The sequence below is a fragment of the Melanostigma gelatinosum genome (genome assembly GCF_949748355.1).
Source record: "Melanostigma gelatinosum genome assembly, chromosome: 9".
Taxonomy (NCBI): Eukaryota; Metazoa; Chordata; class Actinopteri; order Perciformes; family Zoarcidae; genus Melanostigma; species Melanostigma gelatinosum.
In genome coordinates this window covers 20,285,616-20,407,318 of record NC_136642.1, presented here as the reverse complement: position 1 = coordinate 20,407,318, position 121,703 = coordinate 20,285,616, and the positions used below count along the sequence as shown (strand labels likewise).

At 45.0% G+C, this 121,703-nt stretch overlaps 3 protein-coding genes across 5 annotated transcripts; 2 read left to right on the top strand and 1 right to left on the bottom strand.

The window, feature by feature from the left end:
* Positions 1-14,032: 14,032 nt before the first annotated feature.
* On the top strand, positions 14,033-30,954 carry macf1b (microtubule actin crosslinking factor 1b; the record flags this gene model as incomplete). Its single annotated transcript, XM_079275296.1, has 38 exons — positions 14,033-14,650; positions 15,072-15,242; positions 15,840-16,006; positions 16,494-16,653; positions 16,763-16,847; positions 16,931-17,184; positions 18,004-18,123; positions 18,311-18,418; positions 18,535-18,753; positions 19,070-19,273; positions 19,368-19,599; positions 19,744-19,970; positions 20,055-20,177; positions 20,265-20,366; positions 20,688-20,789; positions 20,990-21,154; positions 21,310-21,465; positions 21,629-21,826; positions 22,157-22,285; positions 22,395-22,565; positions 22,651-22,806; positions 22,913-23,119; positions 23,262-23,381; positions 23,470-23,639; positions 23,737-23,896; positions 24,251-24,445; positions 24,734-24,859; positions 25,141-25,284; positions 25,490-25,678; positions 25,924-26,038; positions 26,204-26,370; positions 26,492-26,654; positions 26,809-26,963; positions 27,046-27,120; positions 27,231-27,348; positions 27,883-28,028; positions 28,912-29,032; positions 29,191-30,954. The coding sequence occupies 38 exons, from the start codon at positions 14,033-14,035 to the stop codon at positions 29,214-29,216; spliced, it is 6,264 nt and encodes a 2,087-aa protein (XP_079131422.1). The 3' UTR covers positions 29,217-30,954.
* Positions 30,955-36,335: 5,381 nt separating this feature from the next.
* On the top strand, positions 36,336-41,342 carry slc52a3-2b (solute carrier family 52 member 3-2b). The gene is made up of 4 exons (XM_079275399.1): positions 36,336-36,544; positions 37,874-38,933; positions 39,141-39,264; positions 40,676-41,342. Exons 2-4 carry the CDS (start codon positions 37,921-37,923, stop codon positions 40,889-40,891), a joined length of 1,353 nt encoding a protein of 450 aa, XP_079131525.1. The 5' UTR covers positions 36,336-36,544; positions 37,874-37,920; the 3' UTR covers positions 40,892-41,342.
* Positions 41,343-49,816: 8,474 nt separating this feature from the next.
* On the bottom strand, positions 49,817-109,117 carry LOC306782607 (nuclear factor of activated T-cells, cytoplasmic 1-like). Of its 3 annotated transcripts, none has more exons than XM_079276043.1 (10): positions 108,982-109,117; positions 104,829-105,903; positions 102,933-103,092; positions 92,403-92,605; positions 89,377-89,549; positions 88,251-88,391; positions 79,078-79,133; positions 76,976-77,108; positions 70,008-70,652; positions 49,817-51,933 (listed from the first exon to the last, which is right to left on the bottom strand). In XM_079276043.1, exons 1-10 carry the CDS (start codon positions 109,100-109,102, stop codon positions 51,878-51,880), a joined length of 2,763 nt encoding a protein of 920 aa, XP_079132169.1. In that variant the 5' UTR covers positions 109,103-109,117; the 3' UTR covers positions 49,817-51,877. The 3 variants fall into 3 exon arrangements, with proteins under 3 accessions (XP_079132169.1, XP_079132170.1, XP_079132171.1); XM_079276044.1 differs by lacking the exon at positions 108,982-109,117 and adding an exon at positions 107,044-107,121; XM_079276045.1 differs by lacking the exon at positions 70,008-70,652.
* Positions 109,118-121,703: the final 12,586 nt, after the last annotated feature.

Below are 121,703 nucleotides of genomic sequence, written 5' to 3'. Positions count from 1 at the left end.
CATGTAGGTTAATACCAGACCACCTCAAGGTGTCACTCAGAAAGAATCAGGACATTCTGATGTAGCATTTCAAAGTTAAAGCCCTTCAAAATCTCATTCATGAGCTAACTTCAAATCACATTCATGAGACAATTTGTCTAATTTCAGATTAGATTTTAGAAGAAATGGTTTATAGTTACAAAATCATTTCACTACAGGTTAATAGCAGACCACCTCAAGGTGTCACTCAGAGAGAACCAGGACATTCTGATGTAGCATTTCAAAATGAAAGCCTTTTGAAATCTCATTCATGAGCCAATTCTTTACCACACTGCATCTGTCTCTGTTTAGTGGTATGAATATTCAGTCTGCAGTAGTTGACCACATGAGGGCATTGTTGGACCAACCAAACACTCATCCCAGGGGAGGCCAGGGAAACAGGTCAGACCCTATGGTCAGACCATAGTCCAACACCTGCTAGTCTAGTGATCATATCATGAACCCACTGAGGTTTATCGTTACAATAATAATTATTTGTCAGATTAATGAGCATCTGACTAGGTTTTAGAGGCTGATGATAATACAATAATGGTTTTAGCTCCTCGCAAAATGACCCCCCCCCCCCCCCTGAAATGTAATCTGATCAGGGTTTGAAAGAAACACCATTTAGATAATGATTAGAAATTCTCTCTCCATTGGACAATACTGGTATACATGTCGATTTACAGCCAATTCCTTGAGACCAGATGTGTTTTGCTCTGTGTGCCAACATTAGCCACTGGGTTTGATGGAGGAGCCTGCCAACAGAAGAAATGGGGCATTCACCTCCCAGCATTCTTCGCTCAGCTCCCTTGACTACTCTGATCTGACCCTGTCCCTCCCAGCGTCGGAGGCTGGAGACGGGGAGGTAAGAACACAGAGACGAGTGTACAAACACTTGCGTCATCATATCTTGTATACAGTAAATGAACTGTTGAATGAACAGTGTCCACTCAAGCAGCTGGATATGCTATAAAAGTAAGAAAAACACAAGAACATTTGTATGGTTTTCTCCTATATGCAGGATAAAAGAAGTGCTTTGCTCGGACCGCTAACGCCTACATCACAGGATCAGAGATATGGGTAGGCTCATTTAGGACATTGTCATTCATTCTTCCCGCAATAATAGGTTACTTGCATCCATGATTAATTGACAAATTATAACATAAGTTAAATGGCCAACCTTAAAATAAATACTAAGATTATGTCCAATATAAGTACAAATGGCCCATCACACATGCAGATACTTAAGAAATAAACTTCTTTTCAAGCAAATATTGTAATCCAATCATCATTGAAAGTGGCCACCAGAGTCAGATTGAAAGAAAATGTACAGCCTGTGACGAAAGTTGGTCAGTTGTATCGTCTTTTCAGACCGGTGCGTCCGCGTTTGCCAGCAACACAAAGACAGAGCTAGTATGAATTGTGAAGGGACCACACAGTGTAAAGCATCTAATTACAGCACACTGAAACAAGAAAACGAAGGTTCCTGCCCAGTGGACAGAGAGAGAGAGCAGATGCCGGCCTAATGAGATCTTTTTCCAAGCCTGGTTATGTTATCCTCTAATAAGAGTAATAGTTCTTGAAGGCTTTCTTTTACCTCTTCCTGTTGTAGTACAGGTCTGGACTTTGCTGTTGGTACCTGTCATCACAATTTTACAAATTTCAAGTAGGAATTTGCATCCTAATGTTATTCTACAAATACACCGTATCACTATAAATGTGATCTTAATAGTAAATTATGTTGCTCATGATATGACACAACAAGCCAAAAGCTTGAGACAGTACAAAATGTATATATTACAGAAAGAAAACATATTACCAAGCTATCTCTATTCAAACCAAGTAATAATAAGGTGCTATTTATCATTTGTTTGGCTTGATTCGATTATCCTTGTAAGTGCATGTGTTCCATTTTACTAACTTTATTTAATACATTTGATTTTAAACAATGGATCAATATAACTTCTAACACTCGTCTCTGTTTTAGGAGGAACGTGGAGGACTTGAGTCAGTGGCAGTGTGAGTTCAGGGGTCAAATCATAGCACTGAGGGAGTGGCTGAAGAGCATGGAGATGAGGCTGCCTCCTCTGGACTCAGGGGTTAGTTGAGTTGACTGCCTTTCTGCCTTCTGTTGTCTCTCCACCGTTCACTATATGTTAAAGTTGTCAAAACAAAACCCCTGCATATGTTTTATCCAATCCTCTACCTGGGGTGGACGTTTTCTTTCTCTCCACATGGTCACATTCCAGGTTACTGAATATTATTAGGCCTATTAACACTTCAGAATCTGTATGAAAAAAAGAGTTTTATTATCGTCTATAGTAGTTTTTGTTATATTTTCTTATTATATTATCTTTACCATCCCGTCCTCTTTCAGAACTCATGACCTGTTTGTTGTAGACTCTTGTGAGAGGCACCATTGCCCTCTGCAGGCATCCTGTGTCGTTGTTCCTATGTCGCCTGGCATCCCGCCAGTACCCCCGACGTGTAGGAAGGTTTGAGGGCCTGTTCATAGCGGCTTGCAGCTTTAATCTTCATGTGTTTTCAAATATTCTTATGTATTTCTTTTCTGTAAAAACTTGAATTTCGACTGTGTTTGAAAGGTTCTGTGACGCTAAATATACCTAAAAATGTTGCTGAAAAATATGATCAGGTGTTTTTGATTAAATTATTTTCTTTGCATTACCAACATGTAACTCCAGACCAAAATAACTACATTATGACCATCATTTAAGCCAACCTAACTAGAGAACTTGTATTTTCAGGCTATAGAGTGCAAATTATAACTAAATGCTTCAAGGATTGAAGGATATGTTATCGTCATTCTGTAACACAGGGAAATGCAGTTTCCTAAGTCATACAATACTCCAATAATAGACTTGAAAAGATGATGAATTAAAACAAAAAAGTAATTCATCGGAGCTTCTGGCCAAGTGCTTGTCTCCTGATTTATACATCTAACAAAGCACATGTTACACATTACACATGACAATAGTGAACGTTACAACAATCAACCAACAAACATGACATAATTTTTTCGTATTTATTTTGTAATTTAAAAAAAATCAGTCTTTTGCCTTTTTTACCTCTTTTTGACGGGCCTCTTTGTCCGCTTTCATCTTCTCCAATTTAACTTGACGGTTGTTGGTTTTAGAGGTCTGCGGGTCAAGATGCCTCTTAGTTATCCACGGCCTCGTGCAGGTCTTCATCACCTGGGACTTCAGGTGGTCTGATTCCCTGGTGTGTTTGGCCTGAGCTGGATCCAGCTTGGCTTTCAGGTCACAAATCTCCATTGTTATAACTTCAGTACATTGTGTCAAATATGCTCCAGATTTCTTTGCCAGTACGCCTGACGCACAGAACAATGCGAGGGCCCGTTTCATCGCTGCTTGCAGCTTTCATTTATATTATTGTTTTTTATTGTTCAATGGTATTTTCTTACATATTTTCTCTTTCTATTAAATTTTCCACCATGAGGCATCTTGCCATTTTACCATCCTATTATATTCGAAAGTGCAACATCATACGTTCCCTGCGGAGATCAATGCAGATTGAGATTGCATTTCATTTTAACAGTAAAACTGGCACCTGTAAAGAATATTAGAGAAAATGTGGGTTAACGAGTACAGAGGGAAGTGAACCAATGAGTCATGCTGGTCAGGATACAAACACTTAAGTTAATTGAGCATTGCGAAAAAGAGGAAAGGGACTCTGGAGGTTTTTCAAAGTCCGACATACTCAAACGGATACTGAGGTGGTCTTCCTTCACTCATGCAGGGAGACTTCTTTAGGCCACAGAGGGGCTGGGGAATCAGGCTCCATTGTGCCTGGCCTGGACAGCCGGGCTGGAGACATGCTTCGCACTGGAGGCCCTCTGCACACATGAGCACACACGCTGAAAAGACATTAGACTCAGATGGATGGAAGGGCCAAGAGGGCAGGAAAAAAGAAAAGTAGGACCTTTGTGGTGAGACTGGAAGCATTTATGGATCGCTAACTTTAGATTTTGTCATGTACCATTTGTACCAATATTTGAACAAAGATTTGTCAGTCAAAGCTGCAGCAAGAAATGATGTTACCAGTTGGGTTAAAAAAATACTGGGGAATTTTAGGAAGGGATAAATACTTAACGACAGGCTTGAATGACAAAGAAATAACTTTGATCAAAATAGTGACGGATATTTATGTATTTGTGGCCACGGCAGGTCAGCAGGTTAGCTAACAAGTTGACATTAGCACTAGCGTTGCTAATGTCAGTCACCTTTTCTAATTGATTATTTAACCTGTTGTGCTTACCGTAGGTTACTCCCATCAGGTCAACCACTCAACCAATCAGATTACGTCTTTTCCCGAAGCATTTCTGCCTGTGAGAAAAGTTTGCATCACTAAACCCTGATTTTGCTGATTAGTTATTGCTAATCAATACAATGGAACAATGAAACGGTAACATATGTCTTATCTTATGGGGCATTGTTCATTGGCACAGAGTTACAGCTTCATTGAACTTAATCTATTGTCCACCAACAACTGAAAGCCATTCTAGCACAAAACATCAACACGTTACATCTCCGTAGTGCAGCGAGATGGTGCGGTAATAATGCATTTAAATATCCTTCGTGAAGGGGTGACTGCACCTTCTTCAATGAGCTGTGAATCAATTTCACAAAAGGAGTCAAGAGTTTGATGTTTTTATTGTGATAGTAAAAATTGGTTTTGGTTGATTTAGTTTTAGGGTCCATTGAAGTAGATGCGTTCCGTTGTCCTTACAGAATGTTTGAGCCCTTAATTGATTTTATGGTTTAAAAGGACGAAATACGATCTGTGTTTGAACCCGTATGACCTTTGAAGAAACTTACTGATTGCCATCCCACTAAGAGAAAACACTCTTCAACAGAAGACGTTCTTAAAAAAAACATTTTTGTGTTACATTTTGTCTCTGTTTGAATAAAGCCACTGTTTCCCTGGGGACTGATGTGTAAGATGCACAGGCATGTCTGATCCCGTCACGAAAGCTCAAATGCTTTGCAGAGCTTTCGTATGACCCCCGATGAGAGTGTGTGAAATAAGGGGGTTCTTCTTCATCTCTACCATGCCTTTATCATACTGCATCCGACCACAAACCTTTGTCATGGTAATGCTCTGAGTCTGCTGCACTGCTGGTTCCAGTCTGGGCCTTGAGGGACTCGTTAGTTAGTTGCATGAATGAGGACGTCCCTCAGCAGCAGCCCCCCATACACAGACCGGTCTACAACACACAGGAGGGAGACGCACACCTGCTCCTTAACACAAGGCATGCACCGGCACATCTTCAACCTTTTTTTCCCCCATCAACACTGGGATACATATATGAGCCTCAAATTGGATGTTGTCAAGCATGAATACAATAAGCATTTCAAATGGTAACACCATTCATACCTTATGGACCAGGCAAGCCTAAATATGAAAAAAGATTCATGATAGACCAAGGACTCAAAGAACAAATCATCACTTCACCAAATGTGCACGTTTGCATAATTTGCTTAACTGTGAAGCAAGCTTGTACTAATTACGTATAATACTTGATATTTAATTTGTAATAATATTAAGAGATTTAAATCTCAGTAGCGATTCCACAAGGTCCCTTCAGTAGCTGCTCTGGAGTTGTCAGCTGTCCTTTGATCGTGTGATACAATCAAAAGCTCCAAAACAGCTGCTGAAAGGACTTTGTAGTGAGAATCGTTTGTTCAACGGCTGTTTCCCATACAACATACATTCATAATTTCACCTTTATAGATAAAATATCTTTAGGTTAATACCTGGCGGCTGACAACATTTTATTTTGGTCAATGTGCTAATTGGATTATTAGAGAGAGATCACAAAACTGTCTGAAACCACAAGTGCATCCTTGATTTAGCTGATGACTTCCATACGTTTGTTTTGGATATGATGCCTGCTGTTTAATCTCTATTTTATGAATAAAATCTAAAATACGAACAATCGACTAAGGTGTGCCAAGTGCTCATACCTTGCACGAATCAATTCATGGCGAAGACAGTCATGAGAGGCAGTAGAACAATACATCCTCATGTACCCGAGTAATAGTAAATTAGGAATTACATCTCTTCACTTTGTCAGTTTAAGGTCAACAGTTCTTCCTGTTTCCCTGCCCCCCTGCTGGTGTGGCTCTTCTGGATAAAGCTCTCTGTGTCGTAAAGGTCTCTGGTGTGTCTGGGCCATGTGGCAGATGCTGCATCCCAAATACGTCTTGTACACACAAGTTGAAAACAGGCCCTGTAAGAGGGGTGAGAGATCACAGCCTATTATCCTCTCTCTGGTTCTGTTTCTGACAGCCCGCAAACAGCGTCCCCGCTCTCTGATGCTGTCATAGCCTTTTGGATAAAAGGGGGCTTGTTTTCACTGCTGTGAATCACCTACAAGAGGAACGAAGGATGCCAAGATGGCGGTAAAGTCAATGAGTTTATTCTGCAGACTCAACTTTAGATTCAATCTTACATCCAGCTTACTGTTTTTCTCAAGCTTGGCATGTCAAATTGATTTTAATCTTATAGCAGTTCAGCAAATCTCTCCCTTAAGAGATATTTTGATTCACACACTTGATCAGGGTTAATGGCAACGTGGGGCCTCTTCCTTTATTGCCCGCAGCTTCCTGTGCTCAACAAAAAGGATTTACGGCGGTGAATCCTCTCTTCCTGGGAGCAGTTGAATTAAACGCAATGTGCTGATGATGAGTCGAGCTCCTCTAACCCCCAAGTGGCTAGATCCTCTTGTCACACATGACTGTGATTTCCAGCATCCAGGCCCGGGAAACCCAGCGGGGAAGCCCGTCATCCTTTCATCCACTTTTCTTGGAAGCGACCTCTTTTGGTGATAAATGACTGTGTGCATTCTCAATGGTGCTTCTGGTTTGACCCTCAAAAGGGACCCCCCCTCTTTTTGTCATTTCTCATGAAGAGGGCTAATTACCATGTTCTGTAGAGGAGCCATTGAGGTCTTATTTAATTTGAAGACAGCAGAGAGGTTGCGACAGCAGAGGAGGAAAACAAGCCTGTAAAATGAATCTTCTTCTCTGGTCTTTTGGCACACTGGATTTGTGATCAAATTTAGGCTCCCATTGGACTCTAATTTGGAATCACATTCATTTTGGAGACTCCACTTTCTTCTACCTCCCAACCTGTGTCCACTCCATTAACGCATGCATTTTGGAAGGATAATGAGGGCTGCTGACAGAAGGATGAGCTTCCTTTCTTGCCACCAGTAGCAGCTTATTGCATCACCGCATAGCTCAGCGTGCCAGCTGCTCTTTAACCACATCAGCTCTCGTCTTTTTAAGAACTGTGTGCAGGCTCTACGTGTGAGCCTACCGTGAAATGGAGAGGAGAGCTTTTTGGCAAAATCGTTCAATTAGTACGGAGGGAACTGGAGGTTGCTGAAAGCCGGGATCAGGTGTCATGGTTTGAAGACAATGGAAAAGTGGTGCCTCGTCACTGCCAGCTCCTTTTCAGATAAAGACAGGAGGGGACGGGGAATGCAGGCCTTACTTGCTCATTAACCAGCTAAAGACATTCGCTCTCCAAGTGACCTGAAGACACTATGTCTGAGTTTGTGCTTTTATTTTCATTTCTTCTTTTACAGTTAAACCGTCTGAGCTGGGTCTCGTCAGCTAACAGGGCTCATAATGATATTGCTATAATAAGGATTCCCTGGTTGTTGTGCTATTGTACATCTTCAAGACTGTGAGATACAGGACATCTTTAGTGGTGTGATTAAAGAGAGACTGGGAACTCTTGCATCAGCACTGGAGTACTCAGGGGTTAAATAACTTAACCCCACAGGGGTCATTCTTTTCAATGCTCTCTCTCTCTCGCTCTCTCTCTCTCCCAACGGCCACAGTGACAGGCATTTTCAGTTTTCCTTCTTTTTTAAATAATTATTTGCATAATTTAAGGCTGGAGGAGGGTCGGGGGGGGGGGGGGGGTGACGGTGACAGAAAGGGGCTGAGGATCGCTCTGAATACCTGAAGCAGCTTCAAAGTAGAATCAACAGCCTATTTTCACCACCATCCCATCACTTTGGCCCAGACTGAAATATCGAAACTGTTGTCATGAAGGATGAATACCACTTTGGACCTAATTTCTTAAATTAGAATGTTCCCAATACCTTGCTCTATGACTACAGTACCTGTTAAAATTACATTCCCATTCGCTGTAATTTGTGTATGATGCTTAATACACGATTGTCAGCATGCCAACTCACGAAGGATGGTGAACATTGTAAACATCACTGCTAAAGATCTGCATGTTAACATTTAGCTCAAATCACCACTGGAACAGCCTCACTAGCATGCATGTGGACTCTTCATATTGTGACGCAACCTTCAGTATTCAATCTTTTCACTGATATGACAGCAAAAAGACAAAATGTGTATCTTTGGTTGAACAGTATGTGTTTAATTCTGAAAGGCACACACCCTGCATGAAGCTCCTGCAGAATGCACTGAACTTGAGACTTTGTTAATGGAGTTGCATCATTATCCTGTGGACCAAACCGAATAAATCAGGACTCTGCACACATCTCAGGCTGAATAAACCGGGTTTGCATTGACAGGTTCAAAGACATTTCCCCTCACATGTAACAGGCACTTCACACTGGAGCGAGTGGTATTGATTATATGATGTTTTATGAGGTGATATATGTACTTGCATGGTGGAATCCACATAGAAAGGCACATGAACATTCCTCATCATTGGTGTTCAGATGCGTTCTCCTTTAACGAATCCGAACACTCGATGAGTGACCTTGTGGATTAGGGATGTGGCTGAGTGGCGGGTGTCTGCATGTGTGTGTGTGTGTGTGTGTGTGTGTGTGTGTGTGTTTACTGTCGAGACTGTGTGAGAGAGAGTGTGTGGGTGTGTGTTAGGGGTGTAAAGGTTCACAAAATGCACGGTTGGGTTCGGTACGATACAGTGGAGCCACGGTTCGGTACGTTTCGGTACAGTAGAAAACTATAAATGCCAGAGAAATGTACTTGATTTTAAAATATATTTATTCATTACAACTAACATCATGAAGTTGTTCTTTGACTTTGAATAATGATGGAACTATACCTGAGTGACTCATCTTCTGGGGTGTCTTCTTAGCAACACATAAGCATAAAAAACAAAAACTGCTCCTTAATGTTATGTAGTAATGTTACTTACATCTTGCAAAAGTCATTTTTAATCTCAATGGGACTACCTGGTTAAATAAAGGTTTTTTTGTTTTTATTCAAACGTATTGTTCGGTTCGTCATGCGTACCGAACCGTGAGCCTCGTACCGAACGGTTCAATACAAATACGCGTACCGTTACACCCCTAGTGTACATGCATGCATGCATTTGGTGGATCAGTCGAATGGTTGATTATTTGGTTGGCTAGAGAAAGACAGAGGGGAAGGACTAAAGAGGGCCGGATTTGGGGCGTAAAAACGTCTTTGTGAGACAGTCACCTGTTTGCACGTTGCACCTGCACATTACCTCATGTCCACAGAGATATTTCTGGTGTATTCAAACTAGTCAATCCCACATCACATGTCTAAATAAACACTGGACGTCATTTCAAACGCCAGTTGCTGTCGTGGTATTTGGACACAGAATGTTTGGTGTTCTGCATTTCCAAGGCAAATATTGTGACTTACTGAAACAGGGCATGATAGAATTTCACCATAGGGGTCCTTCCTTTGCTTTCCCATTCCAAGACTGTATTATCTTCCCATTGCGCTCTATCTTTGTGTGTGTGTGTGTGTGTTTCCTTCCAGCCTCTTTGTTTATGGATGGGCTGGAGTTGCAGTGGCTGAAACAGAGTTGAAAAGTAATCTGAGATGTTTTACAGTAATTAGTCGTCTTTGTTGCTGCTGTGGGGACTGCTGCACTGACTCTGAATGGGGAAGGGGGGGGGGGGGGGGCGGCAAAGGGGGTTGGGGGTGAATCTGTGAGTGGGTGGGTAGCAGGGTGGGTGTGGGTCCCTTCTTTTGTAGCCTGCACTTCTCTCCCTCGCCATCGAGAGAGGGAATGGACTGAGGCAGCTGTCACTTAACATGTGAATGTTCCCGAGGGCGGCCCAGGGGTCTTCAGAAAACTCTCCCTTTTTTTTGCCCCCCACTCATCCCATTTTTCAAGCAGAAGCAGCGTGGAGTTTCTGAGCCCCAGTCAGACCCAGAGGAGGGGCTTTGTTGGAGGAGAAGGGGCGAGAGAGTGAGGGGGAAAAGCCTGGGGAAGGTAAAGGGGGCACTTTGCCGCCTCGCTGCCTGGTACAGGAGCAACCTGAGCAGCAGCAGCAACAGCAAGCGTTGGTTAGAATGCCACCATTACATGGGACCGGCTCAATCTGACCTCCATGTGAAAACCGCTCTTGGCTGGGAACTGTGGGAGTTCAACTGAGCCGTTGGAATACATTGTCTCCATCTGGGCGCACTATCCCATCGGCGGCGCTAACAAGGCAGGAATTCCTCTATCACAGCTCCCACAACAAAGAAGAAAGGGAGAGGAGCAGAGCTGGTGGGAGGAGAAGTGAGGGGAGGGGAGGGGAGGGGTGCGCTGTGAGGGGAGAGGAGGACATTGTTTGCCTGTGACCGTGGGCAACGGAAAAGCATGAGTTATCAGGGCATGTGTGAGTGTGTTTAGAAAGTGTGTTTGTTTGTGGGCATGTGTGAATGAGTGGACTTGATTGAGTTTGCGTTTGGAGGGTGCATGCATGCATGTGTGTGTGTGTGTGTGTGTGTGTGTGTGAGGAGCGTTCATGTTTGGGATGTTGGAGCTGGGAGGCCGTTCAAAGGATGCTCAAACAAAGCTGTGTTTTTTTTCTCTTCTTTTTTTTTGAATGGTGATTGAGGACTGGCTGGATTCCTTTACTCATGCTGTTTGGCTCAACTGTGCTTCAGGGTAAGTGTGGTTCACGTGCGATTCAAACCGCCAAAACTGCCAGTAACACAGGAATGCCTCAGAGAGAGAGAAAGAGAGAGAGAGAGAGAGAGAGAGAGAGAGAGAGTTTGATTATGGACTTTGTGCTGGAGGGAGCCATGTGCCGGTGAACGAGTTGTGACATTCTTCACTTATTTTCAGCAAATGCAAAATACAAGTGCGACAGGCAATGGGAAAGGCAGTATCAGTTTGAATGAATCATTCTGATGTAAGTATGTTTTATTCAGTTTGTTCTTTGTAAATAATCTTGGATTTCATGAAAGGATTCAGAATTCTGATCAATATTGTAAGAGGAGGCATGTCCATTTTCAGCAGCTGCTCGTTTTTGCCAAAGCCGTGCTGATTTGATTCCACACAGCAGCAGCTTTGTGTTGCATGTTCAGAGGGCTGCCTTTGAGATGAACGTGTGACCTTGTACGATATCCACCCTAACATATTATGAGTCTCACGGGTGAATGCACAGCTGCCATCCTTGATTAGGGACCACTACCCATGATTACTACTTCGGGACCTCCCTTAACAGAGGCGGACGCACACCAGTCACACAACATTATGGCGCTCTACTGTTGTGATTGATGATTATTGTTTTGCTGCTAATTGCAAACCCACCCATAAATGGGTCAATCGATGCAATAAATAAGACGAACATCAGATCTTTTGTGTAGTATTTTGATATGCGAGGTGTTGCTCAAAACATCTGAAATACATTCCCATGTCTCCCATACTGAGATTTAAATAAGAACGAGACATGAAATGTGAAACTGAGGTCTTTGCAAACAACAATGTTCGGATTGTTTCGTTGTGTGGAGAAGCCCCTCCACTACGGTTGTAATCCAATTCATCAGGAGTGGACTGTGGTCATGTATCATAAATCACTGTTGAGAGCAGAGAAAGGGGCCGGTCTGAATTAAGGGCCATTTTAAAGTAGGTTAAGTAATGGGACGGGTAGGTCATCTGCAATATGAGTTCAATGGTGGAGTGGCTCCCTGGTTCTCTCTCTAGTATCATTATGCTAGAGAGTGGGAGGTGCATATCAAATATACAGGCTGTGGGCATTTTGAGAGGGAAGCTCTGGTTTGCTTTGGTTGTCGAATAATGTCGGTCATTGTATTCTTACAGTCTTTAATATGAGGGCTGTGAAGATTATTAAAATGACTTGTAAAAAAAGCATGTCATATATCAGCGTCTGTGGCCTAGTCTAGTAGACATAATAAAACAAAATATCTGCATATAATAACATAATCCTTGTAGCGCTCCATGTGCACTCTAATGAGACGACTCAGCATATCCTCACATACTGTATATTGGTGTGAGAGTACGCTTAAGGAGCCTGTGTTATTGAGGAAACGACCACACATGCACGCTGCAGTAACCAGACACGACACACCCTCTCTCTTGAATTGTTAACCCGTACGAACACGGCCACAGACACACTCTCTGCCCTCCTCCGGAGACCGCTGGGCAGTGATCTGAGCTAACTGGGTAATCATTGATCTCCAGGCCGGGGCTTTGTCTGGGCACCACTCTCTGATCTGACTGTGTCCTCCCCTGTGGATCCACTGACTGCATCATCTTGCTCTGCAGAGACATGCCTGATGTTGGTAATTACTTGCCAAATGCACATGGAGCCATCGTATCAAACTAGGTCATTTTTGAGATTCTCATTTAGTTAAAAGCCATGATCTATCTTCATTATGATTAGTCTGGGGGACACGCAAATGAGATTTGATTCAAATTTAGCGTGGATATTGACGGGAGCACGAAGTTACCCTCCGATGCAGACTGCCTTTGTGTCTAACCTCTGGTAAAGATAAGAGAGCTGCATATTCAGCATAATCTTATCAGCCTGCAGCATGACTGTAACATAGTTACCGTACAGCATCGTAAATCCTCTTCTTCTGCTTTTTTCAAACCAGAAGAAAACTGAATCCCTCTTGATAGTTTGTGGAGCCAACATCCCAATTTCCCCTTTGTTGACCCATATTGCCCCCCCCCCCCCCACAGATCTTTAGTCACCAAGCATGACCTGAGGTGACCTGTGTAATTCTGAATGGACCAGTCCAACCCCGCCTGCAGAGGAAGGACCCAGCCTCAACAGGAACCTTGTGGTCTCCTGATGGGCTCACCTCAGCTCCTCTAGACCAACATAATTACATCCACCTTTAACCCTTCTGTCAAAACAATGAAGGCGCTGAGCTGAGGGGGAAGCAGACGCGCTGACACAGTTTGAAAATGTCGCTGCCAATGATAGGCTTTTTGGTAATATACTCATTTTGGTCAAACAATATGTTGGCGAGATCATTGCTGGATTCAAAATTGTCATTCAGTGATGTAGTAGTGAGAGAAAAGCCCTGTATTATCTTGGTTGATTGTTACTGTTTTCCTAACTACCCCCGCCACTGCCCCCATGCCACTCGGTGTCCCTAATCGCCCTCTTATTGTCGCCCCTGAGAAATGAGGCGATGTCTGCATTTTTATGGCTGTCATATTTTATTATTGAGCAGATCCTTAACGGGTTTCCCAGGAGTGGTCCAGGCTGAGCTAGAGGAAGAGCTGGCTGTCTGCCACCGGTTCTGCGTGCCAGGCTCAACAGTGGGATCCTCGACAAGCCTGTCACATTGATTTCTAAGCCCAGAATATTTTGGTTGGTGATGTGAGATGGATGGGGAGCAAGTGCGTATGTGGTCTAAAGGAAGACAAAGGGACAGCGAATATCTAGGCCAAGTATCTCTGTGGTCTTTCAGTGCCAAGAAAAGGGCAACGTTGGCACAAATATGTTGCATTTAAAGAATGTGAGAGACTTGTTCATGTTGTTTGATAGCAGTTTTCTGAAGATGTAAGCTGTGGCAAGCAGTACTTAGTGACTTTAAAGCAGGGAAGTTGTGCTTTTAAAGAAACAAGATATTTTTCTATGATTTACACAATGAGCACTTGTTTACTGTATGATGACCCAGAGCCCCCTTGTCTTATTTTAGGTAGCTGAAGGATCTTCCGCATGCATGGCCGAGGGGCCTTACCTCACCTATTACCTCGCTAGCCTCTGGGCTGAAGGATTATGGGTAACCTCGTCAGCCGGCCCAGCTGCCTGGGCCAGAAGTCCAAGCATGTGAGGTCCGACGAGGACTTCCTGAAGGAGTGCTACCAACGGCGAAGAGAGCGGCAGCCCCCGGAGCAACATGGGGAGGCCAAACCAGAAGTGCCGGTCAAAGACAAAGCAGGAGAGGAGGCACACAAGGAAGGAGAGGTGGAGAGGGACAAGGAGGCAGAGAAAATTGATCATAAGAGGGAGGAGGGGGCTCATACTCCCATTTCGGACAAACTCCTCCGCAGCTCTCCCACCTCCACAATCAGGAGCACCAGTACGCTGGACAACGCCTGGCACAGCAGCCCTTCTCCGATAAAAACATCCCGAAATGGGACACTAACAAGGAGGACTGTGCCTCCAGAGTACACCCGTTCCCCTTTGGCCCACCCGGACAGGACCTCTGCTGAGAGGAGGGCCAGCTTCCAGAGGAGAGACTCCAGAGAAGGAAGCCCCTGGTCCTGGAAGACTCTGGCGTCACGTGAGGTCACAGAGGTGACGGAGGTGACGGAGACGGTCGTGACGGAAATTCTAGAAGTGACAGAGTATCCGTCTGGAGATAAAGGAGGGGACCCCATTGTCACCAGAACTGTTAGAGTCCTGAATGGTGTCGCCGAGGAACTCGCTGAGGTTGATAAAAAATTTCAAACGACAAATCTCTCTTCCTTTTCATCCTTTCTTACTTCTCCTCATCTGAACTTAATAATATCACCTATTATCACCTAGACTGTTTCCTTAAAATCAATGTTTTGTCTCTTTACATCGGGGTGGGTCGTTTTTGAAACAGCAATTTTGTCAATTGAAACAACAGGTCCGCTGTCTTTATTTTGCAGCTCCAAAGTGATGGACACTCAAGCTCAGATCAGGATTCCAGCCTGGATAGATGGAGGGTATGTTCTTCTTTATGTGTATCTTTGCTCTTTTCTCCTTGTGTCGCAATCATGCTACTTGCTGACATTATTTTTCATTCATTCATACTTAAGTTAATTATTTTGTGATGGACTCTCTCAAGGGAACAAGATCTGCCTTGGCTCTGACGGATGTGTCAACAGATTCTGAGACATTTCTCCAAAACCTGGAAGCTTTGCTCACATGGGTCAGTGAGATAGAGGAGCTCACAGCCAATCAGAAACCCCCATCCTCGGAGGTCAAAGTGGTGAAAGCACAGCTCCAAGAACAAAAGGTCTGTTGTCACCGACATCACGTCACCTCATTTCTTCTTCCAGAAAAAAACATCTTTGAAGTATAATCGTAGTTTGAAGACACCTGAAAGGTTTACCTCTAGAGGTCATGGAAAAAAAACGCTCAACTGCTTCCTTTACAACCTAAATTCGGTTCTATTCAGCGGTGAATGGGAGGTGTTCACGGCCACAATAAGCTTCAGTGAGTCTTTGTTAACATTTCCTGCGGGTATGAAAAAAAGCAGGGAAGTCTCTCACCTTTCAGCTGTAATCTCACCCATTGTATGCTCTGTGGATGAGGTGAAACCTGGCTGACTCTTGACAATGTTAGCTTGACACACGAGACACGGCTTCCTTCACACTGACCCAAAGGCTGAAAAAACAAGAATGGGGCTTTCATGACTGTTAATTCTTACTAGAAGCAATGTCATTTCGTTAAAATTAAAGTATAATGCAAAACATCTTCTGTTGTACTTAGAACTGATCTGATTTCATACAGAAGGAGGGGCTTTGAAGTATTTGTCCTTATTCTTGAATCGTCTTGTCTTTCCACAAATATGGGTAAATATTGTTCCCCCATCCGTGATGTTCTCTGACAGCTCCTGCAGCGTCTCCTAACAGATCGAAGGCGTAGTATGAACTCCATGATGTCGCAGGGCCCTCGACTTGTGGAGGCCCACCCAGGAGAGGAGGGGGAGCAGGAAAAAGTCAAGCTTACCGCTCTCAAACAGAAGTGGGAGGCCTTACAGCTGGGGGCGGAGAAAAGGTCAGCTACCTTTACTGGCAATGCCACACTCACATCTTGGCAAGGCTTACAGCATGAGTCACCAGAACCAGCAACATCATCTGGAAGTCTGATCTCATGAGCTTTTGACTGCTTTGTGTGTCTTGCTGATGCTAGTTTGGTGTACAAAGTGATCAGTGATCTGGCTCCTCCATTAAACGAGTTCATGTCATGGCGCTTAGATAATGGGACCACCAGTAGAGGTGACTGTGCGATGCAGATTTCCTGAGTTTGGCCGGTCAGCCTTCTCGACCTGCTTCTTCTAGACGGGTTCAATACTATATTATAAAAGAGAGAGCTGCAGTCTTACTGATTTCAAATTCAAGATAAAATAATGGCTAAAATCAACGCATGAACGCAAGGGACTGCAGATAGTTAGCTTATAGCTAACAGCTGTGCACTGTCCCTATAATTATTAAATAAGCGATACCATTCTTACTCGCTGATGGTAACATTTTGTCGTTGGTAGGAGAGCGAGTCTGGAGCTCATTCTGCCCAGGGCCCAGCTCTTCCAGGAAGGAGTAGACGGCCTGCAGCAGTGGCTCATGTCAGTGGAACAGACTCTTGCTCAACTACGGAATGCAGAGCGAGTGATGCTGCATCTCTCGGAGGCCACAGACAGGGCCAAGGTTGGAAATCTACCATGTATGGTTCAACTGCATGTGCAGTATGGTAAATGTGCATCGCGCTGTTTGAGGAAAGAATCATAACTTTGACCTGTTTTCACTGTTTTTTTAGGCTGTTGTCGAAGAGATTCAAGTCAAAACTGCTGAGCTAGGGAAAATACAAAAGTCGGGACATGGTCTGATGGAAGCAATTTCAGGTAATTTTGACTACATATGGCAAAAGCTAATGGGCATAGTGTGGTCATTGAGGTTGGAAAGATATTCCTTTCAAATAACTCAGTTATTTCAGAGGAGGAAGCCCAGCAGGTGCAGGAGAAGATGGATGCTCTGCGTATCCGCTGCTCTGTGCTGAGTCTAAGCAGTCTGGATGTGCTGCAGAGGCTGGAGCAGGCCCTGGAGGCCTCCAGTCGCTGTACCTCCAGCCAGGAGGACCTCCACCTGTGGCTGGGCCGCATCGAGAGGGAGCTGCTGGGGGCGGCAGGAGCGCAGACACATGCTGGAGATGCAGTGTTATGTGCAGCTGAGAGACAGAGGGTAATGTTCCCACTCTAATGTACAGTGATCAGATCAGGTGATGCTGCAGTGTTGCTAACTGTTCCTAGATACCTAGCTTGCTATAAAAGGTCTGTTCAAGGGAACATTGTTGACTCATGAAGCTAACAAGTTGCAGCAATCTTCCAAACAGGCCTTATTTAGATAAACTGACCACATATTGGGAATCTAAATAGTTACTTTCTCCAATGAGAAAATATTAAAACTTAATAAAGTGACAAAATCTCTGACAATCTCTGGCAGTTGGTTGGTGCAGTAGGCTCATGCTGCATATTCATAAATTCTTGCTAATGTAGTATACATCTGTGCATTTCTCGAATCCACATACATCCACATACTATGCCGCTGGGAAGCTCTACATACTTAATTTGACTTCATACTTAGCATGAAAAGTACATTAGTATGCAATTCCAAATACAGCTTATCTTAATGTTAGTGGACTCTCATGATGCCCGTTTTTGTTGATCATTTGTAATTCAGCTGTAAGCCATCTGATGTTATCATGGCAGACATTTTGACACACCATTGCAGGTATAATGAATGTAAATCACACAGGGAGTGTGATTATTTAAACCTGTGCTTTGCCTGCTTTGATGAGTCACAATGTCTGCAAGAGGCCGGACTTATCAGGGGACTTGTTTTTAACCGAGAATGATACTGCTGCAAGTATGTGCTGCCAAGTGGTATTATATTCCAGAAATAATAGTATCATGTTTTAATTAGGATTATATATATGTATGATATTATGTTCTATTGTATATGTTTTGAATGCTATACGAACATACAGTATATTCTCATCAGCTGGAACAGGCAGTGGTGAAGGAGATGGCTTGGTTCAGAGACACAGCGCTGAGTCTTGAAAAGCTGAAAACCATTCATCTGAATCCAGAGCTCATAGCAGAACAACTCTATGAACAGAAGGTTGGGACATTATACAAACACAACTGGCTAACTAATAAACCGAATGAATAGTTTCTCACTTAGAATCAAAAAAACATTACATAATATGTGTTATCTTTCATTTCTACGGTGTTTTTTGAAGTTTAAGAAATTCATTTAAATGATGATTGGTAAGTGAATGTAATTTGACGTCTTATCTCCTGAATAGATTTTGGCAGTGGAGATTCTCCAACACAGGTTCAACATTGAGAAGATGGTGAAGATTGCTGAAATCCTGCTGACGTACAGTGATGAAGGAGAAACATATGATTTGCAGGTATCGGCCACAACTCATTTACTAAATAACACATTTACTAAAAGTGTAAACAAATGTAACAGTAAGGTGTTTATATTTCACATGTATTTATTGTTGCTGTCACCTCTCCCACGCAGACCCCACTAGATGCCTTACAGGAACAATGCAACACCACCTCAGCCACCAATTCCCACGTGGTCCTGCAGCTTGAGCACGCTCAGTCGCTTCTCCTCCAGTTCTCTGAGGGCATCGGTGAGGTATCGCCCTGGCTTGAAGAAACTCAAACCCTAATTGGCCAGCTTTCCATGAGCACAATCAGCTACGAGGCATTTCGGGAACAACAGGACCTCTTACAGGTAGAAGAAAGCTGCCTCTCCGCATTAGAAGGCCAGCCACTTTCTTTGGCCAGTTCAACAAAGAAGTCCTTTTATACTTCACCGTCTGACACCGTTTTCCTGTAGGTGAATGAGCTGATCTGTTCAAGGACTGTTCATTCATGCTATCTACTTCCCAAGAGGGTTACTTTTCTACCTGTGCACTATAATGGCATCTTTGTTTTTTTCTAACTTCCTCTATTTATTTTCGGGATTAAACTCAAATCAGGTTCTTTCCGAAATAAAAGTATGCTCCCTATAATGTAATTGCATTATTGTTGATCTCTTCTTTCCTAAGGGTCTGAGGGAGTGTATAGCAGAGCACAGACCCCTGATTGCACGATTATGCTCTCTGGCAAAACGCTTGTCAGAACTAAACCCCATTCAGGGGGATGAGTTCTGTCGAAAGGCGACGGAGGCCGAGGAGCAGCATACAACCATCAGAGACCGGGTCAGAGAGACTGCTAATCTACTCGAGGAGTCATTGCCTCGATTCACGCAGGTAGGACTGCTGGGTTAATGCAAAACAAAATAGCCCTACACTTTGAAAATATAGTGCAAGCAAGCACACAACAAGTGTTTTCTTCTGTCTATAGCTGAATGAGAGGATGACCCTTATCGGGGAGAGTCTTGACCGCCTGTGCAGTCGCATACAGACTCACACCTCTCTTCAAGGCATCAGCCCGAGGATCCAGGAGCAGCTGCAGGACAACAAACACACCCGGGCCGAGCTGTCCAAGCTTGAGCTGGACCTTGGCAGTGTGAAGACACAAGCAGATGAACTGCTGGCCAACACGCAGGCGGCTGGTGATGGATCTGTCGGCACAGGTAACGATCTTCTCGGAAATTGTGTCGTTTGTATACAGATGTGATATTGTCCTATAGTACACATGGGGCTGCAAGTAGCAACACTGCTTTGGGAAAAAGGGCCAATTCTAAGCAATACCCCAGTTATTTTCTTTGTGATCTTAGCAATCCAAGAGCGTGTGTCCAGCCTGTCCCAGCTGTGGGACGAGACGCATACTCAGGCCCAGGAGAGGGAAAGCTGGCTGCTCAAACTCTTGGATCTCGCCTTGAAGTTCTGGAGCGACATCAGCGATGTCACGGCTGCTCTCAGCGACGCTCAGCAGGCAGTTTTGGATCTCAATGCTAGTCGGAGAGACTCGGAAACAATCCGCCAGAGCCTTGAAACCATGCAGGTTTGTCAATCACGTATGAGAAACCCTCGTTTTTTTTAAATATAAAAGACACAATATAACCTTTTCTATATTTTCAACTCACAGACTCTCAGAGAGGATATTGACAGTTTACAGGGAGATCTGGACACCCTTGGTGTTTTGGGAATGGATCTGATGTCAGCATGTGGCGATACAGACAAACCAGATGTCACAAAGAGCCTGGATGAAGTATGAAACACATTTGAATACAAATAAGTTTTGACTCATGATGTTGTGCTGACTAACTGAATACCTTGTCTGTTTGGTGTCTTGAAGCTTTATTGCACGTGGAACAACTTGAGCAAACTGTGGAACGAAAGTCACAAAAAGCTGGAGGAGTCCTTGCAGATGGCACTACATTATCAAGACACTATGCAGGTGTGTGTCTATATACAGTATTGGTGTACATGCATACAATATACGAACAAATACTTCATGGTCCGTATCTGGCCATATTAAACGGGACGCTTTGGCCACCCGCCGCCTCGCCCAAGCAGTGTTATGGCATCCTGCCAACAACAAAGCTCGTCTTTCATCCTGTTACAATCGTAAAGTCCAGACTCTTACTCCCTGTAGCTTTACATTTGAACTGCTGACAGATCGTGTGGACCTCTGCCAAAGGCAAATGAGTTTAATGGTTGAGTGGTTGTACATTATATCAGTTGTTGTGCATTAATGCTGTTATTGTCCTGCTAATAGGGTCTGTTTGAGTGGTTGAAGTCAGCTGAGCTGAGGTCCACTGAAGAGTTTATGGTAGGAACTGACCTGGAATCCGTCAAAGAGCAGCTACGTGATCTCAAGGTGAGTTTATTTGCTGAAGTACACCCGTAACCAGCAATGATCAAAGTTCTTTCTCATATATGCAGTCTATTTGGTCTCATATTCTACAGAGACAGTGCTTTTGGCTATGTGTGTTGTATTTTATTAAAACAGAAAACATGTATGCGTCATGATAATAGCTAACTTCCAAACATATATTCCGTCTTTACTCTTTCTCTCAGGAGTTTAAGCGAGAACTTTACCAGAAGAAGATAGAGATAGAAAGCCTGAACCATCGCTTTGTGTGCCGGCTGTCTCCAGGCTCGGAGCGCCCGGGCTCCGTCTCACCGCTGTGTGACTTCAGACAGCGCTGGGACAGCTTGGAGTCAGAGACTGTCAGCAGACAAGTGAGAATATGCAATCAGATATCAATATGTAATGTTGCTATTCGCATGCCACTATACTCCATTATATGCACAATGTCCTCATGCTATCCATTAAGTTTGATGTCATTTCAACAACAGTTTAGAGTAAATATATATGTTTGTTTACCGTGCATCAGCATCAGCTGGAGTGTGCTCTGCTGGGTCTGGGTCAGTTCCAAAACACACTTGATGAGCTGCACACATGGCTCTCCCGAACAGCTGACCAACTCCAGGGCAGCCGGCCAATCAGCATTGACCTGCAGGCCTGTGAAATAGAGCTGGCCAAACACAAGGTTGGTGGTGGCCTAAATACAATGAATATTATGTACTTAGTGTAACAGTGCTCCTTCTGACCAGGCGACAACCTTCTGTCGTCCGATTGTATGCTGGGTGTTCAATTCACAAATGGTGGAATTTGATTTCCGCTCTTCCTCTGTTGCTTCTTCCTCCTACAAGGTGTTGCGTAATGATGTCATGTCCCACGTTCGCACCGTGAAGTCCCTGAACCAGGCAGGCAGGGAGCTGCTGGAGGTCGGGTCCGGGGACAGCCCGCATGGTCTGCCGTCTCTGCTGGAGCAACTCAATGACAGCTGGGAGTTTGTCCGCTGTGAGACTGAACGCAGGCAGCTGGAATTAGAGAACAAACTGAGCCAGGTGAAGTTACAGTTGCAACAAAAGTATAGGAAAATAAATAACTATATATATATAAATGACATTGTTACGCTTGTTTAGCAGGTCATCATGCGCCCTCTTGTGGTGATTGTAAAGGTTCCATGAAAATAGAGGCAAATCCGAATTTACATTGGGGGGTTTTATTTTGAAATTGAATCTACAAATAAAAATGCACTGTGATAACAAAATAATATTTGATCAGTTTGCACACTCTTGCTTGAATGACAAAGGTTGATGACGATTGATGTTACACGATGAGACTTTGTTCCATTGATTGAGACTGAGCGTTCATTCTGCTGTTTTTTTCTGCAGGTACAAGATGTTACAATGGAGATTCAGGATCTCCTGCAGTGGCTGGAGAACACAGATCTGAGACTGTCTTCCTCTAAAACCGTGTGGGGTATGCCGGACTCCGCCAGTGAAAGGCTCAGCGCACATTTGGTAAAACGGACCAGACTTTTAACTGTACAAATAAAGAGATACACAAGAAATCAAAAAAATAGTAACCCAGTGCAAAACAACACCTCTTTATTCTTCTCGCCCATAAAAGGAGTTGTGCAACGAGATGGAGTCAAAGCTCCACGCCTACACAGATGTGAAGAATGCCATCTACAGGATGCTGGAGAGCAGCGACGTTGTGCGGGGATCAAGCACCGAGCACAGCTTATCAATTCTTGAGCAGAAATGGGCGTCCGTTTACAGCAAAGTCCAGGAGCGAAAGGTTATTTAACTCTTCACATGTCATCCTGCGGATTCATCAATAATCGAGTGCATCCTTATATGCGATTGTCGTGCTGTTCCCGCAGGCAAGGCTTACAGAAGGACTGAGTCTGGCCAAGGAGTTCCACAGTAACGTCCAGGAACTTCTCACTAAAATGAGCAAGTGTGAAGAGTCTATTGGGCTTCTTCCTGCTCCCAGCTTTGTTCTGAACAAAGTTTGTTCTCAACTGCAGGAACACAGAGTAGGTCTTTTTACACCTGCTGTGGTTTCTCTGTGTGCTCCAGATCCAGAGTATACAGATTTAAAACCATTCAGTTTTGCTTCATGATGTACTTTTATTTGTACAGACACTGGTGAATGAGGTGAACGTTTACGGGGAGAAGAAGAGCACCATGGAGAGCACAGCCCGCCGACTAATAGAACTGAGCAGGAAGGAAGACTGCGATGTCATTCATAACCTCATCATGACCGTCCAGGATCGTCACAAAAAGCTTCAGCAGCGCGCTTCAGAAAGAGGCAGAACGCTGGAGGAGGTCAAAAAGAATGCCAAACAGGTATTCTATAACTATAGCAGCCCCTATGTAAATGCTGACCTTCTCTGTGTTTCTCACAAGCATCCATGCACTTAATAATGTTTGACTTGTGCCACTCAGAGGATCTTTTGTATCATATCTGTCTTTAATTCTCACGCTTCAGTTTAATGAATCGTGGCGCCTGCTGGTGGACTGGATGGCGGAGGTAGAACAGATATTAGACACGCATAAAGAGATTGCTGTGACCCACGAGGAGATTAAACAACAGCTGACCGAACAGAAGGTGCGGCAGGCAATAACAATGAATGCAACTTGGTTGTGTGCTATGTGTTCATGAATGCCTTCGCTGACCTTTTATTTTGTCATATCAGGAGTTCCAGAAACTGCTGAGGTCAAAGAGGCCCATGTACGACGCAGCATCGAAGAATGGCCGCTGCCTTCATGAAAGAGCTCAAACCGGCCACGATCGACAACATCTGGAGAATCTCCTGGCTGAACTCAAAGACACATGGGACACCATCAGTGGCAAGTCTATGGAGAGGTATGGATCTGTGTTTACAGCCGATTTGGGGCACATTTATATTCCTGACAAGTATTTTTTTTTAAATCTTGATATCCAAAAATGTGCTTTCTCTCAGACAACACAAGCTGGAGGAAGCACTGCTGTTCTCAGGCAGATTCACCGATGCCCTCCAGGCGCTGAACGACTGGCTGTACAGAGCCGAGCCCCAACTAGATGAGGACGTTGCTGTCGGCGGAGACAAAGACATGGTCAACAACTTGATCGACAAACACAAGGTACAGCGCCCAGCATGCATTTGAATGTGTGGCCTCACTATTTAACAGATGTTAAACAGATTGGCATACCGGTAAATACACTACAGTTTACAGCTACTGTCCATACGTCACATCTACAGTAAACATTCAGGATTCATGCTAACCCGTGTAGAACGTCTGTAAAAGTCATTTTAATGCCTTGGTTTAACTGCTATTATAAGCTTGAATGATGGTCTAATTTCTTTACAGTGATTATACTTTTAAGCTGGTACTGATTTATTGATACCAAGTTGTTATATGTCTGTCTTTGCGTGGCAGGTTTTGCACCAGTTTCTCCACAATGCAGTCTTAGCAAAATTCCCTTTTTTCCTTTAGGCCTTCCAAAAGGAGTTAGGGAAGCGAGCCGGATGCATCAGGACCCTGAAGCGCTCCGTGAGGGATCTGACCAGGAGCAGCACAGCCGACGCTCACTGGCTGCAGGAGCAGATGGATGAGCTGGAGGGGCGCTGGGAGGCTGTGTGCAAACTGTCCGTCAGCAAGCAAGACAGACTGGAGGCTGCACTTCAGCAGGTAGTTCTCACAAATGACAACGGTGACCGATAGATTATCTTTTATTTAAGTTCTGAAGGGAAATTATGACTGAAGCTGTAGTTGTGTTTCACTCAGAAAGTCTCATTTTATGAAATGAAATGCACTCGTCCATTGAATTCAGGCTGCAAGTAGATGTGGTCATGAGCAAAACTATATTATATGAGGAGTGGATAACAGTTGATTTGCTGATAACTGACCATTAATAAAAGTTGATAAGTAGGGCCGACCCCCTGCTCTCATCTCAATCTTTGTCTTTGTTCTCATTAGGCTGAAAGGTTCGATGGCCTCGTCCACTCTTTCATGGAGCGCCTCACTGAGGCAGAGAGGATACTGAAATATGGGGTGATACCAGAGGAGGAAGAAGGCCTGCTGGCTTTCCGCAAACAACACGAGGTCGGTATAACGTGATACTTTGTCACTCGAGAAATGCGTTCTGCTTCAGGGGAGGTCAAAGGTCAGGGTTTGCTCCAGAATAACAAGTTGAAGCCGGGTTGTTAAGCAGGGTGAATATTTGCAGACTCTAATGCTTGAACCCGTTCAGCCGGACAGACACTCTAGTTAGCAGCGTAACGCTTTCAACAAGTTTGAAATGAGTGAAATGTTATGCTGATGGCTCATCCTTCATGAGAATATGTGTTAAACGCTGAATAAATCCATGTTCTCCCCCACTACAGGAATCAATGGGAGCCTTGCAGAATCAGGCGGTGGAGTTGCAGAACATCCAGTGTCTGGGTGAGGAGATCCTGGCCTCCTGTCACCCAGACTCCATAATCACCCTGAAGTCTTGGATCAGTGTCACCAAGACCCGCTTTGAGGAGGTGAGTGCTTTTGTGCTCAAATGATAAGCAATAGCAAAGTTTCCCCAGGGATTAGATTTATGATAAATGACTAATTATTTAGGAAACCATTAGTTGCTATCAGTAAGGTCAAATGTTTTGACGATAGAGGGACACGGCTTTGGCAATTTCTAAACTTCGAATGGAGCTGGTGTAACTTCCTCCATCTCTTTGTTTTCCGAGTCAGGTTCAGAGCTGGGCTCAGCAGCAGGGCCAGAAGGTCCAGGCCAGCTTGGCAGCACTGGAGTCAGAGCGAGAGGAAGTCCAGAGGCTGCTGGACTGGATCTCCTCAGCGGATGAAGCCCTCAACCTCAGAGACCAAGAGCCTCTGTGTGAGACCACGGAGCACAACCAAGAACTGATTGAGCAGCACACAGTACGATTCTTCTCTCTTCTATGAGCTACACCATCTACTGATGATCATACTTTACAATTAAGTGCTAAAATATGTGCTTAACGTGAATCAAACAACATTGAAACGCTTTGACCTTAACGGCAAAATTCTTTCCCAGATATTACTGTTGCTCATGATGACTTTCCACCACAATCAATACTTTACCCTGGATACAGAACTACAGTACTTTGGTGTACCATGTTGTGACTGATCATTCCTCTCTGCAGGTATTCATGGAGGAGTTGAATAAGAAGTTCTCAGAGGTTGAACATGCCACAAAGTCCTGCAAACACAAGAGCATTACGAAACGGCAATGTTCCCCCTGCAAACGGCCGCTCACAAGTAAGCCAGCATGAAAACAGTATAGTTTAACTTCTGCTGAAAAAAGAGTCATTGTTGTAAATGTAAGTTTTGACAGCTTGACGATGACCTCACTGCTAATGGTCTGTGAAGCATGAATGAGTTGCCTCAGCTGATTCCATACTGTCCTGTTGTGTGTCCCCCCAGAGAGGAGGAGCACTCTGAAGCTGCAGCCTGCTGTTCCTATTCCCCTGGAGCACCTCGACCCCCAGACCCCAAAGCTCGGTCAGCTGGTCAGTCAGTGGCAGAAACTTTGGCTCCTGGCTGTAGCGAGACAAAGCCGCCTGGAGCAACACCAGCAAACTCTCAAAGAGGTTATTGTACTTTCCTAAAATGTATATTGTAAGAGGTTGTGGTGTAATTAGAGTTGGGTGGGGGGGAAGTCATTTGACTTCAATTTCTCCAACCTAGATTTTGTGATATTTCGCATTTCAGATGGAAGAATTTGCGAACTTCGACTTCAATCTTTGGCGAAAGCGTTACATGCTGTGGATTAGTCATTTGAAGTCACGGATCTTAGACGTGTTTCGCAGCATCGACCGGGACCAGGATGGACGCATCAGCCAGAAGGAGTTAGTTGATTACGTCCTCGCCTCCAGTAAGACTCCGTTGTCATAAATCCGCTCAGCGTTTCGATATATCGCTCATTTTTAAGCCTCCAATAAAATTATGGCAGAAAAGTGTTATGACAACATCGTTTCCCAGATTGACTTTTCTTAAACAAAGAATGGCTTCACACCTCTCTGCTGCAGAATTTCCCACCAACTCTCTCGAGATGAACGCAGTGGCAAACATCTTCGACGTGAACAGCGACGGCTTCATCGACTATTATGAGTTTGTGAGTGCCCTTCACCCGAGCAGAGATCCCTACAGGAGGCCGCTGGATCCAGATCACATCAACGAAGAGGTATGAACCGTGTGCGCACAATAGAAAACACAAAGATGTCGTGGTTCATTTACTGCACTTGTTACACTCTTTCCCTATTTAGGTGAGTCGACAGGTATCGCAGTGTAACTGTCCCAAGAGGTTCCAAGTGGAGCAAATAAGTGCTAATAGATACAGGGTGAGTCATTTTTAGAGACAATAATTGAAAAACTGTAAAGCAGCTTTCACATTTGGTCCTCTGATTTCCAGCAAAAAAAATGTAACTTGCAATATGTATTTTGTCCACAGTTTGGAGATTCCCAACAGTTGCGGATGGTTCGTATCCTGCGTAGCACGTTGATGGTGAGGGTAGGAGGAGGCTGGACTGCTCTAGATGAGTTCCTGGTCAAGAATGACACCTGCAGAGGTTAGTGCACCACTCCTAAACATTCCAATTATCTCTGCAAACGCCATCTTTTTAAGAAAAACACCTTTTAATAAATATAATTGACTGTAATATGACAAGTCTTCAGCACCTGGTATGACTAAAAGTGATATGTGCTGCTTTCATTCAGCAGATTTGAATGTAAGCACATTATTGGTGTCAGGTGAACAGGTAAACGTTCTACATAAACCTATTTCTACTTTGGTGCCGTGCGATACGGTAATTGTAGCTGTAATATGTCAGATATGTCAGATTGATTGTGTACATTTCGCATTTTTGAACAATAAAAACTGCTCAAACATGTCAGCGTGTCCCTCTATATTTCTGTTTCTGGCAAAGTTTTGATATTTTAGTAATATTTCTGTGAGCCTACCATTTGAATACTGATGTTTTTCTGAATGACTTTTACGTCTGACTTTTAGCGTCTGCTGGCTTTTATCAGAGGAGTGGCTGCTATAAATTCAAACAAACGTGTTTACAGTATTCTGCTAAATGCCCCTGCTGTGTCACCAACAGTGAAAGGCAGGACCAACCTGAAGATCAAGGAGAAGTACTTGTCTCCTGCAGGAAGCACTTCTAAGGGTTTGACTGTCAGCAGGTCTAACTCAAGCCTCAGCCTCTACAGCAGCGCCTCCGCCCCCACCAGCCCCATGACACGCAAGGCAAGGCCAACGCCGTGTTCTGTTAAACTGCCATCAACGTGTCATGACCGCACTTTTTACCATAAACACACACTTCATAACATTTGCTGTCTTTACTTATTTTCCCCCACTGTTTCCTTTTAGTTCGTTATTTCTTTTCATATTTACCTCTTTTAATTTCCAAGTAAGACACATAATCCGGTTCATGCATTTCACTCTTCTAACTGCAAAGTTGAACTTCTTGTTAGTTTAAAGGGAAAATGACCCCCAAAATCCAAACTACTAGTGCCATTTATCAGTCTAGATTGTTTTAGTGTGAGTTGCCGAGTGTTGGAGGTATCGGCCGTAGAGATGTCTGCCTTCTCTACAATATAATGGGACGATACGGGACTCGGCCAGGTAGGAACTATTTTCTTTCTACTGAAGTACACCGGCTAACCGTATCACCGCGCAGAAAGGAAGGAAGTATGCATCTACTCATGGCCGAGAGGCTTGTGCTCGTATACTACTGGCTCACCTGAGCTACAGCTGATGCTACAGCTCAGCTGAGGACGACGGCATTCATGCTGACATCTTGCGCTGCACCACACGCCGGTTGCCACATAGTCTCATAACATTTGAGAGAAGGCAGATATCTCTACGGCAACTCACACCAAAACAATGTAGATTGATAAACAGCACTACAGGTAAGAGGACAATATGTCTTTTTGGTTTCGTGGTAAACTGTCCCTTTTAACTTGTCAGAATGTAGAATGTTATCCGATATAAACGAATATGAAGACAGGAGTAACATCCTAAATTGAGTTTTCTTGAATGTGCTTTTGAGGAGCATGACATGTTCCACATGCACTATGAGATATTTGACCCCATCTTACTCTAACTAGTCTAACATGTCTTGCTTCAGGCATTACTTCGCAGAAGTTTCTCAGGTGACCGCTGCATCCGTCCCAGGAGCTCCATCGCTGCGTTGGGGTCTGACCTTCAGTTTGCCACAGCAGGGGAGGACAATTCTCCCTCACCATCAGGTCAGTCAATCGCCTCAGTTATTGTTAAGGACATTTGCTTTTGTCGCGCATCCATCCATGTAAGTACAAGTCTCTCTGGATACACAAACATGAAAAGATCTTGAGATGGTGAGTTAACCCCCGCTCTTTCTGTTTTCATTCTTGTGCACCGTCTCTAGACGAAGCTGAGAGGTTACCCACATGATTATCTCTGCCTCTGAGAACCATGTGTGTATGCTGCAGTGTTGAACCAAAACACAGCCTTGGGGCCCCCAAAAAGGAGACAAAAACAATGCATCAGTCACATCTGAAGAGCAGACACTGACAGAAGAAGGACACCAGATGTGATGGTAAAAAGGGTTTGAGGAATACCTGTGTGACAATGAGGAGGTGAGCAGATGCAAGGACCCTGTTGCATTGCATACAGTAGTATCTGATTAGGACGAGTAGAGAGTAGGAATTCGCACATTTCTGCATGGATCATTATTGCATGATAGCCAGAGCCTTGCTTTGAATCCCATATCGGTTTTTTTTCACCAGCTCTGTTATTCTTTTTACAAGCAAAGTAGCTGAATCTGAGAATAACGCTCTGTCTTGGGCGGTAATGTGGTGCAAGTGACTTAAAAGTGACTTTCCGCAAGAACACATTTGTACATGGTCTGTAAAGGTGTTTCCCCTACTAGCCTCCAAAAAACCCCACATATACCAAAACCATAAGTATGTGAACGGTACAGTATGCTGTCCTTCAACTTTGTGATGTTATTGTTTTTTATTTCATTCCATGGAGATGACATTGTTGGCAGGGCCACACAGTTTTTTTTTGTCTTTTACCCTTTTTTTGACACCGTGTTCTCCAATAATGATGTATTTGTATTGTTCTTTATTGTAAGGATGTTTTGAACACTGGAGATTGTTGTGATGATCAATGCACTGAAGTCAGGTCGTTGTTGATTTGTAGAGATTATTTTCTCAGGATTGGTTCCGCCTTTGGACGTATGTGTTTCTATGGAGCATTACTGTGAACGTGTAGATGTGTTGTTTTCTTTATAACAGTGTACTTCCTGGGAATGTTTTGTTTAGCACATTTTCATAAAAATGCACTTTTTTTCTGTGTCCTACTACTGTCGATAGGTTGTTTTACTAATTGGAAGATCTGTCGTGAGTAAGTGAATTCATTTTTCATAAGAATGCATTGGAGGCGATATTTCAGTGAAATCTACCTTTTTTTTCCTTGTTGTCCCTTTCCAGGCTGGTTTACCTAAAGCAGCATATTTTTACATTTCCGTCTCGATGTTTGTCTTATCTGACCTCCAGTCCATTCGTAAAAATGTACATACCTTCAAACATGTAAGACACTACATGTGTTTCCTCCGAAGTCTCCTCGTGATCCGGAGGATACCAGTATGCATTGTTTCAGCAAAAGATACTGAAAACCATTTTCTCTGAGAGAGAAGCAACTGCAGCTCCACCATCAGTCGACAGCAGAGGCTGTTCAGTGCTGCACGGTGCCTGGTGTTCACTCTGATTCTATTATAAAGCAGATATACAATATGTTATCAGCAGTGGGACGTTGCTCTATTTGTATGTGCACCTTTGTACTAGATATACCTGAGGTTCAAGACAGTAACTTATGTATTTAATTGCATTTGGTCTATGCAGCTGTCGAAATGATTTTTTTAAAGGTCAGAAAATGTTTTTACATGATGACATACCTTTTTCCTCTTGGCCTCAGTGTGTTAATGTTGGAGAAGGTTGAAATGTGACTGTACTGTAGAAACACAATAGCCAGATTTCACTTCTATTGCTATGCACCCTCATTTTTGTGTACTGTAAATGTTTCTATACCCAGCACTCATTCTAATGTCTAATTTAGGGAAACTGTCGATTTAATATCACTAATAATTTGATGTCCAAAAATCTTTTTGTTCGAAAAATAAAAAATATTTGCCATGATCATTCCCTCATTGACATTATACGGTGCTGTATATGTGTGCTATTTTGCCAGAAATCAATGAGAGATGACGATTGATCGCACTTACAGACTTTCTCAAGATGGAGAAACCAAATGACAAATTTATTTAAAATACAGTTTTTTTCAGTTGTTCAGTTTCACGAATACAAGTGTACTTGAATGTTCTTACGTCTGCAATAAGTTTTCATAATCATTTTTTCAAACCTTATTCAGCTGCATTTCAAATTGTATTCTCTACAACCAAAAGAACAATAAAAGCTCTTTGGTAAAAGAAAAACACCACCTAGCTGGCAATGCCAAAAACAAATCCAACCTCAGGGCTTCAGCATAGAGAAGATATTGTCTCAGTTGGTATAACATTTCTCTTATTCCCTTAAGTCATCCATCGAGGCTGCAAATCAAAAATTGTGGGACAAACTAAAGCATTTGTCTTAACAATCAAAACAATTGACAATAATACCCCTTTTGAGAGTTTACTGGAAAGTCAATTCCCCAGGTAGAGGGCCGGCCTTTGAAGCAAATTTTACATAGCCAAATAATGGAAAAGAGACGTCTGTTGTTTTTAGGTAAATCAACTTCCCACCACAAACACTGGAATATATATCTTACCTTATTAGGTCTTAAAAGTTGTAAAATGCAATAATAGCCAAATTCGCTGTTATTTTCTTTCCTCCGTTCATCTAATTGAGCCCCAGAACTGGGCTGGATCGAGACCTGGGGAGCGGGGTTACAGAAAATGCTAGTGTGCATGCTCTATGGGCCATCTAATGCAGAATATCTGGGTATTTTAATCTGAATTCTAAACTCGAACATCAAACTTTTTGAAAGTGGCAATCTTCATGAAGAAAATGACCACCTACATCACAATGCTCTTTGTCAGCTCAGCATTCAACACAGTCCCCCCCCCCCCCCCCCCCCCCCATGAAACGAATTGATCAATTTAGCACTCTAGGTTTGAGTACCTCACTCTGCAACTGGTCATTAGACTTCCTCACAAACAGACCCTAGGCAGTTCCAATGGGCAACACACTTCCTCCACTCCAGTGTTAAACCCCGCAGCCCCTTAGGGCTATGTGCTCAGCCCCCTCCTGTTCACGCTGTACAACCACAACTGCTTCCTCTGTGTGAAGGTTGCACATGACACTGCAGTCGTTTTTGTTGTGAAAATAGGACTGCAATCTTCATTTCATTGTGCAATCCTGCAGGGGTTGCCTGATATTAGCCAGAATTGTCAACTCGCTTCACTCTGTTTTTTTAGTCCACTGAAACTTTGTGAAGTGGGCAGATTTAAAGGTCTGGACCCAGGAAAGAGCAGCAGCCGAGAGGTGTGTGCGTACTGGTAGTTCCGTTAGCTGTTAGCCAAACACACCGGCAAAAATAACAGAGTGCTCGCTGTTTCTGCCCACTGTCACTCTGGGCACAGAGTAGCGGCTGAAGGTTGTATGCACTCAGCTGTGTTATCAGTAGCGGCCCCGAGCGGCCCCTACCGGCCGGGGCCAGTAAAGCTATGGTGAATGAGGAATAAGCAGGCAGTTCTCGGCAGGCTATGAGACTGTGGGAGCTGTGTTTTGAGAAAGTGTGAATCATCGCAACCACCAGTGATCCTTGAGCTTGCCGCCATAACTGGAAACCCAACATATTGTGTCAGCCAGCTAGCAAGGCAGCTCCCATGTGTTTGCGTGGCCGTTCAACCTCTGACTCCCCTCATAGTTTACAAGAAACTCCTGTTCGTTCTGTGGTTTTCTTACATCTCCTTCTGCATCCCATCCTGTCTTCATGAAGTGAATCATAATAGGGAGAAATTCCTGCTTAGTTACAGACACCATCAATTATTTCCAAAAAAATAAAAAGCTTTCATAAATGTGTTGCATGAAGAGGTGGTGGACTGACTGTGTTTGTTTAAAAAAAACATGTAAAATTCCATCTGTGGATCCCCCAGCTCCAGTTGCCCTCCTGTTGATGTCTAACAAGTGAATCTTTTCAGACTCACACTGACATGCGGTATCAAAAACACAGACATATTTGTTCAAACACACGGGCTGGCGGTTTGGAGAAAGAAAGCAAAGTATTGTACTTCTACGCAAACATTCACCATGACAATCCTGATGTTTTATCAAAACAACCCTGTCCTGTGACTGGCCCTCACAGTGTAGCAGAGCAAAGAGGTCATGCAATCAGGGTATATCATATGAACTTTCACTGGGTAATGCAAACATACTGCTGTTACAGTAGAGACTCTCCTGTAGACCCCTCCCACGGACACATTTCATCATTTGTTTCATTTGTTTAATTTGTTTCACCTCAAAACATTTCAAAGGCCAATTTGCCAAAAAAACAAAACAGATTGAGAGAAACAATTATGTCCTTGTGCGAATTAACAGCTGTTTAAATGTGTTAGTAACGCAACACTCGCCTTAATCTCACACCCACGAAAGCTCAAATCATTTTTATTTACTGTATCAAAAGCAATTCACTTTACTGTCACGGGTCTGAAAATAAATTGTGTTGTTCAGGAAGGGAACATGTAGTGCCAGTGAGTGCCAAGGTGGGTGCAAGGGCACTCGAGTGAAATGCCATGGCGTTAGTGCCCAACAGGGGTCATTCATTTGGAATTTGGGCTGAACAAAAGCTGGACCGACCCCGACCAAACACCCACTCAGGAAGCACAGAAAGCACAGAAAGCACAGAAAGATGTCCAAAGCCATCTTCTGGTTGGCTAAGCCGCATTCGCCCTCTGCGGAAAAATGGAAAGGACATTCACATACATGTAGACTCATCAGATTCAGTCTGGTCCTTTTTCTCTACTTTTCTTGCCAACATTTACTAAACTCCTTTCCTCCATCGATCCATCCTCTGTCGTTCTTTCCTCCCTCTGTTCTCACTCCCTTCACCCCCCCCGGCTGCTGCTTGGTTCAAACACTGGCCCCCTGACTCGGCCCTCTGCAGTCACCTGACACAGACTCAGAGATCCAGAGTAGGAAAATGCAAAGCACTCTTGTGCGTGCATACTCCACACAAATCAGAGGGCCACTGTGTTGTTACACCTCTGGACAGACTGACCCTGGGCTCACTCTCCGTTGCTGTTGTGTAACCTCTCACCAGAAGTGTCTTTGCACCTCCTTTCCCACGAGCAGGTAGGTGGCATCTTGTTTAATGTAGAATGATGAATAGAGGTGATTTAACATGTTGAATGGAGTCCAGGCAGTGGATTGTGTTTTGTTTTAAGCTGTGTAATCGTTAAAAGGAGGAATTTTGTCACAAGACATGGTGCTGTTAAAGGTTTTGGAAACTAACACAAAAAAAAACTTTTTAAACAATCAAAGTAAACTCTGGCAGGTTTTCCACTGCGCTTCTTTAGCTTGTCCTTAGCAACTGTCCTTATCTAATAAAACTATATGGGATTACAATGTATGCAGTATTTATTTATGATGCTACTTAAACATTCTGTGATGCTAAAAAGCAATATTTGACACTCTAAAGCAGTTGTATACTATCACTTAGGTCATTTGTTTTTCATTGGTTTGAAAGTGTGTAATTGCAATATAAAATAAAGGTAGCAATCTCAGTTCAATGCACAATAGTCACTATTTTCAACTCATAAAGTATAGGCTTGAATCTTTGAAATAAGGATATAAGCCTGTGCAGTGCGCCTGAGCAGTCTGCTACATAACATTCTCAGCCTTATCAGTCAGCTCCTAATCCTGATGTTTTGTTAGCTGGCAACCTTGACAAAAGATGTTTTGAGTCTCTGTAGACAATACGATCACAAATGAACAGGTGTGTGTGTCTTTTTTTTTTTTTTGGAATGTTTCTTGATTTCTGCTGTCTTATAATTCATTTTTTTTAATCAAAAGTTTGCATGATGATGGTACAAGATGAAACATTAAAAAAATCACCACAGTTAAGAGGGGAGACATCAAGATCAGAGGTCTTCAACAGGGGGTCCGCGGAGGTACTGCAGGGGGTCGGCGAAATTTTTGGTTGATTGGACAATTTAAATTATTATTATTATTTTCCAAAACATGAATCTGTCCATTATTGTAATAGTTCAGTATTGTATGCAAGATAACAGGTATCTTTATGCATGGCAGTGGCACTAATAGGCCATCACTCATTTTCGTTTCCACATTTATGTTTAAAATGAAAACATCAATTTGAATATCTTGTTTGCATGATTATCATGCAATTGACAGACAATGTTGATATTGGCATTGGTATCAGCTGACAAGGTATGTTTATAAATCTCAGTGGCACGGCCCCCCTACTCACTGTACCTTACACATGTTTAAAATAAAAACATGACTATATGAACCTGTGTATTATTTGAATAGCTTAGTATTGAATGCACAATAACAAGGTATGTTTATACATGGTACTAGCCCATTTAATATAAAACACAATTTGATACAATATATCGGGGGTCCCTGCTCCATCTCTCGATCAGTTTGGGGGTCCTTGGCCTGAAAAACGTTGAAGACCCCAGCTTTAGAGGAACGGTATCATCTGCTGGGCACCATGAATGTCCGTACCGAATTTCAACCATCAAATAGTTTTTGACTATCCTCCAGGCTGAGCTCCTCACTTACATACTTGCTATTAATGAAAGCATCCCGGCTTGCTGCGATGACAGGAGGCTCATCAGCAGCAGTCAGGGTAGCCGGCGGACAGCGGAGACAGCCTTTGTGGTCCCAGCAGTCATTCCACTGCTGCTGGTGGGATAACTCCAGTATATCGAAGTAGGTGGTCGGAGGAGGCAACCAGAAGCCCTGCAGAACCTTTGAAACCACCGCCTTTGTGTTGATGATTGTGAAACTAGAGATGCAACATAATGGCCTGAACAAAAGAACTGCTGGCACAGGGAGAAGCTAGTCGAGGCTTAGCAGGCCATAAGAAATAAACCTAGGCAGGGATCAGAGGATTAGAGGGACAGTCGCTGTGTTATGTGTAATATCTCGTACATCACTTCATTGAGTGGGACACCAAATGCCGGTTCACTCTTCTCACTCACACTGCAGCCTGTGTGTTTGAAGGAGGGCAGGCCACAAGGTCGTATGCTGGTTGGGGGAGGGATAAAGAAAAGGAGGAGCTAATCTCAGTGAGGCCTCTCACGTGACTCTCTTTCCTCCTATTGCTGATCTCCCACGCCCACACAGAGCACATGGCTGCATGCTTTTTGAAACCGCTCTCCAATAGAAGGACAGAAGTGTCATTTCAGGACATGTGCGCCTGTGCAGCCCCTCCCCTGTCAAGTGCAGCACAGACACGGAAGTAGAGTAAGCCTGTGCTTTAGGAGACAGGGGACAGGGTTGGTGTGGAGGAGAAAAGGGGGAAGGAATGCATACATACACACACACACACACACACACACACACATACGCACTCACACACACACACACATATACGCACTCACACACACACACACACACACACACACACACACACACACATATACGCACTCACACACACTTGCGGCTGAGAAACAAACTGGGATCACAATGGAGTGACCGTTGTTTGAAAGGAAAGAGGGAAGAGGAGAGCCTTCCGGTTATGTTCTGACCGAGGTAAGACGAGATATTGTGACACCAGCTGTGGAACGTGTCTGTGTGAAGGAAGTGAGGGTTATGAGATTTCCTGGTTATCCTAGAACAACCAGACTTAACTCTTAGGAACCAGGATGATTGTACAGTTTTAGATATTAGATTTTGAAGAGTAGCCAGCACAGTTAGCAATACTGACAATAAATGATACAATCATGACTGATGGTATTTGTTTGTTGACAACAACAAACAGCAACAGAACGATATGTAAATGTTCGGTATAGCATACATTAGTTTACTATTTGTTTATGGTTTTAATTCGAGCAAGTCCCAATGACAGTGTTGCTGTAGTTTTGTTCCACAGCTTCACAATAAAGTCCTTTTATTATGTCTGTTTATGTCACAAACACAAGGGGCTTTTATGTGGGAGCAGTGTGTCAGTGTGTGAAAGGTCAGGCCTTACCAAAGCACATGAGACAGGGATGGAGTAAGAGACAGAGTGGGGGGACTGGGAAGGTCAATCCCAGCCCCATGGGGACATGCTTTTGTTCTCGGTAACACCTATATGACATTCAGTTATGCCGATTCACTGAAACTGGAATTGTATTTTGATATTTTTGGTATACTGTAGTTAGCAAACACCATTCCTACCTTCCTTTTAGCTATGCTAGCTTTAGGGATGCAATGTTGGTTACGGTCCTATTTGAGGGATTGCTGTGAAAATTGCAATGACCCATCAGCCTCAGCTGTACTTTGCGTTTAGTGCTGGCTGGTACGCAAACGTTTGCATGCACACGTGCAAAATTATAAGTTGGTAAACATTACTGAGATAAACACCAGCATTTCAACTCTGTCATTGAGAGCGTGTTAGCAAGCTGGCGTTAGCTAAACGCTCCGCTCCCTCTAAGTAGCCAACAGACCCACAGAGGTGTCTACAGCTAGCATGGCTGTAGATTCTTGGTCTTGTTTATGACCCACACACATTACATCAATCCTAAACAACTCCAGAGTCCACGTTTGAAGCCAAGTAATCACAGTTTTGAGTGGATGCTAATTTAGCCAGTGTTCTTGCCATTTGATATTTTCTTCAAATGTGACAAAAGGCCGACACACTCAAGAGCACTTTGGAAATAGTATTCATCCAAAGTATTCCCCCTCTCCAAGGTACAACATCTCTAGTAAACAATAACTGTACATTTTGTTACTACAGAGTTGTAGATGAAAGTGAAAGTCTCACATTCCAATTTTTTATATTCTATCAGCTGCCAGTTAAAAACTTGCAATTATCTACATTTTCTTTCCCAGATTTTGGTGAAGTTGATAAAACAATCCTATCTTGCGTCTGTATTTCAGATTGTGCACGTCTACATTTCCCGATTGACCACAGTCCCGCCTCCATCATGTCGCTGCTGACTCACGTACTGGCTTGCCTGTTCGGTATGGGCTCCTGGGTGGCCATCAACGGGATGTGGGTGGAGCTGCCCCTGGTCGTACCGCAGATCCCAGAGTACTGGTATCTGCCATCATACCTCACAGTCATCATCCAGATGGCCAACATAGGTCCTCTCTTCATCACTCTGATGCACCGCTTCCACCCCGGGGTGCTGGATGAGCGGCTGGTCATCTACTCCATCGTGGGGCTGGGGATTGTTGCTACATTCCTGCTGGCTTTCTTCTGGAGGCACACGGTGACGATAGCGGCCTCTTTGCACAGTGTACCCCTGCTGGTGTTGAGCTTCCTGCTCTCTGTGGTGGACTGCACCTCCTCTGTTACATTTCTGCCTTTCATGATGCGGCTTCGCCCGGAGTACCTCACCACGTACTTCGCAGGCGAAGGCCTCAGCGGTCTGGTGCCTGCACTGGTGGCTCTAATTCAAGGTGTTGGCGTCGTCCACTGTCAGAATGCCACTTTAGCAGATAACGCTACTGTTGGCAGTGGAGAGCTACAAGCTGTCTACCAGCCAGCTAATTTCTCTGTCCAGGTCTTCTTCGTGTTCCTCAGTGCCATGATGGTTGTGTGCCTTGTAGCCTTCGTCCTACTCAACCATCACCCAGCTGTGGCTCGAGAGAGAAAAAATGACTTGTACTTCAGTGGTGATCTGGCCTCTGGGGAGAGAGAGGAAGGTCTTTCCCTGCACGCCCATACACCAGAGCAGAAGCCTATGATCTGCCCACTGGAAGCCGCTAGGAGGGAGCCCAGGAGCTCTTTTGTGATGGGCACGTACAGCAGTCTGGAGGTGGTGTTCATCTTTGTTGTACTGGCTTGGGTCAATGCTCTGACCAACGCAGTGCTGCCCTCAGTCCAGTCCTACTCCTGTCTGCCCTATGGGAACAAGGCCTACCATCTAGCTGCCACCATGGCAGCTGTTGCCAACCCAGTGGCCTGCTTCATCGCCATGTTTGTGCCGATTAGGTACGTATGATTGCTGGAACCGTCTAATTACATTATAAAGATTTGCGGTCTCCTCCAAACACATACAATTCAAATAATTGCAACTCCAACAGATGACACGGAATTGTAGATTATACTGAAACCAGTGACACTCTCACATCAGTGGGTTTCCTGAAGCGGTTCAGTGTAACGGAAAATGCTCAGAAAATGCATCAATTTTGTTTCCAGGTCTCTCGTCTTGATGGGTTTCTTGGCCATGGTTGGGACTGGATTTGGAGGCTACATCATGGCCATGGCTGCTCTCAGTCCCTGCCCCCTGCTGGTCCACAGTCACTCTGGAACTGCAGTTATAGTAAGACTCTTTCTTCCAATGAATTTGAAGATCTTTTATTTAGACTATGCAAAATGCCACTTAATAGCAGGTGGTTTTGAACCTCATGTTCTCTCTTGTAATTGGTGCACCCTATAAACGATTGAAAGTGCAATCCACCTGTCACAGTCACATGTATTTGCAGTGTTGTGTGAATGGTAGGTTTTGAAATCAAGTTGTGTCAACTCTATCTCTGATCTGATTAAGACAATACTGACAAACCCTGTTTGTGCCAACTTTATGAACATTCTGAGGAAAGCTTTCACCCTCACAGACGTGTTGATTCATGTGCACATTAGCTGGTGCTCTTGTATTATACGGTCGCAACCCTTGCGAGCGATGAGTTTTGTCAGCGTAATCAAACTTAAAGATTTTTTCCTTATGAATGTATCATATTTTCAGTAGTGCTGGGCAACGATTAAAATATTTAATCGCGATTAAAATATTTAATCGCGATTAATCGCATGGATTTTTTGCGATTAATCGCATTGTTATGGCAAAGTTCAATAATGAATTCAAAAGTAGTGTATTGCGCACTTTTATTTTAAAAGTACTGCTATATGAACAAAAGGGCAATAACATTTGGTTCACGAGATGCAGGTAGCATGTTTTATACTTAATGTGAATATAATTCATACTTTGTTGGCATCTTATTCTGAAAACCGGATGTTCGTCTGAAGAAACCGGATGTTGTCTCACCTTAATGTTTCCGCTAACTTTCAAAGTCCTTCGCTCGCTCCCGATCTGTGCCGTTTAAATGCGTTTACCTTGAATTTCAGCATATAGGTGCACTAACATGTAAGTGTCTGCTGAGGTGACCACGGAGATCTGAGTGTCTGTATTGTCTCTTGTCTTTCAATAAAAAATTTAAAAAATAAAAATTATAATACATTTTAAAAATGCGTTAACGCGCACTAAAATAATTGTCGGCGTTAATGAATGAATGCGTTAACGCAAAATTAAAGAGTTAACTTGCCCAGCACTAATTTTCAGTCATCATCATTGTTGATATACGTATACTATACTATACCCTATGATATATATTGCTCTCTAAAAAGAGTTTCAAAGTGCTAAACAGTAAATAAGCAAAACAATAAGCTAAATTTCTCAAATAATGAGATTATCAGAAAATGTATAAATGAGTAGAATGCAGGAAGTTCAGTAACTAAAAACTGGCAGCCTTGCCTTTAGAGAGGAGGAGCTAGCTGGTAAACAGAGTCAGTTTTTGAGAGGAGTGAAAACATCCTGTCCAACCTGTTCTTGATGGCAACCCATTGAAAGCCACTGAGTTGGCCACTCGGACACTTTGCGTGTTTGATTTGCATCTGAATAACAAGGACTGGGTGTCAGATCATTGTAAGGTACATAACATTGATCTTTTTTTGTGATGCAGGTGCTGGCCTGGGTCCTGTTTGTCCTCTCCCTGTCCTATGTGAAGGTCATCATTGGGGTGATTCTGAGGGACGAAGGCCACAGTGCCCTCGTGTGGTGTGGAGCAGTAGTGCAGTTGGGCTCCATGGTTGGTGCCGTGTCCATGTTCCCATTAGTTAGCGTCTATGGACTTTTCAGCTCAGGTGTTGCTTGCAACACCACGTGTCCAATGTTGTGAATAAATATGTTTCAGTTAAACACTAATGTAAGAAACTGACTTTTTTTGTTTTTGTTGATGCACTGAACGCAATGCAGTCGTGAGCTTTACATATTCCTATTGTTACAGACCTGAGCTGTATCACTCCCTGATGTTGTTTCAGTCAGATGGTTTATGTTATACAGATATCTGTCTGTATTGACTAACGGAGCTCAGCACAAGGATGAAATGTCCTCAACATTATTAATGCGTCAGATCACACAAGACCACTTTGTTGTCGAGCATATTACAATTCCTTCTCAATTCAGAGGTCAAAGCCAGTTTACTTGAACTGTTAATATGATGTGAAAGTATAATTGATTGACGGTGCTTTTATAAGAACATAATGGTACTTTGGGCTTTAAAATGTGCCTTCTTTTTGACTCTTTTGGTGTACATGTTGTACATTCTAGCTTGCTTTGTATATGTTACTTCTGTGGAGAAACTGTTCAACAATACCAAATAAAACATGTTTTATTGTTGCCTGAACACTTGTATTATACTGCAAATCCTCATAAACATTCTCCTTATCCTCTGTCAGCTATAGGGCAGAGTTTTATACCCGTGTAGAGAGGATACAGGGGAAAAAGAACAGCACCAGAGCAGGGTCAATGGTAGAGAGGGTCAGAGGGGGAGACACACATAGCATCAGTTTGTCTTAAATATCTTCTGTTGTGTGTTTTGGTTAAAGTTACATAACCATGCTAGGTCATACTACATAGAAAATAGTGCACATCGAGGGGCTCAAAAAACAGCTCAATGTGCCAATAGATTTTTTTAGGGTCAACATTGGACTTGGAATGATCTCTGACTGCAGCTCTGACTTTATAACTATGAATTATTGTATGGTCTGATTGCAACTGTTCAAAGTCTAATAAACATTTGACCATATTATTTTCCAATTAATAGTCCAACCCATATGAATACAGGCACATGTAGTTATGTATTCCCCTGGTTTGCCTTTGAGATAATTGGATGGCTTTATTTTCAACATATATCAAATTACCATATAATAATGGTCTACTGTTTTGCACTTCACAATCAAATAGGCAAGTATTGGCTCAATATACGCACACAATCTTCATATGATGCGGCATTGAAATACTCATGAGCAATCGGTTGCCTGCACGCCTTTAAAACCAACACTAGATGTCCCTGTATGATTAAAAGATACTCAGGAGGAACCGAGGCGCTCATCTTACCTGCAACTTTTAAGATTCAAGTACCGGTACTACAGTTTTGATGTGCAGGAATAAACAATACAAATGACTGCATTTGTCAGATCAAGTCACATTTGCTTCATAGGTCGTGGAGAGAAGGTTGTGGTTAAATTCATGGATCTTGGACGTCCTTCATTAATTTCATGGTTCCCTTTCACTTCATCTTAGGTTTTTCAAAAGTATAGAGTAATTGCTGCACCTCAGTTCAGGAGGAGGAGTGATTCATGTCTTTGTATAGTTTGCCTAGGTCACCAGAGCCATGTCTGCATCATATCCTCCTCACACTAAATCAGAGAGTCTCTTAGCCATGTAAGTGGATTAATGTGTGTGTGTGTCTATCCTTCCTCCACTCCTCGGGGACGATGAGGAATGAGGAGCTCAAGGCCAGTCAGAGTCTGATTCAGATCCCAGTGGTTCCTCAGAGAACATCTGGGGTCATCATCTCCTGTGTCTCACACTTCACCTATTCTCCTTATCTCTTGCAGTAGTTTTCTATGACTTATGGTGTGCTGCGTTTAAAAGCAGCCGACCTGTTTGGAAAGGATTTTCGCAAAAGCTCAAGTTTGGGAATACAGTATGTTTTCTCTGAAATTGTCAAATAAAAAAACTAAAAGAAATGAAAGGGTCCCTTTAAGAACAATGCCTTTCTGCCTGCCTCTCTCTTACTCTCCTTCAGTCCAACTATTTTGATATCTAATTTTCCCCCCAAGCTCCTTCTCTTCCTTGATTCACGCACATGGCAGACTTTGCGACCTTAATTTCAATTTAAAACACATGGGGGGAAATCCTAGCCCTCGCTGCTCTTTAATAGGCCGTCATGGGATTGGAGTATGCGGAGAATGATTGAATTTTGTGAGAAGGCCAGGAACGATCACGTCTGGCCTTCCGTTATGCAATCGACCATTCCCCTCTCACAACGCGACGTCTGGTAAAAACCTAGAGGAGGAGGAGGAGGAGGAGGAGGAGAGGGGGGGGGGCTAAGGACTCACATCTAGACAGAAAAAACAGTTTTTCTTCTAAATGACTCAAGGCCATATAAAAGAGAAACTCGGCTGTATAAAAAGGAGCCAAATGAGATGTGAGCCGCCACATCAAAGGCAGAGCTGTTGAATCGGGCAGCTTTTAATGGTTGTAAATGAGTCTTTTTACACTGTAATGCATGACATCCTACATTTCCTCACAGACGGAGACATATGGACCCTATACACAAAGCCCGTCACACTGTTTTATTTATACGATTGTGTCATGTCTGTTTTCTCCCTTGACTCGCTCCACCTGCTTGGCCCACTTTGACAATGTTGAGATGAAAAACTCCACGACGCACACAGTATCGCTTTGTGCAAACTTCTTCACACCCACTGTGTTGGATTACACCGCCGCGATATATCCTTTAAATGAAGCAAGAGAGACTACCGTTCCCGTTAAGTCCATTATATTCAAATGGGCCGGGCCTTTTTCTTTTTTTTCTTCTTCACAACAAGACATAAAGTAATCAAAAGTTAAAAGCAAACACTCAAGGAGGCACTTAGCAAAAAAGAAAAGCTTTTATGATAAAACATTCATATATAGTGCAGGAGACAGGTAATCTTTGAGGATGATAGGGTTGTCTTGTGGTCAGTTTCAGTATACCGGTAGTACGGCTTGGGGAGCTTTGTAGATGAATGCTCCTAATAACATCCCCGCCCACCCATCACCCAGCGGAGCATCCAGGCAGAAGAACTAATACCTGAGTGTATTGCTTCAGTGGTGTGAAGTAGGCCTTAAAGAGCTGTTGGAGGCTGCAGTAAAGTAGGGTTCATTACCTTGACAGACTGATGACAGCTAAGACTGGCTGAGATGCGCACATATAGGCCACATAAATACTCAAAGAAAGGCTAAATAATCTGCAATCAGTGCTCTTTGTATATGCACACAGAGCATGACCTTATATATGAAACACAACACCTTTGATACGGTTAGAAAAAGGAACTACATCAATGCTTTCTGGGGCTCTAAAATGTAGGATTACTCTCTCGAAGTGCTTTGGACGTCGTTTGCTGAAGGCATCCAAATCAATATCTGCTAAACATGCTGCGGGTGCAGATAACATATCTGTATTTGAAAAAAAGTTCAGTGGGAAAGGGTTTTTAAAAGAATAATTCAACATTTTGAGAAATGCTTGCGTGTTTGTTTTCTTGCTGCCAGCTAAAGGATTAATACAACTGTGTGCACAGTCAATGTGACGCTATAGCCAGCATCCAGCTTTGCTATGAACAGCTAGAGTGACTCTGTTCAAAGGTAGAATTCACTACCTAATTAAATGTTGTTTCTTCGAGCCATTCGAAAACAAAAGAGTAAAAACAAGTCATGGTTTTATGGCTGGTTGTGCACTTGAATATTTTGTAGTGGGACGCATTGACTTCCTGCGACTTTTACTGCGCAATATAATGTGACAGGCCAACTCCATCCTACATTTCCCGTCTGTATGCCAAGCTAAGCTAACCCTTCCTGTTGTATAGCTTCATACATCCAAAGGCAGTAAAATCTGTATTTGTTTGGCTGGGCGCAGTGACTTCCTAGGGTCTTGCCATCACTGTGAGGTTGACAGGGAACCAGTGGAGACTCAAGGAAGTTACATTACCAGCCAAGAAGTAGTTCGGCACCTCATAAAACCCATCTCGTTTTCAGACTCAAGTTTTTGTACGGATTAAACAAACAATTTATCACGTGCTAATTAGTGAGCTTGAGAGGTGCTTGTGGATTTTGTTACCTTTGGACAGAGCCAGACCAGCTGTTTCCCCCTGTTTACATTCTTTACACTAGGCTAAGCTAACAGGCTGCTATATGTCCTTTAATATGTTGATATTTACCATAGAAATGAGAGTGGTATTGATCTTCCTCCAGTTCTCGGCAAGAAGGCAATGGAAATGTAAACTATTGCTTTAACAATTTGAGTTAAAACACATTCCCAAAATCAAGGGCTTCAGTGACGTACTGTGCTAAATCGATATAGTCCACATGGAGTTTGTGGTTAGACATTATTTATTATAATCCCTACTCCTAGTTGGACAAATCATAACCAAACCACCAACAAGAGAGAAATAACTAAAGCAGCAAACTCTCACTCCATCATGTCGGGAAGTCAGTTCGCATGGGTTGCATGTGGGGTCAGCTTTAGGTCATACTACGCATCCATTAGTGGCCTTATTTAGAGTCTGATTCTTTTAAGAGGAGTGATTGGCCAGCAAAGACAAAGAATCATTACCTTTGCCCGCCCCCTCCCTGCCAGCAGTCAATAATGAGGGATCATTAAAATGAATAGATGGACATTCCCCTTTTCTCCGGATCCTTATTGCAAAATCAGTGTCAGGGGAAATGAAGATTGAGCTCGGAGAAGGCGTCTAAAAGCCTCACAGTGATTGTCATGAACTCATCTCCAGTGCCAGGCTCCTTTATCTACTGTAAGAGTCTGCACCTGCCTGAACTCTTGACTAGCAAGGGCTTTTACTGTAGCCCATTAAGAGCATCCCTAATGTGTGCTACAATATACTTCAACGTAAACATTCTGCATGTGTGCCGAAACATTTACAGCAAACAATGGAAGAATTATTGCTTTGGATGTCTTGGAGGGTTTCTTGCTTTGATGCAGAAATAGAGCTCTGAGTAAAAGGGATAATGAAAACATCGACTTTGATGTGGAGAGTGGAGAACTCACGTGTTGTGATCATACAAACAGACTCTTAAAGGTGCAATGTGCAATGTCTAGACACATGCTCCGAAGAAATAGAGGGCAGCACTTCACCACTACTACACGTAATATAACTTAATTTACAGTCACCAGTCACCAGTGGCTACAGGAGACTTATCCCACCCCAACACAAATCCAGCTACCGTGGCACAAACCCCAGCTCTGGGAGTCCCAGCAGGCTGGTGGAGTGCTGGGTTTTCCCTGTGGCTGAATTCAACCTAACGGCTAACTGGAGGCCTGTCCGTGTCCCGGAGCCGCCGCCCCCTCTCCTCCCGGCGAAGCAGCTTCCCGGCGGCGGGAAAGACTAAACAAAAGTGTTTTCTGGTTTGTGCCACTTGATTTCATCCAATGAACATAATATCAAAACGTACACAGACCATGGATGTAATATTGACAAAAGGGCGGGGGCTAGCAGGTTAGCATGCTCACTTCAGTAGATATCTCTGCAACACAATATGTCTTTGACTTAACGGCAACACTCCAACCTCTTTACATCTAGTTGATAGTGTTACTTCATTTTTTAAACAAAAATTCTGGCCATAGCTCTCACCTTGCATCTTTAAAGATATTTCTCACTTTTCACATCCGTCTGTTATTCAAACATCTGTCCCGCCGCTAAATTTGTATAAATCCTTGGACAACATTTCACGCATCACAAAAGAGAGCGAGAGAGCGAATCAAGCTGAACGATCGCAGATGGAGAATAAAAGACGGCACACGATTGTCCAGGCCTCCATCTGGTTGCCTTTCGGAAGGTATCTTAAAGTGTATTTTAAAAAGGTGATTTGTCTGTGGGTCCACAAAGATGTGACCATGTCAGCGGGTCATCTGCTGGTCCTGTCACACGTGAAATGGTCCCATGAAAGCGGTCGGTGTACACCTGCGGAGCCCCCACCGAAAACCCCACCCTGAAGAGATTTAAAAAACACATGTAAACACATGCTCGATTCCACACACACATGTGGTCCTCATCTTCTTTCTTTATTATCCATAAGGTAATCGATTAGATGGTCTGTTTATAGTCATCTGACATGTCAAAAAAAATCACCAAAAGTGGCTCAAGGGAATTATAAAATCTAACGTGGGACTGGCTTATGGGACAAAATCAGAGGTCCCTAAGTATGGTCAAGCAATCATCTCTTTAAGCATCTCTTAAAGCCACCCCAATGGTTCTCTCAACATGCCCTCCATAACAGAGGTATACTGAGGATTTACTGCTTTCAGATGGCCGATGAGAGACGAGGGCAGCAGCTACAGTGCTGTGCCTACATGCACTCACTTTATAAAAGCCCGAATCAAGGGCTCTGTGGGAATACATCGGGGGAGGAAGCAGGGCCGTAAAGACGCTATAAATCCATACAATGAAACTTCTGAGTCGTACCCTCTGCCAGGTGCTGTGAGCGATGCGGACCCTGGGGAGAAAATGGCACGCGCTGCAATCATCATGAGCAGGGAATGCTTCTTGCATGTCTGCGTTGCTGTCGCCACTGCGGGGGGTGGGAGGGTCTGCCAGTCATTCATTCAGCCAGTCAGTCAGATCACCGCTCAGTCATGCCATTGTCACTCTGAAAAACAAAGACAACATAGAGCTAAACTGCGGTTGTCAGTCTTCGAATGAAAACAACAAATTCAGCACCTTGAAGGGAATAGACATGCTTATTCACTCTCTAAAAATGTGATGAGAAGATTGACAGAACTTTCTGATGCTTCCATTCAACCTGAAGCTACAGACAGGAGGCAGTTAGCTAAGCTTAGCGTAATAGAAACAAGAGGAAACAGCCATACGCAGCCTTTTGCGTAGTATCTTGACACTGAAGGTTTGCGCGTAGTTAGGTCATACTAGCGCCGATTGATTGATTAAGTGGCTTACTGGGTAGAGGGGGTTGTCCGCCAACCGAAAGGTCACCCGTTCGATCCTCGGCTGCACCGTGTCCTGTGTCGAAGTGTCCCTGAGCAAGACGCTGTATCACTAACTGCTCCCCGGGCGCCTGTCATTGGCAGCCCACTGTGGGTGGGGGGGATGGGTCAAATGCAGAGAATAATTTCCCCACTGTGGGACTAATAAAGGAATTCTTCTTCTTCTAGTTAGCGTTGCGAAACGGTCTCGGTCAACGTTCTTAGTTGGGGTTACAAAAATCATTGTGGTTCAGCTTAAAATAAGTATGTTTGTAGAGTAAGCTACGAGTCATGTGACTCAGTGTTTGCATGAGGCATCCCTGAGAGGACCTCTCACTCTTTCTGCTACTTTCACTGAGTGTCTAATACTGATACGGATGGGTTTACATTGGAGTTAGTTGAAAACCCAGTGCGTCTCATATACGGCGCAAAAGGGTGCCTTGTGCATCGGTATCGAGACGCCAAGGACCTCTGCCCAAGCGTCAGTATTGACGGGTGAGACCGGCTGGTCCAAAGGTAACACAATCTGCCAATCAGCACCTCTAGCTCACTAATAAACACACTGTATCTCATTATATCTTGCAAAGAAAGTCAAATTTTGTCATCCCTTTTGTGTCGTTAGTGGCTTTTTTATTATTAAAGGAAGTCTCAGCTTGCTGGAGGAGAATGAGAGACAAACACATTTGAGTTGTAGTTAGTTGTTATAGTGCTATTGAGGAGTAAGGAGCACAGCAGCATCTAACCGGACCCAAGTGATATTTGGGGGTATGTTTGTGTGCTGTTTAATGTACTGCAGCTGAGGAGTTAATTAGCTATCTCGCCTACAAACTGAGGCTAGCGGTGCGTTCTTGCCTGGTGAATGTTTGGAGAAGGCAGGACAAATGATTTCAAGGGCAGATGCGTATGTTGAAGTAAAAAAAATGAAAGCAATTTAATTTCAGTTGGACTTTAATAGTGTAGCACATGCATAATTCAGTGTTTCACTCTCACAACTGAAATATTATGAACAAAATATTAATGCAATGATGTAAAATTATTTTAAAGTATTTCATCAATTGTATTGCTGCGTGCAGGTTATGTACTTTTGCTCATCAAAAAGTAGATGTCAACAGATGTCAATAGATTTTGAAGCTCCATTTGTTTTCATGTCATGGATATTCCACTGCATTTAGTCTCTCTGCTTGACTGCGGCCTCAGTGGAAACTATGGCCCGGGGTCATCTCGCCACTGTGTCAAAGGGGATACGGCGCCGTCGGAGGAAGATCAAGGTAAGAAGGACAGGGTGCCAGGAAAAAGGGGCGTGGCTGCATCTGTAAATAGTTGGGCTATTTTAGGTTTACCACGCTCATACAGGGGAGCACCGCCTAGGCCTGCCTTCTGTCACTATGGGGATGGGCGCTTCATAACTTTACTGGATGGAAAAAGTCTGCAGGACTGGCAGGTGGTACACTGGAGCTCCCATGGCGCTGTGTCGTTTCACTCATAACTATCTACCGCTAACAACACTCACCGGAAAACACACAGGCCTCTGCTTGTACTTGGCAGATCAGCAGCTTGTTGCATTTCATCCTGCTGAAAGTACAGTGGTAGGTTTGTTTGTATTTCACTTTGAAAGAAAAGTGAAATGCCAAATGCTATCTGTTGACGGATTGAAGTGCCCTCTTTGCTGGAAATCCCATAGGAAAAATTGTAAGATGTAAAACACAGAGTGCCTGCAACTGTTCTGTAGCAACAGTAACGGTAATAAAGTAAAATGGATAAATACATGTGAATATTCATTTTAACAACTGTGATACACTGTATTTTTGTGCATCCCCAAAAAAAGGTTTGGGATAAAAAAAAGAAAGAAAAATTGTCCCTCTTGTCAACGTCGAAATGTCTCTATTTCAGGCTTTATTAGGGATATAGGTACAGGTTGGAACAGTCAGAGGTTTACTAAGGTCAAGCCATATAACACAAGAAAATCACTCAGCCAAGGTAAAGTGAAGACCTTAAAACTAAAGCACAGCCATATGGGCCATACTTGTAATAGTCAAAGAATGCTTTTAGAGGAGAAATACTGAATCCATTACTGATTCACTGTTTTTGCTTTCAACAAAATGTATTATCTTGGACACATATAACTAACTGAGTTTTTGCAAATAATCTACTCCAAACATATTTAAAGAAAAACATTTACTTTTAGTAAAAAAAATAAAATAGGTATTTTGAAAAGGCTTTAATCATTGATGCACTTGCTCACACGTAAATACAACATCAAAGTGATCGAGAACTTAGGTTATGTATGGTCACCATTATGCCATTTATTAAGTCATTGTTGAGAACACATTGAATGCACTTAAAACACATTTCATTTTTCATAAATATTTCATATTAAAGAGAAATATGTTTCACCTTGTGCCTACAGAGAAAAGCATTATAGAGTCGCAACTATCTTGGAGCCAAGAACAAGAGTAAGGCACAAAATAGAAACCTTATTCATACAGTTTAGTCATGCTATTATACGATATGTCCGGAAATATATTAGGAAGCTATATTGTGAGCGACTGTCAGCTAAATGATCCCCAAATGTTAGTACTCTGTGCATGCTCCGAAAAGACAGATAACATGGAAAAGACTGCAGCTGTGTGAAAGAAGAGTTGACGAAGACACGTTTATGACACAACAGCGGAATATCAATCTACAATATTTGGTCTGGAAGCAAGGAAACCTGCTCTGTTTCTACGGTAAAGTGCATCATGTTTTTTTGTTTTTTTTGTACGGGGAACCGCTCGACGCTAAAGTCTCCGACAGAAAAAGGAAACGTGGGACAATAATTTCACCAAAGATAAAATCCTTTGGTTGAAGCACATCAATTATTGCCAGCTGTAAGTAACAGTCCTGCCAACTCCTCAGTGGAATCGGCCGAATGACGAGTAAAACTGAGCCTGCCGCACGCGCAGGTCATCCCTGTGCCTATTTACATGCAAACTTGCAGTGCAGAAGAAGTAACAGACAAATATCGATATTGTTCCCGGAGTATTCTCATCTAAATTCAGCAGGTAAGCATACCGTTGTTCAACTTTCTTATAGCTCGGGGAGAAGAAATCTCTGATACCTGCCTCAATAAGCCTGTGTGCCGTCATAGGATATGTGCTATATGTTTCTCTGATTGTCTGTGCATCATTATGTCATGGTGTGGGTGGGAGGGCTGGAAGACCGGGGCAGGTGGATTAAAAAAACAAAAAAAGGCACTAAGGTGAAAAGCATAATGCAGGGTAGTAGAAATGGTACAAGTCATATCAGAGAGAGAGAAGTTGAAAACTAAATAGCAAACTGCATGATATAAGCATAAGGCATACATGAGTACATTTTCAAATACATGTTTGTACAAAAGAATATCATACAATAACATTCAGTATAAATGAACAATGAGATAATAATGAGGAAGCGAGAAAAAAAAGAAAATACATTTCTAATCTATTCACAGATTCCCTACATATTTTCCAGCCTTTTATTCTGTTTCCCTGTAAACAAATCATTAAAATGATACAAAAAAAGTCATATAAAAACTTCCAACTTTGGGTTACAATGAACCATTTGCATTTGTGTGTCACTGCCGCCGTCGTCTGCTGTCAATATCACTGCTGTAAGGCACCAATTCGGTTGTTGTGGACTGACTGCACAAACAAATGAACCAAAGTGATGAAGCATGACACCTATCGTCCCGTTGGTCTGTCCATGCATTAACATATAGATCACACTGGAAATGAAGATTGTCATTTGTCAACGATCAAAGTATTTCAGTCTCATTGAGCTGTTTGGTCCGCTAAACAACCTCTGCTGTGAATTAAGGCAAGTGTCGTCGTATACGTTGCCCCTGATTTCACTTCCCTTTATGTAAATATAACATTCATCTGTTTGTTCATAGAGAGCCTGCCAGCGATTGTCATTGTGAAGCTGCAGCGAGCCTTCGAGCTGATGGGGATGATGGTCAGGTGGGAGATCCTGGTCAGAAATGTACTCTTCATCATCTGGATCTCTAGTTTTCTTTTTGTCCTCTGTCGATGCCGCTGCACGTGTGTGTGTGTGTGTGTGTGTGTGTGTGTGTGTGCGCGTGTGCTGCTGCAGAAGACTTCTGGACGTCTATGCATGAGTGTGCACGGAAATGCTGGAGAGGTCGTTCCTGATGATCTCGTTAACTGCGGAAAGAAAAAGAGAAGTCGCGAATTATTATCAACTTGTCACGTTGAATGGCAACTCTGATCATCATTACATTTAGTGAAGAGAGGCGGGCTAGACGTTACAGAGGTAAGGCTTATGACAAGAAGGTTGTCAGTTTCAGGCTGGTGTCCTAAAAATGACGTTCCCATACAACGAAACTGCATTGAGGGAAACGTCCTCTGCCGGATTATTATTATTCCAGATTATTATCTGTTTTTGACGGATGGGTCAAACAAACACAGGAGACAGCCGTTTGTGTCCCGTGTGAAACCTGAAGATGACATTGACTAATTTTGAATTACGTCTGTGACTTAAATAATCTCACAAACATACTTATTCTGAGCCAATTCATGATCTTTTTAATAAACATAACCAAATAATTTCTTGTTTTGTTTCAATTTACAACATTAACTACCTGTTTTTAAAACTGCGACTGTAATCCGGGAGAAAACAAGTTTCCCTCGAAATGTCACGGAGAACACGGTTTCATTTTATGGAATGTAATTTTGCAGGACACAGGGTTGTCAGTGTCAATCGCTGCCATTTTCAAACCAGGCAAAGTGTGCCACTGCCCTGCTCGAAGGGGCTCGAGAAGTACTTATCACAAGAGAAATGCGAGACATGTTCTATTTGTGTTTGATTTGAAATGTTGCCTCTAACCAACGAAATCACATCAAATGTGACATTTATCTTTTTCTGAACAGAGAACACTTGAAACTTTGACTGAAGACGATGTTACTCTAGTGCTTGCAGCCTGCAATAAATAATGTCACACGAGGCAACGCTGCGCTGAATACTCGGTGTAGATGGCGTCAAGTTGAAAAATACTGCAATCCAAACATATCACTGTGGATGCCAGCCTTTTTAAACTGCTATCTGCCCCGTACACACATCTCTGTTTTGAAGTCATGGTCTTGTCTTTCCTGCACTAGTTCCTGTGCCCGCGCCTTTCCCACAGTCGGGCAGACACAGATCTGTCCCCTGCCTTTATCGGCTCTGTGTTCTTTGGCAAAACAGAGGGAAGTGGCTGTGAAGATGGCGAGGACCCCGAGCCCTGCAGCTCAACGCAAACAAGAAAGCTCCTCAGTCAGAAAGCTTGCCGAGATAAAGTGGGCCGATGCAGACAGAGAGACAGAGACAGAGAGAGAGAGAGACAGAGAGAGAGACAGAGACAGAGACAGAGACAGAGACAGAGACAGAGAGAGACAGAGACAGAGAGAGAGACAGAGACAGAGACAGAGAGAGAGACAGAGAGAGAGAGAGAGAGAGAGAGAGAGACAGAGAGAGAGACAGAGACAGAGACAGAGACAGAGACAGAGAGAGAGAGAGAGACAGAGAGAGCGAGAGAGACAGAGACAGAGACAGACAGAGAGAGAGAGAGAGAGACAGAGACAGAGACAGACAGAGCGAGAGAGAGAGAGAGAAAGAGAGAGAGAGAGAGACAGAGAGAGAGAGAGAAAGTCTGGTGAAACCACCATCCGCAGTGAGGAGCCGAGACAGGAAGTCCACCCACTCGGAGGCCCACAGGCCTGCAGTTTGTTATCACTAGATACTGTTTGGCGATTGGCGAAGCATCTGCACGAGTCCTTTTAATACTCAACCGTTTAATGCTGTCGGTCCAATGCCATATTGAACGGCTATGCTAACTTGTCTTTTACAACAATGTTGCTGATGTCAGCTGAACTGACCGATGGGATATGAAGTGCAGAAACCCCACAGCAATATGTGTTACATAAGGATGGAGACAGAAATGCATACGCAAATAACAACGTAAATAATGTGTCACAGACTGCAACTTTTAAAGAAGTAGGCCCCACACACACACACACACACACACAAACAGATTGCTTGGGACTCACCTCCCTTAGCAGGAGGAACTCCCATTGGAAAAATCCCACCTGTGCCAACACTGCTGGGTGTTTTCAACTCTATTCCGCTCCAGGCCAAACATGCGTTTACACGCTGAGGTTATTTTTAGCTCTGCCATCGCAGGACATAAAGGAAGTGCAAGCGAGCACATGTAAAAATGAGATGATCAAACTTTTAATGACCACGCTCTTCTCTGTCAGCCGAGGTGAGAAAACAGCTCCAAGGTAATTTTGAAGAAGGGAAGGGAAAACCCAACAGCTCGCCGGCAAAAAGCCACAAATGTATACCCTTTATTTTTCTCAGAGGGAAAGCAGCGGCTTCCTTTCTTCTTTTCAGTCATTGTGTGAGAAAACAAAAATAGTGACGTCTCCTCCGCCCACATATAAACTGCGGTGTTATTTTGCCGCGTGTTATCAACTAATATTTTCCATCGGCATGCTCGGCGATGTTCCATTCTGAAGAAACGAGTGATGAAGAGAGAAGAAAGGTAAAACTCTGGCCTCTGTGTTTTCATCTATGTACTCTGTGAGCAAAGTGAGAATCTCAAAAGCAGGATGTGGCCGACTGTTATACCACAAGACAACACCAAGCTGCTATTTATAGCTGTTCAAAAGGGTAGCTTGCTTTCTACTTGCACCGACTTCTGGGAAACCGAGAAGTTGTAAAGAACAGTTGAGGCAACCTGAATGTGCACAGAAACACATAAACAGGTAATTCCTTTGAATAAACGCACATGCTACATTACAAACCGGTCAGATTGATTTTTGGCGACAGCTATCCAAATGCATTGGGTTTCATTTTGTAAAAAAAGAAGAAGAAAAGTGAATTGAGTAGATTTAATTTAGTTTACACTTTTGATCATTTTTTTTGTCAAAAAACGAAAATGTCTCAATGCTGACAAAAGATCAGGTGTCACAGTTCTGCCAATGAATATTTTTCAGTTTTTCCTTTTTAAGTCAAACTTTTGAGTCTCACCTTCCGTGAAGTGACTCGATAACCACAAATATGCAGCATAAGAGGAGACGGGAAGACGTGCTGGGGAACAACTTGTCCAGAGAGGAAATTGGCTCCAAAAATGAAAGATCTCCGTGAACTAGGCCGTGTAAAGCTAGTTGAGTGGTACAAACATGACAGATAATTATTTTCCTCTTGGTTTCTATGTGCTATTGTGTTAAAGAACGCAATGTTACCCAATAATATGTTTGCTGTCAGACACGTAGATAAATGAACTCTCTGTGGCCTGGCATCGTTCGCAACAGCATCGGAAACTTATTTCGTTTTTTTTCTTTTTCCAGTTGCCCCAGGTTAATAATGGAAAGGAGGGAGGACACCCTCTCATGACTAAACAAAAACAGTGGAAAATTAAACTCCAAATATTCCACTGCTGTAAAAAAAACAAAAAACGGCCCTGCTAGTGTTAGTTAAAAAGAGTGACATCCTTTATTAGCCGTAGCAATCAGTCTGGACCTGTCAGGACGTAGAGTTAGGGCTGGGCAGCCGCGAGATCTATTTCAGGCAGGTGTGAGAGTGACACGAAGAGTGACGGAGCTTCACACTGATGCCAGCCGTGCTGAACACTTCAATGGACAATTCAGCTCCTTTGTGAAGGCCTACCAGTGTTTCTTGGCAGTGGCTTGCAGCCAGTGTGACTGCTGGCTGGATGAACGTTGACGTCGCTAAAATAATCTGTCTGTATCAACTGTGACGGGGAATGATGTGCTTCGACCTGCCAGAAAGGGGTGGTGCAGTAACCTCCAGTGTGGTGCTTACATCAACAACACAGTGCGGGTCGACTGTTATAAACTGCACCTATGCAACGAGACAGGTCGTCTTAGACCAACCACAGCAGAGAGCCCAGACTCTCAGACTATAAATAGCACAGCTTGCGTAGGTGTAGACATGATGCTACAGCTAGCGTGGAGACACAATCCAAGCAAGGAAGTCCAGTAATGCATCTATGTTTTTGAAGATGCCAAAACACTGCACAACAGTTTATAATTGCAATGAACCAGGATTTTACAGCTGTGGAAAGTTACCATTTCTCCATTCTTTGATGATGGTAACGCCACATCAATATGAATCGCTGCAAATATTGGGAAAAAACGGCAGCGATTTCAAAACCGATCAAAACTAATAAAGACATGTTGAGATGTACAAAAAGTTACTTCGTGCTTTTATGAGAAAAACTTGGAAACCGTAAAAATGCTCGGAATCTTTGAGTTATGGTGCTGCAAATTTGGCCTCTTTCGTACTCAGTAATCCAAGCATGGGCGTTGTGACCTCACTCGTCTACTCTGAGAGTTCAGTGTAAACCTGACCCGCACTGGGGATTTATTTAGCATTGTTAGAGGAGAGTGCTGTGCATTGGGGTTCGATAACAGCCGGGCTTCCTCAGAGAACAGAGGATGCCCTATGTGGTCGGGTGAGAAGCAGAGCCTCCAGGCCTGAGAGCCGCTTCGAGGTTCCTGCCGTCGTAACACGATCTCCGTTCGGCCAAATCAGGCCTGACTGGCAATGACCCGGCAGAGAGTGACTTCACCTTCCCCTGGGCTTCCCTCAGCTGACCATCAAAAACACAACCTCTGAACTCTCGTTTGTAACGGAGGACTTCCTGCCGGGGACTTCTGTTCTCACTTGGAGTCTCTTGATGCCGAAGGAGCAGGAGGGCACCTTCCTGACTTTCTCTCACTTTCACTGCAGGAATAAACGGCAGCTGTGCGAGGGTCAAGGACCTTCACACTGTAGCGAAGGCGAGCATTTCCTATGCTTACCCGTACCCCCTGTAGTAGCACACCAGGTTTGTGAGAAAGAGGAGGTAGCTTCCGTCTATTGTGGCACTCACGGCATCGTTTGAGGAAACAAGTCTGAGTCACGAAGGCTCTTTCGCATAAACACGGATACACACTGGCTTCAAATCTGCTAAACCGAGAGCTAAAGGAGACGACCGACTCAGATTTAAACGTCATCTGAACCGCTCTCATGTGATTTGGTGGGGAAGTCTAACTAAAGCTCAAAACTTGCTGGGAGAGAGGCAATTGAATTTCCTGGTACATGTTACTTGTGTTTCCCCCACTTTATCAAATCTTCTCTCGGGCCTCAGCAGAAACACTTTATGGATAATTTGCTGCCTCCCACGCACGGCTCAAGCGGCTGGACGCAGAGAGAGAGAGAGAGAGAGAGAGAGAGAGAGAGGCGCAGACAACGTCACTTATCTTGTGCTGATAACCAGCAGCGTCAAAATGGGGAGGGTTCAAAGGTCAGAACACACACATAAATGACACAGAGGGAGAGGGAAATAAAGATGGAGCGACTGAGAGAGAACGATCATTATTCCCACAGATAAACACAAATGGAAAGAGACAAGAGTGTTCCACTAATGCTTCATCATGATAAAGTGCTTCATAAATTCATCTGAGCCTCGCAGGTAGACAGCTTCTAATCCATCGCAGGGATCCCTTTGGGCCTAATGATGTGATGATATGTACAGACAGCATATTTCATCCCCACAGCTAGGCGGATGTGTGAAGCCCTGGGCTTTCCCATGTGGAACCACTCAGTCTCCTCAACCAACACAGGAGATGGGGAGAAGAAGAAGAAGAAGAAGAAGGAGAAGAAGAAGAAGAAAAAAGAGAGAGGGCTGCAGAGCCACAGTTTGTTTTAAAACAAAGCTGAGTTTACTCTGAGAGCTGAGGTTTTACAACTGCCCTGCAGCAGCTGTGTGGTACTGCGGAAACACAGCTGTGCCATGGGCTGCAGCCAATCATCTCCTCACATTGTGAACGACGACGCCATGAAATCTATGATTTAGACGTAGAGTCAAGGGTGTTATTTCCACTGGGTAAATCCTTCTCTTGTCCTCCACACTTTTATAGTTTCAGGTTGATTTTTCTCTCTGAACATGTCCACATGGGGTACAGCTTACTGTCCGGCAGCCACAGTCCACATGACAGAAGATCTGAGTCGATAAAAGTGTTGAAACACTTTGACATCCAGTATTACGTCAAAGCATCAAATTTAAGGAGAAGTGGAGCTGCGAGTGCTTTGCATATGTCCTGGGGTCTGGCCGGTCAGGCAGCATACAGGCTAAGCTACATTATTGCTGCAGGTTGTTTGGGCTAGTATGCAGACTGGAATGGATACCTGCAGACGCCCTTGGGCAGTCACGGAAACAGTGTTGGTTTTGTTAATCGCCATCAGTGGGCGACTCTTATGGTTGCAAAAGGTCTGACGTCTATGATCTAGATGGTCTAGAAGTCTAGAAAGGTCTAGAAGTCTATGATAAAATGACCCTACTCCTCACTTGATTTATTATCTCAGTAAACATTGTAAACATGAGTTTACGGTCTCATCCGCTAGTTTCAGGTCTTCTTCAACACAACATTATGTTCGCCGTAAATTATGGTCCGTTTAGAGTTAGACCATAAAGCGGGGTATGCTTTAGGGGCGGGGCTACCTTCTTGATTGACAGGTCGCTGCAGAACTGCAGGCTTAAAAAACGGCAGTCCACAAACCCGAGGGTGATTTGACGAAGACGAGAAGACGATGAGATGGCACCGACGTCACTAAACACTAACGGTGATGCCATCAAACACGCGATATCATTGACAAATAAAGACAAGGTCTTCCCCTCTCTTTCTCAAACGCACACAGAGCAGGGATGCCAAAAGAAAAAGAAAGAAAGAGTGATACGAACCCTCTTTTGGAGAGGTGAAGAGAAAAGAAGAAATAAAGCACAGAGTGTAAACAACAAGTGCTCTGTCACTGAGGAGATCTCCAATCAATATGTCTGCTGCTGTTTTTAGTCAAGGGCTCCTGGTTCAGTTGGATAAGAGAGCTGGAGCAGCACTGAGAAATAACAATGACACACTCCGTGCATCATGTGGAGAGTCAGAAGGGAGCTGGGCTCTAATGTGCCTCTCTTTTCAGAGGACATGCTTTATAGTTGACAGTGGAATCGGACATGTTGCCAAAAGCCAACGGCCTGACCCTGGAGAAATGAGGTGTCGGCCTAGTCCAGATCAGAATCACTCAAAAACACTCGAAAGCAGTTACTAGAAATGCTGTGATCCGGGCTGGCTTGAGAACCATAAAACAGCAGTATCCCAAATTAGAAATCTAAAGACAACAGCTTTTAGCGAAAGCCCCACCACTGATGTGCTTATTTTGGGCACAGCGGTGCACAACCTTTGTCTTTGATCTTGCATGGTGTGCTGCGCCTCTCCCTATCTCAACTCACTCTGGCTCTCTTTGTGAGTCTGCCACTTCCCTCTCCTCCTCCTCCTCCTCCTCCTCCTACTCCTACTCTCATTTCCTCCCGGGCCCAGGAGGCCACGGGTGTGCTCACTCGAGGCCGGTCTCCTGAGAGGATGAGGGGGAGGTGTTTACATGGTTGGAGCTGCTCTCCAGTGCCCTCATCACTGACTGCTCTGTAATCATTGTGCAGTCGGTTTGCATCGCATAACAAAATAAAAACATATATATTAACAGTCCAGGAACAATGAACCGAATTTAGTTGAAAGAAACTGATATGTTTTTCTTTTCTTATCCATTTTATAATCTTGTGACCCTTGTTTATATGTTGGGTTCTGACCTCTAGGTTGGGAGCTATTGATCTAGCACACTAACTGCCATAAGTGCACTGGCACATAAATATACCGTGTGCACTTTTTCAACAGAAAAAGAAAAAGGATGCCACAGTACCGCCCGCTCAGTGATTTTGATTGCACAGTTCAGTTTAGTTGTGCCGAGTTGTATTTATTTAGCTGCAGCGGAGGAGCAGCACATGCCGAACTCAACAATCAAACGCTAGCATAAAAGTAAGAAGCTAAAGAGCTTCTGACATTCAGTGTGCATGGATGACTTGAGACTGTGCGAAACCAAAAGCTCAGTTTCACACAACTAGCGAAGCGTGACCGCGTGAAGCAAACACTGAGGCCCGAAAATACACCGAAAGCTGAGTGAAGCGCAGACATTTTTGCGATGGAGATATGAAAGGAGACGGATTAAAACTCCTGGCACGGCTCATTGCCGATGGGGTCTATGGTGAAATAACTCAGCCATCTGATGAACCCGCGGTGATCGATTCAGAATTAGAAACGTATGCTCCCGCGGAGGCCGAGGCGGACGGCTCGAGATTTCACTGCTTTTGAAAATGGCACAGTATGAAATAAATTTGAGCATGTTGAAGCAATCATACTTCGGTGCGTTGCAGCCGTCTGAGTGAGAGTTTGCCAGCGCGCTTTGCATGCAGTGCGATTTATAACCGCGTTTGTGTCGTGCGTCTTTAAATCACCTGTTGCCTGTCAGTCGCTACGTGGGATTTCACAATTGTTTTTCTTTTATTTATATGCAGAGAAACTGTGCTCTCCGTGTCCAAAACGGTGTACCTCAGTGCAAACTTTATTGTTCGCTATCCATCACAGATAGATGGCTCAGAGAGGCTCCTTCCTGTTTTTTTTTGGAATGTGCATGTCTGCCTGTGAGTGTGTATCTGCACACCATGGCCTTTGGTTAACTGTTTGGCCATCCGAGCATGAGCTCTGCTTGCCGTCGTCTGTTAGCAGGAGCTTTGCTCAGGACCCCAGAACTGCTGTCAGCTGTTTGCTCGGTTACCTCAAAAGGAATTGGTTGTAAGGAGCATCCAGGCCTTAGAAGGGACCCAAGCACAGTTTTTAGACTCTTCCTCTCTTCTTCGTTTTCCTCTAAGAACGACAGCACAGGTCAGTCATCTTCAGCTCAAACTAGCAACAAGCATATTCTGCTGAGTCACATCTCCGCTGATCCAGCTTCTTGACGAGCTGGAGAAAGGTTTGTTGTTCTTTGCAGGCTGGATTACATAGTATACTAAAGGTAAGTACATCTTAAAAAGCTCCTGCTGCACACAAGGACATGGTATCGCTCCCTTCAACATCCCCGCTGAGCTCTAGTGCTCTGTACTCAAGTGTGATCTGATTAACACCCTGTCTGCTGACCCCGAGAGCTACCCTTCAACTTTAAAATCCTCGACGCCCGCGGGGATTGGAAGACATGCAGTGGAGGAGCCGGCCTCAGGGCCACATCGTGGATCTATTCAAGTAGACCAGTCTGGAGGCAGGACGATAGGCTCTCTTGGAAAATGCTTCCCTTATCTCCTTTCCATCGACCTCGCTTTTGACTTTCGCAGACAGAAGAACTTTCATCCATCTGGAAACCGTTCAGCTTCCAAGAAACTCAGGCGTTGCCAGAGCCAGAGATGAAGACGGGGGCTACTCCTCAAGGGATTGTAGGTGAGACAGACACGTTTGCTGTCATCTGTGAATCATAGAACCGCATTTTCACCTGCTTCTGTTTGTGCCGTTTCAAATCACACAGGTTTTACAGTTGCTGGGGCTCAGGGACTGAACCCGCCACTTAAATACCTTCACAGAAACAAGAGCCTGTCATTTTACTCTATGACGCAGTAAATCGAAGGGATTTAATTAAAATGTACATGGCATTTCGGTTCACATGGTGTTTATGGGGCGAGCTTTCCAACTCAAGCACCCTGTTGATTTGAAACAACGGATTTACAACATGAACAAAGAGAATTGTCTTATCTTCCAGTATTGGACGGTTGAGGAGTCCAACAGAAGAGTAAGTCGTGAATTTGAGCATATAAAAACGATGAAGCTAAATGATACCACTTCCTAATAAGGCACACTCTTTAAAGTGTTTATAATTATAAGTCCATATTAATGGTCAGTAAATAACTTGTGTTATGTTTTGTTTACTCATAAATACCCTAAAAGTCGATGTAATTAATGGCTTATAACTTTAAAACAATGATTTTTAAAGAATTATTAACAGTGCATAAACACTTAACTTTAACCCCTGTATTTAGCATAAATAATAAGTATATTAAACATGTAATAAATAGTTTATAGCAGGACATATATATTGGATGTTTCACGTGTTAATTTATGTACTTTACAACAATTTAAACGATAAAGCATGTGGTGAACGAGTGACTGGTACCACAGTACAGCACAGCTCTTTTCACATTTAGGGATATGTGACTTTGTTTGAACACGGCATTACAATGTGTGTAATCAAATTCATTCATTGACTTTCCAAAACACATGCATGAATCATTCAAAGAAAGGATTCAAAACGGTTCATGAATGTGTTCAGAAGATTCAGTTTGACGACAACTTTTCAACTCAAGGTCCACTTGCTCGATTTCTACCAGGGCTTTCAGCGGCAAGCCATGACCTTCATCAGAGGGATGAAATGTTTTCAGTTGTCACGAGATAGAAGAAAAAGTATGCATTAATAAACACTCAATGAATAAAGATAACACATAACTATAAAAGTATGCCGATATGTAATACTTACTAATAATTTGAATACATAAACCCTTAAAATGTCCTTATATCCGCTTGTATACGATATCAAAGTTATGTTATAAACCGTTTATTACTTTTTTTTATACTGCTTAGAAATGCTAAGTAAGGGATGCGGGAGTAGGGTCAGGGGGTCGGTTAAAATAAAGTGCCATATTTCAGTGCTAAACACAGCACAGCAGTTAGTTGAAAGCCCCTTGGCCTTTCTTGAGCTAAAGACATTAACGGGGAGGTTAGGGCAGCGCCACTGTAGCCTTTCATCAGTTAATCTCTCAATGCTTAACACTATAAAAAAGGCTTACTGAGCGTGAAAGGATTTCCCTGTTTGTTAGCACGTTGTTTTGAGAGGAACTGAGCTCAGCCGAGTACAATCAGGAGAGTCGGGGGACCCGTTGAGGTTTATAACTGCCATGGGTCATATGTCAACAGCAGGACACTTACAGTTCAGTGGTTATGATCATTCCCTCCCCTGAAGTAAACCCTGGCACCCACTGCTTGGTAAGTCTCCGCACTGCAAGCGGCCACTGGTGGGAGAGGAAGACAATGTGATCTTTAACTTTGCCGGTGTTTATCTTTCTTTGACTTTTATTGTTTGGGTTTTAACGCGGTTTGAGCTGTGAAAGGAGCACACACTGTCTCTGTGTGTATGTGTGTGTGTGTGTGTGTAGAACAGGGACAGTTGGAGAAGCTGCTAGGGAAAAATCACCAAGATCGCATGCTACTTTCTTCCACATCACATTTTCCCCTCTTTCTCTTAGTCCGTCTGTGTGTCTGTGTCTCCTTTATTCCTATGGCTGACCTGATTCTCCTCATGCTCGCTGAGTATTCCTGGATGTGATGAGTATCTTCTGACCCCAAAATCTGAAAACACTTAAAATACATCTCACGACTGTCCATCTATTTGAGGCCCGTAAGTCAGATATCACGCTAAAAAAAAGAAATCACAGATCCTCTCCTCAAGTGTTTGTCTCGGGAAAGAGTTGTAATCGCTTTTTTGACAAATTCATTATTTTGACAGTTGCATTTCACGTTGACCTGCCTGTGTTTGGAGTGATTTGTCAATGGACTGTAACACAGAAACTGGGCACATGTGCATTCGGTTTATTGCCCTGTGACAGATTCTACTGGGACTCTCACTCTTTCAAAGTTTATATCTACATCTGTATTTCCCTTCTCCATGCACCCCCTCCTCCTCCTCCTCTCTCTCTCCCTCTCTCTTTATGACTGACTGGCTCCCCCCCCCCTCTTTTTCCTGAGGTATCTACACATGGAGGAGACGGCAAACTCTGCCAAGAGTTGCAAAACCCGACGGCTTTCCCCAACCCCATCGGCTGGATCAGACTTCTCTGCTGACATCCGTCGCTGCAGGATACTATTTCACTGCGCTAACAGATTTCAGATGAGGGGCTGTTATTAAGCGGTCTGGGACGGAGATCTGCTCCTGTTTACTGATGCCACAGGTATTTATTTCCCCTAAATACAAAACCCTGGAACTGTGGTTTTTATGTTCAAGTGTCCAAGAGCAAGACATCCCGTGAGCTCCAGGGATGTTGTCCAGAAGCTGATCCTGACCCCTAACCTCCCCGTGGAGAGCCAACAAATAAAGATTTGTTTTTCTGCGAATAAATTCTGCTTGTTGGGTGTTTAGTATGTTCCCTGGACTGTATGACTTTTCCATGTGCTCATGTTTTTTAATGCTAGCAGGAAATATCCAAGATTTGAGGCAAATTTATGGTTTCTGTGACTGCGTAGCGTTTGTGGTGTTCGCAGTAATATCAGGTATTTCCACAGAGGAACAGTGTTTTATGGTAAATGCAAGTAGCGGTGTAATGTTTGCGGGGATTACAGAATGTTCTTCGAATCACAAACACACCGACATTGCATCAAAATCATAACCTCAGAGCTCTGAACATGCCACAGAGACCCTTTGCCCTATGAACACCTGACGCAGAAAAGAGCTTAAATTGATTGGATCTAGCCGTACAGTAAGTGGATGCGGGCTTGGACCATGCTGAAAAACAACCATAACCAAGGCGTAGGTAGCAAACTCGCAGCCTTGTGGAAGAAGGAGACTCTCCTCTCAGTTGTCATCGCGTCAACCGCACTGACATTTGTTATGTTGTGATTCAGTAATGAGAGCGTCTGGCGTGAGGTTGTAGCTCCATGATCACAGATGTACACAGGAAGATCCCATCCAAGCCACAGGCCCTGTCTGAGTCCTGACCCGATGTGATCCGTGCGGCTCGCGTGGCTTTTCAACGCGTGTTTCCTAAACCTCAGAATGTGAGCCACAGAGGCTGAGCCTCCTAAACTGCTGCGTCGGGAGAAACTATCAGAAATACATGACGTATGATGAACTGAAGTAATATAACTTTAATGAATAGACTCAGACTTGTTGGAGAAGAAAGCCCTGTGGCTTTTACACGGCTATATGCGATTGTGTACCTCACTCAAGTCCATTTTGCCTTTGATGCCGTGTAACTGGCTTCCATACAAAGTCAATATTGTGTGCCTTGTCTTTACACAGTTTGTAAAAATGGAAAAAGATAAGACATAAACCCCTACAGTAGCAAATCTTGCAAATCTGCGTCACATACTTCTGACAATTGGGGCGAAATAAACACTAAACCCATTCAACATCAAAAGTCCCCCATCTACACATGTGCGTGTGTCAGATCCCAGACACAAAAGAAACCCAATTTGTTTAGATAATTTAGCTGCAGACACATTCTTTCTCAGTGACTGTGGATATTATGACAGAGCGACTGAAACCAGACCAGATCCTCTGGCTAGCACGAACACACATAAAAGCCAGTGTAATGAATGTACCGAACTCTTACAGATTCATCTAGCTGTGCTTATCAAAACGAATATTCCCAAAGGCTTTTAACAAAGAGCTCAAAATCAAAGCGCTTATACTGTGAACCCATTGCCACTGTCACATGTAACCACTTAGATACAATTATTTGCTGAACTGAAAGCAATCTTGGACAATAATGTCTATAATCGAGTGGGTTTCATAATATGCGTTGCAAAAAAAAACAAAAGAAAAACTGATCACAACCAGGAATCTAAAGGCTCTTATGTTCAGCCAACGGGACAGAGATAAAAGAGATGTAAGAGGAAACAGAGCATGCGAAGGTAATCCAGAGCACTTCCACTCAACTGCGAAGGTATTCTTCTTCTATTGTAAAGACGCAATGGTATTCTCTGGGTTTTATTACTGTAATGTACTGTATCACAAACTAAGGCAGTGTTTAAGCAGACCTGCTTTAAAAATCACTTCAAGTTTCCTGTGAGCAGCTACAGTTTGTTTTACCACCCATTTGGCTCCTCTATTCCCATGTTATACGACCACAGTTTAGAGGTTTGTCAGATCAAGTGATACTTTTGTGTCTTTTAGTGACGTTTCATCAGCGAATTGATCAATTATTATCATCCACAACCTCTTATACAACCAGGTCAACAAATATCTTCACGTTCACCCCTTCAAGTATTTGGTGAGCTCTGTAATACCAGCACAGCAGCTCTATTTGCACAGTATAAGTCATGGTTTTGGATCTTAATGAGAATAAATTGAATCAAATCTATTGCTGATCCCAAAAGTCTAGTTGTTGATCCATTGCTTCGGTGGTCAATGACTCTTAAAACACAATCCCAGAGTGCAGCCGAGCTATTCCGTTTTTCCTACGACGATAAAATCGGCAAAGCTCGAACTTCGGCTTGAACCTCACCGTGTTAAGAGCTACCAGGAAAGCAGGATCTCTAATGAGAACGCACGCAATGACAACAAGAGTAAAAAAACAACAGCAACACATCCTCTTTGCGGTCATAAATAATAAAAAAGCCATCACCCTTCTTCTTGCACCCGTCAATATCAATATGTCTAGAAGGAGCCTGTGTTCTTGGCATTGCACTTAACTACAAGACAGCCTTTCTCTCTGTGCACTATTAGCTTGAGATTGACCTGCTCCTAAAAGGCCAGGGAGGGGTCAGAGGTGGAGTGTTGTGAAAGCACCGGCGGTCAGCACTTCCACATCTACCTGACTCTATCAACGAAAAGAGACACACACACAAATACGTACTGTCTCAACATACAAGAGCAGCTCTGCGTTAGTGACTCCCATTAGACACTTCAACCTCCACTTTAATGAACACCGCGCCCCCTGCCCCCCAAAATCCTCTCTCTCCTCTTCCCCCCCCCCTCCAATCCCAGAGCCAGCCTTGCGGCACACTCCAATGTTAGCGACTCAGCATGTTTTCAGCGCGGTGCGGACGCGCTCTCAATCATCATTAGGGGTTTTTGCGGAGTCCTGGGGTCTGGGAAACTTGCCAGAATGTGTAAAAGTTTCCACGAGGAAAGCCTTGAGTTGCCTTCCGAGGCATCAGTGGTGGACGGAGATCCTCAGGAAGGTTAGAATGCCTTTTTTTTATTTTATTTTTAAGTTGCCAGAGGGAGGGAAGGCAAGGAGGAAAGGAGGGCCGACAACAATTCTGTTTTCATTTAGAGAAAAACAAGCCGAGTAGAGTTTCAAATGCATCAACCTTGAATTGGGGAGGAAACAATCGTGGACCCTGAAACACGAGGCAATCAGAGCGCACATGTCAAATGTCAGAAAATCGACAGAGGCTGCGTTGCACCCTGTGTTTTTCTTATTTTGGGGAATAAGGGCCCTCTGTTTCCCGGAGAGGCAGCTGGTAGAAATCTGGCCCTCTGATTAGCACGAGCTCATTTGCTGTCTGCTGCGTTCAGCTGCACTTCATGATATCACCCATCGCAGCGGCAGCGAATGAGACAGGACACACGGCAGCAGCCTCACAGGACCAAACAGCCAGCGCACTACGTCTGCTCTACACACACACACACACACACACACACACATCTGCAGCAAAACACCGAAACACCAGGAATAGAGTGCCAAGTGAAGGGTTTCACAACAAGTGATAGGGAACTTTCCAAAATAGCTTGTGTAAAAAAAAAGCCACGTTTAAGATCAAAGGTGTCCATGCGTGTTCACGTGGGTATATGTGGTTGTTTGAGACAAGCGGGGGGTATGATGTCACCAGGAGTGTGACAAAGCCTGTCGTCACTTTAGCAATTTTGTTTTGGGCCTCATTAGTACGGCTAACACGGCAAACTCAAATGCGGCAGACCGTGTTTTTCATAAATTCTATTTTTGTGCGCACTGATGTCATTCGACTGGCGTTTTGCTCACAGTCATGTGCCTTGTAAAGTACAGATAGTGGGCTGTGAGCATGCACGAAACGTCTGAAAACTTGGGTTTCCTTTGAGTCCCACCACGCGTTGTTTACGACGGTGAGTCAACAACGCAACCGGGCAGAGTCTTCCAGGAGCGCTGGGTGTTTCATCCTCTACTTGCTTCTATTCTCTGAACCCCGCTGACCTGCTGCTTCATGAGAAGTGAGACTGAAACAGGTGAGAGCCAACACGCCACCGAGTGAAAACAACTTCTCCCACGTCGATCTGACTGCCAACTGGATTCTTCCCATAAAATCTTACTGCAGACGCCCGAATCGTTGCCTTGTGTCTTGCACTATAGCTGGTAAGCTTCTATCGCAGCAGAGGGAAGAGTTTAGCAGATTACAATGGAGACTGTGTACGGCAGTCAGGGGGGTTTACATCCCAGACTCCCTCCACATGCTAACCAAGCTCCTCGCGGTACAGTAGCTCACCGTTGATAAGTTGAGTGATTTCTCAGGGGCTGCGTAAAACCTGGGCCTGGCCAGAGAGACACATTTCCTCTGGCTGATGAGAGCCGGAGGCCTCGGCGTTCGAGCGTGGGAGGCGCTCGGCTCTTGGGGAAGATCAAATGTGCTCCCGCAGACTCCAAATCACCGGCCCCCAATTGCTGGAGAGGAACGTTGCTCTACATTGCTGGCGTTAAATCACCGCCGCTGTGGTGAGGTCACCCCCCCCCCCCCCCTATAATGGAGTGCTCGGCTCGCTAACGTACGGTGGTAATGCGTGCGGACGTGGAGCGGGACGCCCTGCGAGCTGCCTTCCGATCTTATTTATTTTAGCTTAGGGCTCATTTGGGGGGTTTAGGATAGGCCCGGGCCCGGGAGCGGCAGATGCTTTTGGAGTATGCTGTTACCACCGCACACTTACAGGGACTCGGCGAGCTCACCACAGACGCTTGCGCAGACGTTAGGTGATGCAAAACGGCAGCGCACTGAGGTTTTTCAAAGGGGCTGCTTCACTGTCCTTGGGTCAATCAATACACATTCCTGCACGTCCCTAATGCAACTGTAATCACTGGCTGAATACATTTGTCCACCGGGTCGGAGAGCGAGGGAGCCTGCTAAAGTGACAGTGGATGGAGTAGTCGGGAAGAGAAACAAGATTATATGATTTCACCTTAGCACTGCTATGTACATTCGGTGTATCTTCGTACTGTTGGTGTAAAAGGAGCCCTTTCCAACCTTATTACAAAATGCTAAATAAAGCTACAGTTTCACTTTATCCAATTAAAGCTGAAATGAAAGCTCCTGCCTGCCACAACTATTGAAAACAGCCAGAATTTCAAATGAGCAGTTTTGATTCAAATTAGATTTCCAGAGCATTGCCATGAACTCAAGAAAATGAGGCAAGAGAAAAGGAAGAGAGAGAAACAAAAGTTGGAAATCAGTTCATAGAGCTGATAACAGACATACATCCCCCCCCCCCCCTCCCCTGTCTCTGTGTTGTCTGTTTATGAGGTGAGGACTAATGGGACTCATCAGGACTGACAGATATGCTGACAACTGCATTTCAACTCAATTACAGTTCCACAGCAAAACTCCCCTGGTCCCCAGTGTGAAGTGTGCACACACACACTCACACACACACACACACACACACACACACACACACACACACACACACACTTTACGTCAGTTTTCTGAACAAAAGGTCTGCAGGAAGGGTGATATTCCTGAGTTCAATGCGGAGCTGTCTCCCCGCCACCTCTATGAGGACAAACTGGCACAATGCCCTTGATGTGCTCTTATGAATCTATGTCAAAACAACAAGTGGAGTCTCTGCTAACACAGATAACAGGTTGGCGAACTGAGAGGCATCATGTGAGATGGACTCAGGAGGCAATAAACTCGACCATATGGTCTCCTGGGTGTGACTGGTTTCATTGCCAGAGGGAGAGCAGTGACCCCACAGCCTCCCCTGATGACGACAGCCGTATGGTGTCGACTCCTCGGGGAAAAAGACGGGAAAACAAAGCCTCTGCCTTCCGCCTCCCAGCATCCCACCCAGAGAGATGATGGGGACGGGGGAGGGGGGAATGGCTCGGTTCAGGAAACCCCTACCCATTGTTTTGCTTCCTTCATTAGTCGTTGTGTCAACAGTTTGCTTCGCTACGCGTGTGCCACTGTTTTAGTTCTGCTGCAACCCGACTGACCTCACTGCTCTCATGTTTTGACAGATTGTTTCAAAATCCCATCATGGCAATTTAGCGTTTTACAGCGAAGCAGCCACTTGGACAACATAAGCCCGACCGCACGTTTCACCAAAAGCAAATCAATCTGCCGTGGTCTAAAATTAAACAAATGTGACGTAAATCTGCTGCCAGAATTCCATCAGGAAATACTGAGGGGTGCAGCAGGGCGCGGCCATGTGTGGGGGCTTGCAGATAAGCAAGAGGTGTTAAATAAATGCAATGTCCTACGTAAACAGCCATCTTTTTATGGCATGGACAGAGAGCTAAAAAAGAGAAGCTTTCGTGTTGAAAAACAAAATGCCTCCCATTAGTCAAATTGTTATCAAATGGAAACTTGCAGACAACGTCACCTTGTTTGTCTTAACTCACCATCATCTAGGTACATCTGGTCCAGTTCCTGGGGCTCCCGTTTGACGGTGATGGCCATCGAAGGGGGGCTGGCATCTTCGGGTAACAGGCTGGGTGAGCTCCCTCCGGCCTGGGCCTGCCCGGGGCTGTAGGCCTGAACGAACGGGCTTTCCGCAGTCCCCCCAGGAGTGGAGGGGTGGGATGCCGGGGAGGATGAGGGACTGCGGTTGGCATAGATAGCATGGTAACCATGGGGCCCTGGGCTGTTGAGGTGGATGGGGCTGCCTTGGGAATGAAGCATCCCTAGGGGAGAGTTGTGGTCTGGCGACGCTGGGTGGGCGAGGTTAGGGTGGACAGGGGTCTCCTGGATGGGGGGCACCCCGGGGCCCGGCGGTGCCGCATGGGTGGGGCTGTTGGGGAGGCACTTGCTGTATGCCACGGGGGACAGGTCATGCAGGGTGGGGCTGGAGCTGGGGGACGACGATGGCATGGCAGCATGGCGAGGCGGGCAGGGAGGGTAGCCACCAACCAGGCAGGCATCATGGTCGGCTACAGGCATGACGGGAGTGAGCCTGGGCCGGCTGTAATAGGGCTTTGAATGCATGGGCAGTCTCGCAATCCCCAGAGAATCATATTCATCATTGGGTTCTGTCTTTATTATCGGCACTGGGGGGAAAAAAAGTAGAAAGAAAGGTGGAGATATTAAAAAAAACGTGCAGGGAATCGACGTGGCGCAATGAGTGCACGAGCTAGGCTGAGTAAAGCAGTGAGCAAGCACAGTTGTGGCCGCGACACCCTCCGCCATCCAAACAAACAACCACCAGTGGATATGGGCTCCGTGTCAACTTGGCTGAGCTCTCTAACAGAGGAACCCTCACGCCTCCCAAACCGCCACCCCTCTTTACCGCATCATGAAGAAAAAAAAAAAAAGCAAAAGAACAGGGGGGAAAGAAAAATGGATGAGTCATCGGTGTGGAAAGCCACAGCTGGCTCTAATAATGAATAAGACCTATTTTCTTTGGACTCTCCTCCAGCTCTGACATCCAATAAAAGACTACTTTAAAGCACTGGGCTGCTGCTGCTGCTGCTGCTGCTGCTGCTGCTGCTCAAGGAGCCCAGGACCCCAAGGTTTCCTCCACACTCTCGAAGTAATTGTTTCTCTCAGGACCAAAAGATAGAGGGAGAGGGTGAAAAAAAAGGAGATGATTTGATTTTGATTAGGCCGCCTGAGCTCCTTAAGAGGCTGTGGAGCTGCGCCTGTGGTTTCAGGAGCTTCAGGCCCCGGCTAATGGAGGAGAGTGCAGTGGCCCCACTTGATCATCCTGCCTCCTCTCTTCTAATTTCTAATCCAGCGCAGATCGTCTGCACAGTTTCCTGATTGCTTCTGACGGACAGGTATCACATGCTTCCTGTTCGCTGTCAAGAGCAGTTATCGAAAACAACTTTCTATCAATTGAGAAATTTCAGAACGAAACCATACGGCCTGGGTTGGGAGATGGAGAGGGATCCGCATTAACAAGCGCGCTGCTGAGTTATTATATAAGTACATGTGCACACACTGTGCCAGCGCTAAGCTAATGGCGCTGTGTTAAGACACCCAGATGCATAGCAAAGGCCTCTGAGTCACAATGGACACACTGTTTCTATTTCTACACATTGTTAAAACGTGTTAATGGCTGTGGAGAGCGTTTGATGCCAACCATTGAGAGTTTTTGGTTCCAAGTGACATTTACTCAAAGGCGTGCAGATGTCACTGTATAGATGACTGTCTAAACTGTGTGTTTGCATTCGTACGTGATAGAACCTTTGAGCAACCGCCAACAACAAAGTCTGCATATGAAATGACCAGCGTTAAGTGTTTCCTATGAAAAGCTGTTTTTTTTGTGGGAGTTGGATTTGAAATAACATTAATCACACTCGCAGCCCCTGAGATTGCCGAGATGCGTTGCGGTGATAACGCAGCAGGGAGCACATTTACGTCAGCCCTGTCTGCTTTCAGAGACCGGGGACCGGGGACCGGGCCCGGCGGAGCGTCGTAAGGCGAGTCCCATGATGCGCGGGCCTCCTCTCCAACAGCCTGGGGGAGTAACAGGCACGTCACATGGCTCAAACTACATCCACAGCCTCAGTGATTCTCTGCCTCTTCCATGCCTTCAGTGTGAATGGATGGCACAGTGCCATGGAGTCAGGATGTGTGACGCCAGAGTTGCATCAGCTAAATGACTTGCAGCAGCTACATGAGTGAAAACAGTGTCACATTTTCGAAGAACGTCATGGTTACCAGTCCTCGTGGTTAATGATGATTTACACCAATAGAAAAAAAGGGATGAAAGAGGCAGATCGCCTAGCGTTGGTATCTGGAGCTCACTCTGGATGCCCTTCTTAAGATTAAATAAATCTGATACCGCGTCACAAGATGTCCTGCCTTTGACCAAAACCAGCAAGAGAATTGAATTGAGGGGAATCAGCAGTATCTCAGAAGGGATGGGATGCTGTTGACCTTTGCAGCCCCACTTTGTAATCCGGTTCGAGTGTATTTTTTAAAGAGCAGTTTGGTTTATTGCAGCTTAAAGTTTTCATTTCCAGCGAGGTAATTTGTCAACATTATTTTCCTGTATGCCCTGTGACTATGAGCAAGACTGGCGAAACAGGAAATCAAATCACGTTGGACTAATGGCACTTCTTTTGAACTTTTTAAACTACCCCCCCTCCCCCGAGATTCTCCCTCCTCTGCCACAGATATAAACAGAGGTCTCCTCCCAGCTCCATCCATCTGTGTGTCTCCTTTCCACTTTGTACGAGAGCTGAGAAAACAGATTCACCAGGCTAGTCCCAACTTCAGCTGGCTTCTATTTCCTCCCAACCTGTGGGTTGTGGCCCACAGACAGTTGTTCTGCACATGGTTTTCTCTCCATCTCTGGCAGTTTCCCTCCCCTGTCTGCTCATATTAAACTGATCAAGCCTGATCTGGGTATTTTACTGAGCACTCGTTTCCTCTCAGAGGGAATGGGAATTGGGACATAGACGTGTGCATCAGTGGATTCGATTAGGAAGGACCAGCAAACAGAGCTTGCGTGGACACCCTCTCTACTTGCCATCGAGCAAGAGGCGATTATGGGATGCATAAGGTGGTGATTCTCATTTCCGACCGCTTGTTGGTGTGGATATGACAATGTCAGAGAACTGCGCCAAAAAATGATATAAATCAAGGATTGTCGTGTTGCAGAAATGCTGAACTCATCTTGTTCTAACGGCGTGAATCTGCAGTGACATTTAAGATGGAGCAGGTGGTGGTTCACTAACTCAAGAGGTACCTGGTGCACCATGCCCCACTGTGTAGGCAATCTGGTCACCCTGTCTACTGTTGGCCTGAGTCTGCTGTAGGTGTGTCTGACAAAGCACAAAGCCGTGGACACGACAGAAACAGTTCAGCCTTTGTCCAGTTTTCGGGAGGAAAAACATGACTGTGCAAATATTTACAAAAAAAGAACAATGTGTGGTTCATTAACTTTTCCTGTATGTGTCATAGAGCATGTTTCTGACGTCCCCCCCCCCCCCTTCCAGCTTCCAACCACAAACCAATGCAGCGGAGGGAGTCTGCACCCGTTTGCGTTAAGAATAGAACTCGATCTCACAGAGGAATCTCTGAACGGCCTGTAAAAATAAAGGGGTTCCGAGAAGTTCTTCGCTCAAGCTTTCGGTCACTGCCAGGACTTTTTTGTTTCTTGTTTCATGTGGTTGGTGAAAACATGTTTTTCTTATTCGAAGAGCGACACGTCGCGTCTCTACTCACGCAGTAACGATTGGAAGGGAGCTTGGAAAAGAGGGGCTCATTCCGGGAGCCAGACCAGGTGTTCCGTATGTTCATCTCCGCACCACAGAAAGGCAAACGGTCTTAATCAGCAACAAATGTCTTCTCGATCCATCTGCTGAAGGCAGCTTTGCCTCATGTTCAGTAACTTGTGAGCAGCAAAACATTTCTCTTGATTGGCTTTTTTATGTTTTTATGTATTTTACTGATTTAAATTCATCAGGATTAAACAATTTTTATTAAGCTTTCTAACGGCCAGGGTCTTTAATTCCCTGAAGCCCAACTGAAGGACATAAAGACACTTGACCCATGTGCTCTCTGACATACTGTACAGTGCTAAAGACACATTTCAAAGAAGCTGTTTCTGACTGGCCCAAATCATACCCCAATGGCAATGCATCAACAGGTCAACAGCACCCCTCTACTCATATCACTGAGGCGTATCTTTGTCTATCAGCGAGAGTAAAGAGCGGCCATGGCTCCACTACAGACTGCATCTGACAATATGTTATCATTTCACCTTTTGGAGGCAGGGCGAGGTCGGCAGAATATGAGGATCTGCTTACGTGTGTGAAACAAAACAGTCTCTGTCGAAGTAATATTCTAGATTGAGATGAGGGGAACGCACGGGCATAGTGAAACTCGGCATCGGTGTTCAGCCGCAATAGGTGCCAACCGCATTTGCATGAAAGAACAACAAGATGCTCACATGACCTGAATGGAAAATAAAGGTGGTCTTCACTAGCATCTGTGTCCCGGAGTGTTTGCTTCATCCTTCCGCGGTTTCAAACAAGTCAGGCTATTTAAAGGTTTGGCTTTGCCTTTTTATAGATGAGCAGACACCCGAGTGTGAAAGAAATGTTCTCTCTAAACAACGTCAGTGACCACAACTGTGCTTGAAGTGGGACAGCGGGCCGGAAGAGTCTTTTCATACGAGCGAGCAAAAAAGAAAAAAAAAGTGTTGACAACGGTGTGTGTGTGTGTGTGTGTGGGGGAGTCCTCCTCCCCAGCCCACCCCGAGTACCTGGCCACAGTGTTGGTTGTTTCTCTCAGTGATGACACACACACACACACACACACACACACACACACACACACACACACACACACACACACACACACACACACACACACACACACACACACAGAGAAACCTTCAAAAGCAAACAGCTTCACTAGGATTTCCTCATTCTTTGTTGCTGTACAGCATTCTTTGTGAATGCTTTTCAATTGGAGAGCACTGATTAGTCACTATGCCGGTATCATGACGAGGAAAATACATTTTTGCCATCGTATCAATATTTCTATCTACATTCATAATTACAACTATTGTTCTCAAACCCCCTTAAAATCTCATTGACACTGTATAGCCAGTGTCAATGCTAATGCAAGTTGCAACTCGCGACTCCGCCGGCTGTGATGTTACTCCACCAGAGAAATTCTGGGGTTTTTTTGTGTCGCCTGCAGAGGTTTTCTCAATGAAATGAGATTACTTCTGCACCCAGAGCAGCTCTGCCTCAGCACAGTTCCAATATTACACTCTAGATTCCCTCTTTGACTGAAATACTGAACATTTGTTTTTAGAAATGTTGTATATTTTATTGTGTGCCTTCAAACGAGTGGTAAATCTCAAACTAGAACTCAATAGCTTGTGATCCGTGGCCTCTTTGGCTGTAACAGTTGTGAGTTAATTATGCTCCTTTGCGAAGACACTGGCCCTGCTTGTGTGGTCCGCACTGTACTTGCGGTTAACTTGGCAACAAAAGAGAGAACACAACAAGTCATCTTTTAATTAGAGCTGTGTTTATGCTCAGGGAAATGACTTAGAGATGCGTAGTGGAGGCTGATAAGCCTCTACATCTCCGCCCTTCTCTCTCGCTCTCCTCCCCCGTGGAAATACAGTTTGTGAAATGGATCTGCTATATAAGGACACTGTTCGTCAGCCCTACGCTGGTCCAGTTACCCACCATGAACTCGTTCGTCATATATTCAGGCATTTCCAAATAGGGCCTTGCTTGACTTTCGCTCAGAGCCTCGTCCAAAATCCCAAACGCTTATCTCCTGTGGCCCTAAATACATCTGCTGATAATCTAAATGTCTCATCGTATTAACTTAAAAAAGCAATGCATGCTCTCCCAGCAGCATTAGACCCATTAGACGACTGATCAATGAATACAAGGTAACATTGTTTTTGATCGAATGGATTTTCGCTGGTGATCACGAGTAGGATGCAGGTCTCATGAAGGTAAGGTTGCTGGTTGGAATTCCTAAACTAGCTGGGACTGTGTGGGGAAACCAGCCTTCAGCAACTATTGATCAGGTGGCAGAATAGTTGTTTAGTTCTCTACGAAAGGCCCAAAAGCCCGACTGCTTCAGTGAAGCTGCTCAAAGGACTCTGCCACTATGAACGGGAGGCGCTGTTTCGCTGAAAGAAGAGCAAGCATGCTTCGTCAACTTTCTCTGAACACATAAAGATAAAATAACAGTATTCCAGTCGGAATGGTTGAAAGTGATACCAAAGCTGATAGTTTACCTGCGCCCATTGTGAAAAGTCAATAGCTCGCGATGCAATTTTGAGGCTGAACTCTTCTCTAAACTCTCAGCGATACATTCTTCAGATTCCAATGTGAAAGCCATCAATAAACACTGAGGCCAGGGACACATGATAAACACAGAGAGAGGTATTCCTAGGGTTTTCAGGTTGCTACATGAATGACAGGGCAAAGCACTGCCTGGTAGATGCACTTGTGTGTGTGTGTGTGTGTGTGTGTGTGGGTGTGAAAGTCAGGTCGCCGGGGGGGATTGACTTCTCTTCATCAACAGCGCTCGAAGGCTCTGTCACTCAGCAGGTACACCTCATCGCTGGGGAACGCCGTCTCCCTCCAGAGTAAACACACCTCACATCTTCTGCTCTCACTCGCAGGCTACGGGCCGAGCGGTGCCAGGTGTAAATGTCGAAAACCAACGGCGACCAACAAAAAAACGGCCGCAAATTTCGCACGGCATGTTGACGGCTGCGAGAAAACTACAGTGGACGGATGTGAAGACCTGGACAAATACTACTCTATGTGATGAACGCGGAGCGTGCAGCTCGTGAAAAGCGTACATGTCTGTCGGTGTCGCTGGTGATTCAAATAAAAAAGGAAAGGAAAAGAAAATAAATATCTACGATGGTTACCGTTAGGAGGCAGGTAGGTGAAGCGCTGGTACTGGCTCCTCTTCCTTTTGCCGTTGCAGACGTAGAAGTTAACCTGCACCGGGCTGGATATTCTCTGGTTCCTGTACGGCGGGATCTCCACAACAAGAGTACTCTAAAATACAAAGAGATCCGTCAGATATTTCTACTTCATGAGATGAGACAGCTGCCGATAGCATCAACAAATAACAGTGCCGTCATTAGTTGTATTTACACATCAGATTTCACTCTCCAACTCTCAGTTTGTAGTCCAGCTTCCTGCAGCCTATTAATCAACGGCTATGTTTGTTTTACTTCATTTAGGCTGCAGCTTCCAAGAGGCCGGACTGGGAACTGATCTAAATGAGCTTGTCTGGACTGTGTAGAGGCAGCAGTAGACCCCCATGAGGTTGGTCCAGTGCCCGTGTTTGTCTCCGAGGAAAACCCCAGGGCTTGGCTTTGTACAGCATGAGAGGTAGCCGGCTTGTTTGTTTGCACAGCCATGCCTCCCTGCGGAGAGGCTCGCCTGTCCCCCTCCCCCTAGGCCAGAACTCGACAAGTCTGGACGGATGTGAACTTTCGACTGCTGTCTTTATGACAGGGGAAGATGGAGGGAATTTGCCAGAGTTTTTGTGTCTAATTCATGGGACGGCTGTCACTGTCCTTGAGGTCCAAACAGGCTAGAATGACAGGAAGCAGGTTTTTGTAGGTCATCGCTGTGGATGGCGGGAGCTGTGGGGTGGGGGGGGGGGTGAGGGACTTGCGGCCTCCGCCCCCGTCTGCCCTCCAGATGACGACAAAGTAAACATGCAGGTGGCTGATCGAGTGTCTCCAGTGCGTGCGTGTGTGTGCGTGCGCACATGGCTTTTCCCTCTCCATCCTAACCAATGAAAGTTAGCACGCTCTGGATGGCAATAAAAACAGTGTCGGGCAGGCAGTCTGGAGCACTTTAGGGTAGTCTGGTGGCAACTGACATAAGAGGAAGGCCAGAGCCCTCTTGCCTTCCCTCCCCACTTGTTTGTTAGCTGTACAAATAAACACACATTAGTATTTGTCTTTCATCGAACCTCGCCTGCCCACACCGCCGCCCCCGGCCGAGCCTTGCACGCCCCGCTAATTTTTCCAGCATCTGGGACCCCAGCCATGGCACATCAGCCCTACAGGCCAATTAGATACCGGTCCATATTTACCCTCCTGACGCAACCAAGTAATTTACCTGAGTGAAATAGCAACAACAACAAGAAGAAAAAACACCCTCAAGTTGCAGCATTTAAAAGCGTGTGGGTTATTTTAGACCCTGTGCGAGCGTAAATTGCCTCGGTTAGTTTACACAAATAAAGGGGGAGGTGTGTGTGTGTGTGTGTGTGTGTGTGTGTGTGTGTGTGTTTTGGCAGCATGAGACGTCGCTGATGAAAGGCATCGGCAATGCAAGACATACTGTCATCACGCACAGGCAAACGCGTTTTTCGCAGATTCCGTACTCGACTCTCCGCACTGCAGTGAAGTCTTGATTAAATCCAGAGCACAACCGGGCTTTCTGTGGCACGTACAACAACATTCGCTTCGTTCCCTTTCACCCCGGTTTGTATTAATACAATCTGAATGTGTGGCTGAGCATCAGCAAAGCAACTGTACTGGTTTATTTTCTCATTACGGCTCTTATGAAAAGCAGCAGGTAAAAGCAGGGGTGTAATCCACTCTTGGCTGCATGATCTCAGCACAGACAGTTCAAGTCCAATCCACCACACCGCGGCACTTTGCTGTGAACTCAACGTCTGGCTATGCTGGGAGGACTGTGTGTGTGTGTGTGTGTGTGTATGAGTATGTAATCCATGCGTGCGTGTGTTTTTGTGTGTTGGAGGCAAAAACAATATGACAGCCTGTGTTTACTCCGTTAGGGTGTAGAGATTTTGTGAAAATTGCATTCAGGATTGCATGGGCTAATCATCGTATTCTATGTTGCAACTTGTAATGCCTTAACAAAGGTTACATCATTACAGGAGACAGATGAGGAGGGGACAGAGAGGAAAATATATAAATTGTCAAGGGGGGGTGGGACTGAAGACAGCGGGAGCATTTCCAATGAGTCTTTGAGGTGCACTTACATTTTTGACGGAGTCCTTGTCAACTTTGGCTTCTGTCTCCCACAGATGATGCCCATCTATTGGCAAAAGAATACAATACAACATTTAGAATGATGCTAAAAACAAGATAGACCTTAGATGGAGGGCGGCTATAATCTGCAGATACTGATTACCAATGAAGAGATGTGTGGTCTGGCGGTGGGTAAGGGGATTAGGATGGGTAGTGTAGAGGTGAAACAATTAGCTGATTATACAAGTCTTTGAAAATTGAAAAACTTTTTTTCACATTGATCCTATCTCACTATTTATAATTCATATTATTTTTAAAATTGAATTCTTTATCAATTAAGTTTTGTCTACATTATCTCACTTTTTGTTATTGCCAGGGTATATCCTAAAAATCAATCCAATTTGATCACAATAAAAATAAAAGAACATTGAAAACCTTTAGGTCTCAGAATAAAGAAAATGCAAAACAAAACAAAGGGAAGATATCATTTTAGGTTTTGGAAAATTGTGATGGGAATTTGTCACTATTTCATCCAAAATATCATGAAGTTAAGCACTTCAGCCCAAGGTCAGATCTTCCACTGGGACCGCCCACTTTCTTATTCAGTTTTCATCTCTTTTAAATGTATCACTATTTCGGTCCCTTCATTAAATCCTTGTTTAGATTCTTTCTATTCTCCCCCCTTATTTCTATTCTTAACTCTGCTCTGTGAAAAAAGGGTAAAGAACAGCAGCTTTTCTTTGTTCTCTTTCTTCTCATCTCTCTCGTCTTGTTGTGGTAAGGAGGTTCCCTTTGCTGCCATGCAATAAAAGGCCTGAGAGCTACTGCAGCTGTTGGAAGCCTGCAGAAGCTCAGCTCACATTCTTTGGGTTTTCTCCGTGATTTCATGCCACACCTTAGCGAACAGACTCTCGGGGCTCTGCTTAGGCAATCAGCACCGACCACAGTGTATTTTTTTCTTCTTACTTTCTTAAGAACCGATGACTCACTAGGGCTGTCAGAAATAGAGGTGACACAGAACAGTCTTTGTGTCAGTGGCACACCATGTGAGGCAATAGCATGGGCAACTGTGGCACCGCTACTGTAAGCTTGGGGCAGGAAGCCATCAGATAAGATCATCAGTCAGTTTCCAAAGAACTGATAGCAGAAGTCCAGCAGCTCTGGAAGATGTAAAATCCTTTGTTTTTTTATTTGCCCCCCCCCCCCCCCCCCCCAAAGAATTATGTTTTTCACATCAAGCAGAGAGTAAAAGAATAAAGGATCCCAGCCACGGGTAGTTTATTATTGGTGAGCTGTGGTAGTGGAGGCCGGTGCTCCGCTTTACGATTCAGAGGGTGAACATCAGTAGATATCTCTTTCCAAAATGGCCATATTAAAAGCCAGGGAAAGAGAAAAACAGACGGTGAACAGATCAGATAAGGATTTGAACTCGGGGAAATCAGCGTTACATATGGAGAAATGGAGTAGAAGCAGGGTCCTATAGGACTGCCGTGTGGGGCACCGAAATTACACTGTGTATTTGGCAGGTGATTGAGATGCTGAAAAGAATGAGGGGCGCCGCACGTAACGCTGTGAAGCGGCTCAGAGTATGGAAGGGCAATCAGAGTGAGCACAGACAGGGAGAAGGTCAGAGAGACAGAGACAAACAGAGATGAGCGTTCCTCATGTTACGTCTAGGGGAACCAAGAGGGAATCTCACCCGCCTCCGCTCTGGGAGACACTCCAAGAGGGAAACCTTAGACCACGACGTCAGTCCCAACCTCCACTGGTAAACATGTTTTTCAAACTTTTTTCTCTTTCACTACCTTCTTCCCGATCTTGTCTCTCACCTCTTACAGCTCCACGCCACTTCGTTCCTCCAAACTGTTCAACAATTTTGCTCAGTCAGACTTCAGCAAATCTGAAACCGAGACGCGAATTGGGATGGGGCCACATGTTGCATACCTTTGCGAGTCAGAGAGCGTGCTGCAAGACTGATAACCGCAGAACTTTCCATTCACTGCTTCTTCCCTGCAACATCTGCAAAATGCTTCTGTTCCCGACAACACCTCCGCCTTCGCGCAGCCTCCACCCACGCTCGTGCATCGCACACACGCAGCCACAGCATCCTCTACCTTTGTTCAGGCATTCGGCGTGAATGGTAAGAGTGGGAAGCACGTACAATAGAGGGTATAGGAGATTTGTCCGGAGAAGTCTTGCTATAATCCAGTGAAATTTAAAAATAGAAAGCAATGGAAGCACACAGGCAAATAGAGACAGTTGCTCTCGAAGGTAACTAACAAGGTCTTGGAGTCTTCTTCAATTCTTGACAACGCATAATGTTGTGTTCATGGTGTTAACACAGCAACAGTGTTGCTGCTATGGTAAATCTCACACAGACAAATCCTCTCATTTTGAGTATTTTCATGGACTTAACTTTGGTTAATGATAAAGATGTGTGTCCTCCATCTGGTGTCATCAAAAGGCAAACAACCGCTGCAGACACTATATTTTTAGGAAAATCCTATTCCTTGGGTGTAACAAAGCCCAAAATGGTAGAGTAATAGCATCTCTGTCCTCACAATGACTTTGCATATTTTGGCTTTCCACAGGTGATTTCTTCTCTCCTAAAAAGTGTTGTGTGATGCACAAGAAGTTCCACAGTCCAAAGAGAATATTTTGGAGGATGGAAAATATGATTCAGATTCTTAATTGCTGAGAATTTCTCGTGAAACAACCCAGATGTATTTTGCAGCTACGGTAGCATATGTCTCTTTTTCCAGAGCGATTTTCAGGAGTATTTTTCTGTCCTGTTTACATACATCAAGTTTATATTCCGCTTTAGTGCCGTTTTGCTGTTCCTACCCAAAAGTAAAATACTGAAGTAGTTTTACACATAGTTTCACATCAATTACGTGGTTGACCAATGAGGAGCAAACCTAAAAGGCCAAAAAGCCAAAAAGGGGTTCCCCCGTGACTGATCCCAGAGGTGCAGCTGCTTTCCCCTCTGAAGCACCTGACCTCTGCCAATCTGAGGAGTGGTGAAACCAGAGAAAGGTGAGGCTGCTTCAAATTGAGAGGCTTCTGACAGTAGATCCGTGATGGGTTTATAGTCAGAAAGTGAGTTATTCTTGGTGTAAAACAGGGAAAGCGTGAGCTGACTTGACCCGTGGGTGCAGGTTGAGGAGGACGGCGGCCAGTAGAGACAGATTATTTTCCTTTTATCAAGGCTCCAGCTGTGTGGCATTGAGTCTGAAAAGGATCTAAAGACGGAGAGGGACGGCTGGAACACCATCCAGACATTTACATTCGTATAATATTTGTGTTCACATGGAAGCCATCATGGTTGGTTGCTCTCCATGGTGTGTTGCACAGTATATCAGAACCTAAGGGTCACTGCAAGACCCTTACTGACAGAGCCTTAAACTGACTGTATGGTGAACGATGACTGCAGGTAGATGCTCTATACGACATTCAGGTCATCAACATAGCAGTTAACAAATACGTAAAAATACAATAGAGTAATGTCTACCTGAGCGGGTAAGTCACTCTCCCTCTGTGTGGGCTGTTATTCTGAGCTTCTCTATGCTGTGTTTACATAGCCAGGCCGGCAGCACATGTCTTTTAGTGCATGTGGCTACCTCATGGACGCCGCCGATGGCGTCTTTGTGGAAAGCGTAGCGCACGCCCTCCGGTTCTCAGGTGAACAGTATTAGCCGTCAGCACTGTTGCTGTTGTTTGCAATGTTAGCCCTGTTAGCACGATTAGCTGCTCTGAACTATTTGCAGACGAAGTAAACCGGAAATCCCATGCATTGAGCAATATTTTATCGAGATATACTTATTCCATGGAAAGGGCATTTCTTAAGACCTGGCACAGAAAGGGAAGTGGAAACAATTGCCTCTGTCTGATCTGAACCACTTCCCTAGCTTGGACATGTTCAGAGAAGTTTGAAGAAAGGGTGGAGGCCACGGGACATCTTTCTGTTACGATACCGGCATGATCCCTTTGAAGTGTAGACGTGCTCAATGAATAGGCATTCCAAAATAGGGTCTCGACCCAAAGTCTCGTCATATAAGTAGTGTGCCGCCCTCCGGTCCACCCTCAGGTAAACACTGTTAGTTCTGTCGTTTGCTGTACTTTGTACCGTTAGCGCTTTTAGCACCGTTAACTATGAGCCGCTGGCTGGGGCGCCGTCGTGTTGAGAGGCAATCAAAATGCTCTCGAATGCTCTTCCCCTCCGAATGCTCTTCCCCTCCAATACTGTACGTCATGGTTCGCTCTTTTGGGGTAGCGACCCATCCGTTCCTCTCAGGCACAGCTTTAGACCAGCAGCAGTTAATCGATGCTTTATGGCGGATGGCAAAAGAGCGTGAGAGGTTAAGTCCCTCCAGCTCTGTTAGAGGGCTCCTCTTGGAACTACAATTATTGCACATACTCATTGATTTTGGTGCAGTATATCATCCTAATTAGACAGGATATTGTAACTCACACTGCTCTAATCTCTAGCCTGAAGCAGGGGTGGAGGCTGACCTTACACTGCCGTAGTGGCAAAATATGAGCCAAGATTATGCAGGTGGTTCTAGCCTGAAGCCAAAGGGCAGTCTAGACATACCGCTAGAAGTACAATACATCGACCGATTAGTCTGGTGTTTAGACTTGTCTACTGTAGAAGTGTTCAATGAAGTATAAACAGTCTATGAATGAACTCGAACAGTACAGATCACAGAGAGTGAGGTCTGCGTTCCTCGAATTAAAAAGGCATGAGGATCCAAATAGTTCAGCCCTTTTGCTGAGGAGTCTCCACATGACAAGGGAAATAGCCAAAGGGTATTGCTGTGGACTCTTCTGTCCTAATGTTACAGATTAAACTCTAGCTCAGACTTCTCTTGGTCCTGAAGCAGAGGTGAAGACCAGACTTCTCCCTGCTGCAGTCCAGGCATGTGTGTGGTGCTGCCGAGCTCTCGGCAACGCTCCAATCCGACCAGATGTAAAAACTATCGAGCTCACCAGGGAATTCCCTCACCTCCCCTCTGAGTCAGAGTGTAGGCTTTCCCCAGCCCTCCCTCCGTCCGTCTGTCTGTCTGTCTCTATTTTCCCTGCCTCTAGCACTCATTCCATCCATGGAAAGCAGGGCAAGCCAGAACGCACACTGCAATAGGTGCGCCAGGTATGTCCTCCAACTCCTGTGCCAAAAGAGCGGTTCGGCCAAACCGAAACGCTGACACAACCTCAAGACATACATATCATAAAAAACCAAGCACGACGATGCAACAAAAAAAAAGATGGAAAGTTTCATAAATGCCCACATTGCGGCTACGTGGAGGGCACGACTCTCCACGGCAGAGAAAAAAAAATGATACGGCCTATTAAAAATACATGTCAACGATAATTACCATTGAAAAGAATGTTTACATTACAGCAGAACTTGAGGTCCTTGAGTCTATCATTATCCAGCTACAGTCCGATTCATTTGCTCTCTCTATGTGTGGTCTGTGATGAACAAAACAACTAGGAAGAGCAGTTAAATTGATTCATCCATTGAAGGAATAAATAAAGTTGATTCACTGTATAAAAGTCACATGACCCTACTCCTGGCATTCGTTCACGAAACAAGTCAACATGAGGACAGCATGTGATCACTTCTCCCCTCCGATGTCTCAGTACACAAGGTGACAAACAGGACTTCTAAGGACGCCCTGTCCCTTTTTTTTGCCTCTCCTCTTCCTCTCCTCTTTCTCATCTCTCTGAGGGTCTTGCCTTTTCCGTTTCACCCCTCCACAGGGAACCCCTTGCGGATGACTCACTGAAAACACTTTCTACCGAACAACGCAAACAGGCCCGCAGGCGAACAGCAATAGCGCGCGCCCACGTACACACACACACACACACACATGCAGTGGAGGCACACAGTTTGCATCAGTTATCCTGTGGGTGATGAAGTGGAGCAGAGGGGATGGACGTGGCATTTGAAAAGTAGAAGTAATTATTTTTCAAGGCGCATTAAGGCCTCCCGCAGTGGCGACAGCAATGAGCTCTGCTCATTTGATACTGAGGGCGTCTCGGGGGGGGGCAGACAATCAAAACAACACAGAGTGAAGGAGAGAAGCAGTTTAGTGGCAGTGAGAGACATGATTTAACTGTACAGCAGGTTAAAAGAAAACACATATGCAGGTTTTATCCTGCTTTTCGATTTAGAGATAACAACAAATCTGCCCATCTATGATCATTCGCACTGGTGCAATATGTACTAGTCAAGCACACACTACTGTCTGCTCACATAATATTAGGCATATGCATAAAGTAGATCTTACTTTAAACATTTAACTTAACCTACTGTCAGATGGAGTTTACTATTTGCCTTTTCATTGATTGATTTCTAGCTTTAAAAGAAAATCTGTATCACTTAAATCCACCCTGGCAGCTGGCAGCTAATACTTTTCTCACTGTTAAGATGATTCCAGAGGCCCCTAAAACCAGTGTAAACTAGGATGGTTTTGATGATTTGAGTCAATGATTTGCCAAAGACAAGTGGATGATTTTGGGGTCCCTGTTCTCATCGCTTAACCAGAAACTGTTAATGTGACAATCTCTCAAATGTTGATGTCATCCATTATTTAGGAGTCCAACAATGAATTGACATCTGCTCTTGTTTTCAAAGCGGGCGATTCCAAAACAGTCATCTGGGTATGTTTGAGCTAAAAGCAGCTACATCCTTGAGTGTGTGAAAGCAAATGGAAACAGTTAAAGAAATACATGTATTTATGATTCATGGCTGTCTCATTTGGGCTAATAGGCTTTTGCGCTGTTTGTGATCTCCCTCTGACTCGACTTGGGCCATTTAATCGTTCGCAAGAGTTGGATTGGGACACTCGAAAAAACGTCTGTTGCTCCTTAGGATTTGTGGAATTTTCTGGAAAGGTGTTTATTGGAGTCAATTTTGGAAAATGAGCAGCCGTCCTGATCTCTGATGGCAGCAACAGTAATGGCTGTCACCACTGTGGCAAAATAAGTGATTGGTGTCATGCCGTAGAAAGAGATCGGCTGTGCGTGTGCGCGTCCCACTGTGTGTATAAGCACACTTCTGCGACGAGTAATTATAGCGGCGCAATGCTCTGTATTTCATGGGTGCATTTAGTCATGAACTTTTCCAAAGGAAAATAAAACCAAAGTTATCGGAGAAATCTGTAATATAATTATAATTTTATTGGGTTCTTTTTTTTTTTCCTCATTCCAGTTTGGTCCTTCTAAATCAACAGCAGAAATTTTAAGTCTGAAAACCATTATGAAACAGCGGGATTCTCCGATTAAAATGCCAAAAGACAATATTTTGCAGTATATTCGGGACATAAGCACTTTTCCACACTCATACTTGCTCCTAGATAGTTGCCATTAGCGAGTGATGTGTGCGTTCCAGTGTGTGTGCATGTGTGTAGTGTGTTGCTCTGTCTGTAATGGGCTTTTTGACTTTGGAGACCCTGGAAGTGGTGGGTCATTAAAGTTTACATAAAAGCAGACAAAGTAGTAGACAGACAACCTCTCTTTCGATCGCTCTCTCTCTCTCCTTCTCCACACCGCAGAGACGGAAAACAAACCACTGAAATGTCGATGGCAGGCGCGAGTGTGGGGATCCCGCTAGCGCAGAGCTCCACGCCGGCTAATGTCTTTAACGGGTATCGAGGATAGAGGTAAGAAGAATTGGAGGACGAGGGAGTGAAAGGAGAGAATAAGAGGAAACGGAGAGCCCAGGGTAGTCAGTGAGGGGGTGAAAAAAGGGTAACACAACCTTGAAGGGGTCATGAGTCTCAAATAGCAGTGAGAGGAGAGGCGGAGGTGTTGTGTATGTATGGGCTTTCCTCTCAAGGGGATCCCCCTCCATGACTAAGTAAAGCCAGGAGGAGGGAGACCCCGTATTACCAAGTTCATCCACCTCCCTTCACCCCATCTCTACCTATCCCTGAACCCCTAAGGCGCTTCAGAGTGTGCAAGTGTTCTAGCTTGTCTTATTTTGAAGTCACCGAAGCACATTTGTATCATTTTTGGGGAAATTCAGCATTATTGAAGCCTTTCTTTTCCCTTCTAATGTTGAGACTCGATTTTGCAAGAGCCATGTTGAAGCAGTCATGAAGGTTTCAAGTATTCTCTATTGATTTAGGTAATTAATTCAGTGGTTTTCTAATTAACCTTCTTACCTAGTTAATAGCAAGTAAACAGCTGAGATGAGGTTTGGGAGAAGCGAGTCTCATTTGCCGTGTACTGTACACTGGGGAGATTCAAAAATGTCTATTTTGCATCAAAATGTTAACTCTAATATCTCTATTTTGGGGCTTATTGTTGTAGTACTGTTTGGAAATATAGCAGTCTGGACCTGGCTTTTATGGACTGTGTCTCGTACGCCCATGTGAGTTGGACATGGTTGCATGCATGACACAATAATAAAAACGTCATTTATTCATTAACTTAGGCCTGCAGAGAAGGTCATCTTCTGATGCTCGGGGCTTGTTTTGTTTTGTCTTTTTATTTCACTGCCTGACCAAAAACCTCTTGGTGACCTTAATCTAGGATAAAAAAGGAAAAGTCGATGTGAAAGTGTAAGTATTTCTGAGTGTAACAAGGGGATCATCACCAGAAATCCATGATGAATCAATTGGTGGATCAGAGATGCCTCCCACATCCTTCCTTACTTGTTGCTCATCAACATTGTGTTTCAACAAACTTCACTGTGCTTGACCTTTGCTTTGATTAAGTGGGTGGAAATCAAGGAAACGATCGTTCACTTGCAACTTTGCACTTCACTGCCGCGCTGAGTATCCGGTAGAATGGGTGAAAGAGGGAGCTACAGCAGTGAGAGTAAGCGAGATGGTTAAATGTCAAAAGCAAGGGAGTCAGGGAGGGAGGGAGGGGAGAGAGGGAAAGTGAGAGAAAGAGACGTTGCACATGCCCTGGTTGTGATTCATTCCTTAACTTGTGGCGAGCACCAGCGAACAGGCAATGGAAACTTCAGCAAATGTAAATACGCTTTGGTTAAAAATATAGTGGCTTAATGCACACCACATGTGGCCCTCTGGCGGGGCCTGCTCTATTTTGACGGGAGGAGAGACGGAGGAAATGCGACGAGGGAAAAAGGGAGAGAGAGACATTTGAAAAGAGATATGAAGAGGGGAGATTGAGAGGCAGTAAACATGGCCGGGTAACGGCTGCTTACCCTGGGCCTTCTCCACGAACACCACCTTGGAGTCAGGGAGGAAGTTGAGGCCACTCAGGAGCATCATTTTGCCTCCGGTGGCAGGGTAACTATCCACAGTCTGCTTCTCCACCAGTGGAAGCTCCTGAGCTGAGCGCTGGGCTGCGGGAGAGGGACACACACATTTCAATACAGTGTGTGTGTGTGTGTGTGAGGAGCCCCACATAAACTCACTGGCTTATCTCCATCCACTCCACGAAGCACAAGCCCGGCACACGGCCAGTCAAACAGCAGTAAAACAGACTGATCAACTTTATGATGATGATTTCGTGGCCTCGAGCTAAGAGGGTTTTGGCCAACAGCTGCACTTTAAATGACATCGAAAAAAAAGGCGGACGACTGATCAAAACAACATTTTCATGATCTGATCCTTAAGTCGGTATTTTCCATCGAGAGGCCTATCGCCAACCACCTGTCTCTGCTTTCTGTAACTGTGGCTTGCTAGTCGGCTTTAGCGTCTAGGATTTGGCGATCAGATTCACAGCCAGAGTAACTGTTCTATTCAATATATTATCCCACTGCACCATTTTAGAAATGGGAACTTAAGCTTATACGCGCTAAAGAAATCTTAAATTCACCACATAAACCTTTCTCTGTAATGATGAACCAACACAGATTAACATCCACTTCAGACTATGAACTATAATGCCAGCTCTGTCTCACCTCTTACCTTTAATTGGCTTTCCTGGGTGCAAATAACAGCACACCTTCATACACAAATGAATGACAGAGACACACAGGTTCCTTTCAATGCGCTCAGTCAACCGTGCCAAAACCGAAGGCTGGCAAATGACCTTTGTGGGACCTGTGCTAATGGGGTAGTCTTACCACAATAACTTGTGCATTCAGTCATACAATGTGAGTTGAAACAGATAACACGTGTATCTGGCATCACGTACAATGCATCTATCGCTTTGGCCAAATTGCTTTGATCACATAAAGCTAATTGGCTGCAGGGGCACTGAATTTGCTCCAGCAGGTAATAAAACAGCAGCTGGGTTTATTGGATTACAACAATAGATGTCACCTTTTCCTTAAGTGGCGAGCAAAGAGAGCAGGCGTGCCAGTTTATTTCTGTGCAACTCACAGCATTCGATGGGGTTGGAAGAAGCCTGCAGGGACAGCGTCCTGCCGTTGGGCTGGTTGATGTGCACACGGAACACCAGTCTCACGCGCGTGTTCTTACGTCCGATGTCCGTCTCTCCTTTGCGAAGCTCGATGTCCGAATTGCGCAGCTTCAGGATCCCTGCACAATCAATTCTAGGACAGAGGCGGGGAAGGGTCAAATTTAACACCACATTTCAAAGATGACATTTTATATTCAAGACAATGGAAGAATTACGTTCTTTTGTTTTGTTTCAAGGCAGACCTGTGTGCTTCTACAGAACAACTGGCTTTCCCTGTTACTGCGCCTCGTGTAATCACGCAGGATACTCCCCAGCACAAGATCTTCAACAGAGAGTATGGACAAAGAAGTGAAACGGGAGCAAATGTGATGACTCTGGCTGTTTCAACAAAAAAGACAGTGTGCCGAGAAGCCCGCTGTTGTTACAGATCAAGCTCTGGAGGTCCACTGGAGCATGACCGCGTCGTTATTAATACTGCGTGTCATCAAAGACAGAGTTGGACATTAATGACTTCACGTCACAGTTTTAAAGGGTCACGGTGGTCCAAGAATTAGCAGCTGTCTCTGGAGGAATCCTCGGGACCATCAAACACGGTCCCATCAGCTGCAGCCGGTATACACAAAGTCACTTTTATTGCTAAACTGAGCGCACCAAGCCTCTCCGGTCCCTTCACACCATTGGAGCCTTACGCTTCATATGTTCAGGGTTGAAAACCCTCTGCTAATCATTGCCACGTGTAGCAATAGACTCTTTTCTAAGCTGTCTGTCTTTATTTCTTTTCACAATTTGGAAGGCAAAAAGGGGTGAATTTTCTTTCCCTTTTCTTAGTGGAAAAAAGGCATTCATTTTCAGACGCGGCCTTTCATGAATTTTAATAAAACTAGTGTGGCTGGTTAAAATGAAAAAAGTGAGCGAATACGAATGGGATATGGTTTGGCACTTCTATTATTTTACATGGTAGCTTTTGTGGCACTATTCCTGGAACAGGGTTAATATCAGGTTTTATACCGATCCATTTCTCCCCTTCTACTTTGGTTTGGACAATTTGAATAAATAAGAAAAAAAAAACGACATGCAACGCTGGCTACCCACTCTTTATCAGCCTCGCATGATGCAAGTGTTGTGTGATGCATGCAGTTTCAAAACAAACAGGATGAATCTCCAGCAAGGAAATGGTTAGACTAGACATGCTCAATATGTGAGCTATTAAACAACTCTTTCATAGTTACTGTAGATGTAACAGTCAAAAACCTATTCGAAGCATCCCCTTAGTGATTAAGTTACATGTATTTATGATCATACCGTATATTCATTTGCAGAAGCATGCACATTACTTTAAATTGAGCTGCTGTAGGTGTACGTGCATGAGATGGATTTTCCAAGAGTAGGAAAGAAAGACAAGATTGAAACTGTCTGAAAGTTTGACTGCAGTTCTCGACTGTCCGCATCCCACACAGCGAGCAACGATCGCTGGCACGAGAGCAGGGAGATGGATGCTGCGTTATCAAGACGACTGTTAAACAGCTCAGTGGAAAGAGACAGTTGACGGCTTTTCTTTGACTTTTCAGATAGTCAGGGGAGAAAGAGAGAACTTTCACTCCTCTTCCTTTAGTGTGTGCCGACGACAAAGGGGAACAGAAACTTCCTCTCGAATATTTTTTCAATATCGTGTTCATCCTAAAGGACGCATTAAGTCAAATGGGTGAGGGGCGCCCCTACATGTGATACAATATAAGGGATATCGTGGTATTGTTGGAAAATATATTGTAAAGCGGTACGGATGTTAAAATCACCCATGCCAGCCAGGAAACTCTTATGTCCTATGAATATATTCAGAATCTCCTGCATTTCAACAATCGTGAAAAAATGTCCCAAGAAAATAAAGATTCATTAAATCATAACTAATCCGTATTTTACACTTTTCAAACCAGTAGCATGTACCTGAGGCGCAGTAAGAGGTAACGGTCTTATGTAACCTATGTTCGGATACAGCGGTTTTATCCATAACACAGAGCTCTGGGCCCCAGTCCAACAAAATCCACTGCAGCTTAGTCTGAATGGAGCCCCAGGACAGGAGCTACTGCCTGGACACACTGCAGCGCACAGGCCCCTACTGCAGGTCTGGAGGAAGGATGAGAGAGGCCAAGGCTGATTTACCTCAGGCTACAAACCGATGATAACTTCTTTTTAAAGGTAGACTAAGGTCGTATTTAGGAGAGGACTTCGGGCAGTTCCACTCTTTCACAAAGTAAAATGTGTCTGTTCATTTCTGTTTGAGCTCACAGACCACAGGAAGTCAAAAGGAGCAGACAGCCTTCCTGACTGGCAAAGAAACCTAGCTTGCTTGCTAGCTCATCTTATGCTGAACACAAATGTTTGCTCACATTCATATTAGCAAATTTCACCAGGTAACGGCAAATTGTGCATTAGCACAACCTTCAAGTGCTTCGGAGTTGGCTAACAATGCTGCTGTTTGTTCGTTGATATGAATCAAGCACAACAGCTTTCAAATGGATTCAGAAGTTATTGGCCAGGCCTTATGTAATGGGACTACATCCTACTGGACAACCATGTGTCTCTCAGCGATTCATGGCTCTAGTCCGGTTGTTACTTTTTAAGTTGTTATTTGGGCAAAAAATTCCCCACAAAACTTTTGTGAGGGCGGCTGGTAAAACATTGACTTTACAACTACAAGCCTCTCAACTTTAGAGTCCTAAATCACCCAAGTGCCTATTTCATTTCCTTAGAAATCATGCATCTCTTGGAGTCAAAGCACGGCTCTCACTGTTGAAGGCCTATTCAGAAGTGTGTGCTGTAAACCTATCATCGGGAATTCTGTTTGTAGAACCTAAGCAAAGAGGAAAGTGCTGAGAGAAAGAAGCCAGTGTGTGTTATTGTGGGTGTATTTTACAGAAAAGAGTTACTGGTGAAGAGTGTCGAAAGTAAAAGACTGATAGGCGACTTGTGAAGGTCTAAGGGCACTCACATGGCTCTCATGTTGTTTTCAGGCAGCAGAGGGATGTCCAGAACTTTGGTGTTGGATTGCATGACTTCATGGCTGGCGGTGGAGACGGTTTTGCCAGTGATGCGGTGAACCTGGTAGAAGGCATGTGGTCGCAGGAGGCGGTCGTCTGCGGTCCCGATGAACAGCTGCAGGGTGAGCGGCTCGCTTTCCATGTAGCCATAAAGCTGGCGGGAGAACAAAGGGACCCAGGTGAGAGGCAACATCAGGTTTTTAAAACCTCCATCTCAGGCGACCCCTCATTTAGGAAATAGAGATTGAATGCCCATCGGCTCCTGATGGTTAAAGGGGCTTTTAATGATATCTGACATGGTAGAGCTGCTGCACAAACAAGCCCCTTGTCTTTGTTTGCTTTTTCATTGGGTTGGAAACCTGTTTTTAGTGGTCTTTGTTGTCCTTTTTTAGCTCGTTCTAAATTCCTTTTTTGGGATGTCTCCGAGTCTGGAGACATGGAGGCTGATGGAGATGCCGGCTTCCCAGAACTTCCCTGATCTATTAAAAACGGCATTTCTGCTGTTACTAAAAGTGCCTTCAAAGAGACTCAGTGGAAAGTGACCTTACAGAGAGAAAATAACCAGGGCGTTCATCTCAGGTCTGCCTCAAGGTGAGATGCTCACAGTCTATAAAGTTTAAACTCAATGAAACTAAAGATATTGACAACCAGTACTTCAAAATAATTGGTGTGAATAAAATGTAAAATAAAATGTAAATCAAAATGCACGCGTGTTCAATAATTCTGTTTTCTCTGACAATTACCAACATACTGTGGCAGCCGGAGGGGCAACCTCAGAGGAGAAGTGGTAGAGGGACGATATTGCCTGACATGGAGGCGGAGCCCCCATGTCAGGGAGTGGAAAAGAGCGCCAAACCACCATCAGCCCAACAAGCAACACCTGAGGAGGAGAGACGAGGGAGCGACCACACCCTATCAGAGGAGGAGGAGGGGACTATAAAAGGGCCCCGGACACAGGAAACTAGGAGAGAGTAGGAGTGGAAGGAGACGGAGAAAAAGCAAACCCATTGGAGACAACTGCCTTACCCCTTGATCACCCTGGAACGTCTGACTACCCGCCCGGCTCCCGACCCCTGCCTGTACGACTACCCTGCTCCTGCCCGCGCCCTGGACCGTATGAGGAATACCCGTTGTGCACCGAACCGTGGAAGTGAACACCGACCATCCCTCTGGAAAGCGGACAGTGTATTGTTGAGTGTCTATCCTACCTCTATCCACTCTCTATATTCAGTAAAAACCTCACTTGCACCATTTATCTACCGACTGGTTGTGTTTATTGGTCCGTGTTGTCGTGAAACCCCCTTGCCACCCCGGGGGCTGTCACAATTTGGTGGAGAATGTGGGCACAGTCCGGTTCTGGCAACACTGACCGATAGACCGACCGACCCAGTAAGCATGGCCACCCCGGTGCCATTTCAAGAGGCTGCCGTTCGGTCTCCACGGAGCCCCCCCCACGTACCAGAGACTGATGGACCAGGTACTACGTCCCCATCGAGAATACGCGGCAGCCTATCTGGACGACATCGTCGTGCACGGGGAGGAATGGGGGGCTCACCTCCAAAGACTGGAAGCCGTCCTGAAAGCTCTGCGAGGGGCGGGGCTGACAGCCAACCCCAAGAAATGTCGCCTCGGCCTCCGGGAAGCTGACTACCTGGGGTACACCATCGGCCGCGGCTGCGTCAAGCCCCAGGTAGGGAAAGTCGAGGCGATCCGGGAATGGCCCCGCCCCCGCACAAAGAAACAGGTACGAGCATTCATTGGGCTAGCTAGCTACTATCGACGGTTTGTTCCCCAGTTCTCTGCTCTTGCAGCACCCCTGACGGACCTAACAAAAAACCGGCTGCCAGATCGGATCGTATGGACGGCAGAGACCGAGGACGCCTTCGAGAAGCTGAAGGAAGTACTCTGTTCTGAACCAGTGCTGGTGACCCCGGACTTTACGCAACCGTTGGTGGTACAGACGGATGCCTCCGAGACCGGGGTGGGTGCCGTCCTGTCCCAGCTGAGGGATGGAGAGGAGCACCCGATCACATACGTAAGCAGAAAATTATTACCGAGAGAAACGAGATACGCCACGGTCGAGAAGGAATGTTTGGCCATCAAATGGGCTCTGGGGGAGTTGAGATATTATCTGCTGGGACGACACTTTACCCTGGTCACGGACCACGCCCCCCTGGTATGGATGTCCCGTTCAAAAGACAATAACGCCCGGGTCACCCGCTGGTTTTTATCCCTTCAACCGTATGCTTTCTCTGTTGTCCACAGATCCGGGGCCGCTCATGGAAACGCGGACGCCCTGTCAAGACGGGACGCCCTAGGTTCCTGGAGCAGTCCTCCCCCCAGGTCGGATTTAAGGGGGGGGGTATGTGGCAGCCGGAGGGGCAACCTCAGAGGAGAAGTGGTAGAGGGACGATATTGCCTGACATGGAGGCGGAGCCCCCATGTCAGGGAGTGGAAAAGAGCGCCAAACCACCATCAGCCCAACAAGCAACACCTGAGGAGGAGAGACGAGGGAGCGACCACACCCTATCAGAGGAGGAGGAGGGGACTATAAAAGGGCCCCGGACACAGGAAACTAGGAGAGAGTAGGAGTGGAAGGAGACGGAGAAAAAGCAAACCCATTGGAGACAACTGCCTTACCCCTTGATCACCCTGGAACGTCTGACTACCCGCCCGGCTCCCGACCCCTGCCTGTACGACTACCCTGCTCCTGCCCGCGCCCTGGACCGTATGAGGAATACCCGTTGTGCACCGAACCGTGGAAGTGAACACCGACCATCCCTCTGGAAAGCGGACAGTGTATTGTTGAGTGTCTATCCTACCTCTATCCACTCTCTATATTCAGTAAAAACCTCACTTGCACCATTTATCTACCGACTGGTTGTGTTTATTGGTCCGTGTTGTCGTGAAACCCCCTTGCCACCCCGGGGGCTGTCACAATTCATTTAGAGTCGAATAAATGTGTCTTTATGGGTACGGTAGTCGCGAATTCAGCGAACTTCACACCTCAGTTTAACAACACTAAAGCACTACGTGGGGCTTGGCATGCAGACGGGATCCAGCCCTTTACCTTTGGGCAGTTATGAACATGCATTATGATTTCCATTAAAGCTCAGAGACAGTGTGTCCCACTGTGATGAAAGAGACTCCTGTATCAGAACCACCACTTCAAACAACTACCACTTCCTCTTGTAGGCCTCCATTAGCTGCTACCGCTCAAGTAATAAAAACATCAAATCTTTTTAAAAAAAGAAGAAAAAGCTCCGTAGTCATGCGTAGTTTGAAAAGCACTGTTGACTTTTTGGGGTCAACACCACTTCAAATATTGAGTGCAACTGCCAATTTACATTCAGCATCCCTGGATCACTTTCTGACAGTGTCTAAAGTAACATTATTTGATGATTTAACCAAGTGTATAATGGCTCAAAAATATGAGGCAGGGTTGCGAATTCCAACGTGTGGTGAAGGACAACCGATACCTTGTGAATAATTTGCCAACCAAATGTGGATTTCTGGTGGACCTGAGTCTTACGCTGCAGACCTCCCAGGATCCCGCTCGCTCCGTGCAGTGCAAAGTGGTCATATGGTCAAATGCGCGGATGTGTTGTGTGGACATGAAAATCTCTCCAGATCTACAAAGACAACTGCAAAATCAATCTGGTTCAAACCGAGAAAAACCCGAGAGGACCGACTTCTCGACGGGTGGACCTCTTTGGATCCGCCCAGGTGGCTGCTAGACCGCATATGACATTTACTGTGAGAGATCACTTACAGTAGACCAGGGCTCACCAAGCCATGGCCATCGAAAAAAAAAAATCCCACAAATTGGTCAATTACCCCAGCGCATCGCTTCTGACCAATTTTCTTTCAGCTCAATCCGAGTGAACGCAGTGGTAGCGTCGGAGGGAATAAAAGCCCCCCCGTTGTTTGTCTAAGACACTGAGTCATATAACTATACACATATAACTGTGAGGAAGAGGTAGGTCGGTGGAGGGCTGGAGAGCTATGGCATTAGTAGCCTGTGGAAATTAGTGCTGCAGTGTCATGGACACCTAGTGTCTTCGGTTTGAGAACTAATCTGTCTGGGTACTGTATTAAACGTTGCCTGGCCTGACAATAAACATGCCGATTAAACGCCTTTGGTCTGTACTTGATGACAGAGCTTTTGAATTTGGGACAAGGCAGATTATGTGTTCTTTTTCTCCCAAGTAGAGCAATTTTCAGTCTAAATTATGTTGAGTACAAATAGAATGTGACTGGGCAGCGGAGGCGAGCATATATCTATATATACATATATATATATATATATATATATATATATATATATATATATATATATATATATATATATATATATGTCTCAATATTCTCAGCAGCCAGTGCTTATCGTGCTCTGCTTTGATTCAGATTTCAAGGAAGTGCAAAGGGAGTGTTGAAGCTAAAGCAGTCGTTCATCTGCAGTTCCAACCATCCCATTTTTCGCTCCAGCTCCGCGTAGTGTCTCTAGCAGCTGTCTTGACCCGCGAGCGAGTCACACATGCTAGTCATCAGTGAGTTAGGCCGAGGTCAGGGGCTTCTTGAAGTCTTGGCATCCCAAGGGACCACTTCATCTATGTGGTGATCTCACCGGCAGACCCCGCTCTGCTTGTTATATTTTACTTATGGTGTCACCAGTGGTAATTATCCATAGCCACACATGCTACCAGTTACTTGTGTATTGACTCGTGAGAGCGCTACGGTGGAGCATGAGGTACAAATCTGAGACGCCGGAGCGTTAAATTGCATGACGTTTCCTTATGATTTAATAAAACGCAGGCAGCCGCGCTACAAAGCCGTGTCGTCTGTCACTTTAGCCTCAGTAGACTTCTTCGGATGTCTCGGTGACCTCCAACCATTACATCAGCCGACACGTGGCAGTAAGGAGGCCCACAAGAGAGGCAGGAGGGAGGGGGGGAGGGAGGGAGGGGGTCTTTATCCCTTCGCTCGTCTTGCGGTAGCGCACGATGACGGGGGCGTCCATGCTCAAACCCGTGGTGACCTCACGCAGGAGAGGAAGTGATTAATGAGGTCAGGTAGTCCTCTTGGTGAAGGTGGTCTTCCCAGCAGCAAAGGGAAGGTGGTCTAGTCCCCCCCCCCCCCTGGGCAACCTCCCCCGACTCCTTTACCATATGTGCTCCTCTGACCCCGTCACTGAGACCCCCCTTTGCTTCTGTGATGCTTTCCTCAAATGCACACCACAAGCAGAGAGCGCAAAACTTACTTCTTCATTTTATTCTCAAAGGGGGAATAAGATGAGAAAAATGTTGAGACAGTGTCGTAAACTTTAAGTATGGGCTGACAACAGAGGCTTCACACACACACACACACACAGGCACACGCGCACACACACACACACACACACACACACACACAGGCACACACACACACACACACACACACCTGTGACCTCAGCTTTGTATTCGTGTCTCATGCAGCCTGTGAGGTTGGACCGGAGCGCAGCTAATTTTGTCCAGATGAGCTTTCCGAGCTGTGACTGCAGCCCATCTGGCACGCGCACTGTATATTTATTTTGAGATAATCTAAACCGAGTTCGAATCCAGGCTTGATTTGCAGCTGTTTCAGGGTGCCAACTTCTGCCACTGTGTCAGCTAGAACCATTTACACCTCCCACCGCAGGCCGCCTCTGCGCGAGCCATTTCTGATAGCCGAGGCTCAAGTGAAACATTGTGGATACGGCAGATGATGCATTAATTGCGTAATTGCACGCAGCTGTATTGTCTGGGTCAGTTGTGATGATGTGGACGGGGTGTCGAGCTGAAAAAAGCGAGCGGTGGGTTCATCCCATGCACTTTCCACCATTCATCTCCCGGTGCCTTTGGGCCATTAAAGATCCATCATCTCTATCAAAAGTTACAGCCCCCCAATGTTTTTTCTTTTTCTTTGCTTCAATCATTGAAAATCTTGTTTAATAATGACTTGCCGGTAAATTAGATGCGTCTGGCCTGGCAAGAGATTGAGTGTGAATAAACTCTACAGGCCTGCAGTGGGCTGCCTGCTATCCCTCTGCAGTGATTTCATCACTGCCTGGAGAAATGTCATGACTCGTAGAGGTCCACGTGGCGCAGAGAATTGGGGAGAGGAGAGGAGAGGCAGAAGACGACTGGAAGCAGCAAAGGAGGGTGTGGGGTGTGTGTGTGTGTCGGGGGGGGCCTGAAGCAAGGGAGGAGAAATACAACAGCAGATTCAGGCCTTTTCCCATTATCACGCTCCCCCCTCCTCTTTCTGTCAAGTGCTGACAGTCCCACGGCCAGCCTGTGCTGTATCCAATTCAATGTACACTCGTCCAAGTTGTCTCTCCTTCCAGACTTTACTCCATCACCCTCCTGCCCCGCTAATGTCTCCAGTCCCTCATATTGAATGCATCAGGCAACATATGCAATCCTTTAATGTGCTGCATATCCACAACTCCAAAAGCTGCTTCTTATTTGTATAAGCAACCAGGCAGCTAAAGTTTTTGTTGAAGCGAGCACTTCGGTGTTATGTCATTGAGGGCACAGTTTCAAGCTCTAGCCCATGTCTAGACCAGCGAGGGTTCAAATTCCACATAAAAAAGAATGGCTACATTGCCAGCACATCCCGCCATAAGACGTATCACCCAAACCTAGAGAGAATTTGAGTAAGATGATGCACGGATGACCGCTGTGTCCCCTCCAACGGCACGACTAACCCACCAGTGTCTTACCTCATAAATCTGCGGGCTGTCTGGTTATCACCTCAAACCAGTGAAAACGACGCACATTTCGCTGCACTTTTTTCCACGTGCTATTAACCGGTAATTAGCGGTAGCCCAACACCAGTGTAAGGGAAGCTCCGCAGATGGAGAACCACAATTTAAGAGTGGCATAAATACCCCTTTGGGCAACGAATAACAGCCCTGACTAAGCTCTAACAGCACTACAGGGTACGCCGAGGCTTTTGAATATCAAACAAGAGGCGGCAGTAGATTTAACGAGCAATTAGCAGCTACAGTATAGGATGCTGCGGATCGGGGATTTTTTTTCAGTTTTTTTTCCGTCGAGACATTATGCAGCCAGCGAGCGCCGGATCCCAAGGTGAAACTGCACATGTGAAGGACCGAGCACATGTTTGCTAAGGTCTTTCATGTCGTCGTGGCGGAAACACACTGCGAATTTGATGTGCATTACATACAGTTGCAGAGGAAGGGAGATGGGTATTAAGTCACGCACACGTTAATAGGGACGATGGCCACATCCTGTTGAAATTACACCGTGTCTGTTGCTGCTTTAGACTTAATGAGAGACTGAGTGAGTGTGTGAGGGGTAAAGCCCTATAGGCCAGTCATTATCCTATACGAATAAGCCATATGCAGGACTTTGCAGCACGCCGTGCGATGGGTTTAATACTCCACAGGTGTTGCTGTCTGATGTTACTAAAGGTCTGGCAGATGTCTGTGTGTTTCCTGACTGAGGTTGAACCAGAAAAGCCTTTGCAACGTCTCCCGCTGAACCCGCAGTTCAGATCAGAGCCGGGTCACGTCCTCGGTCAATATATTCTCAGTGAAAAAAATGATTCAGCACATTTTCACCTTTTACCCCAATCAATCAATGTTGCGGTTACATTCTGAGTGAAGGTAGACTTTTTTTTACCCTGACCATGGCTTTGAAAGTCATCCTGTGGACGTTCGGCATTGCTATGGTGAGAGAAAGGAGAGTCTAGAGCCGATAGAGTAGCCAAGATCCCCTTAATGGTGATGTGGTCTGGATGTGGTGCGGTTGATCTGCTGCAGCTCAGGGTGATGTCAGACCTTACAGATGATGAACTTTCCAAGAAAAAACATCTCTGCTTGTTATCAAGTAGCAAGACAACAACTGTAATTGAGCAGTTGGGCGTCTTTGTTTGATAATCTGTCAGTCGCTATCTCTCCTGGGGGGGAAAGTGTAGAAACAATGTGTCCCTTCATGTTTTTCATCTTGTTGTTTTTTTTCCTCCGCTGTTCATTTCCAACACACATGTCACCATCACTCACAGCGCACATGTCTGATCATCCATGAGCTTAAAAAAACAAAACAACAGAGCTGTGGATGACTGGGCTTCAACCGAGGGAGGCCTGCTGGTGTGGGTTTGGGAGATGGTTGAAGGATGAGCGGATCACAAGGAGTGACATCCTCAGGCCCTCCAGGGAGGGAGGGAGGGAGGGAGGGAGGGAGGCACCGGTGCATGGAAAGGGGAGGTGGCGTCCGACGGGTGCTGGGATTCTGACTTCTGACTATCCACCCCCACCACGGCTATGCTCAGCCAACCTCGGTGCCACGAGGCCCTAATCAGCAGGATGCAGAGCATCTCCAGGGGCAGCCCAGCCAGGCCCCAGCTGCCTGGTGACTCCCTCTGCGCCCCTCTCTCTCCCTCTCTCTCTCTCTCTAATCACTCCAGTCTTAAGCACAAACACACACACACACTTCCTTCGCCGCTTCCTACACCCGTGTCCCTGCGTCATTATTGCACCTCACCCATCCAGCGCCTGCCACCCATTACCACAGGGTACCGGGGGCTACAGCATGCTCTATCCTCCACGACGACGCAATTTCACCCAACACTACAACAAAGACTAAGAGAGCGACGGAGAGCGAGAGGCAGTCAGATTTATGATTTGCACTCCAAACTGTGCAAGGGACTTCCCTGAAGACACCGCACATGCTCTTCTTCTTTTTTCTACAGTATACCCTCTAGCATGTACACATGATTGCGTAATCATTGTAGATTTGTCTTCCTACCAGCTGCCATGCTGCCAGTGGTTTGAACTGTGATGAAACCCTCGGGATATTCCGATTGACTGCACATGCAGTATCAGACGCATAAATCACTCCTCGCCCAAAAGTAAGACTAAAGTGTGAGCTATGTGAGTATGGGGAAGGCGTGACTGTAAAGCAGATGTTATCATATTTTCTCCATGACTACTACATGCCAATAATTGGACAACACACACGGTAAGACTTGAAAACATCCTTGCAAAGTTGCCAATGAATTGGTATCTGTGTCGTATGAAATAAACAACCCGGGAACGTTGATGTAAATGTGGACAACAGGGTGTAAAAGACACACAGGATGCTTACATGAGTCTTATTTTTACGCCGGCCCCCGGAGTGAGTCAGAAAGTGGAGTGAACTAAATCTAAACCGGCCTCACCTGCCACAGCTGTGCACGGCAAGCAGAGTCTGTTCAGCCTCATCGGGGAGGTGCGAGGGAGAGATGTTGATTCGCCCACATGTGGACATTCAAAGGTTTGCAATGAAAGGAAATAATTACCTGTATGCACAGAGACAGGCCTGCTTATAACACCACGTCGGCCAACAGCTGTCAAGTGTGTTTGACATGGAGCAGACCGGGATGTGCTGACAACATCTATTTGCACAATAGCTGTGGTAATGCCTACGTGTGTGACAAGGACGGGCCGCCAACCTGAAACTGAAATCTGCGACCTGAAATCTGTAAAGATCCAGTCTGCAACAAAATCCTCATCAATAAATGCCCCTGTATGTTATTAGCATGAATGCAGTTTCATTTTGAATTGACGGCATTAAAGGGTAAATTGACGCACAACCTTCAGGACGCACACACACGCCGCTCGATCCCCACCTTAAGTAAACCAAGATGTCAGTGCAGTGTGATGACCGTGGAGCAGAGAAAGGAGCTCTGTGCTGTGCTGCTGCGGTGAGGCTGACGTGCGCTCTTTGCATGTTCGCCAAGCACAATAGCGAGAGGCGATGGTCCTGCTCTATACTAATTGAGTCAGCATGCACTGCTGCTGCTTTTTGCAGCAGTAGATTGACTCCCGGCTTCAGGGAACATTAATAAGACGGCATACAGCAACATGCAGAAACATATGGACAGTGGTGAGGGCTTTTCAGATCTCCTTGCTTTGCCAGACAAGTCAGCAGCGCTAATTTAATGACATGTTGAATATTCTGTACGTTTTTTAAAATCTCTTACTTCTAATCTTCATGATGCAAACTTTAATCGATGAAGGCAGTAGTACGTCCATTTACAAATATTTTTGTCACATTTTAAGTCTGCAGAATGAGCTGTAAGACTTTTGCAGAAAATATAGATTTGAAAGTACATCACATAATTCAGAAATAAACTAAAACTGACCACTCAAATATGATTTACAGATTTCTTTGGTAAAAAAAGAAATCGAAAAAGCAAGAGAATGTCAGTGTCTGGACTAATGGCTGCTCTGACTTTGCTCTGAGACCACATGTTGTCATAAAGTGAGGAATAGCCAAAGTTCCATGTCACTAAGCTCCATTAATCAGTCATGTATGCACTTCTCTGCTTGTTCCCACGTATGCTGTAATGACAGCAAATTATCAAGCACAAAGCTAACATTGTCTCTGATAAACACAAGTGTGTACAGTGAATCTACAAACCACCCGCTGGCTAACACAGTGCCGGTGACATACCTGTACGACAGGGTGGCTGCCACACAGCGCCTTCACCGCCCCTCGGCTGCCTTCGGTCTCATAGTGGGCCCTGTGGTGGGACTTCGGCTGCACCTCCAACTGTAGGTTGTACGGGCCGGAGCAGGACGGAAGCTGCCAGTCAAGAGCTGGTAGAGATGGACTGCAATAACATGACACATTTTCATTAGGGTCACAATTACAACACACTCTTGTTTCTTACTCTACCGCTGATTGATACAACAGTGGATCAACTTTTACGGGAAAGATAAACACTTTTTCTGCTAAACACTTGGTGTCTGGTTCATTTAGCTGAAAAACAGGAATTGCTGTGACATACATTTCCAAGTAGCTTATAATAAAAACAAAATTAAAAAAAGAAGCTTTTGTTCCCTCAATTTAACTCGATTATATTCTTAAAACTGTGGTCACATTGGATTTGCCAGAGAACGAATTGTGAGGTTGCATTTTTTCCACTGTTTCCATCACTGGAATCACAAAGTTCAAAACTTGCTTTAAATTAGCCTCAAATTAGGACACTTTTCCTTCTCCGTTTAATCATGGACTGTAATCGAATCAATCGAAGTAATTCGCTTACGTGCGGAATTCCTCTGCCCTTATATTTGAAGAATAAACCAGAATGTGCCCTGGTTAGAGAGCGGTGTGTTTTGTATTATGGTGTGACAGATGGGAGTTAAGAAAGTGACAGTGGGAGGAAAGACATTTCTAGGGCACAAAAACAAATCTCACACAAAATGGCAATCCGCCTGTCCTTTGATACAATTATCAATTCCTAATTGATAGCTGTATAATCCTAAAGAACAGCCACGGTCGTTTTAAGACAATAGATGGAGTTATACCATGGAATAGGGTCAGCAGTACACCCTGCATGATATCTCTTTCTCAGAGCTGCAGCTGGCCTCCCTTAACATCATTGTTCTCGAGATGGAGAGTCAGAGCTTCCCATGTGAACACCGTGGAGATATCTAAACCAAAACAAACATGTGCAAGACAATATTTCGCTATGCCGGATGCCTGGTAAACGCAAAGCCCTGACCCGGAGGGTGGCTCAGCTGAAAACAATCTCTGGCATCTTTGTGGAACTTGCGGGCTGTTTGTTGACCCAAAACGAACTGATTTCCCCCCGTGGGGCTTTATCTGCCACAGAGAGATGGGCTGATGGCGCTGCAGACCACGGCAGCCAGCCGGCTGATTAACCCACAGACTGCTTCCCCTTCAGTCAGGCCTGTCACCATTACTTCCTGTTGCTCACTATCTTAATCAAACACTTGATTTCCGCCATGAGACTGTGTTATTGGCTTGGGAAAAATGCCATGACGGAGCCAATTGAAAATGAAAAAGCCTGTTTTGCTCAAAAGTCGAAATCAATGATATAGTTGAGTGCATACTCGTGTGCATTTGTGTGTTTGTGTCTATATGAGTTCTTATGTTTGTGTGAGGGCTGCTATGGCAACAGTGCCACGCAGATGCTGGGCAACTGCACCCTGTGAAATATGATTGATGAAATAGTTTTTGATCTTCAAAGAGAACTCCTTTGGAAGTGAAGGGCATACAACTTTTGGATTTCTTCCTTTTGATATTGCCTTTGAAGATTAAAAACTAAAACGGAAATCTTGTGCAATAAATTAGCAAATGGAAGCTAAAACGCAAAAACAGGGCAAAGTAATGGCATTATTGGATGAATTGTTTTTCCTTTGCACTGTCTGAAAAATGTCAAGGCATTCCTTCGGCAGAATGTGTCTGTTTAAATAAGTAAACACCTGTGTGTGCTTTATAGTCTTCTCAAGACAACTGGGTGGCTTTTCACACTGACTGGTTGGATTTGTATGCTTTAACTTTGTTACAGTAATACTGAGTTGCAGGACCGGCTCCACCTACCTGAGGTAAGGCTTGGGTTTAGACCAGGAGTACGGATGCTGGGGCACATCCAGGAACCCTCCACAGTAGCTCTCCTTCTTGAGGGCCAGACGGGAGGGGTAATCCTCATGGCAGAGCTCCCCGTCGGGGTCCAACTTCAGGCTCATGGAGTGGTCCAGCATGGTCTTCCGCGTCTTGATTGGGATCCCTTCCCCCATGTCTACTACTCCATCTGTGGTCAGAGCGTTGATGGCGGCCACGATGGCAGAGTTGGTGTACTGGTTGGTGTTGTCCTGCCAGTTCTCATCTGTGACACAGACCCTGGGGGAGCCGTGTGGGGATGGAGTGGTGGGCGACTGGTTGGGCGAGCAGGATGTCTGACGGTAGGTGGTGCCGTTGAAGCTGTACTTCCTCTTCCCCATGCCGCCGTTGTTGACTCCGCCGCCTCCACTGCACGAGGGGGAGTTAGGCCTGGAGCCACGGGGTTGTGCCGGCCAGCCCTCCTCGGCCACGGCTCCTATCTGAGGGGAGGTGGAGGGTGAATGGTGTGGGGAAGCTACAGGACCGCTGGCATGTGGGCAAGACATGAGCGAAGATGAGCCTTTGGGAGAAACGCAGGGGGACTGCCAGGGAGAGTTCTGTGGGGAGTTGTCGTAGTTGTAAAAGCCTGACTCGTAAGAGGACGCCTCTGAGTTACAGCTACGAGAGGAAAGGCTACTTGCTGGGCTGAGACAGCTGGGGTCGCGGTAGCCGTCGCCATTGGGCAGCGTCAGCGTCACGATGGAGTTGACGCCTCGCTTGATGATGTGGTCCTCACTATTGCTCTCTTCTACCTCATCCTCGGGATACTGGCTGTAAGCAGTGATCTCAATACGGGGGCTTTCCAAAGCCGGGGCCCCATTGGGTCTCAGGCCGTGGGGCAGGTAATAACCTGATGCTGCGTGGTTATCATTTTGGAGGCTGTAGCCTGTCTGGTGGCAGGAGGAAACTGAGATGACTGGGCTGGACTGTAAAGTGTGGTACTGGGTGGCCAGACAAGGGTTGCCCATTCCCAGTGGAAGGGACAAGCTAACATTTGGTGTGTAGCTGTATGCATCTGAAAAGAAAGAAGCATATTGTAAGTATATGGAGGGTATAGTATATGACAACAAACCACTGCAAAAGCACAGAACCATTACATTATGGTGGCAATTAAATATGATTGCATTTTAGAACAATACCCCTACACAAATCTTACCAATGTGTCCCGCGGCGAATGACTGCTTCCCTTATTCATAAACATCTGGAGAAGCTTAGCAATCATCTCCAAGCATTTACTGTATGTGGTTGCTGTGCAGTCGCAAGTTGCACTGCCAGTCTGTTTGTTTGATCAGTTCATCTAAGGCTCTATTTGGCACTCCCTGCTGTCATATGTACTCTACACGAAATTCCTCCAGCAGCGCTGATGGATGCCTTATTTGATTGATTGCATCACTCACTGAGTGAATTAGGCCCTCCCCTGTGGAAAACTGACAGCACTCTCGCATCGCTCTGAGCGTGTGATTAAGTCAAAGAGAGTTTGCTGCAGCGTGGTACACACATACACAAACAAAGGGCACGCACAAGCGAGCGCACAAGCGAGATCACTGGCAGACAAGTGCAGTGACATACAAACTTGGTCAGTGTAAGCAGATGTAGCCTAGCAGGTACGCCACTCCGGTTGGCCTTGTGGCGGCCGGCAGCTGCATCACAAGTTGTAAACTTAATGTCAGCCTTTTAATTGAGAATGTCAATGAGGGTAAAAGTGGTTAAAGAATGACAACCGTTCAGTCACAAACCCAGGGAAGGGCATTCCCCTCGATGCAGCGCGCTATATTTGTTAACCGCAACGCTGTGCATCACATGCAATGATGAATCTGTCACACACCACATAATGTGTGGGTGGGAAGTCTGAAATTAGTTTATGATTGTCTATTTTCAGAGGTGATAATGCGCCGTGCATCAGACAAGCTCAATATACCACAAGTTGAGTGAAGCCAAGGACACTTTTGACAAACATTAACACAACACAAAGAATGTTAAAATGAAATTCGAATAAAACTAGTCAGCTTTTGTTTGGCTAAATGCGGACCTTTTTACTGCCTTTTTTTTTAAGCATAGCACATAACATTTGTGATCCCAGTACAGAGGAGTGCCCTCGCACTGTTCAATATACAGGACATATAAAAAAAGAAAAGACACCCTCCACTGTACCCACCTTTCTCAGGTTCATTCTGGACACCTTGGCTGTACTCAAACACATAGCTGAAATCAAACTCTTGCCCCTCATGCTGGAAACTCATCTCTGCACAAGATGCAGAGAAAATTACACACTAATTCTCAACACAAAAAAGTAACGCATGCCTTCAGCTCACGTCTCCTCCGATGCTCTTCTCCTCTGGTTTGCCCTCTTCTAGTGCTGAACAGACGATAACGCCCTGCCCACTCCACCCGGTGGGACACACCTCCTTACTTCAGGCCTGGCTGACTTTGCTTGAGAGCTACAGTTGTAATTCTTTTTCCCTTTGAACGTGTGCACGATCGCAGCGCTACGCCACCACATACTTGACTTCTTCTACCACCCACTCAAACAGGCGCTGGGGCTTTCACTCCTGTGTGCTGCATGATCTTGAAACTTGGCTGTTTACCGGGCCGCACACGTCACACGTCTGCTGAACGAACAAAATTAAAGCAGATCATCATTTGTGGGGTGAAACAAAACGAAAAAGAAAAAAAAATGAGTCACTCTTGCATTCAAGACAGAGCCTGCTTGCTGCAAGTGTATGCAGTGCATTCGACAGGCAGTGCAAAAGAAGTTCATTTGAAAACGCATCAAACTGATTATAGTGTGCTCGTTCCATACTCCACAATTTCTTCTCAATTGTGCTATCACGATCAAAACACTCTCCCCACAAACCGAACCAGCGTGACGAAAGAACGGAGGGTTTTCATCCACAGGGGTTGTGGTCTATGGCTGGGCTCAGACTGACGGGACCTCAGGGAGAGATAGGTGGTCGCCCACAGAAGTCATCTGCAGCCTCTGGAACTAAGAACCCTGGGGCACTTATCACACATGGCTGACTATGGGCTATGGCAAAACACAAGTACAGTGTGTGTGTGTGTGTGCTTGTGCTTGCGCTTGCATCTGCATGTCTATGCGTCAGAGTTTATGTGTATGTGTGATAATAAAGCAGCCCGTGGCAATATTGCTGAAGCTGCACGTGGTTAAGCATGTCTCTTTGTCAAGCAAGCTACCTGGAATCCCTGAACGCACAGATCTCAGCTCTCTCTCTCTCTCTCAATCACACACACTCACACACAGACACGTCTGTTACCAATTATCAGGCTTAGGACTGAGGGACTGAAATGAATATTAATACAGCCCGCACCAGTCTGTCTGAAACCTCAAAGACAAAATTAAATTACCGAAATCCACAAAAAAGCCAGTTACATCAGCGCCAGGAGACACTGGGAATTATGACAAGGCAGACTATCAATGACTTCTGATGGACCAAATCTAATTTTTCTACCATAAATGCAGAACCAAGAGCCTTCAAAAAACAAGCATTTCATTCAAATGGTGAACCAAGGTCGAATCATCCTCCAAGCTAAAGTATCTCCAAACAAGGCACAGAAGCTTAAGCCACCCCCTGATGTTGCTGTGCTGTGGTTGACCTCTGACCTCGCCGTGCATGGGGAGAATAGAAAATCTCCCGAATTTTTAACATTATGTATAAAGAACAGTGTTTGGACCTTAAATCAAAAGTTCAGGTGACAGCAACAGCGTAGACACCATCAACATTCTGTTTTTGCACACAATAAGAAGCACCTGCAAAGACAGTGCTGATTTGATCTTCATGCAGAGTCAAAATCAATCCAAATTTATTTGGTGACATTTTCAGAAAAAAACAATTGTCACACCGGAGGATCATTCAAATACGTTTCCTCAGAAATAGTTGTTTTAACCTGTAATAATTGGTAATAATTCATCAAACTGACCGCAATATCACTCAAGTTTGTACCATCATATCTGCATATGGATTTAAAATTGACAGCTATTTTTCACGAATCACCAAATAAGCGCAGCGCCAGGTTTAATATCTTTAATAACACATATTCATCTTTGAGCGCTGGTTGAAACGTGAACTGACGTTACCTTCTTCTGCAGACTTCATATCGGCGGCGAGAGAGGTGAGAAGCTGGAGTCCCCGCACCTTACCGGCTGTTGCTCCAAAACTGAACTTGGAATCGACGCACAGGCAGAAGGTATCCTGCATTCAACAAGCGATGTGCAACTTTCTCCGGCTGCGAGACCGCCGACCAGCAAACGAGAGACGAACACTGTTCGCGAGGAGCTGAATCACTTCACACGCCGTCAAGTGAATGCATCGTTCGCCGCGAAGTCGGAGCGGAGCGAGGCGTACAACTTGGAGCCACGGCACGGTGGAGAAATCTGGCACCGTCGGGTGTGGAGAGCGGAGCAGGTAGGGGCCGAGGTGGGCAGAGGTGAGTTCGACTCTCTTACAGCTCCGATGAAGCTCTTGCAAGAGTCTCCCCGGGTCGATGACGCAGCGCGGTTTGTCAGAGGGGCCGGCTCCGGTGCTTTTAAAGCTGGAAAACACCCTCCGTCCTCCCGTCAGTGCGCCGCCCATCCGGGGATGACGCGCTCCCGCAACCTCCTGGACCGCCCGATGATGTCTTCTGCCCCGGGATCCCATCGGTGGAGGTGGGAGGTGTGTTTTGAGATGTATGTGTGTGTGCGTGTGTGTGTGTGTGTGTGTGTAGGTGTGTGTGTGTGTGTGTGTGTGTGTGTGTGTGTGTGTGTGTGTGAGAGAGAGAGAGAGAGAGGGCGACAGAGCAATTCTGTATTATTTTCACGTCAGCCATACATTGGCTTAAAGATAATACCTGCACTAAAACTGCCCAAAGTTCTAATGTCTTCAATTATAACTACATTTACATTCTAAAACGATTCATCACAACAGATTAGAAATGCTGCCAAGTGGCTGATTAAACATTTGACTTGTCATACCATGAGTTCATTTAAACACTAGTTTCTTTATTGTTGGACATTTTTCTAAAATTGAAAACAACAACACATTTAGTTGCCATTCTGGAGCTTTTGATCATGCAGACTCCTCCCTCTTCCTCAGCAGATTGAGTTTGCTCATGTTGTCGTTGAGTTTTAGATGTTCAATTGTTAATTTATGGCTCAGATGTCGACACAGAATTTTTATTTTATGATTGACATCCTATGGTTAAACGTCACAAGATGGTCCATCTGGATTACCAATAAAGCTGACGTAATTCCAGCATTATTGTTAGTCTGCCTGCTGTATAAACTTACCATAGCTCAGTGGCAGCTACTGTATATAATTAGGATACTTTCCCCCTGTGTTTTTCAGTGGCTGACCCTGACCTGTGACTTCCCTACAGAGGAAGGGGAGAAAGAGGGGGGGTCTCCTACATCAACAACACAGTATCGTATTGCAGTATACTTCTACTGATATGACTATAATGTCCTTCGTCGTAAATGGTGCGGATGGTGTTATTATATCATCACTGACACTATTCAAACACTCAGCGAATCCCCACGATGAAAATCAAAACAAGTACGTGATCGAATTTCACTTCCAAACGCGTTTTCCTCGTGTTTGAGGCGAATACGGTTTCACAGATTCGCCCCAAAATAACTATCCTGAACCGCGGAGAGCACAAAAAGCGCACCGTGTTCCTCATCTCTGCTTTCCACTACTTTGTATCAAGTCGGTCCCTCGTGAATCTGCGGGCCAAAGGCCTAGTGCTTTGCTAAGGGAAAATATGGGGTTCACTTTTCAGCTTATTCCCTTTAATTGCACTCCTATTACCATTCATCAAAGTAATAGTTCCCATTCTATGGCTTTGTTGTTATTTTCCGGGGTCATAAACTGATAAAACTCAGAGGAAAAGTAAGGTCACAACACATGGAGGTGTTGTTAGATATGGCTGACACATGTTGTAGTCATTTAAATAACGTGCACGCATTGTATTGCTCAGCATTAAAATGCCGCTCATGTTGCCGACTGCGGGGCCTTCCCGATAGGAACACTGAAGCTGTTGGCAGAATAGCGGACAGTGTGAACCTACGTTGATAAATGAAGTTTTAATTTGTAATGGTAATGTGACATTATGATGCTTGATGGGGCTTTTAAAATTAACAGAGTCAGATGAGTGGTACCGTTGAATGCATTTCTTTTGGCAAGAAATTGTCTCCATTATGTTGTAGTATGGAAATTATAATGACAAGTAAAACAACAACAAAAAAAACACAACAGGAGTATCACTGAGTGCTGGTAGCTGCCATGAGTGCAATTAACAATGGCTTAGACAAGCTACAATGTAATTCCTTTTGAAAGGGGGCCAAGATTTAAAGAGAAAAATGACTCCCGCGAGTCTGAAATGTAGCTGGCGAGCTCGAGGATGATCACACGTAATCAGAAGCAGACTGGCTTACGGGGGGCGGGCGGGCGAGCAGTGCTGTGGGGCAAGCGTGAGCAGACTGCCTGGGGGGAAAGTAATAGTATGCGGCGTTTTCTTTGCCTACAGTAGCTCGCCGGCGTCAGCTGCGGCTTGGCCCGACGCGCCCGCGTGAGCTCAAAGATGAAGCCGAGGCATCACATACTTCAGGAGAGGAATTATGATGCAAACCAGCAGTATAGGGGGAAGAAGAAACTGAAAAGTGATTGGCACTGTCAGTGGGATGGGCTCACACAAAGTTGTTGAACAACTTTAAAAACCCTGTGGTTCAATGGCAGTCTGAAGGCTTATCTTGATGGATTCTGTGCTACTGAGCAAAGCCCCATTAGCCGCAGTGTCCGTCAACGAAAGTTAGAGCACTTCAGACCATCCTCTGCAACGACAGACGTCAGGTCATTCAGCAGCTCATTACAGAGATGTGTGTAATCTAAAAACCCGATGGTGCAATGCTTCTCATGATGTAAGTAGCTGTACCTCTTCCTCAGGATCAGTTCATAAATCTCTTTCTTACCCGTGTGATTCAGGCTCATGTTTAAAACCCTGCAACGGTTTACACATGAGGTAAGATTTTATTTTTATGTAGAGAACATCTATACTGAGACTGCGTTGATTTGCCAAAATACACCCTACAGAGTTGGACACTCCTGTACTTGCGGGAAAGGTCCAAATCGTAACTTAACGGAGGTTCAAATCCAAAAGAGTGTCGCTAAACAGTAGTGAGTAAGAAAGCTGTGAGGTGTTTTTTCTTTCCTCTTTCCTTGTTGCAAAGTCAGCACAGATGTGCAAAGTAGCATAAGCATGCTGTGATATGTGAGTTTTACACTTTTACAAACAGTTATCTCAGTCTGAATGGCATTCGGAGCCACCACGTTACCAAAAAGCAGCGTTTAATGTATAAGTATACTACTGTTGTCATTTCCTTTGGAAGCAGTAATGTTGAGGTTTGTCTTCAGGTCTATCTGACTTGGTTCGAGTCGTTGATTCGCTCCACATTATCAGTACACCTTAAGTGTTGAAAGTCTAATGCTGCAAAATGTCTTTTGTCAGAATAGCATCTTTCTAGCCTTGTGCTGCAACCTCTCCACCTATTCCACATATTTTGAATATAAGCATTCTTCAAATATGTGCATTCATGAGTACCAGAAACCTTGTGCTTATAGTGACTGATTGTCTGTCTTTGTCTACATACAAAGTGAGACTCAAAAGAACTTTGACGTCAAAAAGATTTTGTATTGACAATTTTGTTTTAATTAGCCTAATTATTAAAAAAATAAAATATATTTCATATCTATATCTGTACTGGAAATGAACAATTTAATTTATTGTGGTTTCAACATAGTGTTGTTTATTAATTAGCAGCTAATCACACTTTACATGCGATTAGGCATGTAAAAGATATGCATGTTAATTGCTGATATTGTATTTTGCATTGTTACTTTTTATTTACATATATTTTCTCTCGTTTGGGTGAGGTTTTTGGATAATAGTGGACATAGTGGGTTTCTACCTCACCTGCACGTATGTTTTATTACCAGCTATGACAGCGACGCCGGAATTGTGTTCTTCTTGTGAGTCTCTGTGTGAGAGTCCTCGTGGCACATTGTGGTCCTGGAAGACTCCTGCCGTGGCGGGAACAATAACAAAAGTGGTTTAGAGTACTGTTCTTTAGGAAGACGAATATCGAAGATGGGTGTGGCCCGAGTGAGGACGCCGGAAGCAGGGAGGGGAGGACTGGAGTGAACGGGTTTGAGAAGAGACACATGGAAAACAGGGTGGATCCTCATGGATTGCGGGAGCTTGAGCTTGACCGTGACCGGGTTGATAACGGAGACTATGGGGAACGGGCCAATGAATCTGGGAGAGAGCTTCTTTGATTCAGTGCGTAGGGGTATGTCCTTGGTGGAAAGCCAGACCTGTTGACCGGGAAGATAGGTGGGGGCGGGTGTGCGGCGGCGATCAGCCAGACGCTTGTTTTGTTCGGAAGAACGAAGTAGGGCGGCACGAGTCTCTCTCCAGACTCTTCTGCAGCGGCGATGGTTGATTTGGACTGGCGGGACGGAAATCTTGACCTCTTGGCTGGGTAGAAGGGGAGGTTGGTAGCCAATGGAGGCCTCGAAGGGGGAGAGACCTGTTGCCGTGGAGGTATGGCTGTTGTGTGCGTACTCTATCCAGGCCAAGTGACGACTCCAGGAAGATGGATTTGCCACCGCTACACACCGGAGCATGGCTTCTAGCTCCTGGTTCATCCTCTCGGTCTGCCCATTGGCCTGAGGGTGAAAGCCGGAGGAGAGGCTAGCAGTGGCACCGAGGCTGCGGCAGAACGCCTTCCAAACTTGGGAGGAGAACTGAGGACCCCGATCAGAAACAATATCCATAGGGATGCCGTGGAGTCTAAAGACATGTTGAACCAACAAGTCTGCGGTCTCGTGGGCCGATGGGAGCTTGGGAAGGGGAATAAAGTGAGCTGCCTTGGCAAACCGGTCCACGATGGTAAGGATGACCGTGTTGTTCTCGGAGGGAGGAAATCCGGTGACGAAGTCCAATGCCATATGCGACCAAGGCCTGTGGGGAACAGGCAGAGGTCGTAATAGTCCAACAAGGGGTCTGTGTGAGGCCTTGTTGCACGCACAGGTGGTACAGGCTAGGACGTACGCTCGGGTGTCATTGTCAAAGGATGGCCACCAGAAGGAGCGCCGGAGCCAGTTGATTGTAAGTCTTATCCCAGGGTGGCCGGAGAGTCGAGCCCATTGTAGGACCCGGGAACGGACGGAAAGGGGAACGAACAGGCGCCCAGGAGGACCACCTCCTGGGTCTGGCTGGGTCTGCTGAGCCTCCCGCACTGCAGACTCTATCGCCCAGGTGAGAACCCCTAGGACACAGGCGGGTGGAACAATCGTGTCCAGAGCTGGGTCAACCTCGTCTGGGGAAAACTGCCGAGAGAGGGCGTCGGGCTTGATGTTCTTACTTCCTGGGCGGTAGGTGATGGTGAAGTTGAAACGGGCAAAGAACAGAGCCCAACGGGCTTGGCGGGAGTTCAGTCCGTTCTGTTATGATGTGGTGTGTTCATGGACCCAAATGCAGACTCAGACAGCAGAGTTCTATTTCAAAACTACAATAATGTATTTCTCTCAGTCAAGGGAAAAGACAGGAAATGGACAAAGTCAAGAGGAGGCGTCTCCACGCCTCCGCACGGTTCCAAGCCGGAAAGTGGCTGATCCTGCTGAGCGGCAGACGAAGCCGACAGGAAAACTGTCAAACGTCAGTACGGAGGTGCATCCTCGCGCTCCGCTCGGATCTTAGCCGGGAAGTGGCCGGTCCGCGTCCGCGGCTGGCAGGCAGGCTGGATCGTCTCTGTGTGACACCCGAGGCTCAACACAGGAACGCCAAGACTACACAGTTGATCTCCGAGGAACTAACTGGAAGGCTTCTTCGTACAGGTGAAAACCCGAGGCGCGACACTGTACGGCAGGCAAGTTGCAAAAACCATAATGCATCGATAGTAGCGGCTCTTCAGAGAGTGAACAAACGGACTACTCACGGGTCGGAATACCAGGTAGGTAAACGGACAGACTGACAACTGGAATGAGAGTGACAGGAGTATTTATGTCAGCTGGAGGCGATCACAGGAGATGAGGCACAGCTGTGCCTACAGAGAGAGGCGCGGCAGTGGGCGGGACTCATAGGAGGACACTACTGAGGGAAATACAGCAGAGTTAGACACAAATCCTCACAGCTACTACATCTGGCCCTGTGACAGCGCACGTATACTCAGCAGCCACAACATGTCTGCGGAGAGCATTAGAGGCGTACTACGTCTCGCGCTCAGATTTACGAGCGGCTCGCTCCTCGCTCGCGTGTTCCACACAAAATGATCATTGCTCGTGTCCTGTAAACAGACGCATGCTGCTTTTACATTTGCGCGGATTGAGATGTCGCTGTTGTGTTTTGGTTCGCTCTTTTTTTCCCCCTTCGGTTCCATTCCATAAAGGAAAGCTTTTTTCGTGACACACAGACACATCATGATGCGTACAAATGTAGATCAAGGGTATCCAATACAGGGCTTACCTCGCTCCTGTGTCCTTAAAGTTCTCCTCCCGCTTTCTGCTGTGCGATGCTTCAGTGTGACGCTTTGCTGTCAAGAGACGGGAACTCTTCGCCAACAGCGCTGATGATATGATAAATGAGTTCTGAACTTAATTAATTCCAGTGTCTATAATGTTTGTACTACCAGTGGTTTGGCCCAGGAGTCAGGCTACATCTTGGCACGGTGGGAAACAGTTTCTTAGAACTCTATGTGAAAAAACAATTACACCAAAAATGACGAACCTAAAAGTAGACAGGTTTAAATAATCACATCCAAGACTCTTCAAGCTGTGGGCTTAGTCTTGTCAAATGTGTTTGTCTAGACACCAGGAATGCTGCCATTTGGGAATTTAAAGAAAAGAGCTTGCGGTAGATATTAATATGGAGGTGGACACTAACGAGACACGCAAACCGAGAGACGTGGAGTTAACTCTGGGTGAATCCCTGCGATACATACAATTCAAGGCTGCAAAGACCAGAGCTCTTCCCTCAAAGCTGCACAGTTAATCCGCTCCTTTTACAACATACAATTCACGTTTGACATATCCGGGGAAATGTGCACAACTGGCATCTTGAGTTCCCTTACCCTGTTATTATCTATGACAATTAGTTTTTCTTTCTATGAGCCATAACTTGAACCAGGCAGCTTGTAATAGCTGTAAATACTCATTTGTGTGCACTGTGTTGATGCAAGTTTTGCTTGTTGGACCCCTTAGCGCTGGTGGCAGCCGCTGCAGCTACAGGCGTGATCGCCGCTCATCTCTTCTGGTCTATAATGCGAGGGGGCGACGGGTGTCTGCGGTTAAAGAAGTAGAGTTGTGAATGGCTGCGGTTGGGGCCCGTCCTTCGGCATGAGTGCAGCCAGTGGCACACACACTTCCACACTTCTCCTTTTCCTTTTGTTAGCGCTCAGACGCGTGGAGGCGCATACTTGAGCGCTCACAATGGAGAACTGCTCGGAGCTATCTTTAGGCATGTCTGGACACCGCTGTATGTTTAGCTGCCTGAGATTCCTCTTCTGAACAGGAAGTAGCGTACATGTCTGGCTGGCGGACCGAAAGGAGCGGGGCAAGTCATCGTCACACGGCCATTGACTAAGATTCAGAAATTAGGGAAGGAGCAGTGCGAGTCTGGCACTTTGTCATGGTTGTTTACATGATGTACTTCAGATAGATCTTCACACGTGGAGTCTAGGCCCATTGTTGCAGGGTTTTTTTTTTACAATAAGTGAGATTAATATAACACTTAGAACTTTTGCTACACACTTCCAGTGGATATCCTGCAACTGTGCTTGATCATAAAGTCAATTCAAGAGGATAATAATAAAATAATAGTTATGAACTATGGAAAAACACATTGTAAATCCAGAATACAAAACAAGCCAGCAGTGACTACGAGAGAAAACAAAATCATAAAAGTATGATAATGCTCTATTGTTTGTTATTGTCTAGATTAAATGCAGCCCCAGGGTTGAAATCTGCACATTGTTTTTTTAACTAATGACCCATTATTGCACCCTGTCAGTGCTGTTTTTCTCTACGACTGGTTTTTGCTGACGGTGTGAGATGCGATAACAGCTCCACCATGGGCACTGTATCTTACCCACATGTGTAGCTAATTCAGAACCTGTGGCCAATAACAGCTTCTATAGGTCAGAGACGTATATGACCCATGAGACAATTTTCCTACATCACTTCTAACGCGGATAATTACTCAGGCAAGACATCTGAGGAGGGCCGTATTGTCAGTTTCAAACAAAACAGTGTGATACAAGCTTTTTTTTTTGCCCTCCACCGAAATGTCTATGCATTCAGTTTTATTGCAATCCCAGTAATGGTTATGGGATTATGAGGGCGAATGGTTTCATTTTTCTAGCCTCTGACTGTCACATCCAGGTCCATTACGGTGATTTAAACCCGAGCATTATATGCCAAGGCCATTTCTTTTACTGCAGCGTGGCGGCTCTACATTAAAACACATTTATATAGTCCAGCACAGCCAGGGTCCTGGTTATGCGCAGGGGTCACTCACAAATCGGAGCTCGATCTCCCGGCGTCTTGAATCATTTTGTCGACTAAATGCTGAGAGGTGATTTGTCACAGGCGGTCGCTGTTTCCATTGCTGGTTTACCTAACGACAAGATGACAGGAGGTTTAGGGGTGTATATTTTATTTTAAAAAAAACCCCAAGGCTCTCAGTGGATTCCACATGCACGCACACAATCAATTAGCCAGGAGGATTTCCACAATGCGAACGTGCGTGTGTATGACAAGTATTTACCAAATACTAACCTCTGCTGCTTAATTAATGACATCATTGATTGGACACCGATTTTGATCCTTTGACTCAAAGAAAATATTTGAAGTGAAAGTGTTTGGGAACTATGCTTTTTGAGATGATACAGTTTATGGCACTCTTGCGCCTTTTAATCATGAGGTAGGAGGTAGTTAGCTTAGCTTAGCATGAAGACTAGAAGCAGGGGGAAACAGCTCGCCTGACTCCCTCCAAAAATAAATCTGCCGAAAGCTAAACTAATTACCATGTTGAACTTTGATACCGTTTAATCCGTACAAAGCCCAAAGTGAAAAGGAGCACTCACTTCCTGGAGTCTTCACTGGTTGCCTGGCGAACCTTACAGTAACAAGACTCCAGGTAGTCACTGCTCCCTGCCAAGAAATAGTCAGACTCATAACCCCTAATGAAATGGCAAATTGTGTTCTTTTTCACTTTGGTTTTAATGTTAAAAAAATAAAATAAAATTGTTTTAAGTGAACAGTCCTGTAGCTCCAGTTCCATAACAGATAGATATTAGAATGGTATCAAACAAGTAACATCATCTCATCCATACTCTGGTCATGTGACTTACTAATACCCATTAACATTGATAGAAGTAGCTGCCAGGTTTGCTTCACATTTGTCTCTTCATTATGTTCCCTCATAAGGCTTTTTTTCATATTTCATTGTTATTAGTACTTCTGTCTGGATGCTGAGGTCGAATGTCTATGAACCCCAAAATGACATTTTCCATCATTATTGACTTGATTGGCATGAAATTCGCTGCGTGCGCTGAATATCCCAAGAGAAGGGCAACAAAAGAGTCCATTTCGGTGACTCCATGACCTTTCTTTTACTGGCATCATGTCCAGCCAACCTTTTCAATTCATATCGCCTGAGTCTTTGGTCATCAAACACACAATATTTGCTGTGTGCTTTTCTGCTCCCAATAGGAGGAAACCTATTGATTTCCGCGGCCTTTTTTTTCCCCAGCCCAGGCAACAGGCCAAACTTTGGCCACTCTGAAGCAGGTTACGGAGTCGTGTATACATTGCAACGCTGACTGTGACAGTAACAGGGTTGATCTTGAGGCCTTGTTGGAGTCCTCGGCTCTAACTGCAGCAACTGAGCACCGTCTTGTTTTCCCTCCAGACCGTCCACGTGTTGTTTCACATGTCAGAGGGGCAGCTTGCGTTTTGCCTTCCCCTCTTTAACTTTGCCAGAAGAAGTAGGACACTCACTCAGCAGATTTACAGTGCAGGGACAAGTTGGTACAAGACCCCATCCATCGGGTCATCGTGCTGCATTCTTTACCACTTTAGTTCAAGTTTGACATCAGAAAAATACAGTTCGTGGAAAAGTGTGACAGCGGATTTTCAGGAGGACGATGTCAATCAAAGTCAGTGTCCTTCAATGCTGCTGAAAAGGTGATTTGCAGGGGGCCTTTCATGTACCGACCCCCCCCCCCCCCCCCAAAAAAAACAGGAGGCAGGCCGTCACTGGGATTCTATGACCTGTCCTTGGTGTCGGTATTGACATGCCATAAAAAGATTTAAAATAGCTCCACCCTGGCTTACAGTGCTGCAGCGAGTCACACTCTGATCGGCTGACAGCGGTTCTGACTGAGGAGCCGAGGAAAATAACCCCTGCCGGACATTTCTGTGGGGTGGGGGGGTCAACTGAAGGACCAAACCCTGTCTCCTTCCTCTTTTTTTCTCCCCATTTCCTGTCTCTATACCATGCCTTCCTTTTTCACGGCCCCTCTGATGGGATCCCCTCTTCTGTTTCCTGCTGTTTGTGTGAGTTGCTTGGAAACCATGGCAGCTTTCCAGTTGGGAGGTATGGATTTTTTTTTCTTTTTACTGGTGTGACTGGTGGGGGTTCAGAGGTTACGAGGTCAGCATATGGGTGGTATGCGTTACAGTTTTTATGTTGGCATTTTGATTTATGGCCAAAAGTAATGCCGTGTTCCACTAAATTGGTTTGTCCCCCCTCTTTGACCCTAAAATAATAATAAATCTAATTTTTAAAACACACTATCAAATTGATTCAAGTTAGACAAGAAAGGAATTTGCAAATATAAATTATATCTTTCAAAAGACAATTTATTTTTGTTCATATTGTTCACTTGTTCAACAGTATTGTTCAACATTGTTCAACAGTTATCAGCTGTTCCTACTTTATTGAGCCGTTATGTGACTCTACATCACTGCCCTTACTTTTCCTAAAAGTTGCACCAATCAATATTCTTATATCAATATTCTGTATATTACCAAATTTAAAAAATGTGTGTATGTGTCTGTAACCCCATAATCTTAAAAAATTGTCATCCACCGCAGCACTTACCATTAGAAATTGAAATTGTTGTGATGTTCAGAACTTAGAAAAACAATGAATTTGTTGGTGTACAAAGAACTCGAGCTCCCATTCAATTTACCACCGTTTACATTTGCCATCGTAACTTGTTTTCGTCAACATCCTTCATATCTGCTCTCTTCTCATATAATGTCTCAAACTTTTTATCGGCGATCTCTCTGCTGTCTAAAAACATCTCGTTAGAGCGCTGGCTCTAACGAGAGACTTTCGCGCTTTTTTCGTCAGCTAAAGATCGCCGTAGTTCTCCGACATGTTTGTGAAACTCCTGTAAAGTGAGCCACAGAGTGGTTTTATGGTAGGGATGGCCTCTGAGCGAGGCAAACGGTCTTGGAAAGGGAGAAGTGAGCAGAGGGGTATTCAGTTGGTTGCAATTCATCTTGAACACACAGATGTCACCAGAAACATTGAATAAACATTTTATTTTTTTCAAACATCCTCATCCAAAGACACGTAGACACCATGAGGCTCCAAGGCAGGCTTTTTACTAATTTGTGTTTTTGCAAATGTCAAAATGGAAATGATCTGTTTACTTCGGCGACCTACAAAGTGATAATATTTCACTGTTATGTTTGCAGACTGCTGCCATAGAGATAAAGAATTAGTTCAGGTTCAACCCAGAACCCCAATTTCACTATAATATCTTTTCTTCCAGTCAACTCTTATATCCTCTTGTAAAAATAATCTCTCCAACCATCATCTGTTATCTGGCTTGACTGCATAGTGCTAATACTTAAACTTCCGTATAAGCAATGACCCTTCTTGTGATCGTGAACATCCACTGTTCAACATGTGCACACGCAGACAGCAGACACGAACCCTTGTTGAAGAATGTTGTGATTCACACTGTTATTAGTCAACCCTCTCCTTTGATTCATCCCCATCTGGCAGTGATACGGCTGGAGCGAGGATGCATCACATGAGGAATAACTGCCGGACCGCTCCACTGAGGCCGACCTCCCTCACACCACCTGTGCCCGGATGCCACCGATAGATGTCAGGTTTACACCGGACAGTGTTCTGCTTTTTAAGGCCTTTTGTTTTTTACGAGGTTTAACAGCAACCACACGTGCGTTTCAAAGCATGTGTTCGGTGTGGGGGCGACACAAGCGGACCAAATGAGAACGACTCACCAGCGAATTCCACAAACTCACGTATTCATGCGCACGTCAACCTGAAAGGAGAAACTGTTTTCCTTTTCTCTGCAGTCCATTTCACGCCATTAAAAGCACTGTTGAGATTAAACCAGACATAATAAAGTTCTGCTCCGCAGGGAGAGAACATGCCGCCCTGCTGTGGATCCATTTGAAGGCCTTAAGCGTCTCCCCAGTCTCTGGAAACCTGATCTGGTGGTGTGTTTTTCACTTGAATCCGACAAGCGGGTGTTGCTGACCTCAGACAGTGATCCCAATCAGGAGGAATACCCTGATGCTGCAGTTTGGGCCCTTCTGCGCTGAAACCAAATAGTATAATCGCGTAATGAGGGTTCCCTCTCTGGGAAACACACTCGAGTAGGAAAACTGGCTACTGCTCCTGCTAGTATCTTGCATGGTTTATTATAAAAAGCAGAATTTCAGTAAGTAATAGTCTCAATTTACAAATTACCATTTTGTATTCAGTGTTGGGTTCTGG

Excerpts from the sequence above, each read along its gene's own strand:
- slc52a3-2b (XM_079275399.1), top strand. The coding sequence starts at position 37,921 with ATGTCGCTGCTGACTCACGTACTGGCTTGCCTGTTCGGTATGGGCTCC. Across the intron at positions 38,934-39,140 it reads GCCATGTTTGTGCCGATTAG|GTCTCTCGTCTTGATGGGTT; the intron begins GTACGTATGATT and ends TTTTGTTTCCAG. Across the intron at positions 39,265-40,675 it reads ACTCTGGAACTGCAGTTATA|GTGCTGGCCTGGGTCCTGTT; the intron begins GTAAGACTCTTT and ends TTTGTGATGCAG.
- LOC306782607 (XM_079276043.1), bottom strand. The coding sequence starts at position 109,102 with ATGCAGGATACCTTCTGCCTGTGCGTCGATTCCAAGTTCAGTTTTGGA. Across the intron at positions 92,606-102,932 it reads GCAGCCACCCTGTCGTACAG|CTTTATGGCTACATGGAAAG; the intron begins GTATGTCACCGG and ends TTCTCCCGCCAG. Across the intron at positions 89,550-92,402 it reads GAAAACAACATGAGAGCCAT|AATTGATTGTGCAGGGATCC; the intron begins GTGAGTGCCCTT and ends CCTCTGTCCTAG.